This window comes from Mesoplodon mirus (genome assembly GCF_964341445.2).
Source record: "Mesoplodon mirus genome assembly, chromosome: 18".
In the NCBI taxonomy this organism is placed as follows: domain Eukaryota; kingdom Metazoa; phylum Chordata; class Mammalia; order Artiodactyla; family Ziphiidae; genus Mesoplodon; species Mesoplodon mirus.
The window spans coordinates 2,075,661-2,219,839 of record NC_138994.1 but is presented as its reverse complement, the minus strand read 5'-3'; the positions used below and the strand labels follow the sequence as shown (position 1 = coordinate 2,219,839).

The 144,179-nt window shown below is 46.1% G+C and overlaps 3 protein-coding genes and 1 long non-coding RNA gene across 5 annotated transcripts in view; 1 reads left to right on the top strand and 3 right to left on the bottom strand.

The window, feature by feature from the left end:
• Positions 1 to 1,431, bottom strand: part of LOC309793283 — a 13,761-nt gene extending 12,330 nt beyond the window's left edge. Inside the window, exons 1-2 of one of the 2 annotated variants that reach the window (XR_014291900.1) lie at positions 1,007 to 1,431; positions 206 to 261 (exon numbers count right to left, since the gene is read on the bottom strand). This is a non-coding gene — a long non-coding RNA (uncharacterized lncRNA). The remainder of the gene's footprint in view (positions 1 to 205; positions 262 to 1,006) is intronic. The other variant, XR_014291901.1, reaches the window with a different exon arrangement.
• A 52,420-nt stretch (positions 1,432 to 53,851) lies between these two features.
• On the bottom strand, positions 53,852 to 55,728 carry HOXB13 (homeobox B13; the record flags this gene model as incomplete). The annotated part of the gene is made up of 2 exons (XM_082604251.1): positions 53,852 to 54,173; positions 55,125 to 55,728. 2 exons carry the CDS (start codon positions 55,726 to 55,728, stop codon positions 53,920 to 53,922), a joined length of 858 nt encoding a protein of 285 aa, XP_082460377.1. The 3' UTR covers positions 53,852 to 53,919.
• Positions 55,729 to 89,693: 33,965 nt separating this feature from the next.
• Positions 89,694 to 120,569, bottom strand: TTLL6 (tubulin tyrosine ligase like 6; the record flags this gene model as incomplete). Its single annotated transcript, XM_082604224.1, has 15 exons — positions 120,502 to 120,569; positions 117,762 to 118,016; positions 116,882 to 116,907; positions 115,508 to 115,626; positions 115,240 to 115,370; positions 113,565 to 113,721; positions 112,644 to 112,787; positions 111,952 to 112,037; positions 107,576 to 107,801; positions 106,066 to 106,241; positions 104,570 to 104,758; positions 103,714 to 103,891; positions 102,478 to 102,759; positions 90,437 to 90,806; positions 89,694 to 89,962 (listed from the first exon to the last, which is right to left on the bottom strand). The coding sequence occupies exons 2-15, from the start codon at positions 117,971 to 117,973 to the stop codon at positions 89,694 to 89,696; spliced, it is 2,565 nt and encodes an 854-aa protein (XP_082460350.1). The 5' UTR covers positions 117,974 to 118,016; positions 120,502 to 120,569.
• A 23,032-nt stretch (positions 120,570 to 143,601) lies between these two features.
• The window catches only part of CALCOCO2 (calcium binding and coiled-coil domain 2), a 23,564-nt gene continuing 22,986 nt past the window's right edge, over positions 143,602 to 144,179 (top strand). The window contains 1 exon segment of the mRNA XM_082604462.1: positions 143,602 to 143,662. The gene's annotated coding sequence lies outside the window, so the exon portion shown is untranslated.

Sequence of the window (144,179 nt, the reverse complement as noted above, 5' to 3'; positions counted from 1 at the left end):
AAGATGGCGGCGCCTGGCATCCCTCCATAGTCAGATACGGGCTCTCCCAGGCAGAAGGCCACGCAAGCCTCAGCGCAGTCCGGAGGGCAACGCAATCTAGGTCCCCTTTACTGCGTGGAAAGGCCGTCCGAAGCAAGAGACTCTCCCCAAACATTCTCCCTCCATTCCTTCCAGGAGGCCGCTAGAGAGAGAGCTGAGTCTGCACCTTGGGGGCCTGGGGGTTCCCGTCTGTACGCAGAGTTCCAGGCCAATTTCTAATTTCTGTGGAGAAAGAATAACCACTGTCCCTTTCCAAGCGACGCCCACCCACAAGGCCCCTCAGGGCCGCCGGCCCCTGACTGTCTGGCTATATCGGCTTGGAATCCGGGGCTGTGAGCAGGGAGACCCGGCGGAGAGGATCCAAGGCTGCCCTCAGCACCCAGCTCCTGGGAGCCACGGCGGGGGTTGGGGGGGCAGGCGTTGCGGGTACGCCCCAAGCCCCACCCGGGAGGCTGGATGGGTCAGGAGCTCAAGGTTAGCTGGTGGACCCGGGTGGCCCACGCCCGCCGTGGCCGCTCGGCGCTCAAAGTGCGGCTGGGGGAGTGCCCAGCTCCAGAGGGGTCTTCCGCGCCGCCGCTCTGAGCTGCCTGGTCGCTGCCCCCAGCGGCTGGTGGGAGGCAGGGAGCGTCTACCTACCTCTCCGGACCGTGCCTTCCTCCGCTCGTCTTCCTAGGCTGCAGGAACCCGGGGCTTTGGGCGCGACAGAGCTTAGGGACGGAGGTGACGGCGCTGGGGCCAGGGGTTAGGCTGCTGCCGGCCGCCGCCCCCTTCCCCGCCCTGGGAGGCCTGGGCAAGGCGTCTAGGTCTGGGGCAGCGGCGCCGACGGCGCGGGGGCGCGAAGGGACTCGGGCGTCCTCGTCCCCATGGCGCCAGCGAGCTGGGGGGCGAGGACAGGGCCCGGGCGGCGGATCGGCGCGGACGCCACCTTCCTTCGCGTCCGCCCGGGCGGGGATCCCGCCAGGCTTACCTGCCCCTCCCTGGGGCGCTGTCGGATCGCCGCGCGGCGGTTCCCAGAGTGGGCCTTGCGCGCTTCTTGAAGGCCAGGGCCGCGGAGGAAAGGCGCCGAGATGGCCGGCAGAGAAAAGAGAGGGTGTGTGTGTGTGTGTGTGTGTGTGTGTGTGTGAGAGAGAGAGAGAGAGAGAGAGCGGGGGAGGGGGGGAGGCAAAGGCGCGGAGTTGGAGGGGGGCGGTTAACAGACAAGAGGGAAGAGGATCCGAGGAACGCTTCCCAGAGAAGCCGTCAAATGGAGGCATAGACAAAAGAAGTGGGAGAAAGCAGAGTCGGGGGACTGAATGAAGCCCCGGGCTTCGGAAGTGAGCGACAAGTTGTCTTTGGGAGCTGGGAATGTGAGAGAGAAGGGCGAGGTCTGAGGAGTCTGAGGAGAGGAGGGGGCGCCCTGACTCTCGGCTGGAGGCCACAGATCCAGGCAGGGGACTTCTCCTCCGACCCCTCACCCCCACCCAGTCCCTTGCCAGGTTGCAGCCCATCTCCCGCTGGATGCAGCACCCGGGGCGACTTCCCGCGCACCCCTCCTGCAGCTCGGCCTGCCTGGGGCTCGGGCCGCCCGGGGGTCGGCACCAGGCTGAGAGCTGAGCTTCCACCTGCCACCTTTCTTCTATTCCCTGGGCTGCAAATGGCATCTTCCCCCACTGAATGAACAGGACAGGTGAGGCCTGAGGGCACGACCTTGGCCAAGGTCAAAGGAAGAGCCTGGACGTTTCACTTCCCATCCCAGCCCTTCGGGCTTCTTTGTGTTTCGCTCCTTCAGGTAACTAGAGGACCATCCTGAGACCACAGGCTCCTCTCCTTATTTTTCTCTCAGACCCACATAGAGGTTTCAGCTTAACCTATTATCAGTGAAACCGCCCAGTGTGAGTTCTAGCCTTCCTGACTCCCAGCTGGCTGGTCCCCAGGAACTGCCCTGCTTGCCTGGCTTCATACTGGAAGCCTTCCTCCACAGCCAGAATGGGGTTGGGGACCCAGTCATAATCCAGCCCCTTCCTGCAAATGGATGGGGAGGGGGGAGGCATGTAAGGTGTGTCTCAGATCTGAGTTCTAGGCCTGGCTCTGCCACTAACTTCAGCCCTCCCCACCCACCCACCCCTGGACTCAGTTTGTTCCCCTGTAAAATGGGGGAGCAGGCAGGAGGATTTACGTTCTGCCTCTGCATCCTCCACTGGTTTGCAGGTTCTGGGGAGCTTACACTGCTGAGAGAAAAAGGCATCCAAATGGTGATTTTATTCTATAGCCACTTAAATATGAATGTAGAAATATGAATATAGAAATATGACAAAATTTAAATTTGCTCCCATGAATGAGTCTATTTTTCTACATTTTTTATTGATAATGCAGCAAAGGGTGCCAGTGTTAAGTGTGTGGCTCCATGTATTTTTGCATATGTACATGTGTACCTAAATCAAGATATTTCCAGCCTCCCCTTATAAGCTTCTAGTCAATAGCCCCCAGAAGTAACCATAATTCTGTCTTCTATCACCATAGATAAGTTTGTCTGTCCTTGAACTTCATATATACGAAGTCATGATACGTATTCCTTTGTGTTTGGCTTCACTTGCTCAATATTATGTGTGTGGGACTTATCCATGTTGCTGTGTGTTATAGTAGTTCATTCTTTTTTATTGCCTTATCCCATTTAATGTCATATTCCATTGGTTGAATATATACCAATATATTTATCCATTCTTCTCCTGGTGGACATTTGGGTTGTTTCCAGTATTATAAAAAAAAAAGCTGCTATGAGCATTTGTGCCCATGTTTTTTGATGGACACCTGCACTTAGAGACTCATGAGTAGAAATGCTGGGTCATAGGGTAGGGGTATGTTTATCTTTGCTAGATACTGACACTTTTCCAAAGTCGTTGACCAGTTTACACTCCTACCAGGAATGTATAAGAGATCCAGTTGCTCCATATCCCTTCCAATTCCTGGCATTATCTCTCTTGTTCATTTTAGTTATTCTGGTGGGTTTATAATGATGTTGCAATGTGTCTATGTGTGTGCATGCATTTTAAAAACTAGTAAGAACAAATAACAAAAAATTTATAGCATAAAATTTATAACACAAAATATACACCGGTCAACAGCTCCCCCTTCCCCCCCCCTTCCACCATCCTACTTTCTGTTTCTATGAGTTTAACTACTTTAAATATCTCATGTACATGGACTCATACAGTATTTGTCTTTTTGTGACTGCCTTATTTTACTTAGCATAATATCCTCAAGGTTCATCGTGTTGCAGCATGCGACAGGATTTCCTTATTTTTTAAAAGTTGAATAATATCCCATTGTATGTATATACCACCTTTTCTTTATTCACTCATCTGTTGATGGACTTGTGGGTTTCTTTTACCTCTTGGCTCTTGTGATTAATGCTGCAATGAAAATGGGTGTGCAAATATCTCTTTAAAATCCTGCTTTTCAATTCTTTTGTGTATATACCCAGAAATGGGATTGCTGGATAGTTCTATTTTTAATTTTTTTGAGGAACCTCTATACTGTTTTCCACAGTGGCTGCACCATTTTACATTCCCACCAACAGTGCATGGGATTTTAATTTTTCCGCATCCTCACCAACACTTGTTATTTCCTGGGTTGCTTGGTTTTGTTTTAAATAGCTCTCATCCTAATGGGTAAGAGGTGATATTTCATTGTGATTTTAATGTGCATTTCTTTGAAGATTAGTGAGGTTGAACACTTTTTCACATGTTTATTGGCAGTTTGCATATCCTCCTCTGTGAGAGTCTTTTTCATTAAAGAATTCAGTCGGAAATCATTAACTGCTAAGCGTTGGGAGGGATAGTGGTGACTAAGACTTAGGCAGGTCCTGCAGTCAGAGAGCACACATTCTAGAGGGGAAGACAGAGAGGAGGCCAGAAGCCATCTTGCAAATTGTCAGGAAACAGGCCCAGGGACCCTGCAGAGGCCCCTGACCTGAGTGGGGGGCAGGAGAGGGGAGTCTTCCGTTCATTTAAAATATATTTACTCTTAACAGATACACACTACTAAATGTAAAATAGATAAACAACAAGGGCCTACTGCATAGCACATGGAACTATATTCAATATCTTGTAATAACCTATAATGGAAAAGAATCTGGAAAAGAATGAATTGAATCACTTTGCTGTATACCTGAAACTAACACAACATTGTAAATCAACTAGACTTCAGTTTTAAAAAAATAAAAATATATTTATTCTTCAACACAATTTTATGACTCAAGCATCGTGCCTTTTTTAAGTTCATGTGTGTTTCAAATATCCATCACTTTTTCCCCAAAATTATATAAATTTGGGGATTTATAATAATACAAATTATTGTTGTGTTTTTCCATACCTTTCTCTCTTGCTTTTACAAACATAAACACACAATACACACAGAATTTTTCTTTGTTTGCTTATTTGTCTCTTTTTAATGAGATAGAAATATATATTTATATATATGCGCATAACTTTACAGCCAGCTTGCTTTTAGGAGCTGGTCAAAGGGTATGGGTATTTCAATAGCTGTTACCAGACAACTTTCTTTAAAAGCTACAATAACTCTCATTTCCACCAATAGTGTTTTTATCCTTTATCGTATGTGCCAATGTGATAGAGAAAAGTTATCCCTCTTTATTTCATTTGCCTTAACTGGATATTGGAGAGGCTGTCCATCTTTTCTTATATCTATTGACGATTTAGATGTGCTCTTTGAATATTTTCTTTCTGAAAACTTTCCCCCTTTTTGTACTATTTTAGAAATTAATTTACAAAATATCCTGTGTGTTATAGCTACTAACCTTTTGTCAGTTATCTGAATTGCAAATACTTCCCCAACTTATTTTCAATTTTGTTTATGGTATGTTTTCCATGTGTTTTAAAAATAAGATCAAAGATCTTATCTTTTTAAAATAGAAATTGGGGTGTCTGGCTTTATTTAGAAAGTTCTCCACACTCCACGAGGTGTTCCTATAGACACCTGTATTAGTTTTCTATTGTTACCATACAAAACTATCACAAAGTTGTCATCTTATAATTTGTAAGTCAGAAGTCATACACACAAGTTTCACTGGGCTGAAAGCAAGGCATTGTGAGGGCTGCATTCCTTTCTGGAGGCTCAAGGGGAGAATCTGTTTCCTTGCTCATTTGAGTTGTTAGCAGAATTTAGTTTTTTGCACTGCAGGACCCTATTTCCTTGCTGGCTGTCAACAGAGGGTTGTTCCCAGCTTCTAGAGATCACCCACATTCCTTGCCTCTCTCCTTTCTCTATCTTCAAAGCCATCAGTGGCCTGTCAAGTCCTTCTATTGTTCAAATTTCTTTTCCTTCTTCTCTGGTTTGTTTCTCTGATTCAGCCAGGAAAGATGCTTCAGTTTTAAAGATCTGTGATTGGATTGGTCCTCCCTTGATAATACAGGATAATCTCCCCATCTCGAGGTCCTTAATCATATCTATGAAGTCCTTTTGCTGTGAGATAACATATTTACAGGTTCCAGGAATTAGGGTGTGGACATCTTTGTGTGCGGGGGTCACTATTCTTTCTACCACAATACCTAAATGTTATTTTTCTTTATTTTTTTAAATATACCTGAGATTTGGGACTTCCCTGGTGGTCCAGTGGTTAAGACTCTGCGCTCTCAATGCAGGGGGCCCGGGTTTGATCCCTGGTCAGGGAACTAGATCCCACGTGCCGCAACTAAGACCTGGCACTGCCAAATAAATAAATATATTTTAAAAATACATACATATATATATATATATATATATATATATATATACCTGAGATTTATTTGTACATATGGTTTGAGAGTACAAGTTTGTTAACAGGTTTGTTGATCATCTTTTCATATGATTATTGGCTGTTCTGTAAATTGCCTATTTCAAACCTAAGCTCATTTTAAGCATTGGTCTTTTCATTGTCACTTCGAGAGAGCTCTTAGTTTTGGGTAAATATTAATCTTCAACCTTTTATCTATCAACCATGATGACAATGGCCTTTTGGGGTTTTTTTTTTAACATTAATTTTATTTATTTATTTATTTGTTTTTGGCTTCATTGAATCTTGGTTGCTGCACGCAGGCTTTCTCTAGTTGCAGCTAGCGCGGGCTACTCTTCGTTGCAGTGCGTGGGCTTCTCACTGCAGTGGCTTCTCTTGTTGCGGAGCGCGGGCTCTAGGCGCGCGGGCTTCAGTAGTTGTGGCACGCGGGTTCAGTAGCTGTGGCTCGCAGGCTCTAGAGCGCAGGCTTGGCAGCCGTGGCGCACGGGCTTAGTTGCTCCGTGGCATGTGGGATCTCCCGGACCAGGGCTCGAACCCATGTCCCCTGCATTCGCAGGCGGATTCTTAAACCACTGCACCACGAGGGAAGCCCTGGCCTTTTGTTTCGTTGAACAAAAATAGACACAGTTCCTAACCTCATGAAACTTACATTCTGGGGGAACATAGATGTTAAATAAATTTATTAACACAGAAGCCAACATTTAATTACAGAGTCACGTAAAGTGCTTGAAGAAAGAAGGAACCAGGTGCTATGATAGAGAATAATGGTGGAACATAATTTGGAAGGGTGGTTCAGGGAAGTTGTCTATAAGGACATGATATTGAAACTAAGACCTGAAGGAGAGGTGAAGAGTTATTTAGGAGAACCGTAGAAGGCAAGAGTGTTCCTGGCAGAGGACAGCTAGTGCAAAGATCCTGAGGTAGTGTATTGGGCTAACTAAAGACTAATTTTGTATAATTTTGAAACTATTTTTATAACAAGTCATTTAGTCTGGATATAGGAGACTCAGATTCACAGAATGTGGTTTTTTGCCCTTCAGTATTTTTTTTGTCAGCTTTATGGAAGTATAATTTATATGTAATAAAACTCACCATTTTGAAGTGTATAGGGACTTCCCTGGTGGCGCAGTGGTTAAGAATCCGCCTGCAAGCAGTCGCATAGCACAGGGAGATCGGCTCCTTGCTTTGAGACCACCTAGAGGGGTGGGGTAGGGAGGGTGGGAGGGAGACGCGAGAAGGAGGAGATATGGGGATATATGTGTATGTATAGCTGATTCACTTTGTTATAAAGCAGAAACTAACACACCATTGTAAAGCAATTATACTCCAATAAATATGTTAAAAAAAATAACCACAGACACACAAGAAAAGAATCCGCCTGCCAATGCAGGGGACACGTGTGCCACAACTACTGAGCCTGCATTCTAGAGCCCAGGAGCCACAATTACTGAACCCTCGTCCCACAACTACTGAAGCCTGCAAGCCTAGAGCCCGTGCTCCGCAACAAGAGAAGCCACTGCAATGAGAAGCCCGTGCACGCAACCAAGAGTTGCCCCTGCTCACTGCAACTGGAGGAAGCCCACGCGCAGCAATGAAGACCCAACACAGCCAAAAATAAATAAATAAAATAAATAAATTTATTTAAAAAATAAATAAAGTGTATAATCCAATGATTTTTAACGAATGTGTATAGCCACATAACTACTATCCCTAATCATGATACAGAACGTTTCTGTCACCACAGAAAGTTTCCTGGTGTCCTTTTGCAGTCAATCTGCTCCTCACCCATCCCCAATCAATCATTGATCTGTGATCTTGTTGTCACTATTAACTTGATTTTTCTAGAATTTCATGGAAATGTAATTATTCAGAATGTAGTATTTTTGTCTGGCTTCTCTCATTTAGCATGCTAATTTTGAGATTTATTCATATTGTATGTTTCAGTAATTGGTTTCCTTTTGTCACTGAGTGTATTTATTTTTATGTATATACCACAATTTATCTATCAATTTACTAAATGTTGGACATTGGGGTTGTTTCCACTTTGGGGCTATTATGAATAAAGTTGCCATAAACATTAACTACAAACCTTTATGTGGACAGGTGTTTTCATTTCTCTTGGTAAAATACCTAGGAGTGGGATTGGTGGGTCATATAGTTGGTGTATATTTTGCTTGTATCCTGTGACCTTGTTAATATCTCTTTTAGCTCTAGTAGGTTTTTTTTTTAGTAGATTCCTTAGGATATTCAACATAGATGATCATTTCATCTGTGAACAAAGACAGCTTTATTTATTTCCAATCTATGTGCCTCACTTATTTCTCTTGCCTATTTCACTGCATGGGACCTCTAGTACTATGCTAGTGATGAGAGCACATAGCTTTGTGTTGTCCTGATCTTATGGGGAAAGCATTCATTCTTTCACTATTGGGTATAATGCCAGACGTAAGTTTTTCTTAGTTGCTCCTTATCAAGTTGAGGAATTTCCCTTCTGTTCCTAGTTTGCTGAGAGTTTCTGTCATGAATGGATGGTAAATTTCATCAAGTGGTTTTTATGTCTCTATCTTTTTTAGTTTTTTGATATAGAGAATTGAATTACATTGATTTTTCAAATGTTAAACCAACCCTGCATTCTCAGGATGAACCCCACTTGATCTTGATGTATTAGCCTTTTTATTTACTACTGCATTTGATTTGCATAAATGTTAAGGGTTTTTGTATCTAAGTTCATGGGGATTGTTGATTTGTAGTTGTTTGGTTTGGTTTTCTTTTTTTTTTTTTTTTTCTCATTTTGATATCACGGCAATGCTGACCTCACAAAATAAGTTGGGAAGGATTGCCTCGTATTTTCTGGAAGAGTTTGTGTAGAATTGATATTCTTTCCTAAATGTTTGGTAGAATTCACCACTGAGGCCATTTAGGCCTGTAGTTTTCTTCGTGGGAAGATTTTTTTTTTTTTTACCTCAAGTTCTATTTCTTTATGAACATGGGACTATTCAGGTTGTGTATTTCTTCTTGAGTAAGCTTTGAAAGTTTGTGTCTTTCAAGGAATTTATTCATGTCTATGTTGTTGAATGTACTGGCATAAAGTTGTTCCTAATATTCCCTAATATTCTTGTAACGTCTATAGGCTCTGTAGGGATGTACCCTCATCCATTCCTGATCATGGTCATTTGCATCATCTCAGTTGTTTTTTTTTCCTGATCGGTCTGCCTAGACATTGATCAGTTTCATTGATCTTTTAAGAAAGTGTTTGGTTTCATTGATTTTTCTCTATTGTTTATACATTTTCTATTTCACTGATTTCCACTCTTTATTATTTCCTTCCTTCTGCTTACTATGGGTTTGATTTGATCCTTTATTTTTTCTAATTTCTAAAGTACAAGCTTAGAGGATTACTGTTAGACCTTTCTTCTTTTCTAATAAAAGTATTTAATGCTATAATTTCCCTTTAAGCACTGCCTTAGCTGTATCCACCCATTGTGATAAATTGTATTATTCAATTTCATTCAGCTCAAAATATTTTCTCATTTCCCTTATGATTTCTCATAGGATCTGTGGGTTATTTAGAAGTGTGTTGCTTAGGGAATTCTCTGGTGGTCCACTGGTTAGGACTCCACTCTTTCACTGCTGAGGGTGCAGGTTCCATCCCTGGTCAGGCAACTAAGTTCCCACAAGCTGCACAGTGCGGCCAAAATAATAATAAAAAGCTTTAAAAAAAAAAAAAAGAAGTGTGGTGCTTAATTTTCAGAAATTTTGGTGGTTTATCGACTCTGTTTTTATTGATTTTTGGTTTAATTCTGTTTTGGAGAGAACATGCTCTGTAAATTTTAATCCTTCTAAATTTATTGGGAATTATTTTATTGGTCAGATTATGAGCCAGTAATCATACGGAAAGATGATCAAGCCCTTATCACACCTGGATTATAATTCACCCTTAATGTTTCATAACTAAAATGTGTCACTTCATTTAATTAAATTTGAATTCGTTTAAGTAGGCCATTATGGTGCTCTAGGAGCCTACAGCCTGAAGCCAGTCATGGAGGTGAAAGTTCTATGGAATGCCTTGTTCAAGAGTGCAGTATTATGTATCTTTAGAAGTGAAATGAATGCCTTGGTCATTCTCAATGTCAGGAACTCTGAAGGGGATGAAGAGTGTCTTGGTGAGGCCTTGTATTGTGGCTCTAGTACGTGCAGAGGCATGTCTGACCTTGATTTATGTGTTTGGGCATTTGTAAAGCAAGAACATTCCCAGAGTTCTTTATCCCAAAGGGGGTGACCTTGGAATAAGGAGCTGTTGTTGCTGCCATTGGTTGGACCAAATGGCTAGACCATTGACTATGGCCTAAAAGTCTGAAAAAATGTGCAGAAGGAACCAACTGTTGGTCGAGACATCCTTTATTGCTAAGATGACTGCTGACATTTGGCAAATTGTGTAGACCCTCAGGTCCTGTCCTTTATCAGAGATGTCTGTTAAGGAATGGAAGGCACAGAGAGAAAGCAAGCCTCATCAGATGTGACGGTGGCGCTATCATCCTTAAAGCTTATGAACTCCCTTTACTGTTCACTCAACTGATCCTGAGGGGCTCCCCAAGTGGCCAAGGGATCCGGGAGTGGGATGACCTCCCCCAGCACTGTGGCATTTGGCCAGGGACTGAGAACGGGGAGGCCACCCCCTCCTTCAGGAGTGATATGCTACGGGACCAGGTCTGGCTGTGTCCTCTAGATACCATTTCCATTAGCAAGGAGACATCAGCAACCATGCCAAGCTTGTGGGTGATTTGTTATGCAGCAATAGGTCGTTAGAACCAATAAGGGCCAACGCTTATTAAGTACTAACAACCGCACCATCCTGACTCTTTTATGGCTATGATTTTTTTTTTTCCGTTTTTAGATTCACTTTGCTTCTGTGACCCAGGAAAAGGTCAGACATTCTCTGGTTAGAGCTTTCGTTGTTTTTTTTTTTTTTGGCTGAGCTCCACAGCTTGTGGGATATGGGATCTTAGTTCCCCAACCACAGATTGAACCCGGGCCCTCGGCAATGAGATCGCCGAGTCCTAACCACTGGATCACCAGGGAAGTCCCCCCTGGTTAGATCTTAGAGTGGTGAAGAGCAGGGTCTTTGGAGACAGGCAGACCAAAGCTTGACTCATGGCTCTGCCTGCACTGTGTAACCTTAGGCACATTAATCTTTTCTTAACTTGAAAACTCAGCTCATAAGTCTTGGAGACAATCACATAAGATAATATATGCAAGCAGTTTAACACAGTGCCTGTCATGCAGTGAGACTTCAGCTAACTGTTAATGATCATTTTTACTACCTGATTTGCATCTCAGCTATTTACTCTCTGTGGACTAACCTGCACCTCAGTTTCTTCAACTGCTATGTGAGGATAATAACAATAAGCATCTCAGAGTTGTTTTGAGACCTAGCCCAGTGTCTCACACGGAAACACATTTATCCTCAGTATAACAGATCAGGCACAAACACCAAGGACCCACCTCCAAACTCATTGTCATGGGACCTCCGACACTCTGGAGCTCAAACATCTCTGTAATGTAGCAGCTCCTAGAATACAGCTCAACACACATTCTTGTCTACCCAACTCATCAGCATCCCAGACACCATGTCTGTGATCTCAGCCCTGGCTGCTGAGGGGGTATTTCTTTTGCATAACATAGTGGTTGAAAGCCTGCTGTCCTGGAGTCAGACTGTCCTGTGTTAAAATCCCAGGTCTTTCTCTTATTAGCTGTGTGAACTGAGACAAGTTACTTAACTTCTCCAAAACTCAAATACAAATTGGGACTAGTTAATGTCTATCATCTTTCAATGTAACTCCAACCTCTGAAGTTTAGAGAAAAAAGCATGATTGGATAAGCACATTAGATTTTTTTTTTTTTTTTTTTTTGCGGAACGCAGGCCTCTCGCTGCTGTGGCCTCTCCCGTTGCGGAGCACAGGCTCCAGACGCTCAGGCTCAGTGGCCATGGCTCACGGGCCCAGCTGCTCTGCGGCATGTGGGATCTTCCCGGACTGGGGCAAGAACCCGTGTCCCCTGCATCAGCAGGCGGGCTCTCAACCACTGTGCCACCAGGGAAGCCCACACATTAGATTTTTAAAATAAACTTACTGTTTTTAATCACAGGTTCTGTCACAAAAAGAAGAAACCTCAACTCTTTAGCTCCAAAAAAAGGAAGAGGGGTGGCTATAGCATGAGGAATTTAATTTAGACCTGAGATGACCTTCTGGGCAGCGTGGGTTGCTCCAAGAAAACTAATGGCTAAGAGGAGGGAAGAGAAATGGAAGTCACATTATTGGGGTCTTAAAAGAGAAGGCAGCTTCACCTGGATGAAATGGTTTGACTATAGTCCTGTGCAGACAGGAAGATAGATAGATCAGCGGTTTTCAAATGTTTTTGATCAACCCTCTCTATATATTCTCATATACATATAAATATATATTATGTGTTGATATATTATGTGTGTATGTGTGTATATGGAGAGAGAGAGAGAATATGTGCTGGGTTGCTGTGCAGTCTAGTGTTTTCCTGATCTATTATCGTATTTCAATTTTTAAAGTGCTGCTCACAACCCACTAAATTTTTTACACAACGCATCAGTGAGTCATGACCCGCAGTTTGAAAACCCTAGTCTTGATTATTCCTTTCTATCCCTTTTAATATGAGTCCAAGAGAGGCTCATTCTCATTCCATACTTGACATTTCAACATAAATCTTCTGGATTTACATAAATTACAATTCTCCCAAGTAAACAGGAGAAATTTGACTAGAATTGTCTTCGGATTGCCTGGGGTTATTGCTTCTCTTTGACAGTAAATCAAACATTAAGCCTGGTTATGAGGTCTCACCGCTCGGATCGAATTCGGGCTCTGCCTCTACCTGGCTGTCTCACCTGCCTTGGTTTAGTATTATTTCTGTGTGAAATAATAATAGTAGTAGTAGAAGTATCTGCCTCTTGGGTAACCAGGTGAGACCATTAACACAGGCTTGGGACATAGTGAGTGCCCCCAAAATATTGGCAACTATGTTATTTATTATTATTGTTGTTTTTAATGAGTAGCCTTGGAGTTAATTTATTTTATTTATTTATATTTTTTTACATCTTTATTGGAGTCTAATTGCTTTACAATGGTGTGCTAGTTTCTGCTTTATAACAAAGTGCATCAGTTATACATATACATATGTTCCCATATCTCTTCCCTCTTGCGTCTCCCTCCCTCCCACCCTCCCTATCCCACCCCTCTAGGTGGTCACAAAGCACCGAGCTGATCTCCCTGTGCTATGCGGCTGCTTCCCACTATCTATCTACCTTACGTTTGGTAGTGTATATATGTCCATGCCACTCTCTCACTTTGTCACAGCTTACCCTGCCTCCTCCCCATATCCTCAAGTCCATTCTCTGGTAGGTCTGTGTCTTTATTCCTGTCTTGCCCCTAGGTTCTTCATGACCTTTTTTTTTTTTTCTTAAATTCCATATATATGTGTTACCATATGGTATTTGTCTTTCTCTTTATGACTTACTTCACTCTGTATGACAGACTCTAGGTCCATCCACCTCATTACAAATAGCTCAATTTCATTTCTTCTTATGGCTGAGTAATATTCCATTGTATATATGTGCCACATCTTCTTTATCCATTCATCCGATGATGGACACTTAGGTTGCTTCCATGTCCTGGCTATTGTAAATAGAGCTGCAATGAACATTTTGGTACATGACTCTTTTTGAATTATGGTTTTCTCAGGGTATATGCCCAGCAGTGGGATTGCTGGGTCATATGGTAGTTCTATTTGTAGTTTTTTAAGGAACCTCCATACTGTTCTCCATAGTGGCTGCACCAATTTACATTCCCACCAGCAGTGCAAGAGGGTTCCCTTTTCTCCACACCCTCTCCAGCATTGATTGTTTCTAGATTTTTTGATGATGGCCATTCTGACTGGTGTGAGATGATACCTCATTGTAGTTTTGATTTGCATTTCTCTAATCATTAATGATGTTGAGCATTCTTTCATGTGTTTGTTGGCAGTCTATATCTTCTTTGGAGAAATGTCTATTTAGGTCTTCTGCCCATTTTTGGATTGGGTTGTTTGTTTTTTTGTTATTGAGCTTCATGAGCTGCTTGTAAATTTTGGAGATTAATCCTCTGTCAGTTGCTTCATTTGCAAATATGTTCTCCCGATCTGAGGGTTGTCTTTTGGTCTTGTTTGTGGTTTCCTTTGCTGCGCATATTTATTATTTTTAAACCGTCAGTGTTGTTATCTTGCAGCGGAGACCTGAAAGCAGCTTAGCCATAAGCAACACTAAACTAAGGAAAGAAGCTATTGGTGGTAAATTGGGATCTCTGGAAAGTTTCCCATTGGACCTGACTTAACCTGGACAGACACTAGAGGGTGCTCCACGCTCAGCAAGCCACGTATTTCCAAGCCCAGAGGCCTCTGCCAGTGACGGCTTGCCTTGAAACTTTCCCTTGGAATCTGGTGATTTTCGGTGGAGAAGTAGTTGCTGCATTGTTTCCAAAACAAAGGACTTTGGAGGAATTAGGAGGGACAGCAATCGGTTGTATCAAGGAGAAATTTAGCTCCCTCTAACTTTTACCAATTGGCTTTTAGCTGGGCTGTGACCTTCTGGAGGACTGGGGCAGCATCTTACTCATCCATGAGCCCCAGAGTCTAACACACATAGAGTCTGGAATATTGTTATCACTTTGTAAATATTTGTGAAAAGGGACCACCCAGCGGGAGCATCTGACACCTAAATATAGTTATAATTACAAATTGGCAAGTGCTGGCATATATGACCATTGAGCATTATGAAAGTTCCCAGAAGGCTGGGGTTGGGAAAAGTGAGCCAGAATGACTTCCTTAAATTCAGGGGTCCTGGTCCTCTCTAGAATACAAAGAAAAGATATTTTCTTCCACATTTGGCTTTGGATATTCAAAAACAGCTTTGTCCTCCATTTCCTTAACGTCCTTCATGTGGAGTGATTTCCAGGTGTTTTACCAAGTTGACCACTCCCTGCAGAACTGTAGGAAGGCAAATAATAGTTTAGGGTCTACTGGGTTCAATAACCTCCTGCTATTCTATGACATCATTTAATTATATCTGTATCTCCTTTAATTTTCACAACAACCCTATGAGACTAAAGTTATTATCCACTTTCCACAGATTAGGTTATTGCAAAATTTCATAACTAGCCCAAGGTCGCACCATTAGGGAGTGGCAGGTCCAGTATGTGAACCCTGATAATCTAGCTTCAAAAGATACTTCTTTAGGGAATTCCCTGGTGGTCCAGTGGTTAAGACTCGGTGCTTTCACTGCTTTGGGCCTGGGTTCAATCCCTGGTCGGGGAACTAAGATCCCGCAAACCGCGTGGTGTGTCAAAAAAAGAAAAACAAAAAAAGATGCTTCTTTACGTTGTAAAGCAACTATATTTCAGTAAAAGTTTTTTTAAAGATGCCTCTTCAAAATTTCACTTAAAAGAATAACAACAACAGCTAACAGTATAGAGGGTGCCACATACTCTTCCAAGTGGTTTACATTTATTAACTCATTTAAGGGATTTATTCATCACACATATTCAGCTGTCACCCATTTTATTAGTACAAAAATCTTAATGCAGAAAAGTAAAGAGAATAATATAATAAACAGCTGCGCACTTAGCACCTGGAATGAAAAAAGTTAATATTAAAGCTAATATTGTCTAGCCAAAATAATCTTGAAAAATAATGAAGTTGGAGGACTCACCCTTCCCAATTTCAAAAGCTACAGTAATCGAGGCTCTGAGGTACTGGCATAAGTAGAGATGTATAGATCAATGAAGTAGAATTGATAGTCCAGAAAAAAATCCATATATCTATGGTCAAGGTGTCAAGACCATCCAATGGGGAAAGATTCTTTTTTCCAACAACAGTGCTGGAACAAGTGGATATCCACATGCAAAAGAATGAATTTGGATCCCCAAATTCCCCATTCATTCTACAAAAATTAACTCAAAATGGGTCAAAGACCTAAACATAAGAGCTAAACTATAAAACTCTTAGAAGGAGCCACAGGTGTAACATTTTTTTTATTAGGCAATGGTTTCTTAGATATGACACCAAAAGCACAAGAAGAAAAAAATAAATAAATTGGGCTTAATCAAAATTAAAAACTTTTGTGGGTCAAAGCACTGTCAAGAAAGTTAAAAGACTAACCACAGAATGGAAGAAAATATTTGCAAATCATAGCTCTGATAAGGGCCTTGTATCCAAAATATATGAAGAGCTCTTACAATTTAACAGTAAAAAGACAAATAACCTAATTTAAAATTGGGCAAATGATTGGAAGAGACATTTCTCCATAGAAGATATACAAATGGCCAATAAACATATGAAAACACACTATCATTAGTCATTAGGGAAATGCAAATCAAACCCACAATGAGATATCACTTCAAACTCAGAAGCATGGCTATAATCAAAAAGGCAATAACAGGGCTTCCCTGGTGGCGCAGTGGTTGAGAGTCTGCCTGCCAATGCAGGGGACACGGGTTCGTGCCCCGGTCGGGGAAGATCCCACATGCCACGGAGCAGCTGGGCCCGTGAGCCATGGCCGCTGAGCCTGCGCGTCCGGAGCCGCAATGGGAGAGGCCACAACAGTGAGAGGCCCACGTACAGCAAAAAGAAAAAAAAAAAAGAGGCAATAACAGGTGTTAGCAAGAATGTAGAGAAATAGGAACCCTCATATATTGCTGGTGGGAGCATAAAATGGCAGAACTACTGTGGAAAACAGTTTGGCATGTTCTCAAATTGGTACTATAAGACTCAGGAATTCCACTCCTAGGTATATGCCCCAGAGAATTGAAGACATAAGATTTATATAAAAACTTGTACATGAATGTTCATGGCAGCATTATTCATAATAGCCAGAAAGTGGGAACAACTCAAATGTCTATCAACTGACGGAATGGATGAACAAAATGTGGAATATCATGCGATGGGATATAATTCTACCATAAAAAGGAGTAAAGTGCATATACATACTACCACATGGATGACCCTTGAAAGAAGCGAAAGAATGCTAAGTCAAAGAAGCCAGGCACCACATATTGTGTGATTTTATTTATATTAAAGGACCAGATAGGCAAATCCATTGAGATTTGTGGTTTCTAGGGGCTAAGGAGAAGTGGCAAGGGGGAGTGAGCGCTAATGAGTGCAGGATTTCTTTGGGGGGATGATGAAAACGTTTTGAAATTAGATAGTGGTGATGATTGAACAACCTTGTGAATATAGTGAAAAACCACTGAATTTTACACTTTAAAATGGTGAATTTTATGTTATGTGAATTATATCTGAATAAGAAAAAGAGAGAGAAGTTTATATTTTCATCTCTAGTTCGGTGGTTCTCAAACATTCTGGTCTCAAAACCCCTCCATATTCTTAACAATTATTGAGGGTCCCAAAGAGCTTTTGTTTATGGGGTTTTTTTTTCAGTTTTGTTTATGTGTTTATGTTAAATACACATTGACATTCACCATGTTATAAATTAAAACAGAAAAAATTTTTAATATTTGTTAGTTCATTCAAAATAGCATTAATACACCATATGCATGTAACAAGAGTAACAGTTTATGAAAAATAACTATATTTTCCAAATAAAAAAATAACCAGAAGAGTGGCATCGTTTTTGCATTTTGGCAAATCTCTTTAATGTCTAGAATAACAGAAGCCAGGCAGATTCTCCTATCTGCTTCTACATTTAATCTGTTTTGATATGTTGTTTGGGTTGAAAGATATGAAAAAAATCTGATTTTACACAGTTATGTAGTTGGGAAAGGGAGGAGTATTTTGTAGCCTTTTCAAATTATTGTAGATATTTTTCTTAGATACCACACCCAAACTGGTCAAGTGGGTTTCTTGGAGGTTAGTTGCAATGTGGAATCTGAAATCATATCAAAGAACTTTTCATTCTGTTACATTAAAATCCATTGGTCTATAAGGGACTTTAAATTGATCTTTTACCCATGCATGATTTTGGAACATTGTGCATTGGTCATTTGGAAAATATTTGTTTCACTGAGTTATGAAGCTCTTCCAAATGTTGACACATTTCATGATTCAATACCAAAATCTCACATTCATTGATATCAACACCAAGCTCATCAGAAAAGTCTTTAGGTTTGGGGAAGCTGCAAGCCCTCAGTGGAAGATTTAAGTTTTCCAAAATTCCAATGTTTGTTTTAAAACTTGAATCTCATAATTATCAATGAAAGCTCTCAGTTGTTTTCCCTGGAAGGGAAAGCTCACTTTGTTTTCAGAAAATGTCTACCAATACCCAGGTCTGAATTAGCATAGATTTTTTTTCTGTCCGTCACCCTTTCAAGGAGAAATGATGTTCCATAAAAAAAAGCAGCTAGTGGGGTTCCCTGGTGGCACAGTGGTTAAGAATCCACCTGCCAAGGCAGGGGACACAGGTTCGAGCCCTGGTCCGGGAAGATCCCACATGCAGCAGAGCAACTAAGCCAGTGCGCCACAACTACTGAGCCCACACACCACAACTACTGGAGCCCATGCGCCACAACTACTGAAGCCTGTGCACCTAGAGCCCGTGCTCTGCCACAAGAGAAGCCACGGCAATGAGAAGCCAGCGCACCGCAATGAAGAGTAGCCCTCACTCGCAGCAACTAGAGAAAGCCCGTGTGCAGCAACAAAGACCCAATGCAGCCAAAAATAAATAAATTAAATAAATAATTTTTTTTAAAAAAGCAGCTAGTTTAGCTCACCACTCAAACAAATGCCTTTCCTCAACACAACCACTGTCCTTCTATGTGAAGAAGTTATGACTTCTTATTTAATGTACTCAGGGATTGAGTTTTAATAAAACTAATCATTTTTATTCTTTTTTTTTTTTTTTGGCTGTGCCGTGCAGCATGCAGGATCTTAGTTCCCCAACCAGGGATTGAACCCGTGCCCCCTGTAGTGGAAGCGTGGAGTCTTAACCACTGGACCACCAAGAAAGTCCCATCAAGCACATTCTTAAGTGAAACTGGCTTTTGTTTTGTCTTGTTCTTTCATGCATGGTGGTGAAAAACGCAATGACTTCCAGTATAATATAGTGCCGTGGCAGCTTTGCCATCATTGTAAATTCTATCAATGTCGTTATGGGGAAAAGACAAATTATGACTCAGTGTTTGACTTTGTGGGCCCCCTGGAAAAGTCTAGAGTCTCCTAGGAGTCTGTGGACCAGACTTTGAGAACCACTGCTCTTGTTCGTTCATTTGTTCGTTTTAATGGAACACTTGGTATGTGCTAGGTCCTAGGGCCACAGCGGGCCACAAGACAGGGCCTTGCATTCTCAGGGGGAGACACATAAATAAACAAGAAATTTTCTGATGGTGGTGCCACAAACTTGAAAGAATATCACTGAGGAAGGGGACAATACTAGGGTGAAGGAACACCTCTTTAAGGTGACATTTGAATGGTGACCTAATTGGACATGAGAAGGAGAGTCTGATGGTATCCTTGTCAAAATGCAGTGCTCAAGGTGCAAAAGATGTACAGCTCTCTTTGCTCTATACCATAGAGCAAAGCCATCTCCCCTCTGGGTCTGACGTCACACTTTTTAAAGAAAGCATCCCACCCAAGACACTGGGTTGGAAAGGATCAGAAACCTGTGCTCTGACCCCATCTTTTTATCAAGCTATTCTCTTCACCTCTCTGAGCTTTAAATTCCAAGCCCTTATCTGAAAGTAGTATGGTAGTAACTCCCCAGCCCACCTTATAGTCAGAGTGGAGTTTAGATGACCTAAAGATGCACTGGGAAGTTTTTTATCCATTGTAAAGGTGAGCGTTGCTACTCAGTCAGGCTCAGCTACCTTCATCTGCAGGCAACGGGGCTGCAGGCTCTCACCCTGAGCACAGGTCAGCTGAGTCAGCTCTTCCCCCGCTCTCCCTTTTCACAGGAATCTTAGCTGAGTCATATCTCTTCTATTCCAAATGGGGATTCTTGATTCAGAGAGGATGTGATAAAGGACCTGACACCAACCCTAATTTTTGAAAATATCTAGTTCCTTTCTACAGGTAACCTTAGCTTGTTGAAATTTTTAAAAATCTTGCCTGCTAAATCAATAGATTTGAAGTGCTAACAAGCCTGTCTTCTTTGTTTTTATTCAAGTCATAGAATAAAATGCCAATCCCTGCACAGGACACTTGAGACTCTCCTCCCCCCACCCCCCAAACACACACCTCGCCCTCCGGATTGCTACTGAGCTCGTTCTCTGTTGTTTTACCAACTCCACATAATTATGTGGCCATATGTCAGATCTCCAGCTGGTTCGCTGGCTGTGTCCGATGTTTGGCTGCCTTGCAGACGACGTCTCCTGAAGATTTCTCCCCCAAGTGCTTCTCTTATATTAAGAAATGCACGTGATTATATTGAGATGTTGTTTAACTCGGCTCTTAGCGTGTTTAACTCACTTCATTTTGCAGAGAGCAAATGGAGGTGTGGAGCCACGTTGGGACTAAAAGCTGAGAATACTGAAACTTTGAACACATTGTTTAGTAGTTCTGGCCTAGGAAACTGGAGAGATGGTAGGCGGGGGATGGGATGAAATGGGGAGGAGCCCAAGCCCCACACCTGGCGAGCTGCAGGCCTGAAGAGCCCTTAGTGCGCTCCCTCGGCAGGATTAACCCCTCCCAACCCGCGTCCGGGGCGCACGGGGGATGCCAGGAGGGGGACAAGAGGCGGCTGCCACTACAGTGTCTCCTCAGCCGGAGAGCAAGTGGCTTTTGGTCCACAGTTGGTTAAGATGCCCCCACACGAGGCTCAGGCTCATCCCTAGGGACGTCCCCCGCCCAGGTGGCCAGCATCCTAAGAAGGGTGCGGCGGGCGGCCCCCCAAACCCCTAAACAGAATGGGGGGCTACGCGGCAAAGAGAGACCCCGGAGATGCCCGGGGTGGGGACCCAAGGCAGGAAAAATCCTGAGCTCTGAACCCTTCTGGTCAAAAGCTGAGGGAGCGAGGGGGGCATGCGACGTCACCCTAGGAGGCCCAGGCCGGCTCAGAGGTCCCGAGGTGCCGCCGCTTCTCCGGCTCTCAGCTTCGTTCCGAGAAAGGGGGCATGGTCCCCAGGGCTCCTGCCTGTGCGGTGAGCGCCCTCGGCGTGGTTCCAACCGTGGGCAGCCCGCAGGTTCCGGGAGCTGAGCGGCTGGCCTCCGCCCCTCGGGCGGCCGGCAGGGGGCAGTGTTTGGCCGCAGGTGAGCCGACCCAGCCAGACTCTGAACGTGGTTCCTCCGGTTGGGTCTTGCTGCTACCAGTGTGTCTGGACTTGTTCACTGACCATTATCTGGGTTCTTGCCTGCCCAGACCCCACATCTCTCCTGGTTCTCCCTGGCTGCCCCTCCCAAGTAACTGATGCCTGCACCCCTCCATAAACGTACGTCACTCCCCCCATGGATACTTCTTCTTGGCCTCATGCCAGACAGTGGTGCCAAATTAGAAAGAGGAGGTGAAGGGACCTTCAAGATGGCGGAAGAGTAAGACATGGAGATCAACTTCCTCCGCACAAATATATCAAAAATACATCTACATGTAGAACAACTCCCACAGAACACCCACTGAACACTGGCAGAAGACCTCAGACCTCCCAAAAGGCAAGAAACTCCCCACGTACCTGGGTAGGGCAAAAGAAAAAAGGAACAACAGAGACAAAAGAATAGGGACGGGACCTGCACCTCGGGGAGGGAGCTGTGACGGAGGAAAGGTTTCCACACACTAGAAGCCCCTTCACTGACGGAGACAAGGGTGGCAGAGGGGGAAGCTTCAGAGCCATGGAGGAGAGCACAGCAACAGGGGTGCGGAGGGCAAAGCGGACAGACTCCTGCACAGAGGATCGGTGCCAACCAGCACTCACCAGCCTGAGAGGCTTGTCTGCTCACCTGCTGGCCGGGATGGGTGGGGTCTGGGAGCTGAGGCTTGGACTTCAGAGGTCAGATCCCAGGGAGAGGACAGGGGTTGACTGCGTGAACACAGCCTGAAGGGGGCTAGTGCACCACAGCTAGCCGGGAGGGAGTCCGGGAAAAAGTCTGGACCCGCCTAAGAGGCAAGAGACCATCGTTTCGGGGTGTGCAAGGAGAGGGGATTCCTACCCCGTCTGCCCACAGAAGGCAGAGCACGGCCTAAACAAGCTCCAGAGATGGGCGCGAGCTGTGGCTATCAGCTTGGATACCAGAGACGAGCGTGAAACGCTAAGGCTGCTGCTGCAGCCACCAAGAATCCTGTGTGCAAGCACAGGTCACTATCCACACCCTCCCGGGAGCCTGTGCAACTCGCCACTGCCAGGGTCCCGTGATCCAGGGACAACTTCCTCGGGAGAACACACGGCGCGCCTCAGGCTATTGCAATGTCACGCTGGCCTCTGCCACTGCAGGCTTGCCTCGCATTCCAATCATAACTACCATACCCCTCCTTCCCCCGGCATGAATGAGCCAGAGCCCCCTAATCAGCCACTGCTTTAACTCCGTCCTGTCTGGACGGGAACAGATGCCTGAGGGCGACCTATATGCAGAGGTTGGGCCAAAACCAAAGCTGAACCCCAGGAGCTGTGCGAACAAAGAAGAGAAAGGGAAATTTCTCCATGCAGCCTCAGGAGCAGCGGATTAAATCCCCACAATCAACTTGATGTACCCTGCATCTGTGGAATACCTGAATAGACAATGAATCACCCCAAAATTGAGGCGGTGGACATTGGGAGCAACTGTAGACTTAGGGTTTGCTGTCTGCGACTGACTCGTTTCTGATTTTTATATTTATCTTAGTAAAGTTTTTAGTGCTTGTTATCACTGGTGGATTTGTTTATTGGTTTGGTTGTGCTCTTCTTTTTTTATTACTTTTTTATTTTAATAATTTTTAAATTTTAATTAATTAATTAATTGATTGCTTTTTCTTTCTTTTTTTCTCCCTTTTCTTCTGAGCTGTGTGGCTGACAGGGTCTTGGTGCTCCAGCCTGGTGTCAGGCCTGAGCCTCTGTGGTGGGAGAGCTGAGTTCAGGACACTGGACCACCAGAGACCTCCCGGCTCCATGTAATATCAGTTGGCAAGAGCTCTCCCAGAGATCTCCATCTCTATGCTAAGACCCACCTCCACCCAACGGCCAGCAAGATCCAGTGCTGTACGTACCATGCCAAACAACTGGCAAGACAGGAACACAACCCCACCCATTAGCAGAGAGGCTGCCTAAAATCATACTAAGTTCAGAGACACCCCAAAACATACCACCAGACGCAGCCCTGCCCACCAGAAAGACAATATCCAGCCCCAGCCACCATAACACATGTACCAGTCCCCTCCACCAGGAAGCCTACACAACCCACTGAACCAACCTTACCCACTGGGGGCAGACACCAAAAACAACGGGAACTATGAACCTGCAGCCTGCAACAAGGAGACCCCAAGCACAGTAAGTTAAACAAAATGAGAAGATAGAGAAATATGCAGCAGATGAAGGAGCAAGGCAAAAACCCACCAAACCAAACAAATGAAGAGGAAATATGCAGTCTACCTGAAAAAGAATTCAGAGTAATGATGGTAAAGATGATCCAAGATCTTGGAAATAGAATGGAGAAAATACAAGAAACGTTTAACAAGGACCTAGAAGAACTAAAGAGCAAACAAACAGTGATGAACAACACCATAAATGAAATTAAAAATTATCTAGAAGGAATTAATAGCAGAGTAAAATAGTGGAAATAACTACTGCAGAGCAGAATAAAAAAAAAAGAATGAAAAAAATTGAGGACAGTCTCAGAGACCACTGGGACAACATTAAACACACCAACATTTGAATTATAGGGGTCCCAGAAGAAGAAAAGAAAAAGAAAGGATCTGAGAAAATATTTGAAGGGATTAGTTGAAAACTTCCCTAAAATGGGAAACAGTCAATCAAGTCCAGGAAGTGCAGAGAGTCCCATACAGGATAAGTCCAGGAGAAACATGCCAAGACACATATTAATCAAACTATCAAAAATAAAATATGAAGAAAAAATATTAAAAACAGCAAGGCAAAAGCAACAAATAACATACCAGGGAATCCCCATAAGGTTAAGAGCTGATCTTTCAGCAGAAACTCTGCAAGCTAGAAGGGAGTGGCAGGACATATTTAAAGTGATGAAAGGGAAAAACCTACAGCCAAGATTACTCTACCCAGCAAGGATCTCATTCAGATTTGATGGAGAAATTAAAACCTTTACAGACAAGCAAAAGCTGAGAGAGTTCAGCACCACAAAACCACCTTTACAACAAATGCTAAAGGAACTTCTCTAGGCAGGATACACAAGAGAAGGAAAAGACCTACAATAACAAACCCAAAACAATTAGGAAAATGGTAACAGGAACATACATATTGATAATTACCTTAAATGTAAATGGATTAGATGCTCCAACCAAAACACATAGACTGGCTGAATGGATACAAAAACAAGAACCATATATATTCTGTCTGCAAGAGACCCACTTCAGATCTAGAGACACATATAGACTAAAAGTGAGGGGATGGAAAAAATATTCCATGCAAATGGAAATCAAAAGAAAGCTGGAGGGCTTCCCTGATGATGCAGTGGTTAAGAATCCGCCTGCCAATGCAGGGGACACGGGTTCGAGCTCTGGTCCGGGAAGATCCCACATGCCAGGGAGCAACTAAGCCCGTGCATCACAACTACTGAGCCTGCACTCTAGAGCCTGCGAGCCACAGCTACTGAAGCCCGTGTGCCACAACTACTGAAGCCCGTGCACCTAGAGCCTGTGCCCTGCAACAAGAGAAGCCACCATAATGAGAAGCCTGCGCCCTGCAACAAAGAGTAGTCCCCGCTCACTGCAACTAGAGAAAGCCCGTGTGCAGCAGTGAAGACCCAATGAGGCCAAAAATTAAATAAATGAATAAATAAATAAATTTAAAAAAGAAAGCTGGACTAGCAATTCTCATATCAGACAAAATAGACTTTAAAATAAAGACTATTACAAGAGACAAAGAAGGACACTACATAACGATCAAGGGATCAATCCAAAAAGAAGATATAGCAACTGTAAATATTTATGCACCCAACATAGGAGCACTTCAATACATAAGGCAAATGCTAACAGCAATAAAAGGGGAAACTGACAGTAACACAACAATAGTAGGGGACTTTAACACCCCACTTTCACCAATAGACAGATCATCCAAAATGAAAACAAATAAGGAAACACAAGCTTTAAATGACACATTAGACAAGATGGACTTAATTGATATTTATAGGGTATTCCATCCCAAAACAACAGAATACACTTTCTTCTCAAGTGCTCATGGAACATTCTCCAGGATAGATCATATCTTGGATCACAAATCAAGCCTTGGTAAATGTAAGAAAATTGAAATCATATCAAGTATATTTTCCGACCACAACGCTATGAGACTAGATATCAATTACAGGGGAAAAAAACTGTAAAAAATACAAACACATGGAGGCTAAACAATACACTACTAAATAACTAAGAGATCACTGAAGAAATCAAAGAGGAAATCAAAAAATACCCAGAAACAAATGACAATGAAAACACGACAACCCCAAACCTATGGGATGCAGCAAAAGCAGTTCTAAGAAGGAAGTTTATAGCAATACAATCTTACCTCAAGAAACAAGAAAAAGTCTCAAACAACCTAACCTTACACCTAAAGCAATTAGAGAAAGAAGAACAAAAAACCCCCAAAGTTAGCAGAAGGAAAGAAATCATAAAGATCAGAGCAGAAATAAATGAAAAAGAAATAAAGGAAACAATAGCAAAGATCAATAAAACTAAAAGCTGGTTCTTCGAGAAGATAAACAAAATTGATAAACCATTAGCCAGACTCATAAAGAAAAAAAGGGAGAGGACTCAAATCAACAGAATTAGAAATGAAAAAGGAAAGGTAATAGCTGACACTGCAGAAATAGAAAGACTCATGAGAGATTACAACAAGCAACTATATGCCAATAAAATGGACAACCTGGAAGAAATGGACAAATTCTTAGAAATGCAAAACCTTCCGAGACTGAACCAGGAAGAAATAGAAAATATAAACAGACCAATCACAAGCACTGAAATTGAAACTGATTTAAAATCTTCCAAAAAACAAAAGCCCAGGACAGGCGAATTCTATCAAACATTCAGAGAAGAGCTAACACCTATCCTTCTCAAACTCTTAACAAAATATAGCAGAGGGAGGAATACTCCCAAACTCATTCTACAAGGCCACCATCACCCTGATACCAAAACCAGACAAAGATGTCACAAAGAAAGAAAACTACAGGCCAATATCACTGATGAACATAGATGCAAAAATCCTCAACAAAACACTAGCAAACAGAATCCAACAGCACATTAAAAGGATCATACACCATGATCAAGTGGGGTTTATCCCAGGAATGCAAGGCTTCTTCAATATACGCAAATCAATCAACGTGATACACCATATTAACAAACTGAAGGATAAAAAACATATGATAAGCTCAACAGATGCAGAAAAAGCTTTTGACAAAATTCAACACCAATTTATGATAAAAACTCTCCAGAAAGTAGGCATAGAGAGAACTTACCTCAACATAATAAAAGCCGTATATGACAAACTCACAGCCAACATCGTTCTCAATGGTGAAAACAAAGTATTTCCTCTAAAATCAGAAACAAGACAAGGATACCCACGCTCACCACTATTATTCAACGTAGTTTTGGAAGTTTTAACCACAGCAATCAGAGAAGAAAAAGAAAGAAAAGGAATGCAAATCGGAAAAGAAGTAAAACTGTCACTGTTCACAGATGACGTGATACTATACATAGAGAACCCTAAAGATGCCACCAGAAAACTACTAGAGCTAATCAATGAATCTGGTAAAGTAGCAGGATACAAAATTAATGCACAGAAATCTCTTGCATTCCTATACAATAATGATGAAAAATCTGAAAGAGAAATTAAAGAAACACTCCCATTTACCATTGCAAAAAAAGAATAAAATACCTAGGAATAAACCTACCTAAGGAGACAAAAGACCTGTATGCAGAAAACTACAAGACAGTGATGAAATAAATTAAAGATGATACAAACAGCTGGAGAGATATCCCATGTTCTTGGATTGGAAGAATCAACATTGTGAAAATAACTCTACTACCCAAAGCAATCTACAGATTCAATGCAATCCCTATCAAACTACCAATGGCATTTTTCACAGAACTAGAGCAAAAAATTTCACAATTTGTATGGAAACACAAAAGACCCTGAATAGCCAAAGCAATCTTGAGAAAGAAAAACGGAACTGGAGGGATCAGGCTCCCTGACTTCACACTACACTACAAAGCTACAGTAATCAAGACAGTATGTTACTGGCACAAAAACAGAAATACAGATCAATGAAACAGGATAGAAAGCCCAGAGATAAACCCACGCACATATGGTCACTTTATCTTTGATAAAGGAGGCAGGAATGTACAGTGGAGAAAGGACAGCCTCTTCAATAAGTGGTGCTGGGCTTCCCTGGTGGCTCAGTGGTTAAGAATCCCCCTGCCAATGCAGGGGACACAGGTTCGAGCCCTGGTCCAGGAAGATCCCACATGCCGTGGAGCAGCTAAGCCCATGCACCACAACTACTGAGCCTGTGCTCTAGAGCCTGCGAACCACAACTACTGAAGCCCACACACCTAGATCCCATGCTCCACAACAAGAGAAGCCACCGCAGTGAGAAGCCCGTACACCGCAATGAGGAATAGCCCCCACTTGCCTCAACTAGAGAGAGCTTGCACGCAGCAATGAAGACCCAATGCAACAAAAAATAAATAAATAAATTTATTTATTAAAAAAAAGTGGTGGTGGAAAAGGACAGCTACATTTCATACATGTAAAAGTATGAAATTAGGACATTTCCTAACACCATACACAAAAATAAACTCAAAATGGATTATAGACCTAAATGTAAGGCCAGACACTATCAAACTCTTAGAGGAAAACATAGGAAGAACACTCTTTGACATAAATGACAGCAAGATCCTTTTTGACCCACCTCCTAGAGAAATGGAAATAAAAACAAAAATAAACAAATGGGACCGAATGAAACGTAAAAGCTTTTGCACAGCAAAGGAAACCATAAACAAGGCAAAAAAGACAATCCTCAGAATGTGAGAAAATATTTGCAAACGAAGCAACTGACAAAGGGTTAATCTCCCAAATATACAAGCAGTTCATCCAGTTCAAAAAACAAACAACCCAATCCAAAAATGGCCAGAAGATCTAAACAGACATTTCTCCAAAGAAGATATACAGATCGCCACCAAACACATGAAAGGATGCTCAACATCACTAATCATTAGAGAAATGCAAATCAGAACTACAATGAGGTATCACCTCACACCGGTCAGAATGGCCATCATCAAAAAATCTACAAACAATAAATGCTAGAGAGAGTGTGGAGAAAAGGGAACCCTCTTTCACTGTTGGTGGGAATGTAAATTGATAAAGCCACTATGGAGAACAGTATGCAGGTTCTGTAAAAAACTAAAAATAGACCCAGCAATCCCACTACTGGGCATATACTCTGAGAAAACCGTAATTCAAAAAGAGTCATGCACCCCAATGTTCATTGCAGCTCTATTTACAATAGCCAGGACATGGAAGCAACCTAAGTGTCCAACGATAGATAAATGGATAAAGAAGATGTGGCATACATATACAATGGAATATTACTCAGCCGTAAAAAGAAACGACATTGAGTTATTTGTAGTGAGGTGGATGGACCTAGAGTCTGTCATACAGAGTGAAGTGAGTCAGAAAGAGAAAAACAAATACCGTATGCCAACACATATATATGGAATCTAAAAAAAAAAAAGAAAAGAAAAAATGGTTCTGATGAACCTAGGGGCAGGACAGGAATAAAGATGCAGATGTAGAAAATGGACTTGAGGGCACGGGGAGGGGGAAGGGTAAGCTGGGACGAAGTGAGAGAGTGGCACGCACGTATATACACTACCAAATGTAAAATAGCTAGTGGGAAGCAGCTGCATCGCACGGGGAGATCAGCTTGGTGCTTTGTGACCACCTAGAGGCGTGGGATAGGGAGGATGGGAGGGAGACGCAAGAGGGAGGGCATATGGGGATATATGTATACATATAGCTGATTCAGTTTGTTATACAGCAGAAACACAACATTGTAAAGCAATTATACTCCAATAAAGATGTTAAAAAAAAAAGAGGAGGTGTCTTGGAATCAGATTTGGGTTCAAATTCCTGCTCTGCGAATTATCAGCTGTGTGACCTTGGACAAATCAATTTACCTCTCTGTGTCAAGTTTCTCATCCTCAAAAATAGGCTAATAACAATAGGAATAGCTTATGCAATATGCCAAAGATTTATATGCCATATGCTATGTATGTATATTATCAGCTCAGGGCTTAAGATGAGAAAACTGTGGCTCTGAGAGGAAGCTGTAGGAAGTAGCAGAACCGGCATCTGAACCCAGGTCCAGCCCTTTCTCCAATGTTACCCTGCCTTGCAGGGCTGCTGTGAGAATTAAAATGTGAAAATTTAATTATCATATTCTTCTGACAACTTGGCCTGGATCCTGGTGGGTGTTCTTTCTTACTAAGAAGGGAAGTAGGGAAAGGCATTTTTCAATTGATAGGAATGTCTTCAGTTAGTGGACTTAACCCAGCCCACTAGAATTCAAGTTCCAGAAGGATAGGGACCTCATCTGTCTTGCTCACTGCTCTGAGTCTGTTGCTCAACATACTTCCTGATGCATAGTAAATGCACAATAAATATAAAAGAATATAAAAATTTGTATACTTCCTACCTTCATTCCTTGATGGATCCTAACATGGAGCCATTTTTCACACCAACCATTCAATTACCAGGCAAGTGACACTAATTACTAGCTCTAATGGTCATTGGCTAATTTAATTAAAAGGAATTATTGGATCTCTTAAAACTCCTGTCACCTGCCCATTATCTAATACATAGGGATTCAAAAACAGTCTTTTTATTAGTGTGTTCACAAGATAAATTAAGTAAATCAGCTTAACGAGTCATCTTCGTGACTTATGACATTGAGAATAAGGTGTGGGGAAATGACAGATGTGATAAACTGAAGTCTCTGAGAAAATGTGGTGGGCATGTGGCTCCCGATGTCCCAGAAATGCTCTCCCATGTGGCCCCAGGGCTTCAGACACCCTCAGCCTGGTCTCCATCCACACTCTGCTTCAACATTCTACTTGCCCTTGTACAAAGCATTTTTGAGGACCTTGATGCTTTTGGTGATGATCAGGCCCTTAGGCCTAAAGTACCTAATCCTAGGCCAGACCTGTGAATATTGATTAATAGGATGGCCACAGCAGGAGGGCAGAGCAGAGGCAGCCTTCAGTGCAAAACTAGGCACAGGCTCTGAGAGGGAAATTGGAAAATAAAACAGGTTGTCTATACTGACTCTCTCCCTTAAAGTCCATTTAAAAAAAAAACAACACAGAAAAGTCAAAATCCATGGGACCTTTTGGCATTGGTGTAATAGAAAGAACAAAGACCTGGATTGAGTCTTGAATCAGCCAGCTTCTTAGCTTAGCCTCTTAACTCCAGTTTCCTTAACAACAGTAGGACCTTGTTGTTTATCCATTCTAAATGTAATAGTTTGCATCTACCAACCCCAAACCCCCGTCCATCCCTCTCCCTCCCCCCCTCCCCCTTGGCAACCACAAGTCTGATCTCTATGCAGACAGACACCACTTAGAGCTACCAGATGAGGACCTTCCTGCTTGAATGCCCCCACTGGTATTTCACCATATTCCCCTAAAAACCTGAATATCCTCCTGTTCTTCTAACCTCAGTGAATGGGGCCACCATTCACCAAGTCACCCCAGCTACAGCTCTGAGAGTCATTCTAGAATCCTCCTTCTCTCTCTCCAATCCCAGTACATCTAATCACTCACCAAGTCCTTCTGATTCTACCTTCTGAATATTTCACTTCTCCATCCTACTACGACTTTCTGAGTTCAGGCCCTCCTCTTAAATCATCTGACCTACTGCAATAGTTTCTTAGCTAGTCTCTCAGCTCCTAGTCTTGCTCCACCTTATCCAATTCTCCCTATTGATGGCCTTTGTTTTCTTGAATGAAATAGATTATTTTCTGATTATATTAAAATGTGTGATAATTTAAAGTACCAGTCAATACAGAAGAAGAACAAGGAAGAATGTAAGCATTGCCTGAAATTTGACTACCATGAGATAACTATATTATCATGTTGGTGATCATTCTTTTTTGTATTTCTTTATTCCTATATGTATATATATTTGATTTATGATATATATATATATATATATATATATATATATATATATATATCATTTATGAGATATATATGTCACAGGCCATGACCTGCCTTGAACGCTATGCTCTATAAATAGGGAGTTGCTTACAGTTTCCTTGCATGTACCACGTTGTTTCTCATCTCTCTGTTGTTGTCTGTGCCCAAAACACTCTGTGCTAGTTACCTAGAGCTGAAGTAACAAAGCACCACAAACTGGGTGGCTTAAAGAACAGAAATTTATTCTCTCACAGTCCTGGAAGCTAGAAGTCTGAAATCAAGGTGTTGGCAGGACCATGGTCCTTCCAAAACCTCTAGGAGAGAATCCTTCCTTGCCTCCTTCCACTTCTGGTGGCCCCAGGCTTTCCTTGGCTTGTACAGCATAATCCAATCATTGCCTTTGTCTGCACATGGCTGTCTCCCCCATGTCTGTGCCTTCACATGGTGTTCGCCCTGTGTGTCTGTCACTGTGTCCAAATGTCCCTCTTTGTAAGAGGCTCACCTTACTCCAGCATGACCTCATCTTAACTAAGAATACCTACAATGACTCTGTTTCCAAATAAGGTCATATGCTGAGGCACTGGGGGTTAGGACTTCAATATCTCTTTTTAAGGATGACACAATTCAGCCCATAACATACTTTTTTCTATTTTCTTACCTGACCAACTTCTTTTCAACCTTCATACTTCAGCCAAGGCATCATCTTTCCAAGGAAGTTTTCCCTGAAGCCCCTAGGTGGACCTGTGTGTTTCCAAAGCAGCTTTATCAGCATAGCACATTTTATTGGAATTATCTGTATATGAATGATTTCTCTTACTTAACCTGGAACCCCCTTGAGGGTAGGGACTACAGCTTCCATCTTTAACATGTTCAACATTCGTCTCTCACATTAATTGGTTCAAAGCTAAGTGGACTGGAGGCTCAAAAATACTTAAAGAAGAATAGAAATTTACCTCTCTCCCACATGGCAATCCTGAGTCGGGCTATCTGGTTAGTAAGGACTCTGCCCTGACACAGGCACCTGAGAACTCTGGTTCCTTCCATGTTGTTGCTTCACCAAATGAGAACGTTTTCCTCATTTTGATGGCCCACCTGCATCACAGCTTGCAGGAGGTGGGGAAGAGACTGTGGAAAAGCACAGCCCAAGGTCTTAAAGTTCAGACCCCAAGTGGCCCTCCTTACTTCTGCTCACATTCTATTGGTGAGAACTTAGTCATACATGGCCACACTTACTTGAAAGGGGGTCTGAAAATGTGTCTTTAGTTGAGCAGCCATGGATTACTCCACAACTCTGTTATAGTGCCACAACCCCTTATCTGCAAGTTCTGAAATCTCAAAAGTTCTGAAAAATCAAAAGCTTTTTCTTTTTCTTTTTTTAAAATTTATTTATTTATTTAATTTATTTTTGGCTGCGTTGGCTCTTCCTTGCTGCGTGCATGCTTTCTCCAGTTGCGGCAAACGGGGGCTACTCTTCCTTGCGGTGCATGGGCTTCTCATTGTGGTGGCTTCTCTTGTTGCAGAGCACAGGCTCTAGGCACTTGGGCTTCAGTAGTTGTGGCATGCGGGCATCCGTAGTTGTGGCTCGCGGGCTCTAGAGCACAGGCTCAGTAGTTGTGGCGCACGGGCTTCGTTGCTCCGCTGCTTGTGGGAACTTCCCGGACCAGGGCTTGAACCCGTGTCCCCTGCATTGGCAGGCGGATTCTTAACAACTGCGTCACCAGTGAAACCCCAAAAGCTTTTTCTGAGGTTTTGCACGAACTCATCTGGTGGCAAAATCTGACTTGAAATGACATGAGACATCTATAGAGACTAGTTATTGTCTTTATTTAACCCACCTGGAATGAATATTAATGTGTTTTGTTGCATAAGTGTCCATATATTTGATTAAGTTCTGTTTCCCTAGCCCCCACTGGGGTAATTATTCACCTCAGTGTATGCAGCATATTATCCTTCTGAAACAGTTATCTTTCTGAACAATTCTGAATTTCAAACTCATCTACAGTGTTGACATTCAGCCCAGGCAAGAGGACCCCTGCTTTGCCCCTCTTTTAAGTGGCCCTTCCCTACTAGCTGAGGAGTCTGTGAGACAAAAGAATAGTCCCACCTGGAGCCTAGACACCCCCGCTTCTAGACCTTGTCCCAGGCCCCTGGAATTTGCCCTCCAAATGGCCCAAAGCCTCTACAAGTCTCTTTTCTGAGACTAAAGGTTGTGCAGTCCTCTTTAATGGATCCTCCTTCCAGATAGAAGAATATGCTCGTGGCATATTCACTCTTAAGTCCAAGGGCAGCCTTACAGCAGGTATGGATGGAGGCTGATTGTGCAGACTGAGATGTCCACACATGTGCTCATAAGACCCCTCAGGTGGGACCTTGTTCCAAATCTTAGGGGGAAAGCATTCAATCTTTTACCATTGAGTAGAATGTTAGTTGGGTTTTATAGGTGTTCATTATAAAGTTGAGGATATTCCCTTCTACTCCTATTTTTCTGAGAAGTTTTGCTTAATTATACAATGGATGTTGTATTTTGTCAAATTTTTTTCTGCATCACTTGATAAGATGATGTGGGTTTTATTCTTTATACTGTTAATATGGTGGATTACATTGTTGACTTTTGAATATTGAATCAGCCTCACATCCCTGAAGTAAACTCCTCTTGTTCATGTTGTGTATTTCTCTTTATATTTTGCTGAATTCTATTTGCTAATATTTTGTTAAGGACTTATACCTCTATATTCATTGGTCTATAGCTCTGTGTGTGTGCGTGTGTGTGTGTGTGTGTTTGGGTACTGTCTTTATCTTAGTATCAGGGTAATAGTAACTTCATAAAATGAATTGTTAAGTATTCCTCCTCTTCTGTTTTATGGAAGAGATTGTGTAAAATTTAATTCTTCTTTAAATGTTTGGTAGAATTCTCCAGTGAAAGCATCTAGGCCTGGAAATGGGGAAGAGTGTGGGGGGGGTTTCATTATAAATTCAATTTTCTTAATAGTTATAGGATTATTCAAATGACCTCTTTCATACCAGGTGAGTTGCGTGAGTCAGCGTTTTTTGAGGAATTGGTCCATTTCATTTAAGATGCCAAATTTATGTGTGTACAGTTGTTCATACTGTATGTTTCCTGTGACTGCTGTAACAAAGTAACATAACATAATGGCTTAAAACAATAGAAATTTATTCTGTCACAGTTCTGGAGTCCAGAAATTCAAAACCAGTATCAATGAAGCAAAATCAAGGTGCTGGAAAAACTATACTCCCTCCAGGGGGTCATCCATTCCTTGCCTTCTCCATCTTTTAGTGGTAGCCAGTATTCTTTGTGACCACATTGCTTCAACTTCTCCTTCCATGGTCACATTATCTTCTCCTCTTCTTTGTATGTCAAATCTCCCTCTGCCTCTCTCTTATTAGGACACTTGTGATTGTACTTAGGGCCTACCGGGATAATCTCCTCATCTTAAAATCTTTACTTAACCATATCCACAAAGGCCCTTTTTCTAAATAAGGTAATATTTACAGGTTCCTAATATCTTTGTAGGCCATTATTCAGCCTACTACATACTATTCCCTGATTATTCTTTTGATGTCTACAGGGTCTGTAGTGATATCTCCTGTTCATTCCCAATATTGGTGATATGTTTCTTCCCTCTTTTAAAATTTGTCGATTGTGCTAGAGGTTTATTGATCTTTTTAGATAATCAGCTCCTTGTTACACTGATTTTCTTTTTCTGTTTTCTGTTACTGTCTTCTTTTTTTGTTTTCAATTTTATGAATTTATGCTCTTATCTTAACTATTTCCACTTACTTTGGATTAATTTTGTTCTTTTTTTTTTCTAGGTTCTTGAGGTGGGAGCTTAGATTATTGATTTGAGAGTTTTCCACTGCAAAATATATGAATTTAGTGCTACAAACTTCTTTCTCAGCACTGTTTTAGCCATAAAATTTAATATTATATTTCCATTTTCACTCAATTCATTGTATTTTTAAATTTCACTTGAGAATTCCCTCTTTGACCCATAGATTATTTAGAAGTATGTTGTTCAGTTTCCAAGTATTTGGAGATTTTTCTGTTATCTTTTTGTTATTGATTTCTACTTTGGTTTTATTGTGGTCAGAGAACACAGTTGGTATGATGTCAATTGTTTTAAATTTATTGAAATTTGTTTTATGGTAAATAATGTGGTTTATCTTGGTATATGTTCCACGGACACTTGAAAACAATGTGGATTCTGCTGTTATTGGATGGAAGTTTCTGTTAATATCCATTAGATCCTGTTGGTTGATGGTAGTGTTGAATTCTTATATACCCTTATTGATTTTCTGTCTAGTTGAAGCCTGTGGATAGGACTTTAAGTGAGAGAAATAGGTAAAAGAGGGGAATAGAAATCACGTGCAGGAGAAGAAAGTGACTTAACCCAGGTGGTGGCTGAGAGAATAGAACAACCTCACCCAGCTGATTTTGATTAGGGAAGACACCCTGGAAAAAAGTCAGAATGCAACTCCCCCCACACACACACCTTTTAACAAGATGCTATTGAATTCCTTTCTTTTGTAGATGTCCTACCAGTGTCATGGAAGCAGTCCAAAGTGGGGAAGAGAGAGCTCCATCCTGTCTGGAATTGGACATTTATCCCCTCATTTCTGTCTGGGTTTATGGGTACACAGCTAAACTCAAGGTCAAAATTCCTCTACCACCAACTTTAACTCCTGCTCTAGCCTTCTCCATCCCTTTTCAGGATCCTCCCCACCTAGGAAGGGGGAATCTGGACCAAGTCTGCACCAGCCACTCCTCTCCAGTTGTTCAGGAGGGAACCTGAAGCTGGGGGCTGAACTGTGGCACAGTGCCTACTACCAGAGCAGGACAGATGAGTTGCCCTCAGACTAGATTATCCCCAGAGGCTGCACAATTAGACTATCGGGAGTACCTGCCTTTGGGAATTCAGCTCCTAGAGGCAAATGGTACTGGCCGTAGAAAGATCCAAGGAAGCCTGGAGAACCACTCCCCTCCATTGCTTCATGCTGTAGAGGTGGTGTACATACCTGGAGGGGTGGCCGGGATCAAATCTTTGATGAGACTCTGCTCCAGGAACATGAAGCCTCCCCATCTCAGAGCCTAGCAGGTCCCTGATGGCATGGGCTGGTCTCGCCTGGCGCGTGAGCCTTTTGCTGGCCTGGTTTGGGAATTATCCTCCAAGACTTTCCCAGGTACATACCTTCTCTGCTTCTCTCTGTCTCTCTTTCTCTTTCTCACTCTCAACTCTCTATGTCTCCTTTTTTTTCTAGCTTTTAAAATCTGTTTTCTGGGACTTCCCTGGTGGTCGAGTGGTAAAGAATCCACCTTCCAATGCAGGGGACGTGGGTTCGATCCCTGGTTAGGGAAATAAGATCCCACATGCCCCCGGGCAACCAAGCCAGGGTGCGCCACAACTACTGAGCCTGCATGCCTCAACTAGAGAGCCTGCATGCCAAAAACTACAGAGCCCACGTGCTCTGGAGCCCACATGCCACAACTAGAGAGAAGCCCATGCGCTGCAACAAAGAGGCTGTGTGCCGCAACTAAGACCAGATGCAGCCGAAAATTAAAAATTAATTAATTAATTAATTAAAATATTAAAATAAATAAATAAAATCTGTTTTCTTTTTCCTTTCTGGTATCCTCCATCATTTTCCTGTCTCTTCTCTTTCTTTATCTCTCCCCATCTTTCACTCTGTTCTCTCTCTCTCCGCTCCTATTCACTCATTTTCTATGGTCTCCAAAACACAGCTTCTTCTCAGAGCTCATTCTCTGAGAGATGAGGCATTGGTCTAGAGGAGTAATGCTTTGGGTGACCTTAAATTTGCATTGCTAGTGGCCAGGTAAATTCATCCTGCAAAAGACTTCTGTATTCTTTCTAGCTTTTCATTAAAAAAATTATAAATATAATGCAAACATGCCTTAAATAAAAAGAGTTGCCATTTATCTGATTGAAAAGAAAATCCCTTTTTCTATCCTCTTTTTTCTCCCTCCCTCCCCACCCCTGGCCTTCCACATATCAAGTGGAGTTTTACCGCCTTCTGCAGGGACAGCCCTGCCACCTGCTCTAGAGTTGATGGGCTGATGACAGTTGTGGATGTTGTCACCTCATAAGTGCAGGGACAGCATCAGGAATAATCCCTGGTGGCTAAATCACTTCAGCAACCTTTTTGATTTTTAAGAGAAATATATTCACATGGTTTTAGAAAATTATAAAATTGTATAAAGTGAAAAATCTCCCTCCCGCACTGTCTCTATCTCTCCCATTCTCACCGTAGCCCTGTCCCCTTAGAAGAAACCGTTGTGATTAGTCTCTTATATGTCCTTCCAGATTGTCTCTATGCAAATAAAAATTACTGTGGTAATATATTTTATTTCCCCCCTTTTTAGACAAAAGGTAGGCTACTATATCCTACTCTGCACTTTTTTCACTTAACAATAAAATTATGATTTTATTAATAAGCGTTTATTGAGTAATTACCAGGTGCCAGACACTGTGCTGGGCCCTGGGGGACATAAAACAGGTGAGTAAAACCCGTCCCCATATTCAAGGATCTTGCAGCCTAGTGGTGGAGCCGGGCAGGTTCATCCACAAATAACTACACTTTGCTTTAGGTAACTGTATTTTAAATAGCCACATTGTGTTTTAAAGCTGAGTATTTTAAAATCAGTAACGTCCAGGGCAATGAGAGCACAAGAGAGGAGACTAGACGTAACCTGATCACTCAGAGGAGAGGGAGAATCTGAGCTGAACTTTGAAAAATGGACAAGACTCTGAACACACAGTGTTGGGGGTGAGGTATCATGTGGTCAAAGATCTAGGGGTCAGACAATTCTGGCACCAAGAAGGAAGTAGAACGTAGCAGCTTAGGGGGTTGGGAGTGGTAGTGCATGTGTAGGAAGCATAGAGAATATGGGCTCAGCAACCTGAGTTCAAGTCCTGGTTCTACCTTCTGTGAGATAATAGGTTCTTCATCTGTAAAATGGGGATGAAAAGTATTATCTCCCAGAAAGATTAGAAGGATTAAATGAGGCAACATTAGTGAGAACTCTGAGAACAATTAAGGACTGTACAGTGTGAATTGTTACGCCTGCAAATGTAAATAGGAATTTGATCATATATGGCCGGGGGCGGGGCATACGGCAGAGTTCAGGCTTTATTCTGAAGGCCTTAGAGAAGGGAACATTGAAGAGTTTGAGATAAAGAAGTGACTTCCAGGACTGAGGCGAGAAGGAGCAAGGGGTGGCATGATAGGCATCCCATTAAGTGCTGCAAGGTGGAATCAAAATCTTATCTTTGGGCTTCCCTGGTGGCACAGTGGTTGAGAGTCCGCCTGCCGATGCAGGGGACACGGGTTCGTGCCCCAGTCCGGGAAGATCCCACATGCCATGGAGCGGCTGGGCCCGTGAACCATGGCCACTGAGCCTGCGCGTCCGGAGCCTGTGCTCTGCAACGGGAGAGGCCACAACAGTGAGAGGCAAAAAAAAAATCTTACCACGTACCGCAAAAAAAAAATCTTATCTTTCAGTTACCAATGACAGGCAACCCCAAATCAAATAAAGTTTTACTTTATTATAAAAATGACTTATAGTTTTACTTTTGAATGCAGTTTCAGTTGTATGATGTGTAACTGTGATAGTGTCCTTGGAATATACTGATTTATTCACTCCTTGTATATTTATTCATTCAACCAACATTTATCCAGCACCTTCAAAGACCCAGGACTTGTGACTCTGAAGTCAAGTTATCAAGCTATGCTGTGAGGGCCAAGTGAAGAGGATGAGTTCCACACCCTCTCAGCTGTATCCCGCTGTCTCTCTGGAACATCGTGGCAGTGAAAGCAAAACCAGAGCCTGAGAGAAGCCGTCCACTTCCTCAAATCTCACGGTCAACAGAGCTCGTATTTTTCTCAGACTTCTAGCTCCCCGCACCTGGAAGAGATCAACTAAGGCAGGACTGAGAACTACAGAAGTGTCAGGTTAAGAGGGTGAATTGATGGCGCCAACAGCGTAGATCATAAGATTAGCCAAGAGAAGCCCACGACAGAAAATTCTGGTGCAGGTAATTGGGACTTGGTGACGTATCACTGCCTGGTTCTCCGTTTGGCGGTTCAAGACTAGGAGGGAGAATGCCCCATTCCCACTTCCTTTTCTCCCCAGGTGCTCCCGCAGCTTTGCAGTTTCCTGCTTCAAAGATCAGAGGGTATGGATTGAGGTGTGGTGCAGACGCAGGGCAAACCTCATCAGCCTCTTTAATGAACCAAGGTGGCAGAGGTGGCCCACCTCAGCCAAACCACTAGAAAACCCCTTGGCAACATGGAGGCAGGCTTCCCAGCCTGGAGTCACGCTTTCACCCGAGAGCTTTGCCAAAAATGTTCTGGACCACGGAAACATTCAGAGTAAAAATAGTAAATGGGGCATGTTGAGATGCTTCCAAGGAAACCTTCTCAGGGACAAATAAAATGTTTTTATTGGGAAAGGGCTTGTATCCATCATCTAAATCATCTCTAAAATGAAACAACAATCAGTCTCCTGTTACTGACACCTGGGCTGAAGGACAAGCTCCTCTGGGGAAACACTTGTTTTGCACACTAATAGGGAAGCCTTTGTTTAGAGTCAGGGCTTACTGTCCAGGAATGTGGCAGTAGGGAGGGAGACAGCTGATTCTTAGGTCCAAGGCCTAGGAAGTAGTTCTGTCCATAAGGCCAAGTAAGCCCCATCTTGGGCCATGCTGACAAAGAGGGAAAACTGGTTTTAATTGTCACCTACACACACACTCCACAAGAGTCCCCGGCACCAAGTTTTCAGATCTCCCATGCCTCAGACCACATGGCCCCAAACATGCAGATGAAAAATTCAATTAGACACAATGGCATCATTTTCCTACAGGCCCCTGAGATGCTAAAGCAATAGGAAATTTAGATGTGTTCATTTTGTTTACCCAAATATTTTAATAAAGAGGGAAGGAGTCTGAAGAAAATAATGTTGAGTCGCAGGTGGAGTGTCAGAGTAAGAAGACACAGAAAGGGGACTTCCTTGGTGGCGCAGTGGTTAAGAATCCGCCTGCCAATACAGGGGACACGGGTTTGAGCCCTGGTCTGGGAAGATCCCACATGCCTCAAAGTAACTAAGCCCGTGCACCACAACTACTGAGCCCGCGTGCCACAACTACTGAAGCCTGCACGCCTAGAGCCCGGGTTCCGCAACAAGAGAAGCCACCGCAGTGAGAAGCCTGCACACCACAATGAAGAGTAGCCCCCGCTCGCCACAACTAGAGAAAGCCCGCTCGCAGCAATGAACACCCAACGCAGCCACAAATTAATTAATTAATTAATTAATTAATTAATTAAAAAAAAAGACACAGAAAGAAGGACATAGCACGTGCCCCCCCAGATTCTCAGAGGAACAAAACTTTCTAGGGCAGTTTTATATAGTTGATGTAAATTGTGAAGCTACATGAAATCAGCCACAAAAAGTTGTGAAACATTCTGCTATTTCATGGCAACTATGCAAAATTCATGTTGTTTGTTAAGTTAGAAACAACAGAAAAATTTTAAATATTTTGCTATGGTGCAACTGAAAATGAACCTTCAACTTCACCTCTTGGGGAGATCCCTCCCACTACCATGTCTGAGTACCAGCTTCCCCAAACCCATGCTCCCAACTCCAAGCATTTAGATGAGGTATCTACTGATGGGCTGTCTTGTACAAGTAATTGTACTTGGTTCAATTACGTGGCTAATTCTTGACCTGACCATTCAGACCATTTCCTTAGATCTCCCTTTGACTTGGCCTGAGCACCCCCAGGCCTGCATGACAGAAAGTTCATTGATAACTGGATAACTCAGCCAGGAAGATCACCCAGGAGACTGGATGGGGGTAGAGAAACTGTGGGCATAAAACCTGGCTCGACCTTGAGAGATCTCTGTGAAATATCGCCCCCATATCTCTCCTCCCGCCATACAAACTTCTCAGAGTTGTTCTCAAAGCTGCATAGGAGAGAGTTAGAGACAAAAGCCAATGACTGGAGGCTCTTCTCAACTCCAAAAATAACAACAAAGTGCTGCCTCCAGGGTGTTCATTTACCTTCTCTGTAAAATGGGCAGATTCTCTCCTTCTCCTTGTACGTCACTGAACCACACGAGATAAAAGATGCAAATGCACATAGGTACTTGGAAAAATTAAAAAGCACCATACAAACATAAGAGGGCTTTTTCCTCTGCCACAGCTGGGACTTGAATCCAGCCCACCGACTGGAAGTCCAGTGCTGACTCCACTCCACCACGGCCGCTGAGCAACAAGGTAAGCTCTATCTCAGGCCAGGGCAGAGCCAGCCCAAAGCAGCAGGTGAGAGTCTGTGAGCTGTGTAACCTGCTGGGATGGGGCAGTATGATCTGGGAAATACAGGCAGATCCTAACACTCCCTGGGCTCAGGGTGTAGCTGCAGAAATAGCACTGGGTTTCCTTTCTCTTCAATATTAATATGTCTCATAATGTCTCTCCATGCCCCAGATTAAGATATGGAGCTGGAAATTAGCATTCTGTTCCAACACATTGTGGCACCTTCGCTTTGGGGGTGAAATGATGGTTTTTAATAAGCTGACTCCAGGCACCTGTCACTCGTAATGGAAGTTCTGCCCAGGAAGATAGATTGTTTCTTGTTAAAAGACCACGGGGCCATAAATTTCCTGAGTCATAACTCAGCATCCAAATCAGGACTCGGGAGAATCACTTCCATCTTCTAGCACTAACCTCTGGGCCCCTGGGCGCCCTGCTGATTCTACCATTGACCTCAGTCATAGTTCTTCTTTGCCCTGACTCGTTGCACTTGCATTTGGGGGAGTATGGTGAGAGCCATGTAGACATAACCTGCAGATGTTACTCTGCCCCATGACTGGATCAGTGGAGGGAGGCTACAGGAAGAACCAGAGCCATGAGTTTTGATGCTCTGCTATCAGCAAACTCAAATCTCTGCTGTCCCAAGGATCCAGGTCATTAAGACTCAAAATGAGCTCGTTCTAGAAATTCAAGCAAACATAATCATAACCATTAATATTAGATTTTTCTTGCTCTTAAATCTGACTACTTGTGCTAGTTGTGGGGAATTGGGACTGGTCCATGGATAATCTGATTTTTAAAAACGCCACATAGCTAGTAAATTTAAACATATACCTACCCTATGATCCAGAAATTCTATAGGAAATGAATCAATTGATCCACCAAAAGATCTCTTCAAGAATATTCTTAATAGCCTTATTCATAACAGCCAAAAATAGAAACAACTCAAATGTCCATCAAGAGGTGAATGGATGAACTACTCATGGGTCATCCATACAATGGAATAGCATAGAGCAATTTAAAAGAATACTGATACACATTACAACATGGCACAGACATTTTGCTGAGTGGCATAAACCAGACCCAAAAGAGGTCTGTACTCTGTACTGTATGACCTGTTTATAGGAAGTTCAAGAAGAGGCAAAACTAATCCATAGCAACAGAAACCAGAATGGCAATTATCTCTGGACTATTATACGGGAAAGGGGCTAGAGGGAACCTACAGAGGTGCTGTAAATGTCCTATACCTTGTTCTGAATGGTGGTTACATGGGTAAATATTTCCCAAGCCATACACTTAAGGCTAATGGACTTTAGTGAATTATGCTATACCTCAAAAGATCAGGAAAAGCTTTTTTTTTAAAAAAAATAAAACACCACAATATATTTTCCTGACATGGAAAGATGTCTGTGATGTCTTTCTTCATCAGATATTAAGTATCCAACTTTATCCTAACTGAAAAGTGAACTAATTAAAAAAAATTAAAAATCGCCGATGAATAGTGTGCAGTGGTTGTAACAGTCTTCTATCTGAAGTACAACAGGAAGTAAGCATGGGGCCAAATAGTCTGGAGGGTTTTCCCCGCTCCTCCAGCATCCCAGGGAGGGAGCATATGTTCTGGCCGGCACGCAGCATCACACGAGATAGTGCCAATAAAACCAGACCCGGACACCAGACACCACTCCACTCCCTCACGGGTCCTCCTCATCATCTGGGGGAGCAGTTGCCCCAGCAGACTCCAAGTCCTGTCTGCTATCTTTTAAAGTGAAAATGTAGATTACAAAATAGATCCAAAATGAATCTTTCTGAAATTAAAAATTTTTTTCATTGTATATAAAGCACCCCACTTCTGTTTCACGTGACCATGTTAGCTGAGTCAGCTATTTATATGTTAATTTTAACTCTCTTTATAAACCTCATCTTGCCTATTTTTATCTTCTACTCGCTTGGAAAATTCAAAGCCACATGAGTGTATGTGTGATAGAAAAATCTTCTTTATTTAACATGGGGTGGGGAGGAAGGGCCAGGCTCTTTTTAGTCTGTTTTCTCCTCATCACTAGCTGTTCAATATTTACTTCTGGTCTCTATGAACCAAAGGTAATACCCTAGCAAGGGGTGAACTGCTCCAGTTTGGGTTGGTCCCCACTCCTTTCTCACTTCCTCCACCTACCTATTTTCTGCATTGGTCCTTTTCTGTGTAAACAGATATAGGCTTTCAGGAGTGGGAAAGAAGTGTTAAAATTAAAAAGTGGGGACTTCCCTGGTGGCTCAGTGGTTAAGAACCTGCCTGCCAATGCAGGGGACATGGGTTCGAGCCCTGACCTGGGAAGATCCCACATGCATCAGAGCAACTAAGCCCATGTGCCACAACTACTGAGCCTGCGCTCTAGCGCCCACGGGACACAGCTACTGAGCCCGTGTGCCGCAACTACTGAAGCCTGAGCGCCTAGAGCCTGTGCTCCACAACAAGAGAAGCCACCACAATGAGAAGCCCGCGCACCGCAACAAAGAGTAGCCCCCGCTTGCCGCAACTAGAGAAAGCCCACACGCAGCAATGAAGACACAACACAGCAAAAAATAAAATAAAAAATTAAAAAGTAATTAAAAATAAAAAAGTAAAGTGCAGAAATCTTAAATGTTCAGTCTAATGATTTTTTCACATGTATACACACCCATGGAACCACCATCCTGATCAAAACATAGAATATTTCCAGCACTCTAGAAGGCCCACTTTCATCCCCTCCCAATAGAGACCTAGGAGGGGGACTTTTTAACCTAAAAATTTCGAAGCATTCTATTCGAGGGAGATTCAACTCTTATCTTCCTACCAAACACACTTAGGGTCATAACAATGTTCTCTTACTCTCTTATGAATTATTTTAAAAAATAAACACGGAAATGATCAATAATTAGAGAAATGTTTTTCCAAATGATGGCACCCCTGGAAAACTGAACACTATGCAATCATTAAAATCATGTTTTTGAAGAATGGTTAATGACACTGAGGAATCTTCATCTAATATTAAGTTAAAAGGCAAGGTTCAAAAATGTTCATGCAGAATCTCAATTTTAAAATTATACATATTTGTATAAAAACAACTAAAGAAAATACAACAAAAGATTCATTTTGGTAAACTTTGGGTGATAGGATATGGGGTAGTTTTCTTTTCTTTATAATATTTTTTTAGATTTTAAAGAAATTCTTGACAACAAAAATGTGTTACTTTTCTAATCAGGAAAAAATAGTTTTCTTTTTAAATGTGGGGACAACCTAAATGACCAACATTAGGGAAATGGTTTTCTAAATGATAATTCATTTCATTTCATATTATGCATTTTTAAATGGCATTTAGAAGACTGCAATAACTTGGGAAATTGCTTATGACATTGTAAATGTATAGTGTGTTTTTAGACTGGAGATAGGGTGCATATAACTAAGTTGGGAGGGGAAAGACAAAAGTAACGAATAACAGTGATTGCAAATTATAAAACATGAGCATTGGAATAAAGAATGGGAAAAAATTTTTAAAGAGCGTTGTTTATTAAAATTTTTAGAGTATGTGTGTGTTTAAAGCCCCATATTCTATTTTCTGCTCTCTGAATAGGGTTTTTTGGTTTGTTTTTGTTTTTGCACTTTGAGGGTTTTTTGTTTTGCTTTGTTTTTGTTTTGTTTTGTTTTGTTTTTGTTTTGTTTTGTAAGGGCTGGAATGTTGCGGGTAATTATTTCAATGTGTTTAGTCTGAAGCTTTTGAGGAGCAGTGTAGATGTGGCTTCTTTTTACTCTAAGTCAGATTCCGCAGAGACGGTTGTACCAAATAAACACTGTAAATCCTTAACTTTCATAAACACCGGGACAGAACTAACGAAAAACTACCCAAGTGCCAAAGACTTAAGACCATTTCTGAGAACCTCACTCCACGAGGCCTTCGCATTTATTTTTCCAAATAAACAGCTTCCTTTCAGATCGAGTTATTTCTCCTCTACAGAGCTGAGCGGAGGGGCGGGCGGGGATGTGAGAACGGAACAGCAGACTAAAATCAAAAAGCCTTTCTGGAAGCTTTGCCCCCCCGCCCCTCCCCCCAATCCCGATTGCTTAGGACCCTTCTGGTCCAAATGACAAAGGTGGCCCCACTTGCCCTAAAAGATGCTGGCTGGGTGCGTGAACTTGACCCAGGCGCCCACGCCTTTTTTCCCCAAAGGTCAGACAAAGGGAGAGGAGTTGACTGAGTTCTTTCCGGGGCCCCAGGGCCTGGGGAAGCGAAGGCTGGGGAGGAGAATGAGACAAAAAACCCTCTTCGGTCCAAGTCCTCGGGCAGGTTAAAGCCAGATGGGGACGAGGGGCCGGGTTGGGTGCGGAGAGTAGTATCCTGACCGCTCCGTCAAGCCCCTTTTCCGGTTTGCTAGTGAGGACCTGCCTCCGGGCGTTTAGGAGGCCGGGAGCTTGTCGTAAGTTCGCCGGGGTTTGGTGCCTTCTCGGCCGCTCGCCGAGCCGCCTGGGCTCCTCGCGGGGAAGGAAGCCCTGCGCGCGGAGCTGCCCCGCACCACATACAGAAGAGCCCCGCGTCTCTCGCGCAGCGCGCCCAGTTACCCTTACACTGGGTTTTATTGAGCCAGGAAAAGACCCCGGGATAGAGTCTTTGATCCTCCCTTGCTCCGGGATCCTGGAGGAAGGAAGGCAGGTAGGAAAGAAGGGAGGGAGGAAAAACTCTACTAAGGTCTCAGCAGGCCGCTCTGAGCAGCCTCCGCCGGCGGCAGGGCACTGGGAAGCAGGCGCCAGGCTCCCGGGTCCCGCGTGCGGTTCCCCAGGCCAAGGATGGGGGCGGGGGGGGCATTTACCAAGTCTAAGTTTCCGGATCCTGGGGAGAACGAGGGCTCCGCGGGGCTCGTCGGCCGCAGGCTGGGACTGTTCAGCCCAGAGAGGGGCGCTTTTAAAATGCAGAGGCGATGGCCTAGGGATGACCTACTCCAATCTTCTCTAATAATTCCTCTGCTGTAGCTATTATTCATTTGGTCTTTATCCATTTGCTTTTCCTGCTCATTAAAAAAAATAGGGGATTTTACTACCTAAAATAAGATAAGAAAACATGAATTACGAATGAGTGAAAATGAAAGTTACATTACTTTGATCCTGACTAAATTATTGGTCTAACTTGCAATAAGGTCTCAATAATCGGATTTTAAAAAGGCAGATCTGGCGAATTTTCCGCAGAATGCAAAGATCCGAAGCTCGTTGATAAAGCCATGCAGGCTTGGGTGGGAGATGCCCGGTCTCTGGCGTTCCGGATCCTTCCACAACCCTCTTCCGCCACCTTTCCCTCCACCCGCTCCCCGTCCCGGTCCAGCTCCCCGAGGGGTGAAGGAATGTTTATGGCCTGGCTCAAGTTCAACGACAAAACCCTGCCTGGAGGGGGAAGGGCGGCCAACTTCAACCGTCAGCCGAAGACCGAGCTCAGGTCTCAGACGGGGGCACAGACTGGACACAGCTAAGATGGGAAGCTGAGAGTCCAGGGGGGTACCGATTCCTCTCTCCAAGAGCTGTCTCCTTATCTCCTCCTGGGGCCTGCGGTATGCCGCCAGTAGCGCCTGCACCAACATTCGGTGCGTGAGCGCCTGGGTGGGAGTGGGGTGGTCACAGCCTGAATGGGCAGGAGGCTGTCTGATCACAGCACAGGCTTCACCCAGCGTTCAGGACCCAGTGAGAACGCCCTTGACCTCTTCCCTACCAGCTCTGCCCCAACCAGAGCAGAGATCCAGACCTCTCTCCCTCAGAGACCTGCCTCTTTTGTCCCCTCTCCCGAGTTTTGCTCACATCTTCCACCCGGATTTGGTATTTAAGCATCTTTCGAGGTCCTTCTCCAACACAGTCTTTTCCGGAAAGCCTCTCCATATGCCGTGGGGGGAGGGGTGAATCTTTCTCGGTCTCAGTTCCCCAAGTGTAGGCATTTGGCCCACCTTACAGTGTCAGAGATCACAGAATATAGTCCCCCGGTTTCAGGTCACATCTGAGGAAACAGAAGACCTAAGATCTGGCAGCAAGTGAGAGGCAGAACAAGAGGCAGGGATCAGTAGGAAGAGAGATAGTATTTCCACTGCATCTCCTCCAGCCTTCCCCCTCAGTGGAAGGTTTTGCATGCAGTAGGCACTCGATAAATGAGTGATGGAACTTGTGTTTATTCCCCTCTTGTTCCACTTATGCAAATCTGCCGGGTGCACCCAGGAAGGGTTGGGTCTAGGGAGTCTGAATGCAGCTCTGTGACCTCAAGGGATGGCTCCAGATGGAAACAGGTGAGGAGAGGTATGTTGGGAGTGAAGGAGAGGCTTGGCTTCCTATTCTCTCTCTTTCTTTTTTTTTAAATTTTATTTATTTATTTTGGGCTGTGTTGAGTCTTCCTTGCAGTGCGCGGGTTTCTCATTGCAGTGGCTTCTCTTGCTGAGAACACGGGCTCCAGGCACACGGGCTCAGTAGCTGTGGCTCGCGGGCTCTGGAGCACAGGCTCAGTAGTTGTGGCACACGGGAGCTTAGTTGCTCCGTGGCTTGTGGGATCTTCCTGGAGCAGGGCTCGAACCCGTGTCCCCTGCATTGGCAGGTGGATTCTTAACCACTGTGCCACCAGGGAAGTCCCCTTCCTATTCTCTTGCGCTGGCGTAGACCACAGAGCTTAGTCCTCAGGAGCTCCTGCTTTGGGGGCCCAGCTTAGCCACTGCTGGCTGCGACACTGATCAAGTAACTTACACTTAGTCTCAGTGTCCTCATTTTATAAAGTGGGTCCTGTCAGTGTGGGGACAGTAGCTCTGAGAAGGCATGGGCAGGAACCAGCTGGGGCTGGCAGGGTTAGGTGAGTCCAGATTGTGCCTGTAGATTACCTTGCCCCCACCCCAAGAACAACAAGTTAGCAGTGTCAGTGGCTGAGGACATGGGCATGTGGCCCCCTGCTGCTTCTGTGCAGGTTCTGAGTCCCTGTGCAGATGTGCCAGCCATGGGCAACACCTCCAGTTGCTCCTCAGATCTCAGCACTAACCAAGCTTCCGAAGAGGGCATAGGAATGGCAGAAGGAAGGCAGCCATCTGAGACTAAGGTGCACTGATTTATTTTTTAAAGGGCCAGAGCCTTTCCCTTAAGAGTGTGTTAATAAATCATCATTACCGTTATCATTACGGTTACTTTTCATCCAGCTTTCAAAGTAGATATTTTGTATTACAGTTTAAATAAGAACAACATAACAATAACATTAATTTTGTCTGTACCAGGATTCCATCCAGTCGGAGACAAACATAAAGTCGTACGGGGGGACCTTGCTCTCACCCGCCAGACTCTCCCCTGCCGAGGGCGCGCAGGTCCCGCGTGCTGCGAAGTGCTTTCTTTGTCCCTTTCTGCCCAGGTGGCTGCCGGTCTCTCCAGGAACCAACGAGGAGGCGCTCCGCCGAGTGGTCTCTGCAAGATCCTGACGCCCGCCCTTCCCTGCCCGCCGTGGCCACGGAGTCCCCCAAATTCCTGGGAGGACCCCCCGCAGGGCTCCCTGAGCGGATCCTCAGACTGAGAGAGTGGTAACGCCCTTGGCCCACGAATCAGCTAGTTTACCTTTTTAGAGAGAAACGCACTCTTGGAGGTATAGCAAAATGAGCGGGTCTTGATCTGAGAAATAGGGGCATAACACTCTTGCTCTCTCTGCAAAGGCCAGGGCTGGAATTCAGCTGGGCCCCAAGGCCCTGAGCTGGGGCGGCGCCGGCCTGAAGGTTCCAGCCTCCGAGTGGCGCAGGGCTCTGCTCGCGCACCTTAGGCTAGAGGAGGAAGGACCGGAGCGCAGCATCGGGTGCCCCCCTCCCAGCCGAGTCTGGGGCGAGGCTCAGGGAGACGGCGCACAGCCCCAGGGTCCCCACCTCGCGTCTGCGAGCCCAGAGAAGGCTGGAGTACCCCCTCCCCACTGCAGCCCGGGGCCGCCTCGTCTCCCCGCCAACCTCGGCGTCTCTGGACGGTCTTCCGGTCGCTCTGGCCCCTCCAACGCCGCTTGGCCTCCTCCCTTCTTCCCGAGGCCAGAGATGGGACCCCTTCCCTCACCTTCCTCCCTCTTCCCATAAAGAGTTGAGGAGAGTCGGGGTAGGGGCAGCGGAGACCAAAGGCCTGAAACTTCAAGTTCAATGGCAAAGGCCCCGACCCGACCCTCACCTCTGGGCGCCGGCAGACTGCTTTCCCTCCCTAACTTTCCGAGGGTGATTGAACGCTTGCTGCTCCCCGTCATTTTAGAGGCAATTTAGGGGAGGGGGACCAGTGGTGGAACTCCCTCTTCTCCGTCTGCTCCGACCACCCCCACCCGCTTTCTACACAAAAGTAACTGGTAGCCTAGAGAGGAAGAAAGGCTGGCATCAGTTCCCCATTGGATGTTTTAAAATCTCTCCCCGGGCCCAGGCCAGCGCCTGGGGGGAGGGGCGGGGTGTCCCACTCGGGTGAGAGGCCGAGGGCCGATCCAGTGCTTTCTCCCCACTTTCCCGGAGAGGGACTATTCAGGTGGGTGAGAATGTGGTATAAATTTCTTTCAGAAACAACGGAACCTCTCCTTTCGCCCCCTCCGCAGCAGTTGCCTCCGCGCTTTATTGCCAGTTTACGGTAACGGGTTCATTTATTTAATTCACGTTTGAAGCTCTGGGGTTTCTATTAGACCGGACGGGGGCGGGGGCACAGAGGGTTTCCCCCGAAGGAAACCTAATTAAAGTGCAGCACTTAGGACCTTGAATAAAACTTTAATTAACGGGAGGAGGGGGACTGGAGGAGGGGAGGGCAGTTGGCCCCGTGTTGGAGGAGGGGAGCCGCGCCTCTCGTAGAACTGGCGGGTCTTAATCTGGGCCTTTTTCCTGCCGCAGGACATCTTCTGGTCCTCGAACCACTCAGAGTAGGGGTGGCTAGCTAGGGGTGACTGCGGAGGGGGGCACGGCGGTGCAGAGTCGCCGGCTTCGGCCTCGCGACTTCCAGGGTGGGGGGAAGCGTTTGCCAGCACGAGTGAAGGACCCCGGAGCCAGAGCCTCGGGTTCGCTCTCTGCTGGGCTGCTTCGAGAACCTAGATTCGAAAAGAGCTTCCGGAGGTCACGTCTATGCACTTCTCCACCACTACCCCCTAAGTCGGCCTCTGGAGGCCTAATAAAATCCACCTGGTTTGGAGTTGGAAGTAAGTGATTTCGGTCCTGGAGCAGCGTAGACGCGACCCTGGGATCCTGTTTCGACGTTTGCTGAGACTCAACCCGGGGATGTTCTGCTCCGAGTAAGGGAGAGGGCGCGGAGGGCAGCTCCGAGTAAAATTACACCTCGCTGGTGGAAAGACGCCCGGTGTATTTTCCGGAGTCTATTTGTGCGCCTCTGCGTTTATTTGTTCATGAGAATGTTGTTTGAATTTACCTATTTGTGAACGTTATAGTCAACACATTTCAGTCTAAATTTAGCAAAATCCTCTCTCCTGTAGCTTAAAATGGCCCTATTTAAAAAGCAAACAGCTACAGGCAAATACATGTAGATATATTTTGTTGTAATTTTGACACAAATTACTGAAAGATTTTTAAATGGTCGGCCTCGGTGGGAGGGGGTATAATTTGCCTCAGGAGTAAAATTGGTGTTTGGAAAGAGCTTGCGTAAAAGGGTTTAATACAAAGCGAAATTTAAAAACAATTTTTTGCACAGGTTCCATACAAGTAAATGAGTCGGGGGGATAAAAGGGGAGGAGAGGGGTTCGCCGCGAATTGGCCTGGCGAGGAAGATAAATATAATACTCCAGTGGAACGAAGACCTGGACCGAGGGCTGACGCCGCCGCAGCCTTGCTCCCGGGAGTCCTGGCCGCCCTGTTTTTTCACTGTTCGAGATCGCTCGCTGCTCTCCTAGCTTTCCTCCTGAGTCTCTCAGCCGCTGGACCGATACATTTGCCTATACCCTGGCCCAATTCCAGGCGACTCCGGGTCCCGGTGCTCTCACACGCAGCCCCGAACTCCCCAACCCCGAAGGCCCGACGCCCCAGGCATCTGGAAGCCAGAGGCTTGGTTGAGGGGTTAAAGCCGAGCAGACCGGCGGGTTTCCCTGAAATGGCGAGCTTCTACCGGAAGGGGGCGCCCTTGTCTTTTTAATAGGCCAAGCACACTGGTAGCGAAATAAATCTCTAAAATCCCAAATCTTTTGTTTGTTCTAAAGTTATTGAGAGAGAATAATAGAAGAGCTCCGAAACTTTAAGGGCTTGATAGCGGAGTGGAGGAGCTAGCGCTCTGGGAGTCCAGAGTCTCGAGGCCCCGACTCCTTAGGCCTCTACCTACGCCATCTCAGGAAGTCCAAGTGGCAACCTCTCTTGCGGCCTTTCTCCTCCCCATGTGGGGAGCCGGCACCAGGGCGCTCTCTCTACCCATGGGCCTATCTGCGCTGAAGTCTCGCTCTTTCTGAAGCGGCGAGGGAGGGGGTCGCACCCAATAAGCTTGAGAACCTGTGATATTAAAAGCTCCTCGCTTGAAACTAAGCTTGAAGGAGAACGTGGAAGGCAGAAAGTAACTTCCCCTGGGCGGGACGCAATACCAGGGAGCTTAAACTGGACCCCGGGGCTTGGAGGAATTGTTTAAATCACGAAATTGACACCCTCCCCTTCCCCAAGCACACGCATTCTAAGAAGACCCAGGGAGGGAGGGTGACTGCCCGTCGGGGCCTTGCCCCTCAGCCTGGGGATCCTCTTTGGTAAAAAGATTTAGAACAGTCTTCCCAACTCTTTCCCAGAAGAACAGCCAGGACGGGGATCCCACCCGACTCGAATTCTTCTCGGCTGCGGCGGCCAACGCAGGGTTTCCTGGAGAAGGAGGAGCCTGCTCCGAGATGGAGCGGCCGTCGAGACCATGGCCGGGGCCCTCCCTCGGGCTGCTAGCCTCCCGCCTACTCGCTGCTCGGTGGCTCGGATCGTGGGTCCGGCGTTGGGTCCTCTCCACTTCACGCCAGTGCGCTCGATCGCCGGGAGAGTGTCTGCCGGAATCCTCCAGACTGGGCTGCAGGAAGATCCAGCTCAAACCCGCTGATTTGCTGCGCGGCCAAGGTAGCGAGTCCCACCGGGCCCAGGGCCCAGGTACAGGACATCAGGGTCCCCGGCTCTGCTAACAGCCGGTCTGCCCCAGGTTTTTGGAACTCCGCACTGTTCTACGTGGCTGCGGAAAACAGAGTTGGCGCCAACCTGCCCTCCACCCACCCAGAATTCAGGGTATGTGGACTGAACCAGCGCAAAGTGAAAAGGAAACGCGAGTCTGTGCCCATTGTTGTCCCGGCTGCCTGCCGTTCCCCACTCTGAGACTGGGTCTTTGGGCTTCCGCCGCCCGTGGTTCTTCCACTCGAAAAAGAGCCTTCCGCGACTCCCAGGCCTGAGCCCTGCGAGCTCCGCGGTGTCACCAGCAGGCAAGCAGAGGAGGAATGGGTAGTGAAGGAGCCATTTTCTGCTTTTTGTTTTTCTCCTTCTGGGCTATACCAGTGTGTTTGGGACGTGCCTACCATAGATAGGCTACTATTCCCTCATTCTGTAACCGTTTGTGCCTGGGAGGGGCTCCGTCTACAAGGCCACAAATATCTATTTCACGCGGCTCCCAAATGCCCAATGAACCACGACCTCCTTAGGTCAGAACCACCAGGAACATTAAGGGAGGGTCTGGAACGTTTTGGAGAGGAAGTGGTGAATTATCCAGGCACTTTCTCAAACCCCATTTCTCTGAAAGGAAGGAGAACAGACCCCGCAGGGCAGCTCGCTGGCTTGTTTTTCACACACGGACAAAATTGAAGAGTTGGGGATGCGGACTTCTGAGACCAGTGGGTACAACCTAGGGGATGGGCACGGAGGGAAGGAGATGCACCCTCCAGTGCTGTCCATCCTGCCTAGCTGTCATCTTAGAAAAATGCTAAAGGGGCAACATAGCCACAGGGGTGAATCTGCCATTTCTTTTCTCCTCTGCCTTCACTGGGATGGGGATGGGCTTTGGAAATGGAAGGGGTTCCAGAGGAAGCTCTCCTGCCACCGGTCTCCTTCCAAGTTTATTCGTAATCAGCTCAATCCATGAAAGCAGTTTCTAAAGCGCTCTACAGAGCTCTAGATAGAAAATATGATACTAATTATCATGGCAACTAGTACTGGTTATGGTGATTATTGCCACTGCCAGGATGAATGATTATGACTGGGACAAGGTCCTTTGGGTGGTGTTACCTGGTGGACTGGGCTGTAACTCTGGGCCTCGCTGGCTCTCTGGGACCAATGGGGTACCCAAGCTGTCCCTGAGGAACAGCCCAGGAGCATTGGTCTGGGAAGAGTGTCACCTCTGGGGGCCTCTCAGCAGAGTCCTGGGCCCCAGCCTGGCTGTGGCAGGCTCCTGGTCTCCCCAGGATACTCCGACTTCCTCCTCCCCCCCTCCCCAGGCACAGCCAGGGAGCTCCCTCAAGGAATAGCACTGGTTTTGACCTTGGCGAGGACTTTCTTCTCCTTGACCCGGCGATTCTGAAACCAGATGGTGATCTGGCGCTCTGAGAGGCTGGTGGCCGCCGAGATCTTGCGCCTCTTGTCTTTTGTGATGAACTTGTTAGCCGAATACTCGCGCTCCAGCTCCCGCAGCTGCCCCTTGCTGTAGGGAATACGTTTCTTGCGGCCGCGGCGGAAGGCGCAGCCGTCTGGAGGGTGCTGCGCGCTCGAGTCTGCGCGGCAGGAGAGGGAGGGAGAGAAAGACATGCTCACACCACCGCCTGGCGCAAGCTCAGGCGCAGACCCAGGCCCCACAAGCTAAGTCATCCTGCAGGAGCACCCAGGTAACCCCACAGGCATTCGTGCACTCCTGTTCCCTCAAAGCACAAGAGGACACCTCGGCTTCCAGCTCTGATCACCGCCCAGCCTTGGAAAGCGGTTTCTGCAGGCCACCCTCACTCTTCACTGCCCTCACACCTGCAAGTCTGCAAACACACCCATCACACACGGCCAGACCTTTGCCCACCGTCTACATATGTCCGCCCTCACATGCATTTTCCAACTCTTGGCCATTCTTATAGATACTACAAGCAAGTTCTGTACGGGGGGGAACACGTTTCTGCCCCCACTCCCAACACACACATGCACTAATGCACACACCTAAGCCATGGCTGCAGGAAATCTAAACTTCCCTTTGGAAACTGAAAAACTCATCTGAGAGAAAGTGAGGGGTTGTATTCTTTACAGAACATCCAACTTCTCTGTTCCCACTCACCCCACTGTACCCGATACTCAATGAATTGAGAGTTATTTGGCCCTTTTGAAGAATTCAACTGGGATCCTGCTGGGCAGGGATACCCTGAGCCCCAAACAACAGCAAAGAGAGCCAAACACACCAACATATTGAAAGGCTGGTCCCAAGGTCTCCTGGGGAGGTCAGGGGCTTGGTGGTCCTCAGGCTTCAGATAGCCCGCAGCTCAGGCCCTCACACAGCCCCTCTGGGGCCTCTACCCAGGCTCTCTAACTGCCTGGACCCTCCTTCAGAGTCCTAATAGCCAACCAAGGAGAACCAAGCTCCTCCTCACCAGCCCCAAGTCTCCCTCCACCTCCTCCCAGGCAAGTGCCAGCAGGGCCTACAACCCCACACTCAGCGCCAAGGGGATCCAGAGTAGTGGGCAGTTTACCTGCAAATGCCGCCTTCCAGAAGGGACCCGGTGGGTTTTGTTCTCCCTGGCAACACATCTGGCTGTTCCAGCCACCGGTGAGGGCCCAGGGCTGGTAACTGTCCACAGGCAGCAGGGAGTCATGGCGAGGCTCCCCAGGGGCGCCCAAGGTCTGCACCACCGACACATCCAGGTAACTGGCCATAGGCTGGTAGGGTCCCGGGTACCCCGGGTAGAAGGCAAACTCGGTGGGGCGGCTGGGGTACTCCTCCCCGGCCGCGGGAGTCTCCGCAGGGTAGGCGGCCAGGGTGGCCGCCTGGGCACAGGGTTTCAGGGAGCTCCGGGACACTCGGCAGGAATAGTACCCGCCTCCAAAGTAGCCGTACGGCACCGGAGCTGGGGACGCCCCCTGGGGCACCCCGGGGCATGGGTGGCACTGCTTTGGTGGTTCCGCAGAGCCTGGAAGATCCAGGGGGGCGTAGTTGACAGCGGGCATAAGCGTAGGCGCCGCCGCTGGGTGGCTGGTCAGTGGGGAGTGGGCGACCAGATTCCGACTCCCTCCGGCTCCCAGCAAGCCTTCGATTTCCTTGGCCCCGTCCAAGGTGGCATAATTGCCGGGCTCCATGGGGCCGAGGGTCGGCTCATGGGGTGCTGGGGGTGGGGGATACAGGGGGCACCCAGCTCGCTCTCCCCACCCAGGCCCCGGGAATCCAAAGCGTTTTAAATCGCTCCCAGCTCGCTCGGCGCCTGCATTCGCTCAGCCCGGCCGTCTTGACGCAGGAGACGCAGGTGCCCGGGCACGCGCGCTGATTGGCTGCGGCCTGGCGGAGAGAAGCTAATAAAATCTTCATGGCAGAAATTGCGAAAATACTTTACCCCCGCTTTCTCTTTCTCTCTCTCCCTCTCCCTCTCTCCCTCTCTCCCTCTTCCTCTCTCTCTCTCTCTCCCTCTTCCTCTCTCTTCCTCTCTCCCTCTCTCTCTCTCTCCCCCTCCCTCTCTCCCTCCCTCTCTCCCTCTCTCTCCTCCTCTCCCTCTCTCTTCCTCCCTCCCCCCCTTTCTCCTTCTCTCCCTCCCTCCCTCCCTCTCTCCCTCTCTCGGTTTTTTATTGCATTTGAAAACGAGAGAAAAGAGACGAGGTGTCCTTTCGCTGCTTTCCAGTTTGGAGGAACCCAGCTACGTCGGTGGGGGGGGGGGGTAGTGGAAGGCGGGAGAGGGGACGCGGAGCCCGCCCCACCTCGGTCGCCTCCTCTCCCTCCCTGGCTCTCTGTCTCCTGTGCTTTGGCAGGTTTAACGAGAGAATAAAAAGCTCTCCCTATAAAGTGTCCATCTTGTGGGGGGAAGGGGAGTCGGGGGTGGGGCCGGGAGGCCGCTCTGGGCCTGAAAGGGGAACCCGGGAATGTGCCTGAGTCGGAGGAGGCTGGAAAATGGGGATTACGGGGTATTTCTAGAAGCCCCTTGCTTTGAGTCCGAGGTTCTAGCATCCCAGTTCACTCCAGGTGCTCCTTCCATCCTGGATGCGCAGTAATAAGCTGCTCCCGGGCCTGGGGAAGTGCCTGGGACTTCTCTTCCCCAGGGACTCAAGTTTCTGCCCAGAAAACTCCGGATTCAGAGAGGGGTGGGAGGGAGAGGGAGCGGGACACGTGCTCCAAAGAAGGAGACTTGAGAACTGAAGACGCTAAACGTTCAGACCTAAAGTGGAAATGGAGCTTCTGGACCTGGCTGTAAAAGGGGGTCTGGATTTCCATTTCCCCTTTCTGCTTCCTCCAGGCTTTACATTTTCTTAGAAGGAAAAGGAGATGGGAGAGGGAGCCCCAACCACTGGAGGAATTGCCTGAGGCCTCTCTGTTGGGGCCTATTGTGCAGTGCAAGGCAGAAGACCCAAACCAATTTGTTTCATAGGTCTGTCTTCAGAGGTTTTCTGTTTCCACCACTACACCTCCCAAATCAAATCCTTCTGGGTTCACTTTTTCTAGAACTCACAGTTTTTCTGGAGAAGACAGGAACTTTTGCATTCTACACCAGGGTCAAGGCAATTATATAGAACAGTCCACCCTGCCCTCTAGGTGGGCTCAGCCGTGCCCCCTCACCAACCTGAGTCTGAACTTGAGCCATTTTTTGGGAAAGGGCCCATGCAAACTGGAGTTGCCCCAAGTTGTAGGGCTGTAGTGATGATGACAGATCACTGTCAATGAATACTGCTAATAAATGAAGACACCAAGCAGGAAATCCTCAATGGATTTTGTTGTATTTGAAAACAACACGAGAGAAAAGGGAGGAGATGTCTCTTTGATGCTTTCCAGTTTCTTATTACAGCCTCTTGTTTGTCTGATTATGAAAGGCAGAAATACCAGGATTTTTACCTAAAGCCTAAGAATTTTTTTTTACTGGTTTTTGCTTGGTAGATGACAGCACAGGCATGAATAGATCCCTAAATTTTAAAAATAGACCAATCAATTCCATTTCTGGGAATATACACAACAGAAATGAATGTTTATGTTCATCAATAGGCATGTACTAAAGTGTCCAAAACAGCTTTATTTATTATAGCTCAAAAATAGAAACTACCCAAATGTCCATCAATAGTAGAATAGGCAAATAAATGGTACTATAATTAAAGAATGGAGTACTAAACATCAATTTAAAAAAAAAGACTGCTACACACAACATAAATTGCACAGATAAGTGGGTGAAAGAAGCCAGACACAAAAGAGTAACTTTTGTATGATTCTATTTCTATGCAGTTCAAGAATAGCCAAAATCAATCTATGGTGATAGAGGTCAGAAGAGATTACCCTGGGGAGGGGAGCTCCTGACAGGGAGGTGTTGTAAGGAAGCCTTTTTGGGGGCTGGAAATGTTCTCAACCTCAATCTATATGACACTTACGTGGGTGTGAAAAAATTCAAGATGTACACTAGCTATTTCTTCACTTTACATCAGCCTATCTATTTTTTAGAAGGAAAAATAATTGAATACAAAAATTTAAAGATTCATAGCAACACTGCCTGCGACTGTGCTTTTTGGATATTAGTGTTCTTATCTGTGTCCATGGAAATAAGCAGCTAAATGCATGTAACTCTGCATCATTGTGGAATGCAGAGATGACCAACTCAAGCCTTGCCCTGGAGAAGCTCACCAGCTGTGCTGGAGACCCCTATGTAAACAGATACATTTCAATACAAGTAAATACTATGGGGGTGTTGTTTTTGTTTTACTCTACAATTTATTTATTTTTAAATATCTTTGAGGCACTTTAAAAAATAAATTTATTTATTTATTTTTGGGTGCGTTGGGTGTTCGTTGCTGCGCACGGGCTTTCCTCTAGTTGCAGTGAGCAGGGGGCTACTCTTCTTTGCGGCCCGCAGTGTTATCGCGGTGGCTTCTCTTGTTGTAGAGCACCGGCTCTAGGCACATGGGCTCAGTAGTTGTGGCACGGGCTCTAGAGCGCAGGCTCAGTAGTTGTGGTGTTCAGGCTTAGTTGTTCTGCGGCATGTGGGATCTTCCCGGACCAGGGTTTGAACCTGTAACCACTGAATTGGCAGGCGGATTCTTAACCACTGTGCCACCGGGGAAGCCCTCCTCCCCAATTTATTTAGCATCTAGTAGATACCAGGGAACAGTTCTGGATATCATATTACTAACATATGAGCATGTGCTCCCATTTTCTGTACATGTTTATGTATTTACAGCAATCTGTGACCTATCATAGACCTCAACTGGAGTCAGATAAGGTAAGATTGCCTCCTTATCTGTAAAAATTATCCGTCTCCTCAAAGGCACAATAATTTCTACATCACGGGAAAGCTGTGAAGATTAAATGAGATGTTGCACATGAAAACATTTTCTAAACTGAATAAATGAGCTCTATTTCTGTTTCTGTATGTGTATCTGTCTCTAATGAACTACAGGCACCTGTTTTTATTTGAAAAGAAAAGGGCAGTTTCTCTAAAGAGTATTGGTCACTTCTCACTTGCCTCTTTCAGCCTCGAGTAAGCCTGCGGTTCCCACATAGAGAACCTGAGGCTCAGTGCCTCCATAGCCTCCCTGGGCTCCACAAGAGTTCAGGGCTGAAGTTTAGGACAACCCAGGCGTCCTGACCTCCCCGCCGGCCTGGGCTGAGCCAGCCCTTCCCCCAGCCCCACAGACTCCTTTGTGTCCTGCTGGGAGCCTCCAGGCAGACCCTCAGGACCCCTGAGCCTCCCCCCAGTCCCAGCCCCCTTTACTGACCCAGCCAAATGCGTTGAAAGCCTCAGCTGCTCCTTTACATACCGGCCAGACACCTCCAGGAAGGTCAAGGCCAAGTTGAAAGTTAAGAGTCTGTTTACCTCCGGGAGCCCATTCAGCGCGGCCCCACAGACCGCCTGTGACCTTTACAGCCAGGCCTTTGAGCGCGGCCGCCTCGCCCCCGGGGGTTCCGGCCACGGGGACTTGGCACCTCCTTGTCAGCTCCCGCCCCTCCCGGGCTCGGGACCGCCGACGAGGGAGAGGGGGTGAGAGAAGCCCACCAGCCCCGCTTGGGGCATTTGTTAAATTATGGTTTATTTTTTGTAAAGCAAAGCGGGCGCCCGGTGCCCTCGTCCTCCCGCCTGGAAGAATGTACGTGGTCGCGACGACCGCGGCCTTCAGGGAGGTCGTGATGAAAAATGAGAATTTATTTGCAGCGGCAACGCTTCTTTTTCTGGAAAGGTTGGGGCTCCGCTGGCCTGCCAGAGTGCGCGGGCCTGGCCGAACTGCTTAAGGAGGTCGCTGACTTCTCTCGGTTTCAGGAAAATGGCCTGATGCGGTGCGCTCCTTTCTTTGGGCTTTTTCTTCCGTTCCTTTTCTTTCTGGCTGTATGTTCTCTCATCTGTCTTTTGTCTTTTGGAATCTTTTCTTTGTATATTTGTGGTTTTCTTTCTGCCTTTCTTTCCTTTAATTTTGATTATCTTGCCTTTGGGGCCGTCTTGTTTTCTTTCTTTCTTCTCGTCTTTACTGCTTACTTTCTCCCCACCCCACCCCCACCCCCGTTTACCTTTATTTTCCCCTTGGTTCCTTTCTCCCTCTCTGTCACTTACACTGTTTTCCTTTTGTTTGCTTCTTCGTCCTCTCACTTTTCTTTCTTTCGTTTTCTCCTTTTTCCTTCCCTCCTCCTTTTCAGCCTTTCCCTCTCATCTAGTTCTTTATTTTTTCCCTCTTTCTTCTCTCTTATCTCCCTTCTTACTTTTCGGAACCCCCTTTCCCGGCCCTCTCAATTTCCCATTGCGCTTCTCCGAAGTCTGCACGGGGCCTGCCCACAGCTCCCCGCGGCCGGAGCCTGCCCTCGGCGGGGCGGCCTCGCAGGGCGCTCCTGGAGCGGCGTCGCCAGCCCGAGCCCGCCAGCGGCGAGAACGGCCAGGCCCGACTGGGGATGACAGGCGACCCGGGCCCTTCTCCCTGAAAAGAAGTCAGGCGGGGCCTGGACGGGCCTCAGAGGAAAACCTTTTGGACAAAATGACGGCGGAGTCTGGGAGCTATAAGGACCAGAGAGTGGAGGCCTGACTGGTCAGGAGGAGGCCACTCTCACCTCCGCGTCCCTCTTGCCCGGGCAGCCCTGCGACATCCTTGGGCTTAGGACCCTCTCAGGACGAACCTAAGTGCTTCAGAGGCGGAGGCTGAGGGATCCAGCTATTAGTCCATAAATTAGAGCCGATCGTGGCCTCCACCACCCAGCAAGTGGATCTGAGGGGCAATCGAAGAGGGTCTGCTAAGGGGAGAAGCTAGTGCCAGCCACATGGCCGCCGCCACCGTCCTGATGGCGCCGAGAAACCGGAGAAGCGGTGAGCCGGGGAACGTGAGCGGGGTCCAGAGCCGAGGGAGGGAGGCGGGGAGTGCGAAGGGATGGGAGTAAAGCTGCTGGGCGCTGAACAGCCGGCTGCTCCTGGCCTGCCACGTGTGCGCACGCCGTGTTGGCAGGCCCGCTGGCCCAGAGACCCCAGCCCCCCTTCGGACCGTGCGCTTTACTGGGAGGGCGACCTTGATCACGCGCCCGCAGCCGCAATCCAGAGAAGCCCAGGCGCATCCGGCCCCAACCGTTAGGAATGTTGGGCCTAGAGGGCCGCACTGAGGGGCGCAAGGTTCAGGCCAGGTTTTGATCTAGCTCGGAGTGGTGGGCAACAGTCACCTCCCCTCTCTGTGCCTCCGTTTTCCTATCTGCCGTGTGTAAGAAGGGACGCATTGGACCAGCTGCTCTTTAAGTCCGCATCAGTGTTCGCTTTGGGGACAAGAGTGGCGCAGGGCAGGCGGGAGCGGGGAAGGGAGCGCTCCTGGAGGTTGAAGGCCTCAGTGTGGACGGAAAGCGTGGCGAGAGCCAGGAAGAGGCCTCTAGGCTCGCCGCTGATTATTCCGCGGAGGTCTAGAGGGCGGGGCGCAGTTTTTAGGTCCTTGAGGGAACCCAGCCCCTCGACCCGGCCTCTGAGAGGCAACCGTTATGCGACGATCAGCCCTAGGGTGTAAACTCCGCAGTACCGCATTAAATGGGACGAAACTGGTGCAGGAGATCACCTCCTCCACCCTCACCCTGTAGTTCCCCGAGCCCTCCAGCCCCCTCACCCCCTACAGACACTCGGGAGCGGATCCTCAAATCCCACTCATAAAGGTGGGATCCTCAAGTGAGAGCCCACGGCCAACGTCTTTGGGGTTTGCAGCAGCTTCCAGGGTCCTGGGAGACTCAGCTTCCTTTGTTCCAGCCCCTGGGATCCTGCATGGGGCTCAGGAATGGGGAATATATCAACAAACCTACCTGCAAATTCAAGAAAGCGATCTGAGTCACACCCCGCCCCCCCACCCCCATCTCCACCTTGTTTTTTCCCTCAGGGAATGTGGATGTAGGTGATAATTATCAGGATAAATTCTGGCTACTCATGCATAGACTCTGCTAAGTTTTCACTCCTGAAATCAAGAGGAATGTCAGCAACGAGGCCCTGGCCCCTCCAGTCCCAAACCTGCTTATTTGGCCTGAACTGGAGCTGTAGTTTTGAGGTTTAGGGGAAAGTGCAGTTTGAGAGATTTGATTTCTTGCTCTGATTCCCTCATTCCCCTTGCTGAGAGATCTGAGACCCTTCCAATGGCCCAGGACTAGACCATCCTGTGGCCCTCTTCCCTCCACCACCACCATAGCAAAAGCTTTTCCCTTTTCCTCTCACTGAGTTATCTGTTCCAAGAAACAAAGTTGGGAGAAGAGAAGGGCAAACATTTCACACACACGCACACAGTGGAGCAGAGGGAAATGGCCCATAATCCATGCCTTCTAAGACATGTCCTGTCCATGGTGCTCATGAGGTCCTGTCTTTGAAGGAGCATAACCAAGATGGGAGGGAAAGATGCCACAAAAGACTACCTTCTTAGAATTCAAGAAAGCCTTGAAAATAACCCTTCTGCCTCCAAGAGTGTCTGGTTGTACACACACACACACTACACACACATGTCATCTGCCTTTCTGAATCCCAGCCTCAGCCTGAGATGAACATTGGGTAGTTCCTTGTTACCATCTGAGGACTCTGACCTGGAGGAAAGCCCATCTCATTCACGCCCCCAAGGTTCTGGACTGGCCATTTATCCCAGACCCTGACACCTACGAGGCTGGAGGAATCTGTCCAATTGTCTACAGTGTTACCCTAAACGTCCAGAGCTGATATTGGGCCACACATAAGGAACTCCGTCAAAGTGAGATTTGGGATTGGTGCAGAACTCTGGGCTCATAATCTGCTCAGCTTTAGGTCACTTGGGCTTAAACTAGTGCTTCTTCCCCTCTAGCCTCCTTTAGAGGTTTTCTAAGAGTTCTGAGAGGGTAGACGAAGTGTCTTTTACTTTAAATGGGAAAATCACCCACTAAAAATTTTTTTAAAAAATATTTGGCCTCCATAGAGTCCATAGCTTTATCCATGATTGGAAGGGATTGTGGCTGTTATTGTCCCCAGATGCCAGAAATTTTCCCCCAGAGACATGAAAATCTTTGCTCTCCCCTCATATTGCTTATATGGCCACGGTAGGGCTTGAGAGGAGATTCCAATCTTAGAAGCTCCAGGTGTAGAAGGTAAATCAGGAGCTAAGGATCTAGAAGTTTAGAATAGGAAGCCTCAAATCCCCTAGTTACCCAAACTAGTCAGTTGGCATTTGGAATTGGAGGATCCTTAGAGATCATTCAGTTCTAGCCAGCTATGTGCTCAAGTAGCTGGGTGGCAGATGCTAAGGAAAAGAAGCTGTCTTGCCTAAGTCAGAATGACTTGACCTCAGGAAACTGATAGCCAGTTCTGTGGGTCCAGGCAGCTCTGCGCTGCCACAGTTGGGGCAGGAGGAGGGATGAACACTGAAGTTAGGTGGTTAGGGCAGCTGGATGTGATGTTGGAACTTCCAGTGATGGCCTGACTATCCCTCTCATGCCTCCCCCAGGCAGACAGGGGACTTTTGAGTATGTAGAAGCTTCACAGGTTCAGGGTGGTTTTCAAGTCTCAGCTCCCTGTCTAGCAGGTCCTACAGGGCCAAAGCTTGGTCACAAGGGCAACCCCGTCCCAGGCTGAGGGACTGCTGGTCTGGCTGTTCCAGCTCCTCTAGGCAAGGCCAGGGCTCCAGTTTCTTATTCCTGAGGTCAGTCTGGAAACTTTCCAGAGCAACAAGGCTCAGCCCCAGAGGCCCAGATGAGGGCCTGCGGAAGAGCCATGGGAAGCAGACCATATCTTTCCATCCCCTCCAGTCCCTCAGTATCCCCCAGGACCTAGCACAGGCCTAACCCAGATCTGCAGCTGCCTGTGTGTATTGTGTGTATGGAGGTGATGCAGACAGGGATTGGGGGTTCTCTCCGTCCTTGGATTGGAATCCCCACCACTAGCCTACCTTTGGGTTCTGCCACGTTTATCCCCTGCTCGCCCGCCCCATCTGCATGGTTTTTCTAGCTCAGGAATCACCTGTCCCAGGGATGCAGGCCAAGCCTTGGACCAGGGGAGGTGCAGATGGACCTTGGACCTCGTCCCCGGGGGGCCCTTCGTGGCCTGAGACCCGTGCGTGTTAGGCGGGCTAGGCGACTCCCAAGGGAACCCAACAACTCTCCACCAAGACGAGGGGCAGCCTAAGGACTTTCCCGCTTTTGTCCAAGAGCCTTAATTCCCTTCCGTGCCCTTGTGTAAACACTTGGTCGGGCAGATTTTTCAGTCACGCGGCGGACCCAGCTGAGGTTTGTCCGCCCGCCCGCCCGCGCCTGGCAAAACGGCCCCGTTGGCGGCTGAGGTCTCTAACCTCAAAGGCACAGCTGGAGAGCATGGGAGCCAGACCATCCTTCCACCCAGAGACTTAGGTGCACCTTGCCCTCCAGGGATCCCTCACCCTCAGGCAGAGGTTCTACCTCAAGATGGAAGCTCTCGCTGGACCAAAACCCGCTTAGAGCGTCGGAGAGAAACGCGCGGCCGCCTGCCCCACCCGGGTTTGCGACGCAGCCTCCCTGGACGCCGCTTTGGCCAGCACCTCGCGCCCCTACCTCCCGGCGCGTTGCCCCTCGGGCTTCCTGGGGAGTCTCCTTCAGAATCCTCCTCATCGTCGTCACTCATGTGCGGGTGTGCCAGGGAGTGTAAGCGCTCTGTGTGTAGTTTTCATTTAATCCTCACAGCAATAGAACTGGGTAGAGGGCAATTGTTATTCTCGTTTTTGTAGATAAGAAAACTGAGGTTTAGGAGATTAATTTGTCCAACTTCAAGAGGCTAATAAATAATGAAGCCTGGACTCCAACATGGGTCTTTATGGCACCAAATCCAGGCTTTGACCATTTCACTTTCTCTTCCCTATTCAAACACCAAGTCGTTTCCAATTTTTAAAATGGAAATAAATCCCATTTAAAAGTACAAACTGATACAAATAGACTTGAGATATTTGGGAAGTTATTAAAGAAAAATAAAGGGATTGGGGAAAAATAAAATACTGACTCCAAGATAAAGGAATCTTTAACACACACGCATTTTTAAAACTTGAGGCATAGTTGATGTACAATATTATACAAATTTCAGGAACACGCAGTAATTTTTCTGTATATTCCCCGTGACTTCTAAAACTACGAAGTTAGGGACTAAGCTCAGCCTGCTTATGCCTACCCCTCTCCTACCACCCTGTTTCACTTCGGAGCTTAGTCCATAAGACCAAGGAGGGAGCAATGCCTGGAATATTCACCTATAGCTGAATCCCCTGAGACTCAAACTCCTCAGCGTTTGTTGGCCCCATTGCCCACACCCACAGCACTGCAGAGAAGGAAAACGATGGGGTCAGTCTGGTGCTAGAACACTTTCCAATCCTGCTCTCTCCCTGGGGAAAAATGGGTGTTTGGTGAGCCTGAAGATTCTGAACTTGATTCCATGAGGGTTCTCAAAGGCTCACCCCTTGATACTGAGCGTGAAAGTTGGTGTGTGTGTTTGTTTGTGTGTGTGTGTGTGTGTGTGGTTTTTCTGGGATGTGGATCCACAGCCTTATTGATTTGTTTTCTAGTGGCAAATTTCACATATACAGAAAAGTAAACAGTAAAGACAAAAAGTAAATTTCACACATACAGAAGAGTATAATAACCCCTTAAACTCATCATTCAGTGTCAACAATTAACAACTCAAAACGAATCTTATTTCAGCTTTTTTCTGGAGTATTTTAAAGCATGTCCCAGACATCATTTCATCCAAAAATACTTTGGTTTGAATCCTTAACAGACAAGGACTTCTTTCTTTCTTTTTCTTTCCTTCTTTTTTTAACAGAAACTTCATGTGATTATGACACATAACAAAATTAACAATAACCTCTTAATACTATCCATGTTTCAGTTTCCTCAGTTGTCTCAAAATTTGTCTTTTTACAATTAGTTTACTCAAATCATAATCTAAATAAAGTCACACATTACATTTGGTTGATATGTCTCAACTTTCTTATGGCAGTCTCCTTGTCTCCTTTTTTTCATACCATTTGTTTATTTGAAAACCTAGGTCAGGGACTTCCCTGGTGGTGCAGTGGTTAAGAATCCGCCTGCCAATGCAGGGGACACGGGTTCAAGCCCTGGTCCGGGAAGATCCCACGTGCCGCAAAGCAACTAAGCCCGTGCACCACAACTACTGAGCTTGTGCTCTAGAGCCCGCGAGCCACAACTACTGAGCCCGAGTACCACAACTACTGAAGCCCAAGTGCCTAGAGCCCGTGCTCTGCAACAAGAGAAGCCACTGCAATGAGAAGCCCGTGCACCGCAATGAAGAGTAGCCCCTGCTTGCCGCAACTAGAGAAAGCCAGAGCTCAGCAACGAAGACGCAACGCAGGCAAAAATAAATAAATTAAAATAAATAGATTAAAAAAAAAAACCCGGGTCAACCATATTCCCAAAGGTATTGGTCATCTTCAAAAAAGATTACTGTTCTATGTTAGACCAAACAACTTATTCTTACAGGTTTCTGCTCCACTGTCTAGGGCAACTGGCTGTGGACAGGAGAGCTGCACAGTTTCCTGCAGCCCCTCCCAAAGAAAATGGAGCTGGGCCAGGCAAAGCCCCTCCCCCCACAGGCCATATTCTGCCCCCCTTTGGTTCCCTATTGCCCTTGGAACGGGGGACCTCCCTCCCTCCCCCATTCCCAGGCAGCCAAGAATGGAATCCTCTGATGAGTCTTTGGATTATCCAGGTTTTGAGGAGTGTCAGAGACTGATACACAGCTTCAGATCTAGAGGCAAGATTACTGCCACTGTGGCAGGACTGTCCAGTCCCTTCCTTGGGGGTGCCCCCAGAGGCCTCCACGCTTCCCAAGGGAACCAAAGAGCATGGTCTGCTTCCAAGGTGCAGTGGCCAGACTAGCTTTGCCGTATCTTACTCTTTCCTGCCCCTAGGGCATTATTGACATGGGGAGCTTGAACTTCTCTCCCTGCTCTGACACATGTTGCCAGCTGTGTGTCCTTGGGCTGGCCATCTCTCTCCAACCCTCAGTCTCCTCATCTGTAAAGTGGGAGTGATTGTCTCTGCCCAGCCTTCCACACAGGGCTTCTTGGAGACAATAAAGATGAGGGAAGTGGAGATTCTGTATAAAGATTACAACATACATATAACCAATGGGTTGTTTCTCTCATAGTTCGTGGTGTCCGAGGAGAATGTGGGGATTTCTACTGGGGGAAGAGGAACCAGCCTACAAGCTTGTTCTGGTCTCACGTCTATGGAGAAGCACCTCCATACACATACAGCAATGCCACCCCAACCTCCAAACTAAGAAAAGATCTGGGCTTGGTGGTGCCCAGCCAGAGAAGCTGTGACCTCCTGACATGGAGAAGAGTCCCATGATGCTGACTTTTCTTTCCCAGGAACTGCCAAGGAGCCTGGAGCTAGGATTTTGTTTCATCCCTGACCCCCTTCCCCACTGCCCACACCACTTTCCTCTTTCCAGGGCTCCCAGCTTTGGTGCCTCAGCCACCCCAAAGCCCCAACTCATCTCCAAGAGGAAGTCCAGGAAACACTGACCGGGCCCCGGTTACAGGAGCTGAAGAGGGTCCAACTCAGCTGCAATAAATGGGCTCTACCCTTCCAAGCTGAAGTCCCCCTCCCCCTGACTTTGCTCTCTGGGATCTGGTGAGAGGGAATCTCCATGAGCCAGTGCAGAATGCAGTGCAAACATCATTGAAGAGCCCTCACATTTTTCATTTCCAAACTACACTTAGCTCATAAAAAGCTGATGAACGTAATAAATTATCCCCTGCAGAACATGGTTTTAATTAATTATTGGGTTATTCAAGGTGACTCATGTGTGAAATGCAATTTGCCCTCGTAAACTGAATCTCACATAATCCATTCAGAGTAACAGGCTGCTTGTGATCCTCTCCAGAGACTTACACAAAACTCATATTTATCCTTAGAAGGTCTTGGGGTGAAATAAAAGTGTGACTTTAGCTTAAAGAGAGCTTCCTCAGCTGGACAGCGGTACTAAGAGATTGAGTCTTGTTTTTCCAACTGCTGATTTGACAGGGTTTCTTTCTTAGAAAATCCGGTGTTTTGTGTACACATGCACACATGCACATGTATGTGTATTAGTCACTTTTTTTTGCAAAATGTCTGCAAAGGACCCGGGAAGCCATCTCACTGCAGAATAGAAATGTATGCTGAATTTTGCTTCAGCTAACCTGGCATCTGCTGGTCCTCCTACTGCTGGGGCCTCTGAAATTCAGTGTTTATCATCCAAGATTCATGTTTGCCGCCTATCATGAGGTCTCTGCTGTGCAAGCACAGAATTGCTCTTGTCTAGGATTTACACTCCTTTCTGTTTAACTTAAAAGCCCTTTACCCCAGGCCCCACACCTACAAGACAGGCTCCTTCCCAGAACGAGTGTGGGATCCCCATAGAGCCATTAGCTCTGCAGGGCTGGTCCATAGCATCAGGGAGGCTACATTTTTTAGACTTTTTTGAGTGGGGTTGGGGAGCTGAATGTGTTCATTTAAAGAGTGTCTGGAGGTATAGTGGGTGGGGGGAGCAGTCTGGCTGCTCTGAGCAGTGATACGTGTTTGCTAGGCTCCTTCCCCAGATGAAGGCAGTGCTAGTGGGAGGCAGGGAGGCGGGTAGAGGGACAGGGGTCCAAGGTCGATTTAAAGCCCCCCAGCCAGAGTTCAACCAAGAAGAGGTGGGAGATTCTGGCACTGTGTCTGGGTTCCTGCCCTAGGGAAGAGTGGGGGTCTTTAGGGGGGGAAGAAAGGAGGGGGAGATTTAAAAAGAAGAGCAGGGTGATGTGTTTTCTCTTAGTCTTGGTCTGGCCCCTGAGTTGAGCTTGGAGGCTCTGCCAGGGGACCTGTACTGAGCCAGATCGGAGCCAAGAGAGGCCTCCCCCGGCTTGTTTTCTTTTCCCTTTTGCCTCCTTTAATTTCCTTCCTTGATTTGGATGCCAGAATTTATATTTTCTTTAGGAAAAGGGAGGCTGGATTTCAAACACCCCTCAGCTCCCTCCGGACCCCAGAAATCTGTCCTGGCTGATCCCCGAAGTGGGGTCTTTCCAAATGGAGAGGAAAGTCTGTCTCAGCTGGAATCTCAGCCTGGAATTTTTTTTCCAGACATAGCCAAGACAAGGAGACTCCAAACTGAAACAAAATAAAATTGCCTTCCCTCTCTGGCTTACTCATATTTTCAGTTTCAGGAGGAAAGAAATTTTGATATCATTTCAAAGTGTGTGGGAATTTAATAAACATAGGTAGGTGGGTCACCCGCCCCACGAAGACAGCTTGTCCAGTCCATAATACATCCAAAACAGTACCCACAAGCTCCGCCTGCAAAAAGACAGACTGACAGGACCACAGACAGCAGTTGCATCATCACACAGATGCTCTGACCAAACATGCGGGCCGATTAACCAGTGACCTGTTCATTTTTTCACCAGGAGTGAATGAATTCAGCGGAAGCCCCCTAGAAAAATGGATGCAGTCTATGACAGAGAGACGGATAGAGAGCCGGATGGGAGCATATATAGAGAAAAGAATAGGGATCGAAATTGGAGCAAAGAAATTAGGGAATTTCAGTGCATGCAGAACAGGGGGAAGTCCTAGTGAGCTGGACAGGAAAGCAGCGGGGGCTGGGATCTTCCATAACCTGTATTGACACAGATACAGATATCCTACTTCAGCACCCGCTAGGTTGGCCTTTTAAGATGCCAAAATGCCCAGGCAGCTCAGCCAATTCCAGGAGAAATCAGCCAGAGTCATTGTTTGTCTTTTCTTCAACCAAACAGCTTTCCCTGAGCTGTTAACTCCTGAAGGGAGGTGGTCAGGCCCCTTCTGCTCCAATCTAGGATTGGATTCTCTCCCACAACTCCCATGGGGGAAAATCTCTCACCTTTACTGATTCAGTATTGGAGAGGAAGTGCTTTGGTTTGTTGCATATAAACAAAACACCCTTGAATGATCTCGAAGTTTTATCAACTTCGGTTTTATTTCCTTGATCAGGTTATAGGCCAGAAGCAGGACCAGAGGCCCAACCACAATTTTCAAGTCCCAAAAAGCCAATGAGTTTTTATTTTATTTTTATTATTAGTCTTATTCTTGGTCATCTCCTCTTGCCTGCTGTGACAGAGCCACAACCATATTTACATAAAGAAGGCTGGAGCATTTAGGCAAGTACTCAGATTCCAAGCCCCCCCCCCATTTTAGCCATGCCAGTCAGATGGGGGAGGATGTGACAGAAGAACAAGATTCCAGGGGCCCTGCTGGGCTGACGCTGATCTTTCCTTCATTTAGAAGTTTCTTTGGAGAGGGCTGAAAATGGGTAGCAGAATCCCCAGGAAGGGAGGAAATGGAGGAAATTAATGGTTTGGGGGTAAATCCAGTCAGTTTATAATTCCCATGATGTTTGGACCATTTCAGCCTCTGAGCAGCTGCTCTTTGAGGAGACACGGGGTGGGGGGGGGTTGCCTTGCTGTCTTTTAAATCAAAATCTCCCTCCCCAGGCCTCTTCGTGAGGGGCTCCGGGAGTGTGGGATCTCAATGTCCTCCAGCAGCCCCTCTCCTGACCCCCAACTCGGACCTCCCTTACTTGTCTGTCCCGCCTCACAGAATTCATCCTCTGGATTTGCCAAATATCCTGCTGGCCAAGAAACCACCCCCAAGATCTCCTTCTTGACCCAATTCCAGCAAATGTCTTGAATCTTTCTGTGCCTCAGTTTCCCTATGTTTTTAGTGAGGGAGGCTGGGAAGAGAGCTGAGGCACTGGTCTAGGCAGAGGAGGATTTGGGCCACAGACTCATGTTTCTCCTGCATGGATTGGAGTCGGTCGCTGGTCGCTCCAGTGAAACGGAGAGCAAGTGCCCAGAGCCACCCCAACCGAAGCGGGTGGGAGCAGCGGACCCATAGGCGCCCCAGAAGCCGCCTGGCTCTCGCCCCATGTCCCTCACCTCACCCCCGGCCCCCAGCTCAGTGCAGGGATCGGGAGAACTTCAGGCCCGCTGGCTTCCTCACCGTATCCTAGGATACCTGGCCTAAAGGGCCGACTTTCTTTAGAACGACGCGCGGTAGCCGGCCCAACCCGGTGAGATTGCCCGAAGCGGTCCGGCGGTCAAGGTGGGCTGGGAAGCCAGGGGCTGGGGAGGCCGCGAGGGGCGCAGAGGGAGGCATTTCCCTCCAGGAGCATTTACTCCCAGCAGGGGAGGGTGCCTCTACCTCTGCTCGGTCTCCATCCCCAGATGCCCCAGGGCAGCCCCAGCTCAAGTCGCCCGCCGACTCCCTGCCAAGTGGCCGCCGAAAATAGCATCTCCAAGAGCGCCTCGGCCGGTCCCTGGGCGAAATGGTCGAAAGATCTACAGAGCCGAGTCGACAGGGAGAAGGCGGGAAGTCCCGCAACAGTACATATGTTTCAACTTGAACATGAACGGCTAGAGTTTGGCTTAATTTTTGCTCTGAGTGGTGCAAACAATGTCCCCTTTTCACTCTTCGGTCGGAGATCTCAGATGTATAGACCTGGTCTGGGAGCTAAAAGTTAATTCCTACTGCCCCCGCCCCCACCCCGCCAAATAAATCTTTGTACTCGGACTACCAGCTAAGTGCCTGCTTTAGCATCGTTCTCGTCGGGTTAAACTCTGAAAACTTGCTTTAGAAAAAAAAACAAAAAACAAAAACAAGCAAAAAAAACCTTTTGTTTTTATTTTTTAAAACGAATAAGTCAACGGCCTGATTTTTATTCTGATTCTGAGAGAAGTCTACATTTTAGTTGTTACAAAGATTGTGTAGACCAGACCTCATAAGCAGAAATGTAATTTGTTTTTAATTTTTCTGTTTTCAATTTTTCCGTAATAAATTTTATTATCTATAAAATTAAAAATGAATACTATTAACCTAATAAATACCAGATTTTAATCTATTTTTTTAAAAATTAGGTAATGTATGCTAAAAGTAGAATCCCAAGGCTACAAAAGGACATAGATTGAAAAGTAGTTCTCTGTCTCTTCTGATCTCCGTTCCTCCCAGAAGCAACCACTGTTCTCAGAGTCCTCTGTTTTCTTACAAATACCTTTAACACAAAAGACAGCATACCATACACATAGCTTTGCATTTTGTCTTTTTTTAAGTGTTAATGATGTTTTTATGTCTTTACTAATGTCTTTTTAACGGTTCCATTTTATTGTATGAATGTGCCACAATTTATTTAACCAGGCTACTATTGATAGATATTTAGATTGTTCCCAATTTTCTCTTCCTTTTTTCTTTTTTCTGCTATTGCACCAAAATACACTACTCTGTGTATATATGCAAGTGTATCGGTATGATATATTCTTAGAAATGGGAGGTATTTGATACCTTTGAGGCTTTGTGAATTTTTAATATTCATAGAGGTTGAACCTTGCTTCACAGTGTTAAAGCAATTTGTATGTCCTTTTTCAGAGAACTGTCTTTTCTTGTCCTCCCATTTTTCTATTGGTTTTTGTTAATCTAGTTTCTTACTGATTTGTTTTTTACGATATTTTACTAAAATGTGAGGTTGTGGGTTTTGTCCCTATGATTATACTTGTGACTGAGGATTTGGAGTTTATATGTATTAGAGTTTTCCTGACATATTTTTTTTTTTCTGGAGGGACTAGAGTGTAGATTTCAGACTATTGCCCATTTGGATTTTCTCTTGCAGAATTCCATTCTTATTGGAAAGTGGGGATAGAATTGTTTTTTCTTAATCATTTCTTCATCTTCTCTGACTCTCCTTAAGATTAGAAGACACAGAAAAGTCCCAGGTTGGACTCTGATGGAAACGGCTTCAGCGCTACAGACCTAAGACCTCAGGCCTGGCTCCCCCTCTGTCTCTTTCCCTCGAAGCCTCAGCCCAGGGCAAACCCCTCGACAGGTCACAGACTCTCACCCAAGAACTTACAAAGCACTAGAAAATTGGGGTAGGGTCTAAGATACGGTTCCTCCAGACACCTGGCAGATGGGCCTTTGGAGACTTGGCCCTTCCACTCTGGACGGCGCGGGTGGTGGGGGAGGACCGTCTATCGACTTGGCCTCTGGTTCTCGGGAAACTGGGAGAAAGCTGCTCCCTCTCGGAACTTAGTGATCACCACGCGCTTAGTTATCCCCAGAGGACATCTGGGACGGCCAGGACTGCCTGGGGTCGGGAGGGTCGGCGGGGATGAAGTTGGGGAACAAGGGAGGCAAGCGAGGAGTCGGAGGGATCGGAGGGGCTGCAGAGGCCGCGTCTCGCTCTCCGAAGAGGCGCCCATCAACCGCGGGATCCCGGCAACGAGCCGACCTCCCCGCATCCTGCCTCCCAGAACTCCAGGCGGGCCTCCGCGATCCCAGGTCGCAAACAGAGCCTCTTTCTACCGCACCGGATATTCCGCTGGTGGACCAACGAGCCCTTGCCAGCGCTTTGCTGGGTGGGGTGGGGGGACCTTCAGCCGCGCATTCCCACCACTTTCAGGAACTCTTTGGAAGGCAGAATGGTTTGCGTCTTTATCCTACCTGGGCAGTGTAAAGAAACTGAGCAAAAACATTAGGCAGATCTTTAGAGAAAAGGTCAAGAGAGAATTCGGGCCCTGCAGAGCTCCTTCGTCAGGAGCCAGATCTACCCAAGGAGGAGAGGACGCGCGCTGACACTTCCTGAGCACTTTGTGACCCAGACTAACAACCTGGAATTTGGGGGAATTTCAAGGTAGTCAAATGCCTCAGGGCAGTGTTTCAGATTTGAAAACAAGATATGCCTTCCCCAAGATTTTGTTATAAAGTTTTATCCCTTCGGTATTGTCAGAATTGAGGTATGGATTTGGTAAATCGAATTTTAAAGGTTTTTAAAAATTAGATAATGACATTATCTGTTTCTTTTTTTTTTTTTTTGCGGTACGCGGGCCCCTCACTGCTGTGGCCTCTCCCGTTGCGGAGCACAAGCTCCGGACGCGCAGGCTCAGCGGCCATAGCTCACAGGCCCAGCTGCTCCGCGGCATGTGGGATCCTCCCGGCCCGGGGCACGAACCCGTGTCCCCTGCATCGGCAGGCGGACTCTCAACCACTGCGCCACCAGGGAAGCCCTATCTATTTCTTTTTCAGTCAAAAGACCTCTTTCCCAGGAGAGGCCTGCGGGGCTTTCTTACCTGATTTCTGATTTCTGATCAAACGATGTTTGACTTCTTGGTCCCCTTATTGCATTATTTCAGGTGAAGAAATGTTGCAATTATCCAAATATTCGCTTGAACTAGTGTAAGCCACATACTTGGGTTTAGGTGCTCAGCTCCAGGAAGAAGAGCTCCCCATCCCCACCCTTGGGACCCTTCTGCACCTCCCTGGGGATGCCACTTCCCCACAACCCCACACTTCCTCTTTGGCCAGAGCCTGTCCTCCTGGGGGTCTTTTTCTAGTAGCCGTCTCTTCCTCTGGAGGAGTGAAGAGAAGAGATCTAGGGAAGGATTTGAGGGCAGAACCGGTGTCGCTGGTGGCAGTCGGGGTGCTTGAAGCACGCAGCTGCGGTGAGAAGAACCAGCTTTCTCACTGTGGCTCCCTCCACCCTGGACAGAGGGTCTGCGAACCTGGGGCCATGACCCACATGGGCTTTGTCCATGCTCCTGTGATACCAGGGGGAAACCACCGGCATCCTGATGTTTCCCAGCAACTGGTTGTTTGGATGCAGACAGTCTCCTATTAGTGTAATTCCCTTTTCGTGTGTGTGTGTGAGCACAATTTCAAAAAGCAAAGGAAACTGAGAAAGCAGGAACATTATTTGGTGGTTATGTAGTCCCAGTGGACAGTCCAATCCTTTTCACTCCCCCCCCCAAATTCAAGGTGGAGCTGAGAGGGGTTTTAAGCTTCAGTTTCTGAAATCATCATTGACACTCTGACATCAATTTCTCCTTTCTTTGTCTTAATTTTTACTGTTTCCTGGAGCTCTTCTGAGACAGAATCTACACAGACAAGGGGACTTGTGGCGAGACAGAGGGTGAAGGAACCCTATTTTAGACCAACCGTGTTTCACAGAAAGCTGGCTCCGGGTCCAGAAGCATGAGGATGGGGGAGGGGATGTGGGGGGAAAGGCCAAAAGCGTGGTGCACCGGAGTCCAGCCCCTGGGGGAAGTGCAGACTCACTGGCTGAGCCCTCAGCCGGGCTCGTGGAAAGGACAGGCAGAGAAGTCTAGAAAGGCAAAGAAGTTAACGATGTTTGGCCGTCTGGGGACTTATCAGTGGGTCGGGGTCAGGCGGGGGCTGAGGCGACATGCTCGGGCAGACAGGGCCCGGGGTGGAGCTGCACAGGTGAGGAAGCTGGCCCCACCCGGGACGTGGCGGCTGGCTGCGCTAGGGGACAGTCCACCCCGGAGCCTCCAGGTGGGAGGAACGGGGTAGCTGGTGAAATATCAACCCCTTCTGGGTTCTGAAGTGGGCAGCCATTCCTCGGAGGTCATGGACTAGAAGAGCTGGGAGGCTGCTACCCTTTCCTCCCCGCATCCTGAGATTCACTTCCAAACCCTTTGAATCCGCAACCCCTGGCCTTTGGGACGGTGCAAGTTCGTGAGTTTACCCCGCCTCCTGGCTCCTTCTCTCCAAGGGCACAGAAGAGTCGCTCAGCTAGGTTGCGGGGGTGGGGTGGGTGGGGGGAGGTGAGCAGAAATCTCTAGCCACTGGACAGGGATGCACCAGGAAAGTCTTAAAGTAAACTGGGGGTGAGGTGGGGCGGATTCTGAGAACCCCCTCTCCAGAGCCCTCAATTCTGACAGCGACTGGGGCTGGGGAGGGCCCCTCGGAGTCCTCCCACGCTTGAGCGAGCATCCGGGCTTAGCGGGCGGGCTTGGGAGGACGGGCCGGGTCGCTAGAGGGATGCCTGGGAGGCTGGGGAGTCACAGAGGCAAGTCATTGGCAGGGCTGTGTGGGGTTTCCAAGGCTGGATTTCCTCAACCTCTGCCGCGCTCCGGGCCGTTGGCTGGGGGCCGGGCTCGTGTGCCTCCCTGCGGTGAATCAGGCTTCTGACCTCAGCGCCATCCCGGCCACACTCCAGAGGGTAAACATCCTCTCCACTTTGAAAACTGGTGGGACAAGAAAGCGAGGGGGTGGCTGGGAGAGGGAGGGAGGAAAGGAGAGAGACTGAGACGAGGGAAGGTTCTGAAATCCTCTCCCTCTTTCTCCTGCCAAGAATCCAGTGGCGGCCTTTCTTGAGGGTAGCCTTGCTGCCTGCTCGAGGCTGAAGAAGCAGCATCCCATGGGGCACTGTTTCTCTCCAGCTAGATAAAGAATTGGTTCTCTAGGCCCTCAGAAACGGGACTTGGAAAATGGTCCCAGCCTTGGGGGATGGGGGGAGCAGGAAAGGGCTGGCAGGTACCAGCTGGATTCCCATCCGTCAAAGGACATCCTTCTGAAGGGACACTGGGTATCTGTGAAAGGTTAAGAGCACATACACAACAAGAGGAAATCCTCACTGTTTGGGGAGGGACTTAGTCACTAAACTTTAAGAACAGAGCTACTATGACTATCATTTTGAATGTTGAAGATGTGGAGGGAGCCTGTTTTGACTCTCAGTTCAAAGTCATTCTTGGGCCATGGGCGGAGTAGGGAGAAGCTGTGAGGTCAAACAGATCCAGCAGAGACCCGGATCCCTCTCCCCACCAGCTTCAGCAAGAGTCTTCATCTCCCTGAGCATAGCCTTCTCGGCTGCAAAAGAGGGACGATACTAACAGCTACAGTGTTGATGCTGGAATCATATCAACACGGTGTAGCCCAGGACTTTGTGTCAGCAAAAATGTCCCACCAGCCTCAGCTTCCTCTCAGACCTTGCTAAGGCCCCAGTTACATGAGTCCCAGAAAAACCCTCAGCCACTTGCCCTCTGTCTAGTCCCAGCCAAGTGACTAGAATGATTGAGAAGTGAATTAAAGAAAAAGTAACATCCAACTCCACTCTTCTCCACAGCCCCCAGGGAGGGAGGAAGGAAGGAAGGAAGGAAAAAGGTAGGTGGGAGGGAGGGAGGAAGGAAGAAAGCAAGGAAGCAAGGAAAGGAGGGAGGGAGGGAAAGGGAGAGAACTCAGTTCCCTTTCCTCTGGTGTCCAGGCTGTAGCCCACCACACCAAGAGAACCAGTGGCTCTGGGGGGAGACAGATGCTGGTAAATCACAGCTACCACGGGCAGAGACACCCCTAACAGTCTGTGTTTTACTCCGAAGATGAAAATAAGTCAGGAGAACAGGCAGGCTGAACGCGCTTCTTGGGTTTAGGGCATCAGAAGACCTTCCTTGAAACGTCCCTAGAGTATAACTTGGATGTAACTAAGCCCAGCTCTGTAAGGCTGAGGTTGCCCATTCCCACCCTGTCTTCATGGGAGTCCTTATGGGAGCAGCAACGGAACGCAGGTGACCACGCTGGAATGCCCAAGCTCTGTTCCCTGCGTGGGAGCACTAGATCTAAACACTGGAAACTAATTCCAAGCCTGAAGTGTAAGTTCAAGCAGTGGTGGTCCAGGAGTCCAAGGTCTCCCCTGGCTTTGGAGACATGGACTGTTCAGTCTTGAATCTGACACATATTGGTTTACTCCGCTTCTCAGGCTCAGTTTTCTCATCTGTAAATGAGGATAGTAGCCCCCTTATCAGGTGGTTTGGGGGATAATAAAGCTCGTTATGTGCTTTGCCCCAGGGTCTGGAACATCATATTTGTTAAATAAACAGCAGCGATGCGTACTGATTCGGATTCTCAAGTCCATACCGGAGGAAGCCAATTTCACGCCCCTGGGGAGTCGACTTGACTTCTCCGGCTTTGTGGGGCGAAGCCGGGAGAGGAGCGAGAGGGAAGCGCTTGGTAACCGGCTTTCCGGCCCTGCCATGAGCTTTTTCAGCGGGAGCTCAGGCGCAGCTCCCCCAGCCTCTGTCCTACTTCCGGCCCCGACAGATCCTCCTCCGACCCCGCTGGGGCGAAGGCCTGGCTTCTCTGCGGGGAGCCCTTTTGCCCGCCCGGTCCGGCACCGGAGCCGGAGCCGGGATGCGCTCGGCCGGACAGCGCGCGTGAGGCGCGGCGTCGGGGAAGCAGGCTGGGAGTCATGGTCCACCCGCGATTTTTCCCCGCTGGGGAGTGCGGGGCTCAGCGCCCCGAATCAGTCGTACTGCTTGGGTTGCTTGGAACCGCGCTTCGGGTCTGGGTGGCGGGGAGCGAGGTTTTTACTCCGCGTGTCCTAATCTCCAGTTACCGGCAAATTCGCCCTGATGCGCCTTTCCGGGGCCGCACCTTCTCGAACAGAAGCTCCAAACCAGCTCCGCACAGACCTCGCTCTCTCCTGTGGAGCCCCAGCCCCACTCTGCCTTCTAAGTCTTCTCTCCAGAGAAGGGGATGGAGGACTTGCTCCAATCACGCCCTCCACTTTCCCGGGCCCCTTCTGACAGTGGCTTTTCCCTGCAGGGTCCCCAGAAGAGCAAATGAAAATGTTAGGGGGAAAAGGACTGGTTATAGGGTCCGAGTCCAATGAACGATTTCTCTTTCTTCCTCCTGTCCCTCCTTCCCCTCAAACAGTCATGTTGGAAAAATAATCAGGAAATTTCAAATAACCAGGAAATCTGCTGAGGAATGGGGACCAAGAAGGAAACAGCCAACCCAACAGCTGGCTTTTCTTTTCTCAATAGGAGCCCAGTCCGTCCATTAGATATGAATATAGCTACTGTGCAACTCTCCGTGAAATATAAATTTCCCAACCAGGTGGCAAGGGATATGAATTTTCATTGGGCCCTAGAGACACCAAGAGGCTGCAAGTCAGAAGAGGGTCTATTCAGACGATGTCCAAACACAACCAAATTTTAACATGAAAACCAGAGATCTTGATTCAGATCTTTCCTGTTTAAATAAGGGGTGGGGGTCAGAAACACTATTGAAATATCCAAATAACTGAAAATATCTGTAAACAAATTCATCTCACTGGGCCTCCGTTTGTGTTGGTGGGTGTGGCAGACAGAATCGGGGAGGTCAGCTAGCTGTTTCCTGGTATAAAAACAAAAAGAACCCCCTCTCCCTCCTTTGAGCGGCTGCTCATTTTCTCAGAAATGGAAAGAAAGAACTCAAGTCCCGTTTAGAGTGTGGAAGCTCTGCCAGTGATGGGACTGGGAACTGACATGGGAGAGTTTGGGGTGGAAAGGGAGAGGGGATGAGAAGTGCAGCAGACACTGAGTCAGAGGCCCTGAGACAAAGTCCAGGCTCTTTGTCTTTGATGTCCCCTAGCCTCAGTTTTCTCATCTGCAAGATGGGGATAATACTGATCTACAAGACTGCTGTGAAGAACAAAGTAATACATGTGAACATGCTTGATCTTTATCAGACTCTCCTTGGCCTGTGCCAAATTCAAAGGGGATCATGGCAAGGAGAGCAAGGGTCCAGCTTGTGCCCCAGCCTGGGGATGGATATGAGTGTCCCCATGGCTACTTGATGCCCTGACACCTGGGTTTGGCTGGCTCAGTCTCACCCTCTACCAGATCCAAGGGGAAGTGAGAGTCCATCACAGCGGGCTGCCTCGGCTCCTGTTTGCTTTGGCCACGTTGTGACGGCCCTGCGTGGTTTGCCAGCAGGATTTGGGTGTTTGCTCTCCCGCCTGGCATGACTGAGGAGGCAGCGGGCATTCTGCTCCCAATTATCATGCGGACCAACATTGCTCACAGCAAGGGAACCTCAGTGCCTGCTTGGACTTCCTGCTGCTTCCGCCCCTTTCTCAGATGGGCAGAGTCCCTTTTTATTATCATTCCTAAGACTCCTAGGCTTGGGGAAGCAGGGTGTTAGAGAGACACCATAGTCTTTCCCTTTAAAATGGCTGATGAATGGATAAAGAAGATGTGGTACATATATACAATGGAATATTACTCAGCCATAAAAAGGAATGAAATTGGGTCATTTGTAGAGACGTGGATGGATCTAGAGACTGTCATACAGAGTGAAGTAAGTCAGAAAGAGAAAAACAAATATCGTATATTAACGCATATATGTGGAACCTAGAAAAATGGTACAGATGAACCGGTTTGCAGGGCAGAAATATAGACACAGATGTAGAGAACAAACGTATGGGCACCAAGCGGGGAAAGTGGCAGGGAGTGGTGGTGGTGGTGGGATGAACTGGGAGATTAGGATTGACATGTATACACTAATATGTATAAAATAGATAACTAATAAGAACCCACTGTATAAAAAAATAAAATAAAATTCAAAAATTCAAAAAATAAAATAAAATGGCTGCCCAAGTAGTACATACTCAAGAATTAAGAGGAGCCAGGAAATAAGCCAGCAAAAGAAATCAGACAGAGAGCTGAAGACACCAAGCACCAAATCTAGATTTTAAAAATTAAATCCTAGATTTTTCTTTCTTTCCTCATGCTTTTTGGGGACAGTAGACGTTCAGGAGTAAAGAGGAAGAGGGGGCTTGATGAAGGCCACCCCAGACCAGTCAGGGCCCATGGTTCGGGAGAGTCTTGGCGGAAGCATGATTAGTAGGTGCCTGGTGGGAAAATAAAAACACATGCTCAGAACAATCCCTTCCCACCTCAAGGCAGCTCCTGGAGCTTCTCACCACCTCTCCAGCACACAGCATGTTCTCAGGAGACGTGAAATACCCTCCCCAGGACACATGGCCTGATCGGCTTTCCCAGGCTGCTGGTTAATAACAAGAGTCATGGCTGGAGAATGCAAAATAATTGAAAGCAATGCTTAGTAAATTGCAGTTTCAAGGTCTTCATTGCCTTCCTAACAATTTGCAAAACCCGTTTTATTGCTTTTTTAGATTCCTTGAGTTGAAATGCCACTGTGTGCTGTAATTAAGCTAAGTGATATGCCAGCTGTGAAGACAAGGGTTGGGAATGATTACATTCAGCTCATGTAATCAGTCAGTATGGGTGGGGGAGGACACGGGGACAGCTGCCAGTCTGCCTGCCTCCCACTCCCTGCCAGGGTGGAGGGAAAACTGGAATCTGAAATGGCTCTTTTAAGGCTAGGGAGAGCTACCCAGCCTGCTTGAGGTGGGCTGGGGCTGTCCAGTGGGATGAGCCAGGTAACTGGTTCCCAAACTTGGCTGTGCCTCTGGACCCTCTGAGGGAGCTTTCTAAATCCAGGTCAACAACCCCCCTCACCCCAGCCAGACTGACTACTTTCGTGTGATGGGTGGGGGCGCAAAGATCTTTTAAGCTGCCTGGAGAACCTACCCAGTTCTGAGCCTGGAGAACCTACCCAGTCCAACATGGCTACATTTAACAACTTTGTCTTTAGGAAGTCACTTTTGTATTTGGAAACGTTTCCTTCAGTGCTGCTCTTCTAAATCCATCTGGAGACAGACAGAAACTCATCCATCTGCTTTATGAAACAATTACCCTGATCTCCATCACCCAAAGCTCCTTCTCCCAAAATTCCTATTTTCTTTTGAGGGACTCGGTTCTTTTGAAGCCATCTTCTTCTCTTTTCCTTTTCCCCTCCATTCATTCAGCTGCTGTGTCCAAGCTCGACGATGTTTTTCTCACCTGTCTCCCTTTCTTTCCCACGGTCAGCCATCCTGCTAGGGGCTGCAAGGGCTTGAAATCCGGGTCATTGTATGAGCCTCCTAATCTCTCTCCCACCTTCGTTCTCTTCCCTTGCCAATCCTCCATTCTACCATCTACTATGAGATTCACCTTTCTAACACTTAATAAAGTCTCTCTTCCATTCAAAAACCTTCAGTGATTTCCCACTGCCCACTGAATTAGGTCACCACCTCCCAGGATAACATTTTAGACTCTTCACGATATCAATTCATTCAGCAAGTATTTACCAAATCCAATCATGTCCTAAGCACCAGGCTGAAAGCAGGGGATACAAAGAAGTAAAGACATGGTACAGTGCAATGGAGAGACAGCCACACAAACAAGTTCACCATCATGAAGGGTACAATAATGACAACATAAACAAAGAACACCTGGGTCTCCCATGTCTTCTTTTAAACTATCTTTCTATCGTCATCTTCCTATTTTCCTTTCTGATCCAGCCAAATTGGACTAGACCCTACTTCTTAATCATGTTCAGGGTTGTTTTTATTTTCTTCCAGGACTTAATACCTCAGTCCCACACCTCATATACACTTTTAAAAATCCTATTTATAGGGAGAAGATATATGTAGATGATATATCCAGTAAGGGGTTAAGATCCAAAATATATCAAGAAATAGCACACAACTCAATAGGAATTTTTTTGTGTGTGTGTGTGGTACGCGGGCCTCTCAATGCTGTGGCCTCTCCCGTTGCGGAGCGCAGGCTCCGGACGCGCAGGCTCAGCGGCCATGGCTCACGGGCCCAGCCGCTCCGCGGCATGTGGGATCCTCCCGAACCGGGACACGAACCCGTGTCCCCTGCATCGGCAGGCGGACCCCCAACCACTGCGCCACCAGGGAAGCCCAGGAATTTTTTTTTTAAAGCCAAACAATCCAATTAAAAAAATGAGCAGAGGACCTGAATAGCCATTTTTCCAAAAAAGACATACAGATGGTCGACAAAGGAAAAGATGCTCAACATCACTAATCATCAGGGAAATGGAATCCCTACTATCAAAAAGATGACAAATAACAAGTGTTGGTGAGGATGTGGAGAAAAGGGAACCCTCGTGCACTGCTGATGGGAACATAAATTGGTGCAGCAACTATGGAGAACAGTGCAGAGGTCACTCAAAAAATTAAAAGTAGAACTACCATATGATCCAGAAATTCCACTTCTGGGTATTTATACAAAGAAAATGAAAACACTAACTAGAAAAGATATATGCACCCCTATGCTCATTGCAGCATTATTTACAATAGAACAGTTACGGAAGCAACCTAAGTGTCCGTCGACAGATAAATGGATGAAGAAGATGTGGTATACATACACAATGGAATATCACCTAGCCATAAAAAGGAACGAAATCTTGCCATTTGTGACAGCGTGGATAGTTCTAGAGAGTATTATGCTAAGTGAAATAAGTCAGACAAAGACAAATACCAAATTTTTTCGCTTATATGTAGACTAAAAAACAAAACAAATGAACAAACAAAATAAAACAGAAACAGACTCATACTAGTGTTCACCAGAGGGGAGGAAGTTGGGCTAAATAGGTGAAGGAGATTAAGAGAAACAAACTTCCAGTTATAAAATAAATAAATCACAGTGATGTAATGTACAGCATAGGGTGTGTAGTTAATAATATTGTAATAACTTTGTTTGGTGACAGATGGTTACTACATTTATGGTGGTGATCAATTCATAGCGTGTGTAAACATTGAACCACTATGTTGTACACCTGAAACTGATATAGTATTGTATGTCAACTATATACATCAATTTTTTTTTTTTTTTTTTTTGTGGTACGCGGGCCTCTCACTGTTGTGGCCTCTCCCGTTGCGGAGCACAGGCTCCGGACCCGCAGGCTCCGGACACGCAGGCTCAGTGGCCATGGCTCACGGGCCCAGCCGCTCCGCGGCATGTGGGATCTTCCCGGACCGGGGCACGAACCCGTGTCCCCTGCATCAGCAGGCAGACTCTCAACCACTGCGCCACCAGGGAAGCCCATACATCAATTAAAAAAAAATGTTTTGCTTTGTTTTTTGCCACACATGCATGGCATGCAGAACTTCCCCAACCAGGGGTTGAACCCATGCCCCCTAAGTCCTAAAAAAAATTTTTGTAGAAGAAAGGGATTTGAACTTAAATTTTTTTGAACCTAAATTTTTATACAAAACTTCATGCAAAGGCAAATAAATCATCTCTGAAATGGAAAACTATCTTACATTAAAAATCTTTTTAATAAAAAAAGTCCATTTATCTTTTTTTGTCACCTCAAATATCACCTCTTCTATTGAAGCAGACTTGATCCTCGCAGCTGGGTGTGAGAGTGTTTCCTTCTCATCCACCGATGCTCTTTTTCAGTGGCACTTAACTCAGGCTAGTTGTCCGTGGACCTGTCTTACCCGACTGTGCGCTCCAAGGAGGCAAGGACCACCACAAGCATTTTTTGTCCCCCATGAGCATTCAGCAGACAGCTATGGCTGAACAGGCAGGAGGCGGGTGGGGCTAGAAAGGCAGACTACTATTTTGCCTTCTCATTGGACAACTCAGAGCCGTTACAGTCTCTATAGGCAGGACCAGCTACCTAATTTGGTGGGCCCAGTGCCAAATGAAAATACAGGACTCCTCATTGAAAACTTATTCAGAATTTCAAGATGGTAACAGCAGAGCATTAAACCAAACGCAAGGCCCGTCCTAGTGTGGAGCACTGTGTGACTGCCCAGGAAGCTGACCCTGTCTCTAGGATCAAAATTGTCCCTTAGAAAGACAAATAATTCTGACTTCACCTTATTAAAAGACTTCCTTTTATCAGCTCAGGCAGGAACCTTGACCGGCTGGGGCTGGTGACTAGGGAGAAAAGGGGAAAGATACAGAGCTTCCAGGAAGCCCCATTTCAGCAAGTCTTACATCTTTTGTCTGGGCCAGACTATGACCTATGGCAATCTGATAGTGACAATGGCATCAGGAAAGGGCTGGTGAAAGGGGGTGAGGTGACAATTAAGCTTTTACTAGCCTGCCCAGTGGGAACGAGGGCTTCCTTCTTCTGGTATTCAGGTGGGCCTTGAACTACTACTAAAAAGAACCCTCTACCAGGAGTCCTTGATAATCAGGCCTAGGTCGGGATAAAGGTGGTGTGTCTTTGTGTGTGTTTCACAGCTGGACACAAATGGCTAGAGCCTAACTTCTCCATTCAATATCTTGGATAATTAAAGTCTTTTGCCTGAAGGGTACTGTAGGCTTCAAGTATCTCAGAATCCCCTGACATCCTTGAGGCCAGAGATTCACCCCATTGGGAATCCATCAAGCAAAGCGAGTCAACATTGCAAAGCAGATGCTTGACTTCAGACCTCACCCTCCTTCCTCCTCTTCTGCTCCGTACTCCTCCTCTAAAGCTCATCCCAGAGATCTAACTCAGGAAGAGCAAGTGAGGCAAAAATCTTGGCTCACATTCCTGGAGAGGGTAGAGAATGAACTGGCAGACAAACTAAGATGTTACACCTCGAGTCTAGCCAGGCCCTATGCTAGCCAGAGACATGGCAGCCATGGTGCCCCCCAAAGGGCCACCTCAGGCTGCGGGCTCCCAGCAAGGAGGACAAGGCTTATTGAAGACCACTCATCCAAAAAAATTCTTCAAAGCCTCCTGACACATTTGGAGCTCTCTTAATGAGAGGTGCTCAGAACTCTCTCTCCCACCCGCCCCTTCCCATTCTCACTCTGGATCAGGCTCCTCATCCTGGCATGGAGCATGGCAGTTTATTTGATTACCGCACACTTGAGGGGAAGATGCATCATTTCTGCAGGTCAGTGGAAGAAACACCTGCAGACAGGGTACTCTCACCTCACCTCTGTCTTCATCAGCAATTTGAGTTAGGCTGGTAAGGGAGATAGCCAGAAGATGTTCGTGCACTGAGGTGCTGGCATAGGAGGAGGTCTGGTCTTTACCTGATGAAGTTTCAACCGCCTCAACTCCCTTACTCAGGGCTCAGAGTTCTCCATCAAGCGTAGCCCTTTGTCTTTTCTCTCTGGAGTTGAAGACAAACTGACACTGGCCTGTTGGTGCCCTGAGGGCTTTGGACTCCTGGAAATTGTGAGTCCTTCTCTGCAGCACTCCTCCCTTCGTGTTGCTCTACCCTTGGGAGTGTTCTGGATGACAGTGCTATATGAGGGACCCATAGGAATGTCACTAGTGGGGCAACTGGGGTGTGTCCTGGGCAGCACCAGTAACTCCCAGAAGTCATGGTCCTCCAGCACTGTAAGCTAACTGGGGGGGGGGGGGCGGTCACAAAAGGCAAGGCTATTAGCCTCAGGGTGCGCTAATGGGAGGTAGTCATAAGACCAGGATGTCTAGACGAGGAAATAAAACTCAGTTGCTTCTATGGGCATTGTAGACACTGTAGGAAGAAACAAATCATTTCCTGGGAGTAAGAGGAGGAAAGGGACACAGTGGCAGAGATCCAGTCTGATTCTGGAAAGAAAAAAGAAAAAAAGATTTTTCTTAGATTTTCCTTTAAAATGGCTTCTAGAATATTCAAGCCAATTAACTCATCATCGCCTAATGGGTCAGGAGGCACTCAGGTGATTCACATCCACAGTAACCAGAAACTTTATTTTTTTTTAACATCTTTGTTGGAGTATAATTGCTTTACAATGCTGTGTTAGTTTCTGATGTATAACAAAGTGAATCAGCTATACGTATACATATATCCCCATATCCCCTCCCTCTTGCGTCTCCCTCCCACCCTCCCTATCCCACCCCTCTAGGTGGTCACAAAGCACCGAGCTGATCTCCTATACAACATTCATCTTCCTGCATCCTTACAGCCCCAAACATTTGATATGGATCATTTAAAAGCTGGCCACAGACAACAAGTGGTAGCAGTTAAGAGTACAAACTTAGCTCCTGGTATCTATGTGCCCTTGGGCACGTTACTTAACTTCTCTAAACCTTGGTTTCCTCATTTGAAAAAAGAGAATAACAACAGTACCTACCACAAAGGGTTGCTTTGAGGATTAACATACTGTATGCAAAGCTTTCAGTGCACCAAAAGCAAGTGTCCAGAGTGCTGGGCTCAATACCATCAGCACGGTATCTTCATCACCATCACCATCATCATCATCATCATCATTGCAGCTACCAGTTATTCAGTAGGGTGTCAGGCACCCTTCTTTAGCAAGCTTTAAACCATCCTTAAAATCCTACAAAATGGCCTATTTATCCCCTAAATAAGTGGCCCACCCACTATGAAAGTGGATCCCAAGGAAGGATGATGAGATTATAGAGATTTAAGCAGAAAAATGGAGGAAATTGTCAGAGGTCCATTCCTCACATGGGTCAGGATGCGATCTAAGTTCATGACAGAGTGGTAAAGAGGAAGAAATATCAGGCTATGTTGTCCAGAGCCCACCACTCGTGTGAGTTTGGGCAAATCATTTAATGTCCCCGAACCTTGATTCTCTTCATCTGCAATTTGAGGATAAAGTAATAATGTCTGCCTTGCCAAACTCACAGCACTGACCTGAGGACTATATGAGATACGGTACATAACCTTGATGTGTGGAAGGTTTTATTATCACACCTACCAAGAAAGCCTGTGATCCATAACGCGGACTTCTGCTCCGCTCTTTCCCTCTTTCGTTCAACCATTGTTTACTATGCAGAAGCCCTATTCTCACACCACATCCTGCTCCATTTGTAAATCAATGTGTTGATAGGCATTCTGCTGTATATAATCAGACTTGTATGTGTCAGTCCTTTGCAACCTGGCTAGTTGGGAATTTTTAGAAGCCATTATTTGATCTAAAAGCAGAGGACCAGCTCTGAGATCTGGTGACTCCACGTGGTATTCTAGGAAGCCCTGCTTGGTCTTGGCCATCACTACTTCCTACAGAAATGCCTTCACTAAAGAGCCATTTATTATTCTCAGCTCTAACTGAAGCCTAATATTAAAAATGCCATTTGAAAGAACAATAGTGTAACTTGAGGGTTGGGAATCAGCAACATCTGACTCAAATCCTTTCTCCACCACTGTGGAACCTCCTGAATGTTAAGCCTTATGCTCTTTGAGCGCCAGTTTTTTCTTTTCTAAAGTGTACAGCTATGATTAGAATTAAATTAGATAATATATATATATATTTAGAGGAGTGCTGGCACCTAGAGAGTACGCTACCAAAATAAAGGGTAAATTTTACCATCATTAATATTCGTTAGAAGACATGTCAATACCTTCAGCCATTATCCACCATGGATGGTAGTAAGTCTATAATAGCAAGTGACCACATGACAAACTGCTCTTAGAAATTAGAGGCAGGGAAAGAAGTCTCCCCTAAAGAATCACCTATTTACTAGATGAGTAAACTTATCTTTACTCATTTAGGAGAAAATATCGAAACCTTCTCTGCTTACAAAATCTCAGAGCTTCTCATGGAATCTGAACCCAAGCTGACTTTGCTAAAGAATGGCATGAAGAAGCAGCATCCCGTGTCAGAGCTGTTCGCCAAGGTTCCACTGAGGGGGAAGCTGTCCTTGTTCCCAGCTCACTACAACCCAAAGCTGGCGCTGAGTGACCGGTCATGTGAGTGCCAGTGTGTATAGGGATGTCCAAGAGCTCAGTGTGGGGTGGGGGTGGGAGGATGAAGCCCCTGCCTTCAGAGAGACCCCAGTGTGATGGTAGAGGCATAGTCCATGTCCTTAAGGAGTCTCTATTCTGGGGAGACAACAAAGTCCAAAACAGAATGCTATATTTGGCTTTTTCTGTCCAGAGACAAATTCAATGGTCATTACAGGAAGCACTTTATCACATCCTTTCAATATAATTATCTCTTCCCTTTCCCTATGTGGCTTCTGATCATTATAACTTCATTTTAACAGTCATATTAAATACAAATTTTTATTGTAATCTGCTACATGATCCCCCTTTTTAAAAGTAGGAGCATAAATAACTTAAAATTCTGGAAAATTATGAACCGAAGACAGAGGGGGTAGGTTTGAGCCCCATCAGGATTGGGGAGTTTTGTTCTTATAACAGGCCTACAGGTCAGGCCTGGCCGTCACAGGTTCCTCTGCCCAGGCCTGGGTCTAAACACAGGACAGTCTTCACTACCATACCTGAGATACTTCCTTGAAAGACAAATTCTCAGTGGCCTGTCCCAAATCTCTTGTGTCAGGATTTCCAGAGGTGTGGCCTTGGAAACTACAGGCTCAACAAGGAGCCCCATATGATTCATATCATCTGGGAAGTTTGGGAAACACCAGGCCCAGTTCTTCTCTGATGGTGGTAAGAGGACCAACAGAATCACCTAGAGGAGCTTCTTAAAATGCAGATTTCTGGGCCCCCAGTAGGACCTACCGAATAAGAATTTCCAGGAGCAGGCCTTGGAATATGCATTTTTATGAGCACCCAAAGTGATCCCTATGGGCTGATGTTCACTCGCCAGCCCTTCTGCAGTGTGAGCTACAGGTCACGAGGGGGCCAGGTCAGACTGTCTGGTCACAGTCTGCTTTAGGTGGCTGGCAGGAGTGAGGGAGATGATTAAAATGTATTTCCTTCCATAAGCAGCCAAGCAGCACAGACCCCTCCACCATAGGCAATACTACGTTGTAGAGTTCTCCTAAGTTTTTACATATCACTTTCCTTTAGAAGCACTAACTTTCTGACAGAGGGCTCCCTTGCTATCTCTTTGGTCCTTTTACGCAGTGGAATCAAAGCTTAAGGGTCTTTGTTTCCAGATCTTCTCAGGCGCCACTATCCTGTTGTTCCGTGCCCTCAGTACACTCCATCACAGGGCCAGCTCTCAGGGCAAGTGACCTGGACCTAGGCCAGGCTGGCAGAGCATGAAAGGTGTGGAAATCAACCCCTCACGGTTGGCATGGTTCTACTTAGGGGACCGGCATTAGCGACTGTCTCAATTTCAGCCATGAGTGGAAGACAAGGCTAAGTGTACCTGAAGCAGTGGGGCCGGACCAGTCATAGCAGAAATATACATTGCAAGGGGGTCACATTTTGACTGAGGTTAAGTCTTAATTGTCTACTTACCTGTATGTATTTATGAATCCATCAGTCCACCTACCTACCCAACATTCTACAAGTATATGTATAGTGCCTGCCAATGCACCAGACACATGAAGGGAATATGGATGGGCCTACCTAGTTCCTCTCGCATCCTCTTTGGCCAGAGGTCAGGCAGTGGCTGTATGCTTCCTGGTCCTGTATACACCGGTCTCGCACAGCACCTGTATGGCTTCTGCCAGGCCTCGGATCCAGTCGGGCTGCAGTGGCAACCACCAGCAGGTCATTCAGGGAAACAGCATGGCTGTGAGAATTCTGCAAGAGGAGGTGGGCGGGCACATCCAGCTGCCTCTTCTCGCCAGAGCTTCGGCTGCAGAAGTAGCACTTCCGGGGCAGGGAGGGATTTTCTGGAAAGGCAAAGGCATTGGCATCATCAATCTGTGCTGCTGGACTCAGCACAAGTTCCTGGCAAAGGCCACCTCCCACTAGGGTCTCCCACTGAAAAGTGGTAGAAGCTGCTGAATCAGAATCAGCCACTGTGCCTTTCCTCCAAACAGTTTCTCTTCCCTGTTTTTTTTTTTTTTTCAAACTTAACACCCCCAACTTGTACAGGCTCAGCTGAGTGGGCCTCATCTGAATGAGAACAGGAAACGTTGAAGAGGGTACTTAGACATAGCTCTACTTTTATCATTTTTTTGCCTTCCCAATAAGACTAGAGACTCCCTAAGAACAAAAACTATGTCTCCGCCATCAGACTGGGGTCTCCCTGAAGGCAGGGACTACAGTCCCCCTCAGACGGGGCACTCCCCAAGATTAGGACAGGTTCTGTTGGTTTCTCCATCCCCTAAGCTCTTCGCACATCCCTGTACACTGGCACTCACGTGACTTTTCACTCAGCACCAGCTCTGGGTTGTAGTGAGCTGGGGACAAGGACAGCTTCTCCCTCAGTGGAACCTTGGCGAACAGCTCTGACACGGGATGCTGCTTCTTCATGCCATTCTTTAGCAAAGTCCAGCTTGGGTTCAGACTTCTTGAGAAGCTCCGGGATTTTGTAGGCAGAGAATTGTTTGATAATTTTTCCTGGATGAGGTGCCAAGGCATCTGCTGCTGCTTGCGTTTAAAGGAGGCGCCCCTGTCCATCTCTGAGCTACTGCACTCAGAGCTGGTTCCCATGGTCACCCCTAGCAGAGACTGAGGGGTATCTGAGACCTGGGTGGTGGATTCTGGGAAGGTTTCTACTGAGGTTAGAGGCTGAAAATGAAAATGGTCCAAAATGAGATTGTGGAAAGCAAAGGGCTCCCTCCTATGCCATTTTTAATTAAAAGAAACAGATGAAGAGCTGAGCTCATGAGCAGCAAGAAAGGTTTTGGTTAGAACAGTTTCTTAACCATGAACTGGTTAAACACTAGGGCAGAAGATGGTGGGGAGTGTCCACAGAGCTTCCTCTGGAGGTCTTTAAACATGAGATAGATTTTATTTACTTATTTATTTATTTATTTATTATTTTTTTAACATCTTTATTGGAGCATAATTGCTTTACGATGGTGTGTTAGTTTCTGCTTTATAACAAAGTGAATCAGTTATACATATACATATGTTCCCATATCTCTTCCATCTTGCGTCTCCCTCCCTCCCACCCTCCCTATCCCACCCCTCTAGGTGGTCACAAACCACTGAGCTGATCTCCCTGTGCTATGCGGCTGCTTCCCACTAGCTATCTATTTTACGTTTGTAGTGTATATATGTGCATGCCACTCTCTCACTTTGTCACAGCTTACCCTTCCCCCTCCCCATATCCTCAAGTGCATTCTCTAGTAGGTCTGTGTCTTTATTCCCATCTTACCCCTAGGTTCTTCATGACCTTTTTTTTTTTTTCTTAGATTCCATATATTTGTGTTAGCATACGGTATTTGTTTTTCTCTTTCTGACTTACCTCACTCTGTATGACAGACTCTAGGTCCATCCACCTCACTACAAATAACTCAATTTCATTTCTTTTTATGGCTGAGTAATATTCCATTGTAAATATGTACCACATCTTCTTTATCCATTCGTTTGTTGATGGACACATAGGTTGCTTCCGTGTCCTGGCTATTGTAAATAGAGCTTCAATGAACATTTTGGTACTTGACTCTTTTTGAATTATGGTTTTCTAAACATGAGATAGATTTTAAACCCTGGAGACTGGTAATCAGAGAAATAGGTATTATTTCACAGCTATTAGACTGGCAAAAATTAGAAAGCTGGATATCAGTGTTGGTGGGAATGGGGGGGCTGTCTCATGTACTGCTGATGAGAATGTAGGCTGGTCCAGCCATTCTGGTGAACCATCTAGAAATACTTGGCTAGATAATATTGTAAATACCTTGTGACCCAGCAATTCTGCTCCTAGCTATATATGCTAAATAAGTTATTAGACTGCTCCTTTTAAACAAGTACACCAAGGTTCCCAGCAACATTATTCACAATAGCCAAAAGTGGACACAACCCAAATGTCCACCAACAAATGAATGGATAAAAAAAATGTGGTGTATACACACAAAGGAATATTATTTAGCCTTAAAAAGGAAGGAAATTCTGATACACGCTACAACATAAATGCACTTTGAACACATTATGCTAAGTGAAATAAACCAGACACAAAAGTACAAATATTGTATGATTCTATTTATATGAGCTACCTAGAGTCCTGATAGAGACAGAAAGTACGACAGAGAGGAAAAAATAAGGCAGGAAAGATATCTGAAGAAATAATGGAGAGAAACTTCTCAAATTTGGTGGAAGACATCAATTTACAAAACCAATAAGCTCAAGAATCCTAAATAGGATAAATACAAATAAAACTACATCATATTGCATTTCAAATTGCTGAAATTCAGAGATAAAGAGAGCAGCCAGAGAAAAATGACACATTACATACATGGGACAATGATATGAATATAGTTAATTTCTCATTAAAAAAGAAAAAGAAGAATATCAGAAGAACTGGAACAGCATTTTTAAAGTGCTTCAAGAATAATGTTAACCCAGAATTCTAGGTCCAACAAAAATCTCCTTCAAAATGAAGGCCTTTAAAGAAAGACATTTTCAGATAAACAAAAACAGAAAATTCATCACCAGTATACAGATGTGCACTACAATAAATACTAGTAATATATGTTAGTACAAAAGAGAGAATAAGTTTCCCATACTTAAAATTAAGTACAACGTTACCTCTAAGTAGATTCTGACAAGCTGAAGGTGAATATTGCAATCCATAGAATAACACCCCCCCAAAAGGCAAAAAGTTATAACTAAAAAGATGATGGAGAAATTAAAACTAACAAATATTCACTTTTTGATTAATCCAAAAGAAGGCAGAAAAGGAGGAACATGGGGAAAAAGCAGAAACAGAAAAGATGTATAGAAAACAAACAGAATTTCAGCCCTAAATCGTATTAGTAACTACACTAAATGAAAATGGAGTAAACACTCCAATTATAAGGCAGATGTTGTCACACTGGATAAGAAAGCAAGACCCACTTATGTCTGTGTATAAGAGAAATCCTTTAAATATAATGAGAAAAGTGAGTTGAAATTAAAAGAATTTTTAAAAAAAGATATACCATGCAAACACTCACCATAACCAGCTGGAGTGGTTATATTAATATCAAACAAAATAAATTCTCGGACAAGGAGTATTACCTGGGATAAAGATTTTATCATTTCATGATGATAAAAGGGTCACTACATCAAAAGGACAAAATAATTATAAATGTGTACCTAAGAAAAGAGCTTCCGAACACATGAAACAAAAATTGACAGAACAAAATGTAGAAATAAACAAATCCACAATTGGGGCTGAGATTTTTAACATCCATCCCTCAGCAACTGTTATAAAAAGTAGAAGCCAAATCAGTCTAGATATGGAAAATCTGAGTGACGCTGTCAACCAGAGGGACCTAATTGATTCATAGAACCCTATACTCAGCAACTGTAGAACACACATTCTTTTCAAGTGCACATGAAACATTCATCAAGATAAATCATTTGCTGGGCCGTCAAATAAGTCTTGATAAATTTTAACAAAGCATTTCTACTAATCGCAAAGGAATTAAATTAGAAATTAATAACCATAAGATATCTAGAAAATCCCTAAATATTAAAAAATTAAACAGTATACTTCTAGATCACCCATGGAACTAGAATGAAATCACAAGGAAATTAGGAAATATTTCAAACAATGATAATAAAAATGCAACATATCAAACTTTGCAGTATGCAGATAAACTAGTGTTTACAGGGAAATTTATAGTGCTAAACACATATTAGAAAGGAAGAAAGGCTTACAATAAATAATCTAACTTTCTACTTTAAAGGCTGGAAAATGGTGATCAAATTAAACTAAAAGCTAGTAGAAGAAAAAGGAAATAATAAAGATAATACTGGAAAGCAAGGAAATAGAAAATAAACCATAGAGAAAATCAACAAAGCTTAAAGCTGGTTCTTTACTTAATAAAATGGATAAGCCCATAGTAAGATCAAGATAAAAAAAAAGAGGAAATAGAAATTGCTTTTATCATCCATGAAAGAGGGGATATCACTACGGATCATGCAGACATCAAAGGGATAAGGAAATTTAAAACAATGAGAAGGGACAGTAGCCTTGGTTCTGGCTGAGATGGATTAAGCATATACTGCATCTGTATCTCCCACTGACTGTTCCTATAAAACCTGCACAGAATGCATGCACAGAGTAGCTACCCGACAATTCTGAAAAGTAAACAGTAGCAGGCAGATTGAGGAAGATGAGAATTTAAAGTACCAGCAAGAGAGCAGTGAGTCTACTGTTTCTCCTCCAGTATCCTCTGACCTGAGCTCAAGGCAATTCAAAACTCAAAAGTGGCTACTGGGGAGTAGACAGAGAAAGCTCTACGAGAAGCCCTATAGCTGTGGCTCAAAGACCTTTTTTTCTTCTTTTCTTTTCTCTGCTCTCTGTACCCCCATGTCCATGATGAAATCCTGAGGTGGATTTCGGTAATTAATAGAACTCAGTGATTAACAGAACTAGTGTACAGAAAATTAATAAGAATATAGAAGAACTGAACAACATCAGCAACCAAACAGATCTAATTGACTCACTACCCAACAGCAGCAAAACAGACATTGTTTTGAAGTGCACGTGAAACATTCTCCAAAAGAGACCATATTCTGAGTCATAACATAAACTTTGATGAATTTAAAAGAACTGAAATCATATAAAGTATGTTCTCTGACGATATGGAATTAAAGTAGAAATCAGTAACAGAGAAATACCAGGAAAATCTCCCAACAACTGAAAATTAAACAACACATTTCTCAATTGCCAAGATATGGAAGCAACCTAAGTATCCATCAACAGATGAATGGATAAAGAAGATGTGGTCTATATTTACAATGGAATATTACTTAGCTATAAAAAAAATGAAATTTTGCCATTTGCAGTAACATGGATGGACTTAGAGGACATTCGGCTAAGTGAAACAAGTCAGACAGAAAGACAAATACTGTATGATATCACTTATATGTAGACTCTAAAAAATACAACAAACTAGTGGATATATATATATGTATATATATATATATATATACATATATATATATATATATATATATATAAAGAAGCAGATTCATAGATATAGAGAATAAACTAGTGGCTACCAGTGGGGAGAGGGAAGGGGTGAGGGGCAATATAGGGGTAGGGGATTAAGAAGTACAAACTATTAGGTACAAAATAAGCTACAAGGATATATTGCACAACATGGGGAATATAGCCAATATTTTACAGTAATAATAAATGGAGTATAACCTTTAAAAACTGTGAATCACTATATTGTATACCTGTAACATATAATATTGTACAGCAACTATACTTCAATAAAAATAAAATTTTTTAAATTAAAAAAAAACCCTACATTTCTAAATAACCCATGGGTCATAAAGAAAATCTCAAGTGAAATTATAAAATATTTTGGACTAAATGAAAATGAAAACATATCAAAATTTGTGGTATCTAGCTAAAGTTGTTCTTAAAAATTTATAGCATTAAATGTTTATATTAGGGAAGAAGGTCTTAATCAACATTCTAAGCTTCCCCCATAAGAAATTATAGAAAAGAAAAGAAAAATAATCCAAATCAAGCAGAACATAAGCATTAATAAGGGCAGAAATCAGTGAAAAAAAATTGGAAAATAATAGAAAAAAATGAAACAAAAACCCAGTTCTTCAAAAAGAATTAACTGATAAATTCCTAGCAACACTTACCAAGAAAAAAAAGAGAGTGAAAGAACAAACAAATTACCCATATCAGGAATGAAAGAGAGGGTATCACTACAAACTCTGCAGACATTACAAGGATAAGAGGGAACTACTATAAACAACTCTTCACATATAAATCCAACAACTTAGATAAATTGGACTGATACCTCAAAAACCACAAACCACCAAAACTCACTCAAAATAAAATACATAACATTAAAGAAATTGAATTGTAGTTTAAAATATTCCAGAAAAGAAATCTCCAGGCCAAGATAATTTTACTGGAGAACTCTAACTGAATATTTAAATAAGAAATAATGACAATTCTACACAGTCTCTTCCAGAAAACAGAAGAGGAGGGAACACTTCCCAATTGATTTTATGGAGATAACAGACCAAAAAAAAAAAAGTAAAAGAAGAAAAAATCCCTATAAACTAACATCTCTTATGAACACAGACATAAAAATCCTCAACAAAACAATAGCAAGTTGAATCCAGCAATGCATAAAAAGAACAATACATCATGGCTAAGTGGGGTTTATTCCAGGAATGTAAGACTGGCTCAAGATAAAAAATTAATCAATGATGGGACTTCCCTGGTAGTCCTCCGCGCTTTCACTGCAGGGGGCATGGGTTTGATCCCCGGTCCAGGAACTAAGATCCTGCACGTCGCGAGGTGTGGCCCAAAATAATGATAATAATAATAATAATAATAATAATAATAATAATAATAAATGTAATCCACTATATTAACAGTCTAAAGTAGAAAAACTATATGATACTATCAACTGATACCAAAAAAGCACTTGACAAAATTCAACATCCATTCATGATTAAAAACAACTCTCAGCAAAGTAGGAATAGAAGTGAACATCTTCAACCTAGTAAAGAATATCTACAAAAATACTACAGCTAACACCATACTTAATGATAAAAGACTGGAATGTTTCCCCTTTAAAACTGGAAACAGGACAAGGATATCTGTTCTCTCTACTCCTGTTCAACACTGTACTAGAAATCCCAGTCAGGCAACAAGGTAAGAAGAAGAAATAAAAGGCATAAAGATTTGAAAGAAGGAAGTAAAAACCATCTTTATTTGAAGATGACATACTTGTCTGATGAAAATCCTACAGAATCAACAACAAAAATCCTTACTAGAATTTATAAGGCACCCAAGCAATTCAATGAGAAAGGAACATCTTTCAATAAATAGTGTAGTGATTAGATGTGCATATGGGGAAAAAAACCTAGTGCCCATCACCTAGCACACTCAAAAGTTAATTTGAAATGGATCATGGAACTATAAACAAAGCTAAAGCTATAAAGCTTTTAGAAAAAACCTAGGAGAATATCTTTGTGACCTGAGAGTGCATGAAAATTTCTTATATAGGACACAGAAAGCAAAAACCATAAAAGAAAAATTGATAAGCTTCATCAAAATTAAGTTTTTTCACTAATCAAAAAACACTATCAAGAAAAATAATAGGCAAGTTTCCAGACTATATAAAGCATTCCTATAACACAATAGTAAAAACATAAATAATCCCATTTCTTAAAAGGGAGGAAGGCAAAAACTTGAACAGACTCTCCATAAAGAAACATACAAGAATGACCAATAAGCATTTGACAAAGTGCTTGACATGCTTAATCATCAGAGAAATGCAAATTAAAACTGCAATAAGAAATCACAACATAGCCATTAGAGTGGCTAAGATTTAAAAGACAGATAGCATCAATGTTGACAAACGTGGAGCAATTGGTACTTTCATTCATTGTTGGCTGAAATGTACAAAAGATACAATCACTTTAAATAAAGACTTTGGAGTTTCTTATAAAGTTATACATAGATCTACCCTTTGACCTAGTAATCCTTCTTCTAGGTAATTACCCAAGAGAAATGAAAACTATGTCCGCAAAAAGACTTGTACAGGAACCTTCATAAGAGCTTTAATCACAATAGTAATAAAAGAATAAAAACTGGGAACAACCCAAATGTCCATCAACAGGAGAATGATTAAAAAACCCCGCAGTGTATTTGTACAATGGAACACAATTCAGCAATAAAGAAGAACTGATATACCCAACAACATGAATGAATCTCACAGATATAATACTGAACTAAAGAAGTCAGACTCAAAAGAATACATACTATATTATTCCATTTGCACAAAATTCTACAATAGGCAAAACTACTCTAAGATTGAAAAAGTCAGAGTCAGGATAGTGGATGCCTTGGGGAGGGATGCAGGGAGCAGAACGGCAATTGCCTAGGAATGGGCAGGAGGGAACTTTGGGGAAATATCAGAAAGTTCTATATTGTGATAGGGATATGGATTACATAGGTGTATTTATTTGTCAGAATTGTACAGTTAAGATTTTAGCAAAAAAAAAAAGTGGGGCTCAGTAAGAAAAAAAATAGGACATAGAATGAGATAAACAACCCAATCACATTTAAACAGATTTTAAATGCATGTATTTAAAAAATTCCCTTCTTGGGACTTCCCTGGCGGTCCAGTGGTTAAGACTCCGTGCTTCCACTGCAGGGGGCTCGGGTTAGATTCCCTGCTCGGAGAACTAAGATCCTGCATGCCATACAGTGTGACCAAAAAAATTTTTTAAATAGAAATTTAAAAATTACAAAAAAATTTAGAAATCCCTTCTTTACAAGGAAACAAACTAACAAAAGATGGTGGATAGATGAATGGGAGGTGAGCATAGGGATAAAGGGACAAATAAATAAACAGAACAGTCAAAGGCTTTGAATGAACCAAGTATGATACAACATCCTGAACCAATGATTTTGATTAAATCATCATGAAATCCAAAAAAGAAAAAAAAATAATGAATTGTTTTTAGCTGCCTTATTTTTTTAATCTCTTTAGTGTTAAGTAGTACTGCTGTAAGCCTTAGGTTAATGCAAAAAGAGCAAGGGCAGTCTTAAGAAGCAGTTATATTAAAATACTAGCTAATGCATACTGACTCCTGTGTGAGAAACACCACTCGTGGATCCACTTTCGTGGATCTTTTCATTTAATCCTCACAATGATCCGCTGGTAGGTACTATTATGAAAACACCATTTTTTAGATGGGGAAACTGAGGCTTAGGGAGATGAGAGTGACTAGATGGGAGTCATATATATAATAAAAGGAGACTCCAGGATCTAAACAGTGGCAGCCAGATTCCCCAAAGTATACTCTTTACTCATTATTATTATTTTAAAATTTTATTTATTTTTGGCTGCGTTGGGTCTTCGTTGCTGCATGCGGGCTTTCCCTAGTTGTGGTGAGCGGGGGCTACTCTTCGTTGAGGTGTGTGGGCTTCTCCTTGCGGTGGCTTCTCTTGTTGCGGAGCATAGGCTCTAGGCATGCAGGCTTCAGTAGTTGTGGCTCACATAAACCCACATAATGTAAAACTTACCATCATAACCATTTTTAAGTGTAAAGTATAGTAGTGTTAACTATATGCACACTGTTGTGCAAAACATCTCTAGAACCTTTTTAACTTGCAAAACTGAAACTTATACCCATTAAACATCCTTTTGTTTCTGCCTCTCCACAGCCCCTGGCAACCACCCTTCTACCTTTTGTTTCTAAGAGTTTGACTACTCTAGATACCTCATATAGGTGGAATCATGCAGTATTTGTCTTTTTGTGACTGGCTGATTTCACTTTGGAGAAATGTCTATTTAAGCCTCTACTCAATTTTTTTTTTTTTGTGGTACGAGGGCCTCTCACTGTTGTGGCCTCTCCCGTTGCGGAGCACAGGCTCCGGATGCGCAGGCTCAGCAGCCATGGCTCACGGGCCCAGCCACTCCATGGCATGTGGGAACTTCCCAGACCGGGGCACGAACCCATGTCCCCTGCATCGGCAGGCAGACTCTCAACCACTGCGCCACCAGGGAAGCCCGCTTCTACCCACTTATTTATTTATTTATTTATTTATTTGATTTTTGGCTGCGTTGGGTTTTCATTGTTGCACGCGGGCTTTCTCTAGTTGCGGTGAGCGGGGCTACTCTTTGTTGTGGTGCGCGGGCTTCTCATTGCGGTGGCTTCTCTTTGTTGCAGAGCACGGGCTCTAGGCACGTGGGCTTCAGTAGTTGTGGCACGCAGGCTCAGTAGTTGTGGCGCACGGGCTTAGTTGCTCCACGGCATGTGGGATCTTCCCGGACCAGGGCTCGAACTTGTGTGCCCTGTATTGGCAGGCGGATGCTTAACTACCGTGCCACCAGGGAAGCCTCTACCCATTTTTAAATCAGGTTGTTTTGTTGTTGTTGTCATTGTGAGTTGTAAGAGTTCTTCATATAGTCTGGATATTAACCCCTTATCAGATATATGGTTTGCAAATGTTTTCTCCCATTCCACAGGTTGCCTTTTCATTTTGTTGACTGTTTAAGTCTGATGTAGTCCCACTTGTCTACTTTTGCTTCTGTTGCCTGTGGGGTTGGTGTCATATCCAAGAAATCATTGCCAAATCCAATGTGATGAAGCTCCAAAGCATACTCTTGTAAAGGTGTTTATCAAACCACGGTTGCAAACCCACCAGTAGGTCAGGAAATTAATTTAGTGGACTGTAATGGGTTTTTTTTAAATAATTCTACAGCATTTCTATTGATTGATTGATTGATTGATTGGCTGTGTTGGGTCTTCGTTTCTGTGCGAGGGCTTTCTCTAGTTGCAGCGAGCAGGGGCCACTCTTCATCGCGGTGCGCGGGCCTCTCACTGTCGCGGCCTCTCTTGTTGCAGAGCACAGGCTCCAGGCGCACAGGCTCAGCAGCTGTGGCTCATGGGCTCAGTTGCTCTGCGGCATGTGGGATCTTTCCAGACCAGGGCTCGAACCCGTGTCCCCTGGACCGGCGGGCAGACTCTCAACCACTGCGCCACCAGGGAAGCCCATGTAACGGGTACTTTTAAAAGAATAGAATGAGTCACTATAGGCAGTGTGGCTAAGCACTGTTTTAGAAACTTTCCTCCAGTTGTACGTGTGCGTACGTGTCGGACTATGAAATAAAATGAATTTCTACTATGGGCTATGGTTAGAAATTTGAAAACCATTGCACTACTCTACACTGCACTTGGACCAAGCAAAGGCCCAACCGCGCGGAAGATTTTCCAGTAGTTATAGCAGAGCCCTCGCGTAGCTTTTGGTGGGCCTAAGTGTGATGAAGACAAAAGAGCCTGTGTTAGCATTCCTGGTACCACGTTCATGGGGCAAGTTAGTTTCCAGAAAACTAGAAAATCAACTGTCATATTAAATTAATATCTTATGGAAATCTTATTGGTGCTGCTTGTTTTGTTTTGCAGCTGCATAAGAGCTAGATATGTGTAAAGACTGTACATCTGGTTTTATGCTTGTATATATTTATACAAATAATTTAAGTTTACAATTGGAATCTAAAAGGGCTTTCTTTCCTTCAAAAGGTGTCTGTACAACGATGGAGTTTGAAAAAGACTGTTTAGGTCGTGGACTGGGTTCAACAATATCCCCCCCAAAATTCATGTACACCCACAGCCTCAGAGCGTGACCTTATTTGGAAATAGGATCTTTGCAGATCTCAAGTTAAAATAAGCTCACAGAGTCCGCCTGCCGATGCAGGGGACACGGGTTCGTGCCCCGGTCCGAGAGGATCCCACATGCCGCGGAGCAGCTGGGCCCGTGAGCCAGGGCCGCTGGGCCTGCGCGTCCGGAGCCTGTGCTCCGCAACGAGAGAGGCCGTGGCAGTGAGAGGCCCGCGTACCGCAAAAAAAGAAAGAAAGAAAAAAGTCTATTTCAACTGCTCCTCCACATGGAAGATGTTATCTTTCTGAAATAGAAACTTGGCTGGATTGCTCTGTTGCTTAAACATCTTCACTTAGCACAGAATAAAGCCCAAGTTTTTAGCATACCTTTGAGAACTCTTTATAAACAAACATCAGTCTGTCTCTCCAACTGAATTATAGGTTCAAACTGTGACTTACAACGACCGACCTCATCCACCTCCCTCCTTTCCCCTGCCAGCCTCCCTGACCCCATTCTCCACTGCCCTGCCCTCACTCAAAAAAAAAAAAAAAAGCTCATATTGGATTAGGGTGAGCCCTAAATCTAATGACTGGTGTCCTTATAAAGCCACGTGAAGAAGCACAGGAACAAGTCCCTGTGATGACAGGGGCAGAGATCGGAGCTATGCTGCCACAAGCCAAGGAATGCCAAGGATTGCCAGCAACCACCAGAATCTAGCAAGAAGCAAGGAAGGATCCTCCCTAGAGAGCCCTCACATGGAGCATGGCCCTGCCAACACCTTGTTTTCAGATCTCTAGCCTCCAGAACTGTGAGAGAATAGATTCGTGTTTCAAGCCACCAAGTTTATGGTAATTTGTTACAGCAGCCCTACGGAAGCTAACACAACAGGTGGTAACCAGCCCAAAAGAGGGGATGCATAAGACGGCCTTTCTAAAAGCCCTAATGGTATAGGTCTAGACCCCTAACAGTATGCCATTCCACAGCTTGGGCTTCACAAGTGGGGAAATGGAGGCCCAGAGAGGGTAAGTGGCTTACTCAAAGGGCCATACTAAGTGCAGAGAAGGGACCAGAAAGCCAGACTCCTACCTCACCCCCCACCCCACCCCACCACCAGTTCGGCCCTCAGGGAAGGCAGACTGCTCTACTTACCACGGTGCTGGTGACTGTGTCCACTGCAGAGGTGGACTTGGCTTCCTTGATTCTGGAGACGGGTTTACTGAGCTCTGGTCTGGAGCAGCCGAGGAGGCTTGAATTCCTCAAGTCAGTAATAGAGCTGTCAGGCCTCACAGATGTAGGCCTATGGGGAGCAGGGCCAGCCTCCTCCCTGGGGGCCTCCTGCTCGAGGCTGCTGTCTGTCTCATGTTTCTTTGTGTCTCTGATGCTCGACAGCAAGTCGGGCGTGCAGGACACTAATGCCAACGGCTGGAGGTACTGGGAAGGAGGAAACCAAACGTACAGCCCGTGGGAACCCAGCTCTGTCCACTTCCAGGTCATCTGCACCCAAGGGTGGGTGCAACGGAGACGAGGAGGAGAGGAAAGCAATCGGAATCAAAATCTCTCTGATCGGGGGCTCTTAACCTGGGGTTCAAGGACTCCTAAAGGGCTCATGGATGGTTTCACGGGGCCTTTGAGCCACTTGAAACTGCAGTTTTAAAATTGTATCTTTGTATACGTGATGGCAAGAGATTCCATAGCTTTTACCAGATTCTCGAAGGGTCTATGACCCTAACAAACTTATTTTAAATAAAAATAAAAACCTGCTCTAAACCTGTCCCTTCAGGTAAGCCTTTGAGAAGGAGATGGACCGAAAAGTCAACTGAATCTTCCCAGTGAGCCAGAAGAGAGAGCTAGGCAGAGAAGCGGGGGATCCAGAGATTCAGACGATAGGACAACTGGATAGCTGGCCCCAGCCTAGAGGCTGGTCCACACTTTGAGCAGAGAGCAGGCTGGAAGCACCAGCCGTGTTCAGTCACCCCGGGTAGTGTTCTGAGGTCCTGCCTCCCAGAAGCTCTTCCCTGTGGCCTCCTCTCTCAGCTGTGCCCCTGGCCTGCTGGAGGGGAGCATTCCCACCCAAACTAGAGCTGGGGACCACGACCACAGGTAGTCTTAGAGCCTGCTCCCTACATGGGGATGGTGGTCAGCCTCCCAGCTGCTTTGACTCCCGCTGAAGGAATAAGGGCGGACCAGCGAGAGTCCTCTCTGCCTGGACGCAGGGATCCTCTGAAGGCCTCCGGGCTCCCCGCCCGGGGCCCAGCCCTCCACGCGGCCGCATTCCTTCAGTGTGCCTGAGCGCTCAGTGGTGGTCTCCTCGGCATCCCCCCCTGGACCGGCCCCAGCCAGGGAAGGGTGCTGGGCATGCGCGCGCCCCCTCCCATCCCGGTTTACTTGTTCGGAGGCCGGGCTGGTGGCGGTCTTGCACTCCTGCCTTTGTTTCTGTCGCCAGCTCTGCAGGCTCTTGCCTCTCGCTCGCTCGCCTGCTGATTCCCCCTGCATTTCTACCCTCTTATCTTTCCTTTGGAAGGATATTTTCTCCTGTTTCAGTCTCAGCTCCTGGATCAGCTGCCTGCCCAGTGAGGAACAGTCATGTAGGTTAGGGCTGGGCTGGGCATGGGGACACTCTCCTTGAGGGCAATGAGACACCCTGCCCTGCCCACCTCATAGGGTGGAGTGGCGGGCTGCACCCCACTCACCACACCCCACCTCTCTCCTCAATTCCCAGTAGGCCAGATCCCACAACTGGCAGGTACTGGGAAGAAGGTCTGGGTAGGAGGCTAAAGTTAGGGGCTCCCACGTTGGACCCCTTCCTATGCTGGGCCTCTCTGGCCAATGATGTGACGGAAGTAACTCAGTCATATGACTCAGGAGACAGGGGTTCTAGAGACTCTTCTGTCATTATCTGCTGTACGATCCTTTTTCTGCTCCACGAGATGAGGTGGAGGGCGGGGAATGGACCGGATGGGATGAGTCCCTTCCGGCCCTTAGATGTGACACCTACATGAATCCAGGAGGCAGCCCTGAGGGGCTGGGCATTCTGGAGTGGGGTGGGGGGTGCCTGTCTCGTGGGTGAGTTTCTAGAAACAGCCTCATATCCACTTAACAACATCCCACACCAAAGAATCTTACGATTCCTGGTCCTTGCGAGACCAAAGCAACTTCAAGGCTGCCCCAAGGTTACCCCGCAGGTCAAGCAAACCCCTCTTCCCCCAACACCCTGCTCCCCTAGCCCCAGGAGCCTTCCTACCGGGCATACACCTCCCGAGCCCTGGAGGCAACTGTATTCTGGAAGAGGGAGTTGTTGTCCTGGAAAAACTTCTCATACTTCTCCGAATTCACACTGGGATAAATCAGGCGGAAGCCTCCACAGTTTTCCTTCTCATACTTCTCAGTTTTCTCTAGAAGCACGGCCTGAAAGCCCTTGACTTCCTCCTTCCTGTTGGGAAGCAGAACACAGGGCTGCCGTTAGGGTTTCCTGGGACCAAGCTTGGAGAGGACATGGCCTTTCCAAGGACACGGATGTCATCTAGGGCCAGACGGAGGCCTCGCACGCAACAGTGGTCAGTCAGCATTTCCTAAATAAATGAACGCATGAACGTTTCCCTGAAAGGAGATTCTAGCCCTCCCGGGACAGCAAGTGTCATAGTGCTCTGAGAGCTGGCTGGAACGGTCTCCCTGACGGCTCACCAGGTTCTCTCCCGTTACAAGTAGAGCCTATTTCCCTCTTGGCTTTGTTCTGACGAGGCAGACTGTCGCCATCTTCCCAGTCACAACCCCTGCTACCCTTCTCTGGCGAACTGGCAGCTTGTGTTTTGCTAAATTTGAGGGCTTCATGGATGAGCTTGATGAGCTTTTATGAGCTGTGATGATCTCATTCTTCCTCACGGCACCCCGGGGAGGCGGAGGTCAGGGAGGGAGGAACGATAAGCCCCTTTTACAGCAGGGAAACCAGGAGCCCCTGAGCCACCCAGGGCTAAGTCATGACGAGGAGACTGATCCAGAGGAGGGCCCTGGCCGCCCCTTAGCTGACGCTGCCTCCTTCTCCAGGAGTTTAATGGACTGCAGCCCACCCAGCGGGCTCTGTGTCCAGACCTGCCACTTACCAGCGAGGTGACCTGTACAAGGCAGTCCCCCTTCCAGAGTCTTGGTCTTCTTAGCTCCAAAAACAGGACCATACAACACCCCATGCTACCACCTACCCACCCCCCTTCCAGGGAAGACAGTGCACATGAACACGCTCTGAGAAACACAGTGCCATCCAAACAGAGATGCCATGCCCCGGTTCCAGAAGCTCAGTCCCGAAGGATCAGGCTGGCTCTGCTCATGCGGAGGACAGCGGGCCACCGTGGGATCTGAAAAGCAACAAAGCCACTCCCTGACCGGGCTCTGGTGTTCCTTCTCGCTCTACAGAGGAAGGCTTCTGTTAAAAGGCAAATGCTACCCAGCAGGGAGCAGGGCGACAGAGGCTCCCGCCAACACAGAGGCAAGGGGAGGATGGACAAATCTTCCTTTTTGTATAGATAAATGGTTGTACTTTTGAATTGGTAATCCCTGGATCTTCATATGATATTAATAAACTCATATCCATCACAGGTATGTATGTCTATAACTTAATCTCCTATTTTTAGGAAGAAAGGAATAGCCACAGTAAAACTGTTCAAACTGCCACATCCTGCCAATATATATTAATTTTCCAAATAGGATTATCATTTGTTAGAATTGACCCATTACTGTCAATTGTACCTGGTCTCCCGAGAACGACACTGCTGCAGGAACCTTGCCCGTTGTCTCTCCTCCTCCAAGACTTTCTTTTTGTCGCAGCTTCTCAGGTTGATCAGGACCAAAGTGTCATACAGCAGACTGTCCTTTACCTCTTTATCCAACCAGGAGTCAGTGGAGAAGCTCGGAGAGTGATTGACCTGTGAGGGCAAGACGGCAGCTGGGGAGGCTGGGCAGGGAGCAAGCGGGGCGTGAGGCGAAACGGCCCCTCCAGGGAACCACCCGAGCCCACCTCGGCCGGGGCCCTGGCTACCAAGATGAGTGGAAAGGAGAGGGAGAGAGGGTCTAGACTAGAGCCACGGTGAAGAAAGGAGGAAGCAGACCCCCCTCCACTTTAACTAGCTTTCATGTTAGTCCTGTCTTCCTGAGAAGCATGGCAGGGGGCGGGGGGTGCTGTCTTTGGTTTCCCCTCCACCTGGTGTGCGTGTGCCCCGTCCCGTGCACTGTGCATCCCAGAGAGCGGATGGAAGGGGACGGTCCAAAGGGCCGGGCTGGGAGGTGGGGAGGGGAAAGGAGTGATGCCTTCGGGACCCTGACCGGGGTTGACGGGGAGACTGGGGGGAGGATGGAGAGGACCCATTTCTGCCCACTCGAGAGTCTATGTTGTTCAGAGGCACTGTGTGACATTTGAAGGTTTCCAGCAGTTTCTGAAGGCCTGCTCCTGGTGGCTGATTCTGCTCTTCGGGTGAGAGCTCCAAAGGGCCATATTCTGCTTCCCAGCCACACTTGGGAATAAGGGCTGGGAATGGAGGAAAGGCAAGGCCCCAGCAACCTGATCTGTAAATCTGGGTCTTGCGCTCTGAGGGCTGACGCTGTGTCACTGGCAGCTGTCACCATCACCTCTGACTTGTACCGCAGCCCCACTCCCACCCCCACTCCCGGCGTGCACCCTGAATGGCCACGGAAGAGGGCTGCTTGCCCAGGTCCAATCGGGAAGAGAGGAGGCCACCCAGGAGCTTCTCTTCCTCCTCTTCCCGCCACCCCATGGGTCTGGGGGAGGCAAGAAACTCACTGAGTGGCTCCCCACCCATTCTCGTGCCCACAGACACCGGGCTGCTCTCCGTAGGTGCTTGGAACCGAGTGGTCCAGGCCCCTGAGAACCAAGCCTGGCGGCTCCTGTCTGATCTTGAACATCCTCCACCCAGCTGTGTTGAAGAACCACCCCTTTCTGGGAGACGACTCTGTTATGAAAGGTAGAGTTGTCTTTAGAATTACTCTGGGCCTGAGATCAGAGCTTCTAAGTCTGGGTGGACCTCCAGAAGGCACAAGGAATTCTCTAATTCCCGGCCGTCTACCTCCCTCTGGTGGCCACTTTTCAGCAAAGGGAGAAGCCCCAGGCAGCAAGCGCCTCGTGGGGGCAGTGGCTTGGGAAGTGGATTACAACAGCCTGGCTGAGCAGGAGGGCGGAAGGATGGGCCCAGCTGGCTGAGCCTGGTAACAGGCGCCAGTTTCACCCCTCGCCCCAAGCCCGCACCTCCAGCAGCCAGGGCTTGAGTTTGTGATCCAGCAAGATGTCGAAGCCCAGGATTTCAAAGCAGGCGCTGTTGAGTGTGTGATTGGGGAAGCAGGTGTGGTAGTTATGCTTGATGTTGGGGTGAGCCGAGATGAGCGTCTTGATGATGATGTCCTCGATGTCTCTCCAGATCTGCCCCACGTTGTAGCCGTGGCTCTCCATGTACACGTTGAAGGTGGAGAGCTTCCTGGAAGGGAACCGCGGGCCATGAGGTAGGGCAGCCCACCTCTGGTCATCTAAGGCCGTGGCATGCTGGAAACCAGAAACTTCTGGAGAAGATAAGGCCCCAAAGCCAGTGCGGAGGGACACCCAGGAGCCAGGGTGATACCAGGGCTGTGTTGGCTCAGGAGGACCTTGCAGGAGCCGCAGGGCCATACTCCTCAAGCCTCCACAGTCCTGGAGTGGGCAAAGATACACCAATATGTAAGCCCTGGCCTGGGCACTTTCACTGTAACACAGAAAGCACCTGTGGGCTGGGGCAGGGATTCGGTATCCCAGGTGAAAGCTGAATGGATGAATAAAAATTCTTTTAGGGCTTCCCTGGTGGCGCAGTGGTTGAGAGTCTGCCTGCTAATGCAGGGGACACGGGTTCGAGCCCTGGTCTGGGAGGATCCCACATGCCGCGGAGCAACTAGGCCCGTGAGCCACAACTACTGAGCCTGCGCGTCTGGAGCCTGTGCTCCGCAACAAGAGAGGCCGCGATAGTGAGAGGCCCGCGCACAGCGATGAAGAGTGGCCACCGCTTGCCACAACTAGAGGAAGCCCTCGCACGGAAACGAAGACCCAACACACAGCAAAAATAAATTAATTAATTAATAAACTCCTACCCCCAACATCTTCAAAAAAAAAAAAGAGTTCATCAAGAAACAGGCGTATAACCAGCACCTTAAAAAAAATTTTTTTTTTAAAAACACCCTACATCATGGTTTTGCTTTGGTGGTAATGGTTTCTCAGCCTGTGGCATTCATTAGAAGCACTTAAGGAGGCTTTTAAGGCCAAGGATACCTGGGTTCCACCTCAGCTATCTGAGGGGATTCTGGGGACGCTGAAGACACAGAAATTTTGTTAATTTTGTTCATTGTTAACCCCCTAAAGGGCTGACCAGAGGGAAAAGGAAACCCTAGGGCATCGCCACAGATAGGGTCACCAACTGTCCCAGGGCAAACTGGACAGTCTGATTTTAGAGCTGAAAGTCCCACATCCCAGGAAAACCCTCAGTCACAGGCAAACCTAGATGGCTGGTCACCCTATCACAGTGGGAAGCCTAAGGACCATTTGAGGAGTCAGCACACACATGAGACAACCAAAGATGCATTTACATCATGACAGATAAACAGAGGCCACTCAACATAGAGGCACACCTTTTCTACCTGCCATTGTCAAGGATGGAGTGTTGCACGTACATGAATTTTCCAGATCGCTTGAAAGCAACCCTTTCAAGTGCAAAAAAAAAAAAGTGTTTAATTTGCCTAACTGGGAAATAAGTGTTCTCAAAGAGGATTATACACTCCTCTACCTTCTTATAACAGACGTTATGAGCCATAACATAACCTCTTCTTGATGACTCAGGCACATCACAATGAACACACATAATTGTGCAATTTCATAACGTCCAGTGGCTAGTCCATTCAATTTAACACATCAGCTATGTGGCAGGCACCCTGAAAGACGAAGAGGACCCAGTCTCTGCCCCAGAGGCCTACCAGGTTTCCAGTTTTTCTTCTTCTTCATTGCTCCTACTGAGTTTGCCGGTACAGCTGGCCTCAGGCTAGGGAGGGGGGAATTTGAAGTAGGGGATGGGCTAGTAGGAGAAGCAGACTGTCTCAAAAGATGGGGAAGAGGAAGAGAGGAAAGGTGAAAGCAAACAGGAGGGAGAAAAGGAAAGGACTCTGCCCCGCAACATGGGAGGCACCTAGAAGGCCAGGGCACCATTCTAACCATCAAGGAATTTAAGTACAACTGGGGACACGAGGAAAACATGTCACCTGTTCCCCGATATGCAAATCGGGGTGATCATAATCAAGCCAACTTTACAGTGTTGTTATGAGCATGAAATAGGTTGAGGAATGTAAATTTCTTAGGGCAGTGCCTGGCAGACAGGAAGCGCGCAACAAAGAAAATGGTGACTATTCATGTAGTAATAATAATAGTGGGAAATGGAGTCTGGTCAACGCATACAGCAAGCAGAGGACTTTGAATTGGATGCTCTAGGCACCTGGGAGCCACACTGGTTACCCGAGAGCAGAAGAAATGAGTACACGGAATGTGTAATAATAACAGCGCCCACTTGCACCGGGGGGTATTGTTTTTGAGGCCCTATTCATACACATCATCTCAATAGGTCCTCACGGCATATTTGTGAGGCTGGCCAGCCGGGATTCATGTTTATTACGTCATTTTATGCATTTATTTATTTTGGGGCTGCGCCCTGTGCCTTGCAGGATCTTAGCTCCCCGACCAGGGATCAAACCCGGGCCCCCAGCAGTGGAAGTGCAGAGTCCTAACCACTGGACTGTCTGGGAATTCCTTATTGAGTCATTTTAGAGAGGAGAAACCGGAGGTACAGAAAGGCTAAGCAGAGGTGGCTGGTGTCGAGGATGAGGCTGAAGCTAAGTCTGGAGGACAGGAAGGCACCGAGGGACATCTGAAGGAGGAAACTTCAGAATTCAGTGACCTGCTGGAAAAGGAAACACCTAAGATGACACCAAGCTCTCCAGTCCTGCGGCTTAGAAGTTAGAGAGGGGGAAGCTTGGACTGCTGAGGTGGAAGTGACGTGAGAGAACACGTGACATTGGGAAATGCTGAGCTGGAAGCAACGGGGAGACATCCAGGTGCAGCTGAGGAGAGACAGGCCTGGAGCACCGCAGGGGGACAGGTGTCGGGTACTGCAGGGGCAGGGGAAGGGGGGGGGCAGCCGACAGCTCCAGCAGAGAGGGGGGATGGAGGAGAGCAGAGGGATGAGGCCAGGCCCGGGTGAGTGAGGCGAGGAGAAGGAAGGGGAAGCAGGGGGGAGTTAGGGTAGCAGAACAATACTCCACACCCTCACCTTAGCCCTGGCACCACATAACACCCCCCATCACAGCCTGAGGGCCCAAAGCCTGCTAGTGGGGTGTCCATTCTCATAAGAGGAGGGAGATGAGGGCCCTTTGAGGACATGCCTTTAGACAAAGGAGAAATCACAGTAACTACAAGCAATATCCGTGCTCTGTCACAGGTCACTTGAGTCTCAGAGTGACCCTACGAGGTGGGCAGGGCAGGGCGTCTCACTGCCCTATCCTACAGACCAAGAAATGGAAGCTCAGAGAGCTGAAGGGACTTGCTCCAGCTGACTCAGCTGGCGAGGGTCAGAGCGGGGACTGGAAGCCGGGCCTCACCGAGCCCCGCTGTTTAACATGCAACTGTGCGGGAGGCCAGAGGGTGCCCACAGACCAGGTGGGCAAAGAGGAAGTGGGGGAGCTGTGGGCAAAGTTGGGTGGCCAGCGCCCTTCGACAAGGGGGAGATCGCCTCCTGCCAGCCCAACACGTCCCCTTCCAGCAGGCTTAGCCTAATGATGTTCCATTTGCTTTTTGGAACTCTGCTACCAAGGGAGTCGTGAAATTTCCTGTGCTTCTCTGATGCTCTGAAGCCCAACAGACTGCCTGTTTATCAGTCCTTTAAGCCTGATGCAAGAGAAAGAGCAGGGGCATCGTGACACATCACTTGAGAATCTCTGTTGGAGCAACACCCCAGGGAACCACAGGCCTGGCAGGTCCTTCTCCGGTGTCAGACCGGCAATCGATAAATATCTGTTGGTCTAGAAATGTCAGAAGGGCCAACTGTAATAAGAGTACGTTTTGGTGTGTGTGTGTGTATCCTTCCTGCTGAGGAAACAGTTCATGTTTATCTCTCCTCCTCCCAACCTCCTAGGGTTTATGATGTGGCCTTCTTTTTTTTTTTTTTTTGCGGTATGCGGGCCTCTCACTGTTGTGGCCTCTCCCGTTGCGGAGCACAGGCTCTGGACACGCAGGCTCAGCAGCCATGGCTCACGGGTCCAGCCGCTTCGCGGCATGTGGGATCTTCCCGGATCAGGGCATGAACCCGTGTCCCCTGCATCGGCAGGCGGACTCTCTACCACTGCGCCACGAGGGAAGCCCGATGTGGCCTTCTTTCAATGATTAACAGCCAGAGGGCAGAGACTAAGGAGTCTGTTCTGGGCTTAGAGGCAAAGAAATATTTTCTGACACCATGTGACCCAAGATGGAAACACTGATGGGGACTGACAGGGTTTGGATAGAATCTCAGAGAGCAGCTCGGAGCCCAGCAGGGAAAGAAAAGAGAAGGGAAGCCGCTTCCTTACCTCTTGCTGCCAGAGTGAGCATCTCGAAGGAAGTTGGAACTGTGCTTATTAATGGAATAATTAGTCAGGTGCATGCAGATATCGTCCTGGGGAGAGAGACACAAGTCTGTGGGGTCAGGAGGAAGCGCAGCCTTCCACTTCCTCTCTGTGCCCTTCCATGGCCCCTGGGGCTTAAAGAGATGGAAGAGAAAGGGGGCGTCTTAGGGCTGACTTACACTGGCAAAACAGAGGAAGTAAGAAGAGGTGTCCTACAGCCTGGAGCATAAGACAATCCCACCCCTCCTGAGGCTGGGTGGCGCTCTGCTGAGGGGGGACTTCAGGAGCCCCGAGGGCCTGGGGATGTGGGGGGAGGGCTGGGGGCTCGCCCACATCCGTCTTTCCTTGGGCACCACGGAATTGTGGCTTTGCAGTCAGGCCACGAGTCCCCACCTCACCTCTTCCTAGCTCTGTGACCTTGGACAAGTCCCTTATAACTGGATTTTAATTTCCTTACCTGTAAACTGGAGATGATAATCCCTATCTCTGAGGGCTCTTGGGAGGGCTAAACAGATAAAGAACAGATACACCCTGGCACATAGTAAACCACAGTTCAGCAACTGACAGCCACATCCACCATGCCTTGGGAATGTAGGTGTCACTAGGATTTTTTACCAGCTAAGGGAGGAGGGGAGGTGGCGTGTCCCCAAGCTCACCAGGTTGTCTGGGCAGGGGTGGGAGTAGGAGGTGGTGGCGAAGCGCGCCAGTCCTTCTTTATACACGAAAATCCTGAGAGGGTCACAGGATGTCAAGAGCACGTAAATCCGCAGGTCAAACTTGAACCCATCGAGGATAAAGGGCTGGGAGGAGAGAACAGAAGCCACACGGCGTCAGAGGAGAAACCCAGACTTGAAGGCCATTAGCACCCTGTCTTGTTTTCGTGGCTTCAGCTCCAGTGTTACCTGCATTACAGAGGCCAGGCTGGGCTGGGGTTGGGGAGGGGGACAAGGGGAATTAGGCCATGTGACCTTGTGGAAGTCACTAAGCACACCAGGCCTCAGTTTCCTCATCTGTCAAATGGCATGAGTAACCACCTCCAAGAGCTCTCCTGGCAACAAGACAAGATAACATGACAAAGTCCTGTGATGAAGGCCATGTTGTCACCACCCAGGGCTTGCTACTATCACACTCTGCCAGAGTTCTCCCTGCAGTTGCAGTATTGACTGCGATGCCAGCCAGGTCCCCTATGCACCTTCTAGAAGCCTCCCTCCCTGTACACGGCTATACCTCCAGTCATGGACAGCTGGTTACCATGCTCTCTCCAGGGCTACTTCCCTCTCCCAAAGGAGGTGGGGCCTCCACAGACCCAAGGGGCTCTCTCTCCCAGCTGCCGTCCGTTACAGGCAAGGGGCCAGCCTGGCAGCGCCAGACCAATCGACAAGAGCGCAAGGGCAAGGGGGCTCTGGCCCAGGCACATGTCACGTCTCTGGTCAGAAGGCTTGGTCCGACCAAGTCCAAGGCAGGACTTGGCTTCACCCCCACCCCACCCTCCCTTCCCTCTTTTCACAACCAGTCCAGTGGAGCTACAGCCTGAGGTTGCCATGGATGATAAATAAATAATCACGATGAGGAAGTACCTTTGAGATATAGAGTTGACAGATCATATCCTCCCCTGGTTTGATTTCTGTCACTGTCTGGGTGATGAATACACCTCTCCCCTGGCAGCCCGAATCTGGCTTACAGATGTACGTCTTATTTTTTCTTGACCTGCTGTACTTCTGCAAATCTCCCCAGCTACCAGAGCAGGAAGAGAACGAGATACACCTTTAGCGGGGGTATCAGGGAAAATGAAGGCTAGCTCTTTATTAAAAAAAAAAGAAAAAAGTGACAAAAGCCCTGGAGTTGACAGACAGACGCCCAGAGATCTGGTTATAGGAGAGGCAGTCGAGCACACACAGCGGAGAGAGGATGGGCTCTGGAGGGAATTCAGACCTGGATTTAAACCCCGGCAACAGCACTCACCAGCGGTGTAGCCCTTTACCAGGACTTGACCTCTCTAACCCTCAATTCCATCATCTACACAATGAGGACAATGACAGCTATCTCACACATGACATGATGCAGGCAAGGTGCTGGTCCATGCCACACACCCCACAAAGGTAACTGTGATCCAAGCGGTTTGGCTTTCTGAGTTTGCAGATAAGAGGTGTGAAGTTCTGAATCTGACTCAGGCCCTGACAAATGATGTGACCTTGGATCCATCAGTCCCTTCCCCTGCTCTGGGCTTCAGCTTTTCCTCTGTAACGCCTCCACTCCAGCTAGAGTGTGACAGGGCAAATACTATCTTTGAACGTAGTTTGAAGAAAGTATATTCAGAAGAAATAAACCAACTTAAAGGATTATAAATCTCAGTCTTGCTATACTTCTTTTTTTTTTTTTTATACTTCTTGTTTTGCATTTTAAGTCAAAGGAGCATTGTCACCACTGGAGAAGTCACATGACTGCAATGTCCCTCAGTGGCCATGAAATCTGGAGGCGCCTGTCAACCCGATGGCAAACACATTTTCTTTGAAGTTGCTGCTAAGCTCTGCAAATTGTTCCAGACAAGTTAGGAAAGGCTGGGAACCCTGGGGCACTTGGTTTGGGAAAGCACTGGGGGCAAACGGGAGAGTAGGATTCCTGGGGGGCCTTTGTGAGTAAGAATAATTCTGATGGCAACGCTCCTCTACTCCCCCACCTCACCCCAAACACCAGACGGTACCCAGGTCATGCTCACGTCATCTCACATTCCTCCTGCTTCTCGTGGTGTGGGCCAGAGTATTTTATGTACCAGGAATGGATGTCCGTTTTCCAGATGGATAGAGTAAGACCAGAGATGGGAAAAGGCTGACTGCCATCCACAGCACTGCCATGGGTCAGAGGTCAGGTGTCCCTCCCTGCTCCTAACCTGGGTGCTAACCATTACCTCACTCCCTCCAGAAATGCTCGAGGGCCTTAAAAATTCAGAAACTGCATAGTGAAAAGGCTGGAACAAGTTCAAAATCAACAGCTTTCAAGGTCAGAACAAATTCTCATCCCGACTGCAGGCACAGGCTCCAAGGCACCCAGCCCCTAAATGTCATCTAATTTTATAGGCAGATCCTTGTGTTTTCTCAACCTTGGACACACCCTTTATTCCTTCTCTTCTTGAAGCGGAGAGAGAGAGATGGGAGACCCTATGGGAAGGGAAAGGAGCAACCAGGGAATCGGGGGCAAGAGGAAAATGTAAACTGGCGGTGGGGAGTGGAGAAAGGGGCGCAGGTGGGCACTCACTCAGCAGGAAGACACCAGGTCCTAGGGAAAAAGTGGAAATCTTTTGGGAATATCTTTAACATGCGGCTCATATTCCTGGCCAGCAAGTCCTTGCGGCAGATTTCAGTCATCCCTGGGAAGTGATTGATTTTCTGCAAAGGAAGCCGGAAGTCGTGAACACGGGAGTCCATGGGAGTACCCATGAGCTCCCCTTGGGGACAGTCATAAGACTGGGGCTCCACGGGGTAGATGCCACGCTTACACAGAGGACCAGCTCTGACCCAGATACCTGGTAACTTTTGATTTCCATCACCCGCTCCAGCGACACCGAGTAGTCAGTCCAGTAGAGAGTCCAGTCGTCGTTTTCTCCTCCCTCTCGAAGGCCATACTGTTGGGCAGCCCTACGCACTGCCATGGCAGGTGGAGAAAGAAAGGCCCATCAGCCGGGAAGTGGGGGAGGAGCACGTGGTGGGGAGGTTATGTTTCTAGGTGCTCCCAGACCCTACACTGAAGCCAGACAACTGGGCTCCTTGGGACTGGAAGCCATCTTGCCCCATCTGGACACACCGTTGCCGAGAAAGGAACACGGAGAGTGGAAAGGTCCTGGAGAACACAGCCTGTGCCCAGTGATCTCCACAGAAGGTTGTCTGGGGTGAATGTTTCACCCACCCTTGCCAGCAAGTAGGCCTCTCTGGCTTTCCTCCACGCACTAGCACTGAATGTTCAGGGGATATAAACTAGTCCTTAACGTCGGCCAGAGCCAAGCTTAATTAGCAAGGTAAACTGACAGAAGAAACTATGCAGTGTATTTCAAAACCATATATATGCCATCACGTCCTTCTTCCTCGGTCCCTATTAATCTTTTTTTTTTTTTTTTTTTGCAGTACGCGGGCCTCTCACTGTTGTGGCCTCTCCCGTTGCGGAGCACAGGCTCTGGACGCGCAGGCTCAGCGGCCATGGCTCACGGGCCCAGCCGCTCCGCGGCGTGTGGGATCCTCCCGGACCGGGGCACGAACCCGCGTCCCCTGCATTGGCAAGCGGACTCTCGACCACTGCGCCACCAGGGCGATAGTCCGATAGCCCGATCGATAGCCCGATCCCTATTAATCTTAATAACTGGGAGCTGACTCCAACACAAACTCAAATGCCTTCAAGAGCCTGGAAAGGAAGAAGTGCCTGCAGTGACCAGGAGAGTCAGGACCAAACTAAAGCACCCAAATTCGAAATGAAAATAGCAGACTTCCCTGGTGGTGCAGTGGTTAAGAATCCGCCTGCCAATGCAGGGGACACGGGTTCAAGCCCTGGTCCAAGAAGATCCCACATGCCACAGAGCAACTAAGCCCGTGCGTCACAACTACTGAGCCTGTGCTCTAGAACCCATGAGCGTAGAGTCCCTGCTCCACAACAAGAGAAGCCACTGCAGTGAGAAGCCCGCACACCACAACAAAGAGTAGCCCCCACTCGCCGCAACTAGAGAAAGCCTGGGCAGCAACAAAGACCCAACACAGTCAGAAAATAAATAATAAAAATAAAATAAATAATTTTTTAAAAAAAATCACCCTTCTAAAAAAAAAGGAAAAAAGAATATATGAGTGAGCCTTCCCAACTCTTTGGGGGAATCCAGTGGGTCCCCATGGTGGGTGCCTTGAATGCAGATGCTCACCACTCTCATATCGGCAGCTGGACAGACTGATCACCAATCATCTGGAAAAGAGAAAGGGGAAAGCACCAAGACAGAGACAGACACACATGCCAGAACAAGGGACTGCACGTAGAAACATCGTGTCCCACATGGAGCTGCCTGATACCTAAGTGGCCACACTAAGCCCGGGGTGACCATCCCTGTTACTGAGGGCACAAATCCCCAGGGTTGCAGAATAACAGCAAACATGGGTTCAGAATACTCCGCCCACGAGCTAGAAATTCTGTATTGTGATTATAGCCGAGTTTGCTTGAAGCTTCATATGAACATCATCGCCTCCTCAATCCTTTTACTCCAGTGGCCCATCGGGAACAGGAAGTGAACATCCTTTTGGCCAAAATACTTCATGGTCTCCCTCCTCTTGCCCCCCCATTAAGGGAAGCTGTGAGTTAGAAAGCAGACAAGCTTTCAGACATCAATCAGTCTGAGGAGTAATTCACTCCCCCCCCCCAGAATGGAGCAAGGCATGGCAAAATATTAAATAGGAACTAGAATGTGGCCGCTGCAGTCAGATCCTAAGAAGCCAGCGTGATTCTGTTACATTTAAAGTGTACGAAATCCCCAGGACAATAAGTACTTTCTTAAAACAAGGAAATCAATCGTCTCTCCCCACACAATGTTTTAAAGGGATTCTAAACACAACTAGAAGGAGGATTAGGACAGGCATGGTTTTATAGTACACACCATTATTGGATTCTATAAAACAGGTGATCAAAAGTGGGTTCTTTTTATATGAACCAAAAGTGGTGTGAGCTTTCCTCCGCACAGTTTCTCCTTTACCCACTCCTTAGCAGCCGAGGCCCGCCCCCCTCCAGGTCCCCCCTGGGATCCACGGTTCAACATGGATCCCCATTCCTCATCTTTCAGTCCTAACCTCTTTTTCTTCCTCTTCTTCTTGCCTTGCTGCTGGGCATTCTGAAGCCCATGTTGAGCCCCAGTGTTCTCGCTCACAAAAGCCAGGGTGACGATTTCTTTTGAATCTTCTATGGAACTGTCCTGTCTCTCTTCTGAGTCTCTCCCTTCCTCTCCTTCCAAAAGCAGGCACTGGAGCATCTCCCCTGCCTGGAGGAAGCTCTGGGGAAACACCGGTCCTCCCCTGGAGAGAGGGTAAATGGAGTGGCAGTTACTCGGATCCACCTGCAGGGGGAGCCCCCTCCCTTGCTCTTGTGGGCGGTGGACCAGCGCTCAGAGACCAGACAACAGGTTGCAGTTTATAAAATGCCACCCCACCTCCACAGTTGGTGCAGGCTCCAGCAAGGAGCTGATTCCACCTTTTGCCAAGACTATGACCTTGGGGACTCATTCAGCCAACACTGGCCTTGGTTTTTCCCTCCTGGGGTTTTCAGAAGCAAGCTGAGATGCTATGCATGGCACCACGCCATAAACAATCTTATTAAAGTGAGTGAGTGTCTGGAGACAGCCTCAGAACCAAGCCCTAAGCCTCCCTAGCTGAGGGAGTTAGTCCCCGTGGGTGCAGATGAGGTGCTTTGAGGAAGTCTGTTAACTATTTGGGCTCTGCACCAAACCTCCCTCCCATGATCTGCTGGCCTGAGAGTGAACACAACGGGCGCTCATGAGTGCAGGACTGACTCGTAGCTGGTTGAACAAGATTGAAGCCCGGGGCCAGATGCAGCCCTTCGGAGACCCCAACCCCAGAGGAGGCTACAGTGTCTCCCTCACCATCCAATTCAAGATGAAAGCAAGACCAAATTGTAAAATACCTACAAGGAAGTCCAGCGAAGTTCCCATTCCACCCCCACCCCCGCCGCCCCCATGATGACTTCTGTGATGTTTGCTTGAAATTTCAAATATCGAATTTTTTGACATGGTTTTTAATGCCCCTGCTTCACTAATCCTTAGGAATGTGCTTAGTCTGCCTTTGGGTACCCAGAACTGCCCAGGCCCAATAAACTGGTTCATATCCTCTTCACATCTGAGGCTTCTATGACCGTAAAGCCAAATTTCGGGTGCTTTCCCCCCCTCTCCTCACCTCCCCAAAGCCCGCCAACCTCCTCACTATATCAGGCCCTCTCTCTTCTTGCTACTTACCCTGTTCTTTCCTCACAAACTCTTTGGCTTTGAAATAAGATATTAATAATAGCTTTATTATAATTTATTCTAATGTATTATTATCTTTGAAATACTATAACGTTAAAGGAAGCTCTGAAAAGGGCAGTGTGGGAAATCACCCGTAGCTAACATAGCAACTTTGGCCCTTCACTGTATTCTTTTTTATTCTAAATTTCTAAGCATAATTATTCTTATATGATTGTAACCATAATAGATAAACAATCCTGTATCTGCTTTTTGCCCACTTACTATCATAACATAACCATCCTTCTGGTTGTGGCAAAGTTTACATAGTTCTAATTTTTAATGGTTGTATAATAACATCCCATTGAAGGAATGTGTCTGAATTGAACCAACCATTGCCCTATTATTGGCAATGTAAGTTGCTTTCAATCTTGCTATTACATAAATAGCTCTAAAATGCACACTTTCATGTACAGAAGAGCTTGTATTTCTTTAGGATTATATTCTTAAGATATTTATCCAGAACTAGAATTACTAAGTTAATGAATATGAAAATTATGTAGCCTCTGATATTTTATTTATTTATTTATAGCACCATGTTATTTCCCAGAGGGATTCCAACAATTTTGACTACCACCAGCAACGTGCAATTATAGCGGACTCACCAGAGTCACACAGTCTCTTGGGAATCATCTCCCCTCTGTACCCAACCGTGCTAATTCTAGACAACTTTTATACCTTACGGCCAGGGTTTTTTTTAACATTAATACATCCTGCCACCTCTCTCTGCTTCTTTCTCAAACCAGAATGGGGGAGGGGGCTCTAACTCAGAGGCTACCTATGAATAATTTCATAATAAACCCTTACATGGGCATCATTCTTTAGGCTTTCCAAAGAATTGTCACATATACGATCTCACTGAATGCTTGTAGCCACTTCTCAGAGGGAGAGCAGAGGTTTTTTTATTATTATTGTTTTTTTTTGTGGTACGCGGGCCTCTCACTGTTGTGGCCTCTCCCGTTGCGGAGCACAGGCTCGGGATGCGCAGGCTCAGTGGCCATGGCTCACGGGCCCAGCCGCTCCGTGGCATGTGGGATCTTCCCGGACCGGGGCACGAACCCGTGTCCCCTGCATTGGCAGGCGGACTCTCAACCACTGCGCCACCAGGGAAGCCCGAGAGAGAGCACAGTTTTTTAATGGCCAGGGATTGCCACTTGTTTCTCTCTCTTGCTGAAGGGGGCTGTCCCTTAACACCTAAGCCCTCTGTGGTGACACCGGAACAGGGGGAGAAAGGGTTGTGCTCAGCACAACTAACGATGAAGCCTGGGCCTTGTGAGTCACTTTATCTTAGTGAACAGGCACATTCCTGGCAAAGCTCAAGAGGATACAGTACATGAAATCTTGACCTCGGGCTGCTTCCTTCCTGCCAGGTAAACGGCCAGCTCCCCTCCCGTGGCCTCCACAACAGCTCCTGTTTACCAAGCCCTCAAGGAGGACTGGCTCCGTTTACCTAAAGGTTAATGTTAACTTGAGGAGAGAAAACTGACCCTGAGTTTGGCCTCTGGAGTTGTGAGTTGTCTTTGTCCTTTTTCGAATCCTTGCCCAAGTGGTAAAAACAAGTCGTGGCTGCTTACATTTGTCTGCCTCAAAGAGAAGAACAAAAAACAGTCAAATTCTGTTTACTCTCGCACGAGAGGGCCTCAGGCACGTAAGCAAGGAAGGGATGGAGGCCATGTATTGATACGTCTGCAGGAGCTGGTTCATCACGGCAGTCTTGCCCACCTTCCCCTGTAAACTAGGCTACCTGTGACACGAGAGCCTCTTGGAAGGCACCCGAGACAGGTGCAAGACGGCAGACAACAGTCAGTGCCACGTGTAACTATATTTGCTTTCTCTTTGGGGGCTTTCTCTTCTCCCAGCCCTCTCCTTCCTGTTTCATCCCCAAGGCTAAATCCTTCTGGCTTCTCTCCAACCCTTGAAAGAGAACAGCTCACTCAAAAGTTGCCTACCAGGGCTTGCGTCCTGAATCTAGCCTACAGAAATGTTTACTGGGCCATGGTGGTGGTGGTAGTTGTTATAGCTGTAAAATAGAAGTAGCTGCCAATAACTAGGAAATGTAGATTCCTCATAAAACAGCTGCCAATAACTAGGAAATGTAGATTCCTCATAAAACAGCTGCCAATAACTAGGAAATGTAGATTCCTCATAGAACAGCTGCCAATAACTAGGAAATGTAGATTCCTCATAGAACAGCTGCCAATAACTAGGAAATGTAGATTCCTCATAGAACAGCTGCCAATAACTAGGAAATGTAGATTCCTCATAGAACAGCTGCCAATAACTAGGAAATGTAGATTCCTCATAGAACAGCTGCCAATAACTAGGAAATGTAGATTTCTCATAGAACAGCTGCCAATAACTAGGAAATGTAGATTTCTCATAGAACAGCTGCCAATAACCAGGAAATGTAGATTCCTCATAGAACAGCTGCCAATAACCAGGAAATGTAGATTCCTCATAGAACAGCTGCCAATAACCAGGAAATGTAGATTCCTCATAGAACAGCTGCCAATAACCAGGAAATGTAGATTCCTCATAGAACAGCTGCCAATAACCAGGAAATGTAGATTCCTCATAGAACAGCTGCCAATAACCAGGAAATGTAGATTCCTCATAGAACAGCTGCCAATAACCAGGAAATGTAGATTCCTCATAGAACAGCTGCCAATAACCAGGAAATGTAGATTCCTCATAGAACAGCTGCCAATAACCAGGAAATGTAGATTCCTCATAGAACAGCTGCCAATAACCAGGAAATGTAGATTCCTCATAGAACAGCTGCCAATAACCAGGAAATGTAGATTCCTCATAGAACAGCTGCCAATAACCAGGAAATGTAGATTCCTCATAGAACAGCTGCCAATAACCAGGAAATGTAGATTCCTCATAGAACAGCTGCCAATAACCAGGAAATGTAGATTCCTCATAGAACAGCTGCCAATAACCAGGAAATGTAGATTCCTCATAGAACAGCTGCCAATAACCAGGAAATGTAGATTCCTCATAGAACAGCTGCCAATAACCAGGAAATGTAGATTCCTCATAGAACAGCTGCCAATAACCAGGAAATGTAGATTCCTCATAGAACAGCTGCCAATAACCAGGAAATGTAGATTCCTCATAGAACAGCTGCCAATAACCAGGAAATGTAGATTCCTCATAGAACAGCTGCCAATAACCAGGAAATGTAGATTCCTCATAGAACAGCTGCCAATAACCAGGAAATGTAGATTCCTCATAGAACAGCTGCCAATAACCAGGAAATGTAGATTCCTCATAGAACAGCTGCCAATAACCAGGAAATGTAGATTCCTCATAGAACAGCTGCCAATAACCAGGAAATGTAGATTCCTCATAGAACAGCTGCCAATAACCAGGAAATGTAGATTCCTCATAGAACAGCTGCCAATAACCAGGAAATGTAGATTCCTCATAGAACAGCTGCCAATAACCAGGAAATGTAGATTCCTCATAGAACAGCTGCCAATAACCAGGAAATGTAGATTCCTCATAGAACAGCTGCCAATAACCAGGAAATGTAGATTCCTCATAGAACAGCTGCCAATAACCAGGAAATGTAGATTCCTCATAGAACAGCTGCCAATAACCAGGAAATGTAGATTCCTCATAGAACAGCTGCCAATAACCAGGAAATGTAGATTCCTCATAGAACAGCTGCCAATAACCAGGAAATGTAGATTCCTCATAGAACAGCTGCCAATAACCAGGAAATGTAGATTCCTCATAGAACAGCTGCCAATAACCAGGAAATGTAGATTCCTCATAGAACAGCTGCCAATAACCAGGAAATGTAGATTCCTCATAGAACAGCTGCCAATAACCAGGAAATGTAGATTCCTCATAAAAACAGCTGCCAATAACTAGGAAATGTAGATTTCTCATAAAAATCTAGATTTCCATTCCTTTTTGGAAAAGCAGGTCCCCATTGCTTCAAGCCAGCAATCAACTAGAGCCAAGCAATGGCTCCCTCTTTAGCCATTTTCCAGCCTGTCCCAGTCCCTATCTTTCCCTATTGTCTCCCTGACTCAGGAGCCAAGTGACAGCTGCCCCTGTGCTATTATCTTCCTTAAGAGAGAGGGAACATTTTCATATGCCTCAGATCACTTCTCTCTCATTTAGGCTACACGCCTGACCCCAGACATCTGAATTTACCCATCCTCCACCTTCGCATCTCTACTTCTCTTTCCCAATCTCAGCAACTACTCCCCGCTAACCTGGGGGTTCCTCTCCTGCCTTACAATTTGTTCAAAAGCAGTCTTGCAGCCTTGAGGAATCAAAAGAGGTGGGGCCACAGATTCAAAGGACAAGGCTAAGGAGAATACAAAAGAGAGAAGGGGGCTGCTGCTGGCATCCTGAGATACTATATCTACCTCCCAGTTTCAGGGCCTCTGCCGTCAGGGATGTGGCTTTAAATCCCTTGCTAAGAGGCAGCTGTAGTGAAGTGGCTGAGAACTCAAGATTCTGGAGTCTCTCTGCCTGGATTTAAACCTCTGCTCTGCCACTTCCTAGCTGTGTGGCCTCAGGCAATTTACTTATCCTAATAGCCCTCTGCCTTAGTTTCCACATCTGTAAAATGGTCTGCCCCAGCCGTGGGAATTAAATGAGGTAATTCATTTGAGTTAATACAATGTGCTTAGAACAGTGCCTGGCACATAGTAGGTGCTCACTAATTGCTACCTATCATTCTCAGCTGTGTGGCCCTGGACCGTGAACTCCCTGATGGAAGAGGCTATGTCTAAATTCTCAGCTCCTACCACAGTGTCTGGCGCATAGCAGAGGTTTTTATGCTTCTTGAATGAATGGACTGGAAGGATGAATAAATGCATGAACTAGTTTCACCTAACTAAGGTTCTTTTTCCCCATTTATATAATAGAACTGTTGCTGTGAGCATTAAAAAATAAAAAACACTTTTTAAAGCATCGACCTTGCATCCTTTCATATAGCGGGCACTTAAAACACTGAGTTTCATTCACTTATAATAGTAAATACAATTTACAACCTACTTACCAAGTAACAGGTATTAACTATACTAAAGCACTTTATATACATACTGTCTCATCTCATCCTCATAAGATCATATCACAGATACTCTCTTCCCTCTATTACAGATGAGAAGGCTGAAACATGGAGAGGTTAAGAGGAGAGCTGGGATTAGAAGCCATGTCTGTCTGACCCCACCACCTGTCTCTCCTCTATACTCCACGCACTGCCTTTTCCTCTCTGTTGATCACCTATAAATGATTTGTGGCCATAAAGAGAAGCAACTGACTTCTTAGCTCCCAGAAGCGTCTCGGTGACTTTAGTCCCTTAAGAATCAGCTGGTCCCACATTGTTTTCCTTAAAGCCAAGTGCTTCTAAATTCCCACTTCCAACAAGGGGCCTAGGTCTCCTCAGGTTTGACATAATCTGGGACCAGCCCTATTGTTTCTACTTCGCATTTATTTTCACTCTGTTTCTTTCCCTTCTTTTCACCAGTATCCATGCTGTACCAGGGCTCTTATTTGGAGTGTAATTAGAACATTTTCTAGTGGAAGTCCTGAATGTTACGGCTGGGAGGGACCTTGGAGAGTGTCTAGTTCAATCTGTTTGCTTTTTAGAGGTTTTGAAATCCCCCCTCCCAGCTACTGGAGGGGACATGCACAAAGCCGGAGAGAAGTCTGCAGAGCCAGGATCAAAGCCCCAGCTTCCTGCCCTTCTACATAGCTTTCCATTATGCCAGGTAGGTGGGCAGGCAATGTGGACCAAGGGATTTGGGGAGTTAAAAAAAGAACACTGTGTTGTACAAATATATGTAGCAAACATAGAAAATACCATCTTCAGCTTTTCTTGATGACACAAGATACATTCAATTCACCTTCCCAAGTAGGAGAGTTAAGACAGTGAAAAAACCCTGATGTTTCCTTCCATTTTGGTATGGGATTTGATCTTGGGATCTTCCAAGTCAGAGGCTGCCAACTAAAGCCGGGTTAGGCAGCATGAAAATGACCTTCATTGGCCACCAGGGGGAGGGAATGAGCACTGGGATGGCACCATGCAAACAAACACTTTGCAGGTTACTTGGACTCGTTTCCACTTCTGAAGGACTATTCATGTTGACTACTCTTCTTGGCTCTAAAGATATTGCAGAAGGGTGGGAAATGTTTAGTGCTTTCCTTTGCAAGGCTGAATTAATATGGGTGGTCTGTAAATGGGAGGAAAGAATCATTTGGTAGTTAAGTGTTTCAAGTTTTAGCCAAGTTTTTTTACCCTGATCTTCACAGCCTAGACTTTTCTTTCAGTCTGTAGGAATTCATACGGCACTGAAGAGTTTTTCCTACTGTGTCTGCCTGTGACTTTCCTTCTCTTCTCCCAAATAATAGGTTTTCCTGCACTCCCCTCCCCTTTTCATCTTTTGGTCCTCATTCCCCTCCTAGAAGCATCCTCTGAAGGCTTTCAGTGGGTAGCCCTTGGAAAAGGTCGAAGTAGATAGGGAAAAAAAAAAAAAAAGATGTGGAGGTAGGACCCCTGGATCTTGCTTTCAGCTTTGCCTCTTTGACATAGTATGTCATAAGAAGCCAGTACTTATCTTCTCCCTCATTCCCTGTCTTCTCCATCATTACAGAATCACCAGGAAGATAAAAGCTTCATATCCAGAAAAGTGCATTGAGCTTTGAAGCAGGTAGGATAAAATAAGATGCCTTCTATGGTCTTTGGCTTTTCATTCTAGCCACCCTTTGAATTTCAGCACAGGGCCTGAAGGGATCCTTAGCAAAACGTGGACAAACAAGGGAGGGGAGGGGGCACTCAAGTACTCAAGGGCTTTGCCAGTAAGTGCTGAGAATGACTGACCACATTCCCTGGGAACAATAAGAATCTTGCTGACTCAGATGCCACCTTTTATTCTGCTAGAAACTGAGGAATTCTGCAAGACTGGAAGATGCAATTTTCAGAGCAGGCTCATGCCCAGTCATTTTCTCCACAAAACGCAGTGCATAACTAACAAAGACAGATGGCTCTGGATCTAAATCCCATCTCTACCACTTACTACAAGGGCGACTGTGGGTGAGTAACTGAGTTTCTTTGTACCTCAGTTCCCTCATAAGTAAAGTGACGATAATAATATTCATCTCATGGGGTTGCTTTAAAGATTAAATGAGTTAATATTTCTAAAGCTCTTAAAGCAGTGTTTGGTTCAAAATAAGGGCTATATCGTAAAATGAAGATATAATGGTGGTACTGGTGTATACAATAAATAACTTAGTTAAGTGCCTGGCACATACCAGTGCTTAGTAAACTGTTAACTCCCTTCCTGTGTCATCCCCAAATGGAAGTTACATTTTTCCGTAGGGTTCATATCCCAAAGAACTTTTCTCAAGCCTAGAAGAGTTTTCCTTCAGGAGGGTGAGAAATAACATCTGGGAATGAAAGAAAAAGAGGCTGGAAAGGGGGTAGGTTATTTGCAGAGGGCTGTGCTGCCAAGAAAAACAGCAGTGTCTTTCTGTAAGGATTCTCCAGACAAAGGAAGAAAGGTTATCAAGAGAAGGATCCAAAGATGGAGAAGGGGGAGGTGGAGAGAGTTGTGCGATTCCCAGGGATCTCTTGTATCTAAGGGACAGCTCCCTGGGGGCACCGGGTTTGGGAAATCGAGGGAGGTCAGGAAGTGAGGGTGCACACAAAGGGCGACCCGGGTTCGGGAGAAAAGCTAGGACAGGAGGGGAGTAAGGAGCTGGGAAAAGAAGGGTCGGTGTGTGAGAAAGGTCCTGGCATGGGGGTCTTGAGGATGAGAAAAGGGTGTGAGAAGTGAACTCAGTATGGGGCGTGGAAGACGGCGAGCGATACCTAGAACTGCTGAGAAGCGGTGGGCTATGGAGTCGAGAGGAAGCGGGTGCGGGGCGGGTGGCTTTTGCCACCTGGTGGAACGCCACCAGGGAGGGGGTAGCCCTGGGGAACTGGGCACCGTGGGGGACAAGGGGGACATGTAGAACCTGGTTTTCAGTGGGGAGGCACTAGGAAGCCGCGGCCTGGGGACAGCACCGAGCTTTGGGGCGCTCTTACCCGCGATTTTTACTCTCCCGGCTCGCCCCCGCTCTGCCGCCCGTACTGCTCGCAACCACACTTGTGGGTCCCCTGCTCGAAGGACTAAGGAGACACACTCCCATTGGCTGCCAGACAACCCATAACCCCAACCCGCGCCCCTCCTAACTTGGGGTCCGCCCGGCCCTCCTATTTGCATATAGGGCTTTCCAGGCCTCCGACTGGCCCCTGCGGTAGGCTGACATGCGCGCCCATCCCGCTCCCCAATTAACCGCTCGGAGAAGGAAGCGTCCGAGGTCGCCCCGGGAGACGCCAAGGACGCGGAGACGCCGGGCCGCGCTCCCAGCGCGCGAGGCGCGACTACCGCTCACCCTACGCAGGTCCCCGCCCTCCCCGGTCCGCCCCGCCCCCGCGTCCGCGTCGGTCCAGACCCGCGCCGTCGGGGCGTCGTGCGCAGGCGCGGCTGGAACGTCCGGGCTGACGCAGATCAGCAAGTCTACCTCCGGAGCTCCGGCGGCGCGGGTGGTGCCGAGCCAGGGGCGCCTTGCCCCTTCGGGCCTCTGCGGAGGATAAAAAGCCAAAACCGGGAGCAGCAGGCGCCTTGCGGAGAGCACTGGATTGAGACCTAAGTCAAGATCTCAGGTTGCTTGTGTAACCTCAGGCAGCTGACGTGACCTGAGGCCTCGCCTCTTTAGCAGTAAAATGGGTATCGCAAACCTGTGATGAACAGCTCAGGCTTATTGAATCATGACATCTCCTCAGAGTGTGGGGGGTCCTGGCCCTTGCACTGAACTGGCCAATAAGAGAGGGCCGCCCAGGGCTCAGGGGTCTTGGCTTCTCGAAGCAACACCTTGACTGTCCTCAGGTGGAGAATCAGAGTAGTGATTGGATTTAAATAATTGTGGTTTCCTAACGTTTCCACTTGTCTAAGCTCAGAGTCCTGCCTGCAAAGGATTGGCAGCCAGTAAGGCTGTTTCTGCCTGGGTTGATTCAGGATTGGTGAAAAATTGAACGAAGGATAGATGTTAAGGTCTTGAACCATAGTGATTTGGAGAAACTCCCTTATGGATTGAGCCGAGGAGTCATCCCTCTTCATTCTTGAAATATTTCCAGATGCTTAACTTGATGCCACTGAAATGTAATTGCTCCGGTAAAAAAAAAAATCATTTAGTCCCAAGGAGTAAGATTTATGTAAGATTTGGATCATTACTTTCTACTGAGGGTAGAGCTCTTTTCCAGCAGTTGAGGGGAGACATGTAAAAAGGCGAAACAAGGCCATCTCAGAAAACCTGTAGTCGAAGCAACTAAGGGAAGAGGCAAAATCCACATCTCTGATTTGAAGCATGTTGGAGTTAGTCCAGGAGTGTTTCTTAGAGTATGTAAGCTTTTAGCAGATCCATTGGGAACATTCTGGTCAGTGACTTTGCCCAGGACTTCATGCTATGCTGTGATAGGATATTGGAGAAACAGCAGGTGAAGGGACTAAAAAAACCCTTCAGAATGGTTTTTACTGTAAGGTGGAAACATTTGAGCTACAGCAGATGCAGAAAGAAATCTTATCTGAACTTCCCTTATCTGAATAATGCAGAGGTTTACAAGAGCCAGCAGTTACAACCCAGCAACACCCCCACCCTTCCAGGGAGACCTCCAGTCAGGGAGGCACCATCCCGGGATACACGGATATTCCAAAAAAAACTGTCTAAATAAGTCTCATCAGAGCCTTCCATCCTTTGAAGCCTTGAACACCCCCCCCACACCCTTATTAAACTGATGTATAAACCTTAATTCCTAGCTATTGGGAGGTTTACTCACTCTTGACTGCTCTCGTATGCATATAAACTGTTACCTTCCAGACCTAAATTGGTAGAGGAAAAGATTTCCTGCCAACACAGGACACTGCCCCTTTACCTGCTGATCTGCCCAGGCAGGAGGATAGAGGCAAAGGCATAGCTTAACCCGAAGCAGACACTGAAATCCTGCTACGTGGTACTTAAATTCACACTGTAGGGCCCGAGGTGGAACCAGCAGCCCATCTGCTGCTCTTCCAGAAAACTCGCTGCCATCCTGTCCTCTTCCCTCTTCCCTTTTCCCTCTTCCCTCCAGGTGGCCCTAGGCCATCTTGCCCTTCCCCCTCTCCAGGGCCTAGAGGACCCAGGTGACCATCGTCCACTGGTCACTCAGCAGATGCTTCCCTAACACCAACTGTCCCAGCTTGGTTCCCCTCCCCCATCCTGCCTCTTTCTTTCCCCAGTGTCCTACCAATCTGCTCTGGCAAGCTCACACTTTGGTCTCTGGTTCCTGTGGAGTGATATTGTGATGGAAATGAGGGAGAGGATGCAGGAGGGAGCTGCAAAGATTTACAGCTTCCAGAGGGCTTCCATTAAAATCCCTGACAACGGGTTATTTATGAGAGGGTTGGCTGCAGTGGGAGCTAATAGGCCAGAGCCTGGCACTGCTGTCCTTTCAGGGGTGATGACAAGAACAAACACAGGGTGAATAGTAGAGCTGCCCCCACTGTAGAACAAAGCAGGCTTCGACCCCATTGGGCATCCTCTCCAGGGCCAGAGAGTGACAGCCAGGAAATCAGAGAGCATCAACGATTTGTAGCAGACAAACCAGAAACAGAAAAATACACATGACAAATAACTGAGGGGTTTTCTGAGCCCGGGTGTGAAGGTTGAAGCAGTGTGTTGGAGGGTCCTTCCAGTCGTTGCAAAATGTGAACTATGTCCCCTCCTCTGAGCTCCAACTCAGAGGGAAGAGTGTGTGAAAAAGTACAGGTCTGAAACTTTTGTTTTCACTTTTTGTTCCTAAGGCACCCACCTGACTAAATAAATAGTAAGACAATAACAAAACCCTCAGAAGGTCGTTTACTCTACAGTTGACACGCACTCTGTTTCTCAGTTTGAGATGCTTCCTTTAAGTAATTAATGAAAAAAGAGAGAGTCCTGCTTTTGCTCCCCTGAACCAAGTTTCCCCCAGAAGCCCTCTCTTCCTGTGCCAGTCAAAAGAAAGTCTTGGTATATGTACCAGGGATGAAGTAGGGAGTTGAAATGCTGCAATGTATTAGGGAATGTTATAGAACTGTGTCCAATCACAGAATCAGAAGTCTCGTTAAATCAGAAGAGATCTTAAAGACCCTGGTATTTCTCTTGTTTTCAGATGAGGAAAGTGAGGCCCAGAAAAATATGGTGGCTTGGCCAAGGCCTTGCAGGGTTTCCTAGAGAACTGCTCCTTCCTTCACACATTCTTAGTACTGTTATTGGTGAAATAGAAACAGAAGTTGCTGTACAGCACCTCTTTTGACATGTCCCATTTTGGTATGTATCTGGTGGGGCTGAGAGAGCCCCTGGGAATGGGGTTACTTGACGAGGGCAATGGAGCTTCCAGGCTCCTGGGTTTTCTTTGGTTTTTTTGTTTTGTTTTTAAATTTATTTATTTTATTTATTCTTGGCTGCGTTGGGCCTTTGTTGCTGCGCGGGCTTTCTCTAGTTGCCGCGAGCAGGAGCTGCTCTTCGTTGCGGTGTGTGGGCTTCTCATTGCGGTGGCTTCTCCTGTCGCAGAGCATGGGCTGTAGTTGCGTGGGCTTCAGTAGTTGTGGCTCGTGGGCTCTAGAGCGCAGGCTCAGTAGTTGTGGTGCTCAGGCTTGCTCCGCGGCATGTGGGATCTTCCTAGACCAGGGCTTGAACCCGTGTCCCCTGCATTGGCAGGCAGATTCTTAACCACTGCACCACCAGGGAAGCTCTCCAGGCTTCTTTTATCTTGTCCTTCTTCATCTTCCCTCTGCCTTCTGGGGAAAACAGCTTTCCTTGAAAGGAGCTATTCATGGTTGTTCTTAGGGCACCCTTTTCTTGGCATAGATGCTCTTAGAAACAAGTTCCATAGAAGGTGCCCTGACTGCAGCTGAAATAACAGGCACATTACTTGAACAATTTCTATGTGCAAGGCAGCTTGCTGGGTGCCATGGGAGACACCCAGGCACATGTACTTATAAGTGTACTGCAGGTAGCAAAGGATCCTCTGCAAAGTTGCCTTTTTATTTTTCTTCAAAGTGCTTGGAACACTCATTTCCCACCAACACTTCTTTTGGGTGGGCCAAACAATATTTATGTGTGTGACACGGGTATATAGTATGGATGCCTCTCACTTACACATTGCTGTCATTTTATAGGGTAAAAATAGTAATGATAGTTAAATTCAAGAATTACAAAGCAGTTAAATAGATGCAGAATCTTTGCTTTTTAAAAGTTGCTTAGGGAATTCCCTGGCATTCCAGTGGCTAGGACTCTGTGCTTCCACTGTAGGGGCATGGGTTCAACCCCTGGTCAGGGAACTAAGATCCCACATGCTGCACAGCACAGCCAAAAAAGAATATAAATAAATAAATAAAGTTTGTTTAATGCATAACCTAAATATTCAATGGTTAGAGAATGGGGAAGTAAACTGTGGTAGAATCACTTATGTAACAACAACCAAAAAAAAAAAAAAAACCAATCATTATGAAGTTTTACAACAGTATAAAAGAGTTTTTTACCTAATAGTAGTAAGTGAAAATAATTTTATAAAGGCTGTGACTATAATTATGTCAAACATGTATTTGTTTGAATTAAAATTTTGAAATACTAAGAGAATGTTCACCAAAAACGGTAAAACCGGGGCTTCCCTGGTGGCACAGTGGTTAAGAATCTGCCTGCCAATGCAGGGGACATGGGTTCGAGCCCTGGTCCGGGAGGATCCCACATGCCACGGAGCAACTAAGCCTGTGGGCCACAACTACTGAGCCTGCGCTCTAGAGCCCGCAAGCCACAACTCCTGAAGCCTGGGCATCTAGAGCCCGTGCTCTGCAACAGGAGAAGCCACTGCAGTGAGAAGCCTGTGCACTGCAATGAAGAGCAGCTGCCACTCACCGCAACTAGAGAAAGCCCATGCGCAGCAACAAAGATCCAATGCAGCCCAAAATAAACAAAATAAAATTAATTAATTAAAAAACAAAACAAAACAAAAAAATGGTAAAACCATGACTCGTACTGCTATAAAAGTGAATGCATGTTAAAGATGTTATTTAACTTATTCACTGAAGATAGTCAGATAGATTGTTCAGCTGGTTCAAAAAAAGCAGCACAATTTGTCTGATAAAAAGAATTGCCAACACAAATAATCAATAACCAAACTATAATAGGAATATAAAAGAGTTGTATTTGAGCCAACCAGGAGACAGCCTCTCAGATAACTCTGAGGCACTGCTCTGGAGAAGCATGGTTTTCAGCACAGTTTTATATCTTGTCAGAACAAAGAACATCAAACAAGTCAGGGATACATTCCTTCAAGGTTTCCAGGAAAAAAAAAAAAAAACCAGATCAACACGTACACAGCAAGTCAGTATGGCCTTAGCACCTGGGAAGGGAGTCTTATCACCAGAAGAGTACCAGCACTGGTGTCCCAGGAACTTTATTTTTAACATGGATATTCTTTACTTCTGGTCAATGTCCCCTTTTCTTTGACGAGTAAAGCAGATGCATAATGTATGTTTGATAGGCCACAAACAGTCTGTATTACTTAGCATAAAATTCAACTTAAATCATCTATAAGCCAGAATGACTTCCCCATACCTCTATGTGAGAATTTCTTCCATTATTTCCCCCTTTTGATGGTAAATCTTTTGATAGAAAGCACTGATCATCAAAATATTTGTCCCACAATTCCAGGGTGGTTGCTGCCTGCCCTGGGTCCATCGTGTACCTCAGTGCTAGGCCTCCTTTCTTGTTTGTTTGTTTCTATATGTATAGAGATTTCCCTAGTTATCTACATTGGGGAGAAACTAAGCAGACATAGCGACCAAAATAGAGGTAAATGCTGATGGGGAGACATTTTATAGGCTGTCCATTTTATCAATTATATCAAATTGTCATACAAACATTGTACATGTGCTTTTAGCAGTAGGCTTACAGACAGCAGCGATACATGTCATGAATAGCTCGGTAGCTAGGAAAAGAATAATAATACATACCATGACAATGATTCGGATAATTGTGTATAAAGCACAGTGGAAAGGAAAAGAATAATAATACATACCATGACAATGATTCGGATAATCGTGTATAAAGCACAGTGGAAAGGAAAAGAATAATAATACATACCATGACAATGATTCGGATAATCGTGTATAAAGCACAGTGGAAAGGAAAAGAATAATAATACATACCATGACAATGATTCGGATAATTGTGTATAAAGCAAAGTGGAAAGGAAAAGAATAATAATACATACCATGACAATGATTCGGATAATCGTGTATAAAGCAAAGTGGAAAGGAAAAGAATAATAATACATACCATGACAATGATTCGGATAATCGTGTATAAAGCAAAGTGGAAAGGAAAAGAATAATAATACATACCATGACAATGATTCGGATAATCGTGTATAAAGCAAAGTGGAAAAGTTATCTGTTCCTAAGGGGAGTCAACTGGATGGATCATTTAACAGGTCGGTTGTTCTTACACCTTATAACCAGTTTGCCTTTCGGGACGTCTTTTCTCGGTGCGTCCCTACTTCTCCAGAGGTGTCAGTATAAGTGGTATGAGCAATAACACAGACACCTCCTTGGTCAGCCAGCAGGAAATCTAAGGCAACTCTGTTATCTAGTGCTACGTGGGCTAAGGGGTTTAGGGATGTCTCTTGTGCAGCAGTGCTTTTTGCAGTCTCTGGCTATTTGATCAATGGTGGCTGATAGATTTCTGATTACATATAGTCCTGCACTAGGAATTAAGATTCCCAAAAGATTTTGCCATGTGGTATCTTGGTATCCTGCTAACGTGGATCTCTTGACTCTGGAATGGGAAGAGAAAGGAAGTTCATCTGTTTCCTTGTGTATAGACAGTGGGGTAACGTAATTTCCCAATAAGCAAAAACCTCCTGTCTGCCAGCTATTAAGACATTTATGTGCCCATCCTTGGGAAGGTGGGTCAATTCCAATACCACATATGAGACAAAACCTGGAGGGGCACAAGTGATCCCTCCTAGAGTGCTCTTATTGATAACCTCATTAACTGGAAGTTTTTGTTAACAGGGTATTAAACCATGGGTCATTTCTCTTGCAGGCTTTCCAAAAGCCATCAATATGGTGTTTGACATAAGGGAGTTACGGGCATAATTTACTTATTTTTTTCTCTTTAAGACATTTGTTTATTAAGTAAGGGATGGAGTGAAGGGGTCCTAGGGCAAGTTGTGTCCAGTCTCTAAGGATTGAGGACAGTATCAGACAAGGGAAGGACACATTAATATGTTGAAGAATTTGAACCTGAAAGGTTAGGCCAGAGGGAGGTAGGTCTAGGTAAATGGTAATGTTAGGAACATCTTAAAAGTTGGTGACAGGAATTATGAGGGACCTATATTGATCTTGTATTGACTGGGGAATTTGATGACAGATCCAGCAATTGGTTAGATTACCCCAGTAGCTATACTCTGGAACAACTTTACTAAAGAATTTTCTTTCCATCCTGAATATTGGGGCAAAAGTATAGCTAGAAGTAAAACAATAATTTTCAATTTTGATAGGGGACAAACATTTGGTAAACAGTACAATTGAATTAGTAGGATGAGTCTTACAAGCCTGGTTCGGATTCTTGGGTCAGCAGTCTACCACCGATGTTGTATTCTTGTCCTGGTGTGGGTGTTGTTTGAGGTCAGCAATCCTTTCTATAGACCAGTCCAGTACAGAAGCCCTTCTTAAGTGGGAAATATGAATTTAAGAGTAAACTCCCTTCATTTTCACTGCGTATGAGCTACTTAAGTATACCTGATAAGGGTCCTTCCAAATAAGTTGGAGGGAGACCTTTAAATGATGTCTTTTCCAGTATGCATAATCCCCTGGTTGCAGGACATGGAGCATCTGATCTTCATCCAAAAAAATTTACTATGATCAGCTTCAGAAACAATCTTAGGGGCTTCCCTGGTGGTCCAGTGTTAAGAATCCGCCTTCCAGTGCAGGGGACATGGGTTCAATCCATGATCAGGGAACTAAGATCCCACATGCTGCGGGGCAAATAAGCCCTCATGCTGCAACTACTGAGCCCACACACTCTGGACCCTGCATGCCACAACCAGAGAGCCTGTGCACCACAACAACTGAGCCCATGCACTCTGGAGTCTGAATGCCACAACTAGAGAGCCTGCGCACTGCAACTACTGAGCCTGCGTGCTCTGGAGCCTGAATGCCACAACTAGAGAGCCCATGCACCGCAACTACTGAGCCCCAGCACTATGGAGCCCGCGCCACAACTAGAGAGAAGTTCACGCGCCGCAGTGAAAGATCCCACATACCACAAGTAAGACCCAGTGCAGCCATAAATAAATAAATAAATAAATTTACAAAAAGAAAAAAAAAACAATCTTAGAATATCCTTTTAATAATTTAATTAAACTTTATAATAATGTAACATAGCAACAAAGAGGTTATCTTAGATGTAAGAAGTATATACAAAACCTCAATATCCATAAAGGTATATTATTGAAACATAATTTTTCTTTCTAAATTATCCTCATTTATACCAAATGTAGTCAAGTTAAGATTAATTTGTTTGCAAAATAAGTCTGGTTTCAATAAACTTGGCATGATTATTTACATAAGTATAATTGATCATATAGCCTCTTTTAAACTTGTCTTTGCTGGAACTTTTTAAAGGCATCTCAAGGCCAGGAAATCCATGCCAAGCACTTGGCCATCAGATTCCACCTGCAATACCTACAGGTTTCAGTGGATTCCTACCTTCTCGGGGTCCAAAATCTCTTGAAGTTCTTGCATCTGCCAGGAAGTGGCCTTCCTTATTCACTTGGAAAGGCTGCTGAGAACCTAAGAGTTTCCAAATTCTGGAGGGATCAGGTAGAAAGGAAAGATAAATGCTTCAATTCTGCTTACAAAGGTATAATTTACCAAACTGCTATAAGCCATACTTAGCTTAAGGGGAAAAGTTCCCTTATATCTGGAAAACAAAGATTAAAAGCCAGTAGTATTTCAGATAAAAAGTCACAAAAATCATAATCATATTTACCAATTAGTCAAATCCCATGTAGTTGACTTTTGTTCTGCTTGAGTTTAGTTTTTCCTTTAGTGTCGTTGACCATGCCTGGTGATTGAGGATGATAGTGACAGTAATAATTTTAAGAAGTTTGTAAGTTTTTTTTTAAGATTCCTATGACTGGGAATTCCCTAGAGGTCCAGTGGTTAGGGCTCTGTGCTTCCACTGCAGGGGGCACGGGTTCGATGCCCAGTGGGGGAACTAAGATCCTGCATGCCATGTGGCACGGTCAAAAAATAAAAAATAAAATAAAAAATAAAAATTTTTTATTTTTAAAAATAAAAGGTAAAAAGAAGACTCCTATGATTTGCCCAGTGAAGTGGGTGCCTTGATCACTGGAGACTGTGGAAAGCATACCCCACATGGAAAATACATTTTCTAACAGTTTCTTTGTCCTTGGGAGGATGTCAGCTTTGCAGCAAGGGAAGGCTTTAACCCATCAAACAAAAAGGGGGTTGCCAGGGAGCCAGGAAGAGCCAAGCAGCTGTATTGGGTTTCCCATAGCAGCCCCAACTGTTTAATTTACAGCTACTGTTTACCCATCTTAATTTCTCTGATTTGGGAGCAGACTGTTGTCATGTTACAAAGACATCAAGATGGCAAAAGTCTGACAGCAAGGGGTTCATTTTTTCAAAAGCAGAATGGACTTTATCTACACGTGCCATAACCTTTACAGATTCTGTTGTTGTTGCCTTTGTATGAAAGTCAGCTAGAGCATTTCCCTAATACTCCGGTTCAGTCCCTTTAGTGTGAGCCTCAATTTTGATGACAAATGACATTTTTATGTGAGGACATATAAGATTTTCAGGAGGGACTTCCCTGGTGGTCCGGTGGTAAAGAATCCACCTTCCAATGCAGGGGACACAGGTTCGATCCCTGGTCAGTGTACTAAGATCCCACATGCCACAGGGCAACTAAGCCTGCCAGGCTCAACTACTGAGCTTGTGTGCCTCAACAAGAGAGCCCGCGTGCTGCAAACTACAAAGCCAACGCTCCCTGGAGCCCACATGCCACAACTAGAGAGAGAAAACCCACACACCACAACTAGAGAGAAGCCCCCGCACCACAACAAAGACCCCACATGCCACAACTAAGACCTGAAACAGCCAAGAAAAAAAAAAAAGAATTCCAGGAATTTCACATAATTTCTGGAACATTTATAATATATATTTATATAGGCATAACATAAAGAAGGCTTAATGTTACCTTTTATTTGACAATGCTTCCCATGTAATTTAACATACCAAATAAGCCCAATTAGTTTAATATCTCCCTTTGAGACACTTTAGGACAAAATTACTTTCTTTTCCCTTAACAAAAGTCATTTCCATTCCTCATACCATTTTTTTCTGGCTGCATTGGGTCTTCGTTGTTGCACGCAGGCTTTCTCTGGTTGCGGCGAGCAGGGGCTACTCTTCATTGCAGTGCGAGGGCTTCTCATTGTGGTGGCTTCTCTTGTTGCAGAGCATGGGCTCTACGCACGCGGGCATCAGTAGTTGCAGCACGTGGTCTCAGTAATTGTGGCGCACGGGTTTGGTGGCTCCATGGCATGTGTGATCTTCCCGGACCAGGGATCGAACCCTTGTCCCCTGCATTGGCAGCTGGATTCTTAACCACTGCGCCACCAGGGAAGATACTCTTCATACCTCCTTTTACTAAAAACACACACCTATTTTCCTTGTATACTGAAATGTTTCCCATATTATTTCTAGTAGCTTTAATTACATATGTATTATAATTTTTAGCCCTTAAAAAACCTTAGTTGCTAGATTAAGAAACCAAGAAACAAGCAACTAAACTGTTTGTCATACCAACATTTCCTGATTGGCAAACTTATGAATATATTCCCAAACCTCTAGAAACATACATTTTCTCTTCCAATAAACCCAAACATCTAAGAAGACAAAGTAGGTAAACTTAGACTTGCTTAGCAATTAATGTTCTAGTATTTTATCTTAATTGGAAATGATCTGGATATTCAATGTGTTCCATTATTTAAATTAATTTAGCAAAACCCCAAAATCTGGAGAACCTATTTTTAAGTAGACATACCAGGGAGATCCCTGGTGGTCTAGTGGTTAGGATTCTGGGCTTTCACTGCTGTGACCTGATCGGGGAACTGAGATCCTACAGACAGCATGGTGTGGCCAAAAAAATAAATAGACATACCATAAAATGTAATTATTCTCGGGACTTCCCTGGTGGCACAGTGGTTAAGAATCCGCCTGCCAATGCAAGGGACACAGGTTTGAGCCCTGATCCAAGAAGATCCCACATGCCGGAGCAACTAAGCCCGTGTGCCACAACTACTGAGCCTGCATGCCACAACTACTGCAGCCTGTGTGCCTAGAGCCTGATCTCTGCAACAAGAGAAGCCACTGCAATGAGAAGCCCATCCACTGCAACAAAGAGTAGCCCCCGCTCGCCACAACTAGAGAAACCCCACGAGCAGCAACAAAGACCCAACGCAGCCAAAAATAAATAGATAAAAATTAAAAATTAATTAATTAATTTTTAAAAATGTAATTATTCTTAATCACCTAAAAACTCTTATCCTATTTGTCTCTATTTTATTACTTATGAAAATATCATCATACCAAGTTAATTTTCTTGTTGACAAGTTTTATAACAGAGATAACATAAGGTTATTGACTTTCAGTAAACCCAGGCACATTAAAAGTATTATACTTAATGTTGATGACTCCAAAGACATGCCTGTATTAATAAAACCAATAACTTAAACTTGTTTTCCTTCATTAAAGATTAATCTTAGATCATGTGATCCTTTAAAAATTGGGGTTAGTTTTTCGTTACATGTAGAAATATTTGATTTGTAAGTGCTTAGTTTTAAGTCAATTAAATAGAGCTCTTTTACAAATTAATTTTGATAATATCATCTGGAGGTAGAAACATCATATTTATAACACAGACACAAGACACACGTATATCCAGATAGACACACACAGAGATCTCATAGTTTTCTTGCTTGAGTTTAAAAGGCCTCTCTCCTCCCTTTCCCCCCACCTGCCCTTTTGTTTTCAATTTTAGTTTCCAGTAATTGAGCCAAGGCTGTAGTCTCAGGCAATGTGGGCTGTGTTTGCATTTCAAGGACATGATAAGAGTTATAACTTCAAGTTTTCTCCTAGGAGTACTTTTGTTCTCTCAGGGTAAGAATTTTGAAAAGATGTTTTATTAAGCCAGATTTCTTTAACTGCACATGCAAAAACCAGTTCTGGAATGTCAAAAGAGCTCCATCCTGGCCATTTTAGGGTTAGATAAGTACTTGCAAATATTGGCTCCGTAATTGTACATGAAGCCAACAGTTCCAGTGGGTCACTGTCTGTCTGGGAGCTGATAGGCTTTAGAAGCATAGTTTCCCACTTTTTTTTTTTTTTTTGCGGTACGCAGGCCTCTCACTGTTGTGGCCTCTCCCGTTGTGGAGCACAGGCTCCAGATGCTGAGGCTCAGCGGCCATGGCTCACGGGCCCAGCCACTCCACGGCATGTGGGATAGTTTATTTAATGTAATTTTAAAAAACAAATATATCCCTCCCCAATTTTTTTTTAACATCTTTATTGCCAAATTTTTAACAGGACATTCCAAAGCACCTTTAAGTATTAACACCCCCTGAAGTGCTTAGTAGGTGATTTGATTTGTCAGAACATTTTAGAAACGCATGGTTAATTTGAGGCATACCTGGTTCCTGTTTCTCTCTCTTTTTTATTTTTTTAAATTTTATTTATTTATCTGTTTGCGCCGGTCTTAGTTGCGGCACGTGGGCTCCTTAGTTGTGGCATGCAAACTCTTAGTTGCAGCATGCATGTGGGATCTAGTTCCCTGACCAGGGATCAAACCCAGGCCCCCTGCATTGGGAGCACAGAGTCTTAACCACTGCACCACCAGGGAAGTCCCTGGTTCCTCTTTCTCCTGAAGTTTATAAAATACCATACCTGACCTAATTAATAGTCTCCTTCTTCCCATTGATTGCTCATTCCTTCTCTTTCTCAAACCTGGGCATACAAGCTATCTCTGCTTTGTAAGTCATCAAATTGCAGAGTCTCTAAATGGTTACAGAGACAGCAAGCTTCAGGGATAAAAATTCCTCTCACCTTCCTTTTCCATGGAGTCGAGAGTCCAAAGGCCAGAGGAGCCATTGCTACTGTACAGGACTGGGCAGGGCTGGAGCTGAGGGCAAAGGTGAAAGTAGCAACAGCTACTTAGGCACCTTCTCCAAGGTTGCCCTTGCTTCTCCTTCCCAAAGTCCACACCCCTGCCACCCAGATGCTGCAGATCTGCACTAGCCAGGACAATGATCACATAGACCTAGTTAAATTTATATTTAAAAAAATCCAGTTTCCAGTTGTAATAGCCACATTTCAAGTGTTCAATACCCACACGTGGCGAGTGGCTACTGGATCAGATAGTGCAAGTAGCGAACATTTCCATCATCGCGGAGAATTCTACAGGACTGCACCACTGCAGATGACCACTCCCTCCCTCCATCTCAGATTTCTTTCCCATCACTTTTTCTGCCTGCCACGTTTGTTATTCAAATAATCAAGCATCTGACAAAGACTCTCTCTTTGACCAAACTCCAGTTAGGCGCCTCTGAGCACTTTTCTCAACTAGGTCTCAACCTTTGGCTTCTGTGTCTAATCCTTGCCAAGTCCAGTTTTAGCAAAAATCCTAAGTCAATTTAGAGGGAATCCTCCACCCCTGATATCTGATCCATCCCTAGCTTGCCCTCAGCAAAAATCCTATTTAGTCAGTTTAGCAAGAATCCCCACTACCCTTGGTGTGTCCTCTTGGTAATTTTTCATCTACTGACCCCCTCACTCTGCTTAATGGCTATAAATTCCTACTTGTCCTTATTGTATTTGGAGCTGAGCACAATCCCCTGTTTTAATGTTCCTATTGCAACAGTTCTGAATAAAGTCTTCCTTACCATTTAACAGGCTTCAGAATAATTTTTTCTTTAACACCTCTTCTATGAAACCTTCCTTCTTGCCCCTAGGAAAAATTAATTCTCTTCTATCTTAGCACCATGTCAATTCCTCTTCTAAAGCCAATATCGTGGTATTAAACTCATTTATGTGTTTGTCTTCCCTTATGGATTACTGAACTCTCATGAAAAGTATAGTGAGTATAATGATTAAGAGTACATTTGAGTCAGAATGCTGGGTTCAAAGCCTTCTAATGGCACTTACTAGCTGTGTGAGCTTGGGCAAGTAACTTTATTTCTCTAAGCCTCAATTTTATCATCTGTAAAATGGGGATAATAAAAGTGCTTCTCTTGCAAGAATTAAATGAGATAACCCACCGTGTCAGGCACAGAGTAATTACCCCAATCCCCAGTCTTTGTTCGACTCCATACCTGGAAGTTGAAGATAAAAGTGGAAGATTTTCTCTGTAGGTCTGAATATAAATTCCCATTTCTTCAATATTCAGTTATAAAGGGTTTTACTTGCAGGCTTCCCTTGACACTTCTATTGGAAATAAGTAAATCAGACTAATTAACCTTTTTTTTTAAATATTCTGTGCTGTCAAATTTAGCTCTCCAAGCTATCAACAAAACAACCTATTGATAAGACAAAAGTGAGTTTATTCTTACTGCAGTAAGGAAGACTTGACAGAGTTGGAATAGTGGCCGACAGGTGGCAGGACAAAGTAGTAGTATTTATTGAGAATTTGAAGATTGGTTGGAGGCGGGGCGGGGGTGGTGGTGGGAATCTTTCAATGCAGGTTGGGGGGGTGCAGGAGTTGATTAGAATTGGGCACGGGTCATGATATAATAGTTTAGGATTGGAGGACACAGCAAGGATTTTAAGGCCAGCGGTTCTAAGAGTCTTGGAGTGTACAGAATTGTCAAGTGATACTTCCTATTGAAAAGCTGATGGTTCTTTTAGGAAGTTCTTAAAATGAACAATGGATTTATTTGCATTTTTAACTTCCAGGCAAGACTGTTAATAGTTGTCATATTAACATAGACAGTAAGCTGTGTGTGTGTAGGAGGTGACAGTTCTCAGTGCTTTTAAGAAAGCTAATAAGTAAAATTAAGGAAATATATCCAAGATTCTAAGGTCACCCCTGTAGATAGAGTTTTAAAGGGATGAGTATTATTTTGGTAACTCAGAAGGTGATCTGAACTTTCAGTAGAAATCCCACTCCCAGGTTTACTCATCATTTCCCACCATCCTTTCATCTCAATTGAGTGCCACCAGTCTTGTGAGAAGGCAGGATTAAGAATGCTCATTCTCCTGCCTGAAACCTCAAGTGGCTTCAGGAGCATAAATCCCTGGTTAGATGACATGGAAAACTTTTTCTCCAGATTTAGACAGATGCTACTCCTTGGAGAAGGGGCACTTCTGAATTTAACCTTCCATGGACAGCATGTTCAGTGTTAAGAAATAATTATCCTGGGCTTCCCTGGTGGCACAGTGGTTAAGAATACGCCTGCCAATGCAGAGGACAGAGCTTCGAGCCCTGGTCTGGGAAGATCCCACATACCACGGAACAACAAAGCCCGTACACCACAACTACTGAGCCTGTGCCTAGAGCCCGTGCTCCGCAACAAGGGAAGCCACCACAATGAGAAGCCCGCGCACTGCAACAAAGAGTAGTCCCCACTCGCTGCAACTAGAGAAAGCCCATGTGCAGCAACGAAGACCCAATGCAGCCAAAAATAAAAATAAATAAAATAAATAATTTTTTTAAAAAGAAATAATTATCCTGACACTTGATAAAACAGTAAAAGAGACTTTAATCAGGACTACTGCAATAGGGACATCACAATAGGGGAGAGAGATTGCACTCAACTCCAAATACAATAAGGACAAGTGGATAGAAAATTACTAAGAGGAGACATCAAGGGTGGGGCAATTGTTGCTAAACCTACTTACAGGATTCTTGCTGAAGGCAGGCCAGGGTTTGATCAGATATCAAGGGTGGGGAATTTTCTCTAAACTGACTTAGCAGGATTCTTGCTGAGTTTATTCTTCCGTTTAGGAAGCGCACTACCTTAACAGAGTTAACACTAGAGAATAATTTCTTTCTAGAGGGGTAATGATGAAACACAAACTGGGCTACCCAGGGAGGTTGCTGGGTCTCCTTTAGGGGCAAGTGGGAGGCATGATTAAATGACAACGAGATTCTCATCTATAAGACTCTTAGTGAAGTATTACGTGGAGCAGGAGAAAAATGAAGATGACTTCTCAATGGCCCTTCAAATGTATGGAGCTTTCACTCAGGACTAAAAGAAAAAAAAATGTTTTTTTAAAGGAAGGTAAATGGCTCTTTCTAGGGAAAGAAGTAGGCTCCTTGGGCTGTGATCTTTGCTCCAGACTGGGGAAAACCATACAGGGCTGCGGAGCAACCCTGGGTCCCAGTCACTTAAACACTACGAGTCCCCAAAAGCACCGCGGTGAGGGCGGGGCTTGCTGACCGTTATGACGTAGTGGGCGGGGTCAGACGGACCGCTCTGCCCTGGGGTTTCAGCCCCGCCCCTGTCCCGTGCGCCGCCGCTGGCTGCAGCCCCCGGTGAGTCCCTGGAGTGAAGGTGGGCAATTAGGGGCAGTTGGGCCCTCGGGTTCCCCGACTTCACACATCCAGTCCTGAGAAAGGGCCATGGGCGGGCAGTGGTGCGGCTGGTTTCGGTTTTCACCTCCTTCCATCTTTCTAGGGTGACCGTTAAGTGAGAGTGGCGTCATGGGGCCCCTGGAGCCCTTCCGCGGCCTTGGAGGGTTGAGGGCAGTTTTTTCCCCGAGGAGGGCAGGGCTTCAGTGCCCGGGGCCGGGTGGGCGGCTCCTGGGGCAGAAGGAACCCTCTGACCCGAGTGAGGGTCTTGAAGTCACGGCGTCATGCCCCCGCCTCGCCGGCCGAGGTCGTGCTGGTTCCTTAATCCCCGTGCTTGACGTCATTGGTGGCTGTGGCCGAGGGCGGACCTCGCCCAGTCACCCTAGGCAAGTTACTTGCTCTTTGGGCCTCAGTTTCCCAGTCTTGATCCCTCAAGCCCCCTTCCTTCAGTTGAGGCCGTTTGTAATTGGAGGAGATGTTC